General features: G+C 44.6%; 4 protein-coding genes across 6 annotated transcripts; 2 read left to right on the plus strand and 2 right to left on the minus strand.

Moving 5' to 3' along the window:
• The first annotated feature begins 1381 nt into the window (after positions 1 to 1381).
• On the plus strand, positions 1382 to 27922 carry LOC102457700 (arylamine N-acetyltransferase, pineal gland isozyme NAT-3-like). Its single transcript, XM_075939994.2, has 2 exons — positions 1382 to 1463; positions 26483 to 27922. The coding sequence occupies exon 2, from the start codon at positions 26488 to 26490 to the stop codon at positions 27370 to 27372; it is 885 nt and encodes a 294-aa protein (XP_075796109.2). The 5' UTR covers positions 1382 to 1463; positions 26483 to 26487; the 3' UTR covers positions 27373 to 27922.
• Positions 27923 to 44201: 16279 nt separating this feature from the next.
• Positions 44202 to 52170, plus strand: LOC102453745 (arylamine N-acetyltransferase, pineal gland isozyme NAT-10-like). Of its 2 annotated transcripts, none has more exons than XM_075939990.2 (2): positions 44202 to 44261; positions 50112 to 52170. In XM_075939990.2, exons 1-2 carry the CDS (start codon positions 44225 to 44227, stop codon positions 50987 to 50989), a joined length of 915 nt encoding a protein of 304 aa, XP_075796105.2. In that variant the 5' UTR covers positions 44202 to 44224; the 3' UTR covers positions 50990 to 52170. The 2 variants fall into 2 exon arrangements, with proteins under 2 accessions (XP_075796105.2, XP_006122724.3); XM_006122662.5 differs by lacking the exon at positions 44202 to 44261 and adding an exon at positions 45411 to 45547.
• Positions 52171 to 59306: 7136 nt separating this feature from the next.
• On the minus strand, positions 59307 to 76907 carry MPHOSPH6 (M-phase phosphoprotein 6). Of its 2 annotated transcripts, XM_075939993.2 has the most exons (6): positions 76720 to 76872; positions 66675 to 66760; positions 66114 to 66226; positions 64955 to 65045; positions 60602 to 60699; positions 59307 to 60192 (listed from the first exon to the last, which is right to left on the minus strand). In XM_075939993.2, exons 3-6 carry the CDS (start codon positions 66221 to 66223, stop codon positions 60057 to 60059), a joined length of 435 nt encoding a protein of 144 aa, XP_075796108.1. In that variant the 5' UTR covers positions 66224 to 66226; positions 66675 to 66760; positions 76720 to 76872; the 3' UTR covers positions 59307 to 60056. The 2 variants fall into 2 exon arrangements, with proteins under 2 accessions (XP_075796108.1, XP_075796107.1); XM_075939992.2 differs by lacking the exon at positions 66675 to 66760 and having other exon boundaries at positions 76720 to 76907.
• Positions 76908 to 114854: 37947 nt separating this feature from the next.
• On the minus strand, positions 114855 to 116437 carry LOC142831140 (uncharacterized). The gene is made up of 2 exons (XM_075940700.2): positions 115827 to 116437; positions 114855 to 115631 (listed from the first exon to the last, which is right to left on the minus strand). The coding sequence occupies exons 1-2, from the start codon at positions 116374 to 116376 to the stop codon at positions 115159 to 115161; spliced, it is 1023 nt and encodes a 340-aa protein (XP_075796815.2). The 5' UTR covers positions 116377 to 116437; the 3' UTR covers positions 114855 to 115158.
• Between the last annotated feature and the right edge of the window lie 27742 nt (positions 116438 to 144179).

Consider the following 144179-nt stretch of genomic DNA (forward strand, 5'->3'; position numbering starts at 1 on the left):
TGACAGAACAGATTGCTGAGTTGCAGAGAGCCATTGACCAAGCAAGGATTTGCAGGGATGAGGAACCTCAGGCTGTGGTGATGGAGAAGTCAGCACCTGGAGCTGCCATCCCACCCAGCCGAAGGAGGAGAGGATCGACCTGAGGCGTGGTGTGGAGCGGCGGCAGGCGAGGAGCGGCCACTTCGAGGTGTACCGGTAGTTCGGAATAGGAAGCCTAGTCTGAACTACCTAGTTCGAGCCCCGTGTAGCCGCGCTGCACGGGGTTCGAACCAGCGGGGTTTTAAAAATGGCGGCTCCCCGCTTATGCAAATGAAGCCTGGGAAATTCAAATCCCAGGCTTCATTTGCAAGTGCGGTATGCCTACATTACCCCGCTAGTTCGAACTAGCGGGGTAGTGTAGACATACCCTCTCTGTTTCATTAAATGTTTCTTTCCTACATTCAGACTCAGTGCTTGTGAGTGGGGAAACATTGCCTCTCAGAGGTGCCCAGGGGTGCGTGAATTTCCCAGATTACTGGGTGGGGACTCGAGCCGGTTCTGTGTGAGATGGACCCCGAGATATTGAACCCAGCCCTGGTTACTGCCAGGCCTACCCGGCAGAAGGGTTACACTTGTAAAGCTATCGGGTTTATGCTTTGTCCAACAATTACTTCAGCTGTCAGCAGAATTAAGTAAGCACCACTACCACCAAAAAACAAACAAACAAAACCCTCCTCATTGCTGGAAGAATACAGCTCAGGCTGCCTGCGAAAGATAAGACCTATTATAGACAAACCGTTTCAAACAGGAACAGCTAACAGGGAGTTTGGAGAGGGAGTTCTCCAGGTAAAAGAGGAGTTAAAAATGGGACCCATGTGGTAAGTGGCTGTCTGGAGTGTGTGTTTGTGTGTGTGGGGGGAGTTATTTGCTGTGTGCTGAGCTTGTGTTTGGTTGGTTGGTTGGTATTTAAAAAAAAAATTTTTATGGTGTCCGGGAGATGGGCGGGCATCAGCCCGCCCACATCTAAAGGACCTACCCCCAGCCTGCGGGGAGGGTCCACAGAACCCGGAAAAAACAACTAATTACTGGGGACAAATAATGAAAAAACAGGTACAGGTGTGAGGGTCAAAGGGTTAAAACGAGGGAACCAGATGGGGATACCGAGCAGAGAACCCTGGACAGCGCCCACTACCCTCCGAAGGTCTCGAGAGAGCCAGCGGACACTGCCCATTGGAACTCTGCCCGGATACATGAGCGGATACAGCAACGGAAATAGGCCCTTGGTTTGTTGGAAGGAGCTTCTAAAAGGTTTGAAATCTAGACGCCTCTGTTAATTGGCTGAGCCTCAGTCAGGGGGAGGGGCTACCAGAGCTATGTAAGCTTGTGACTCAGCGACCAGGGGGCTTGCGAAACAGGAACAGCTAACAGGGAGTTTGGAGAGAGAGTTCTCTAGGAAAAAGGGGAGTAAAAACGGGACCTTTGTGGTAAGTGGCTGTCTGGAGTGTGTGTTTGTGTGGGGGGGAGTTATTTGCTGTGTGCTGAACTTGTCTTTGTCTGGTTGGTTGGTTGGTTGGAAGGAGCTTCTAAAAGGTTTGAAATCTAGAAGCCTCTGTTAATTGGCTGAGTCTCAGTCAGGGGGAGGGCCTATCAGAGCTAAGTAAGCCTGTGATTCAGCGACCAGGGAGCTTGTGAAACAGGAACAGCTAACGGAGTTTGGAGAGGAAGTTTAGAGAGGGAGGTTAGGGAGCACGAGTGACTTCTGACCTTCTTTAAAACATAACTATTATAATAATCTATATTCCAGAGGTTTAAAAAGAATCCCAGTTTATACTTAACTTTTTCATTAGAAAAATGGAGACAGAAGCCCAGCAGCAGAGTGGGGGCTATCCTGTTTATTGCATTGAGTGTAACATGTATGATTATTTGCCCTGTGCGTGGGTGGCATATGTGCGCACCCGTTGCAAGGAGCTCCTGACCCTCAGAGACCGAGTTCGGGCTTTGGAGGCCACGGTGGCTGAACTGGGTGGGAAGAACACCTCAGCGGTCCAGCACCGTGGCATTTAATTTCAAAAAGGGGAATTACACAAAAATGAGGAGGTTAGTTAAACAGAAATTAAAAGGCACAGTGACTAGAGCCAAATCCCTGCAAGCTGCATGGAAACTTTTTAAAGACACCATAATAGAGGCCCAACTTAAATGTATACTCCAAATTAAAAAACATAGCAGCGACCTAAAAAAGAGTCACCGTGGCTTAACCACCATGTAAAAGAAGCAGTGAGGGACAAACAGGCATCTTTCAAGAAGTGGAAGTCCAATGCTAGTGAGATAAATAGAAAGGAACATAAACACTGTCAAATCAAGTGTAAAAATGTAATAACAAAAGCAAAAAAAGATTTTGAAGAACAGCTAGCCAAAAACTCGAGGGCTGTGTCTAGACTGGGAAGTTTTTCCTGAAAATCATCTGCTTTTCTGGAAAAACTTGCCAGCTGTCTACACTGGCCACTTGATTTTCCAGAAAAGCACTGACAATCTCATGTAAAATCATCAGTGCTTTTCCGGAAAAACTATGCTGCTCCCGTTTGGGCAAAAGTCTTTTTCCGAAAGACTTTTGCGCAAAAGGGCCAGTGTAGACAGCATAGTTCTGTTTTCCGCAGAAAAGCCCCGATCACGAAAAAGGCGATCGGGGCTTTTTTGCGGAAAACCACGTCTAGATTGGCCACGGACGCTTTTCCGCAAAAAGTGCTTTTGTGGAAAAGCATCCTGCCAATCTAGACGTGCTTTTCCGAAAATGCTTTTAACGGAAAACTTTTCCGTTAAAAGCATTTTCGGAAATTCATGCCAGTGTAGACGTAGCCAAAAAGAACTAACAATGTTTTTTAAGTACATTAGAAGCAGGAAGCCTGCTAAAAAACCTGTGGGTCCCCTAAATGATTGAGCTATAAAAGGAGCAATCAAGGACGATAAAGCCATTGCGGAGAAACTAAATGATTTCTTTGTTTCAGTCTTCACGGCTGAGGATGTTAGGGAGATTCCCAAATCTGTACCGTCTCTTGTGGGTGATGAATCTGAGGAACTGTCCTGGATTGAAGTGTCATTAGAGGAGGTTTTGAAACAAATAGGAAAACTTAATGTTAACAAATCTCCAGGACTGGATGGCATTCATCCAAGGGTTCTAAAAGAACTCAAATAGGGAAATTGCTGAGCTATTATCTGTGGTTTGTAACCATTTCACTTAAATCGGCTTCTGTACCTAATGACTGGAAGACAGTCAACGTGACACCAATATTTAAAAAGGGCTCTAGAGGCAATTACAGACCGGTAAGTCTAACTTCAGTACCGGGCAAATTAGTCGAAACAATAGTAAAGAATAAAATTGTGAAGCATGTAGAAGAACATCAATTGTTGGACAAAAGTCAACATGGTTTCTGTAAAGGGAAATCCTGTCTTACTAATCTATTAGAGTTCTCTGAAGGGGTTAACAAACATGCGGACAAGGGAGATCCAGTAGATATAGTATACTTAGATTTTCAGAAAGCCTTTGACAAGGTTCCTCACGAAAGGCTCTTGTGTAAATTACATGGCCATGGGATAAGAGGAAAGGTCCTTTCTTGGATTGAGAACTGGTTAAAAGACAGGAAACAAAGGGTAGGAATAAATGGTAAATTTTCAGAATGGGGAGGGGTAACTAGTGGTATCCCCCAAGGGTCAGTCCTGGGACCAATCCTTTTCAACTTATTCATAAATGATCTGGAGGAAGGAGTAAGCAGTGAGGTGGTCAAGTTTGCAGATGATACCAAACTGTTTAGGATAGTCAAGACAGAAGCAGACTGTGAGGGACTCCAAGAAGATTTCACCAAACTGAGTGATTGGACAACAAAATGGCAAATGAAATTTAATGTGGATAAGTGTAAAGTAATGCACATTGGGAAAAATAACCTCAACTATAGGTATAGTATGATGGGGGCTAATTTGGCTACGACAAATCAGGAAAGAGATCTTGGAGTTATCGTGGACAGTTCTCCGAAAACTTCCACACAGTGTGCAGCGGCGGTCAAAAAGTCAAATAGGATGCTAGGAATTATTAAGAAAGGGATAGAAAATAAGACCCAGAATATCTTATTTCCCCTGTATAAAACTATGGTACGCCCACATCTAGAATACTGTGTACAGATGTGGTCTCCTCACCTCAAAAAAGATATTTTGGCCTTGGAAAGGGTTCAGAAAAGGGCAACTAAAATGATTAGGGGTTTGGAACAGGTCCCATATTAGGAGAGGCTAAAGAGACTGGGACTTTTCAGTTTAGAAAAGAGGAGACTGAAGGGGGATATGATAGAGGTATATAAAATCATGAGTGGTGTGGACAGGGCCGATAAAGAAAAGTTATTTATTAGTTCCCTAAATAGAAGAACTAGAGGACACCAAATGAAATTAATGGGTAGCAGGTTTAAAACTAATAAAAGAAAGTTCTTCTTCACACAGCATGTAGTCAACCTGTGGAACTCCTTGCCATAGGAGGCTGTGAAGGCTAGGACTATAATAGAGTTTAAAGAGAAGCTAGATAATTTCATGGAGGTTAGGTCCATAAAAGGCTATTAGTCAGGGGATACAATGGTGTCCTTGGCCTCTGTTTGTTTGTCAGAGGCTGGAGAAGGATGGCAGGAGACAAATCGCTTGATCATTGTCTTTGGTCCACCCTCTCTGGGGCACCTGGTGTTGGCCACTGTCGGCAGACAGAATACTGGGATAGAAGGACCTTTGGTCTGACCCAGTACGGCTGTTCTTATGTTCTAAAGCTTAATCTAAGACAATTGCACAGAAGCAGTTGGGAGATGGTGCGTGGAGCTGAGCTTTGCCCATAGGAAATTGGCTTTTTGGGGTGGCATGGAAAAACTTGAGTAGGTTTTCCTCTGCTTCAGCATCACCTGAGAGGTAGCTTTGTTTAGTAAGCTGGCTTGTGCTAGCACAGTTCTGATTGACCCTGCCCATCTTCTTGTCCTCATCGTATCTCCATTATCCAAAGCCACGGGGAGGTGCAATTGTATGTGTAATGAACTCTATGGGAGGGGAAACAGATGCATGGATCGATTTGCTGTTATCATTCAATACTACTTGGTTTCCAGAGAGATGTTACTGTCTGCCTTTGTGCCCTTGCCTGGGGACCTCATGCCATGGAATGCAAGATGAACGTGCTCTTCTGAGGGCAGGGAGCTAGAGGAGTGATGCCATCAGGCAATGGAACATGCTCTGTGCAGCTGTGATTTTAATGGACTGAGGGGTGTATTGTAGGAAACCAGACCCTAAAGGGGAGAATTACAGTACTCAAGACAGGAGAGAATGACTAATGGGAGGAAAGTCTGAGCTGCAGGGATTTCACTGGGAGTTAGGTGCCTAAATACTAGGCCAGAATGAAAAGTTCAGCCTTTTGAGAGGATGAAGTGGCTAGATTTGGACACTTGCCAGTGCAAAACACGTAAGAATTATTATTAGATTGAGGCTACGTCTAGACTGCAAGCTTCTTTCGAAAGAGGCTTTTTCAGAAGATACTTTTGAAAAAAGCCTCCTTTGAAAAAGAGCATCTAGACTACAACCAGTACTTTCGAAAAAGCAAGCTGGTATTTTGAAAGAGCACCCAGGCGTTCTTCCTCATAAATTGAGGTTTGCCACAGTCAAAAAAACTGCTGCAATCTTTTGTTTATTTTCGAAAGAACATGGCAGCAGTCTAGACACAGGAGGTTTTTTTTGAAAAAAGGCCACTTTTTAAAAAAAGAAACCCTGTAGTCTAGACACACCCTGGCTACGTCTACACTGGCCCCTTTTCCAAAATGGGCATGCTAATTTTCAACTTCAGAATAGGGAAATCCGCGGGGGATTTAAATATCCCCCGTGGGATTTAAATAAAGATGTCTGCCGCTTTTTTCCGGCTTGGGGAAAAGCCGGAAAAAAGCGTCTAAACTGGCCCGATCCTCCCGAATAAAGCCCTATTCTGGAGGATCTCTTATTCCTACTTTGAATAAGAGATCCTCTGGAATAGGGCTTTATTCGGGAGGATCGGGCCAGTCTAGATGCTTTTTTCTGGCTTTTCCCCAAGCCGGAAAAAAGCGGTGGACATCTTTATTTAAATCCCGCGGGGGATATTTAAATCCCCCGCGGATTTCCCTATTCTGAAGTTGAAAATTAGCATGCCCATTTCGGAAAAGGGGCCAGTGTAGAAGTAGCCCCTGAGTGTATAAACATTTGAAATCAGCCCCTTGTTCCCAAGAGCACACGATAAGATACAGTTTGAACGTCTCTACTCCAGCTCTCTCAGGACTTCACTGGTGCCAAACCATCGGGGAGGTCAATATTGTCTAGCAGTATTACCAACACTTCCACCCCTTACTCATCTCTTAGAAGACATTTAGAGATAAATTAGAGCTAAATAACAGCACAGAACTCCAGGAACCAGCACTGATGGCCGTAAACAAACTTTATGGGACTGTTGGAAACTTGGCCACACCTATAAGTGGACATCTGGCTAACTAAAATCATGCCGGACTAGAGAGGTTAAGCCTGTACTTCCAAAGGAAAACAATGATCAAACCCAATAACCTGTATGAATATTACTAATCATGGGCAGGTGGCAAACAAGTGACAACTGTAAAGCTACAATTACTGGAATGTATTAACTAAGCAGCCTTTGCTCTTCTGTGTTTATATGCAAGAAGAATGGATCAGAGAATCATAGGGTACGTCTAGACTACAGATACTGTCGACAAAGCTTCTGTCGACAAAGAGCGTCTAGACTACATTCAGTTCTGTCGACAAAGCAAGCTGCTTTGTCGACATGGCAGTGTGGACGCAAAGGACAGTTTACATGCAATAACACCTTCTGTCGACAGAACTCTGTCGACAAAAGGCGTTATTCCTCGTAAAATGAGGTTTACCAGAGTCGACAAAACTGCTGAGTTCTGTCAACATTATGTCGACAGAACTCAGCGGTAGTGTAGACGCAGGTTTAGTTTTGTCGACAGAAGTCCACTTTTGTCGACAAAACCCTGTAGTCTAGACACACTCATAGAGTACTAGAATTGGAAGGGACAACCAGAGATCATTAAGATGGTTACAGACATGCTGAATCTATGTGGATCCTTTGGGAATGTAGAATGAATAGAAACCTACATTGATCAGAATGGTGGGTTAGATGGGGCCATGTTACATCACTGATTTACAAACAGCACTTCCATTTTAATGGTGAGGCTCTGATTGAAAAATAAGCAACGGTGTTTTATTGCTCATGACATTTCAAGTGCCATACTTTACACCTTTACAACAGAGCCATGGTAATACAGTAGGATACCATGGAACTAAAAGCTGAGTTGATTTTGAAGGCATTTTCTGTTATTGAATTTGTATAGGCAAGTAGGCTAGATGAAATACGCCCATAGATTTCCTAAGGCTCAGAGAACCAGCATAACTCATTACAAAAGAAAAAAGGTGATCCCTTTAAAGCCATGGTGTCCAACCAGTTCTGAAGGAACCGCAAACTAGCCACACTCAACTGGCCAAATAGCCACACTCCTTTGTGCAACACGTTGCTCCTTTGAGCAACACGTGGCTACTGGCTAGCGTGTTGGACACCACAGTTTTAAACAATAGAGCTGGATAGAAAATTTCTCAGCTAAAGAGAAACAAGCATCTGTTTGTCTCAGGAAAGGCACACGTGACTAATTTTTGCTCATATGATAATCTCCCTCTTGTGTGCGTGTGGCAAAAAGAAATGCAGGAAACATGGAGTCACATTCATGGCTGGGACAGGATCAGTGACCCATGGAGAATAAACACAGTGGGAGAGATTCACAAACAGGAGCAGCTTCACAGAAGTCAGTGGTGATAAACTGATTGATGAATCATTTGAATAGCCTAGTGGATCAGCTGACTTGGCCATTAGACACATACTCTTTTTTGGTTCTAGAATATGATGGTTTAGCAGTGGTCCAGATTGGTGGTGACTGGCTATGCTGCCAGTTCATTAGCCAAGGTGAAGTGTGTTGGGATGATGCCTGATCTCAGTCTTGCCTCCAATGGACACACGCTCATGTCATTTCCCCCCTCCCCGTCTCTCTCTCTCTCTCTCTCTCTCTGTTTCTCACACACACTCACACTCACACTCCAATTGACACACGTTTCCACCCTACCTGGCAGTCCTAGCAGAGATGCAGATTTAAAGGCTAACATTTGGTTGCCTGATTTTCAGTGGTGGAGCACACAGTTGGCTCCCATTTACTGCAATCTAGCACGCACATCTGCACACATATTGGGACAGGCCTGATTGAGAAACTCTTAATTTGTGGAAGGCACATGGTAGAATATGCACATGTAAAAGGAACTGGGCATCATGCCACAGTGTATTTATATATGGGTGTAGATGCTTATATAAGCATAATGCTTTCACATGGAGGCTGGGTTTGAAAATTAGGCTTTAATGCCTAATCTTTAGACTTTGGATTTTGACTGGAATGGCTGCAGATGAATCATTAAACTATCAGAGATAATAAAAATGATTCCTCTAACTCTGGTGTTTTACTGGGAATGTTGGCACCGATTACTTAGAACTCTTCATTTTCATATAGCTCGGGCTGTGGGATTATAAAAAGCCATGTAGATGTTCAGACTCCAGCCCAAGCCTGAATGCCTACATTGAAATTATAAGCCGTGCAGACTGAGCCCCACAAACTCAAGTTAGCTGATACATCCTTTGAGACTCAGTACCATGGGCAGGGCCATGGATGGAGTAGAGGGGAAGGAGGCAGCTGTCCTGGGGCTTGGTGGCAAGAACTCTAGGCCCTTTAAATTATCGCTGAAGCCACTGACAGTGCTGAAGGCCTGGTGTGGGAGGCTAGTCCCAGACCTGCCCTTTCTACCTGAGTCCCCGTCTGTTCCAGAGCAGGCTCCCCTCAGAGCCTGGTGAAGACTCTCATCTTCCCTGACCCTGAATTTGTTTTATTGTCGCATAGATGGACCTCTAGAGCAGAGCAGAGAATTAAACACGTCTTCTAAATCCCAGGCTAACAGCTTAACCACTGGATTGTCCTTTCTTCAGGAAAGTTTCTCTGGGTATGTCTACACTGCCACCCTAGTTCGAACTAGGGTGGCTAATATAGGCATTCGAAGTTGCAAATGAAGCCCGGGATTTAAATATCCCGGGCTTCATTTGCATCTTGCCGGGCACCGCCATTTTTAAATCCCGTTAGTGCAGACTCAGTGCCCACGGCTACACGCGGTACGGAGTAGGTAGTTCGAATTCGGCTCTCTAATTCGAACTACCGGTACACCGCATGTAGCCGCAGGCATGGAGTCCGCACTAACGGGGATTTAAAAATGGCGGCACCCGGCAAGATGCAAATGAAGCCCGGGATATTTAAATCCCGGGCTTCATTTGCAACTTCGAATGTCTACATTAGCCACCCAAGTTCGAACTAGGGTGGCAATGTAGACATACCCTCTTTCCCACGTCAGCCGTATACCCAAATCCTTCCTAGGTTTTGTCTATGAAATATTTAATGACAGAAATGCCTCTCTCACTGCGAGGAAGATTACCCTTCAGCACTACTTCTGAAGGAAGTGGGAAGAGCTTTCCAGATCCAGAATAACACAATTCTTTGCTCAGGATTTTCAGGTGAGGTTGCTCCTCTACTAGCCTGTGGCAGACTGTTTTTTATGAGTACATTTTTCCATTCAGTTGCAACACACCATTTAGGATCAGTTTCTAATGTTGACACTTACCCTGGAGCAATGCAAATTTTGGGGTAGGATCCTCCTTCAGATTACAGGTGATAAATGTACTGCCTAAACAAATCAGGTTTAATGTGTTCTTTCCCATCATCCCGTAGATGCCATGACAAACTTACACTATCTTTGGTGCTTGGTCCTGCCACAGGTACAGGGGACTAGACTTGATGACCTCTCAGGGTTTCTTCCAGTTCCATGATTCTATCTGTTTTAGCATATTTTTAGGCCTGAGCAACATGAAAAAAAATAGACTGATCCAGCTGCATCACTCAGGGATGTGAAAAATCCACACGCTTGAGTGACGTAGTTTTAAGCCAACCTGAACCACAGTGTAGACAGCTCAAGGATTCCTCCATTGACCTAGCTACTGCCTTTTAAGGAGGTGGATCACCTACTTTAATGGGAGAACTCTTTCCATCAGCATAGATAATGTCTACACTGAAGTGCTACTGTGGCACCATGGCTGCAGCATTTTAAGTGTAGACAAATCCAAGGTTCCTTCTAGAATCTCAGAACTCTCAGTGATAACTGAAAATACAATACAAATAGAATTCTTACTATGTTAATACCGTTTTCCCTTCATTCTTCTTGTTATATCAACAAAGAGCTATAACAGTGTTGTCTTTACAGCCTATTGGTATGTTACGTGCACAATACTCTTAAAAGATCCTTTAATAGTAAAACTAACTTTAATTTCAGGTGAGTTTATTTATTCCGGACTTCAGTATGGGAAATTTTAACCCAATTTTGTTCTTCATGTACTCAACTTCACGGTTCACTATCAAATTAACACTCCAATGCCAAACAATGAAAAGCTTCTTAACATTTCTAATTAAACACTTGTATGTTAACCACAATTAGTACAATAAATACCTTGATTATAATTGATACTATTTTCTAATACTAAAACATAATTCCATGTACAGTAATTAACAGACACTCCCATATGTAAAAAGCATGTTATGTAACTCAGCATCTCACTGATCCTAAACAACTTTGTTACAATTTTAAAACAATAGTAACTAACTACAATTAAAAGTAAAACTATTTTAACTTGGATACTTAGTGAAATTTAATCCACTGAGCTATATTTGTTAAGTATCAGCATACAAAGGGATATTTGGTGTCAATTTGATTTTTTTTCTCATAAACATTGCACTCTTTTTTTTTTTTTTTAAGGCTATTGGTTTTTATTTTACAAAGATAAGAAAAGGTACACTTAAGCCAAGGGTCCCAACTTGAAAATCTTGAGGACTTTGCCAAAAACTTACATTGATTTTTCATCTTACCAGGAGTCTTTTTAATGAGAGTTTATACTAGTGGGTTACACTAGAGCAGGGGTTCCCAACCTGGGGTACACGTACTCCCAGGGGGTACGAGAAACTTGTCAAGGGGGTACAGGGAATGTTTGGTAAATAACTAGATTATCCTAATTGAAATATTCCAAAAGTAGTAGTGTTAGTGAAAAATGTTGTGGATTCTAGAGTCTAGAATTTATTTCCTTTCATATTGAATAGGGGGTATGGGAAGGTTTACTAAAAACCAAGGGGGAACAGGGACCGAAAAAGGTTGGGAACCCCTGCACTAGAGAATCGGCTTGTTTAGAGACAAGCAAAAGTTGTCCGCAAATTGATGTGAGGGACTGTTTAATGTCCACACTGCTATCTAACTCATCCTTGACCAAGATTTAACTATGTCTCCCTTAAAGACAACTTTCTCAAACTTACTTCTCTTCCTGGTAGAGATGCCTAGGTTATGGTATTCTTTTAATATCTACATAGAGTACATGAGAGGCTTACAGTGGGTATTTACTTTGTGGTACATGTTTCATATGGTATCAATTACCAATGCAATATTATGATCTCATGTAGGAATCAATCCCTTTCAACTTAAAGGTGGGGGAAAAACCCCCTCTGGGGGTGAAACAGAGGATAAGTGTCAAGCTTCACATCTGGGATAGTTTTAAGGATGAAAGGAAGCTGTCTACCTGTCCTTCTTTCACACAATTTATTTCTCTTTCCAAAGAACAGATAGTTCCAGGCAGCATAAACCTGTAACCTAATCAGCAGAAAGGGAACAAAGCACTAACTTGTACCTTTCAAAGATCATCCAGAAGTTTTCTTGGCCTTATAAAATATAGGTTTATCAACTATTCCTTAACAATGCTCCTATGTTGCCATTTCTAAATAAAAACAAATGACATCACATGAGCTTCAAACAAAATTAACCCCTTATAGGCCACCCAAGCATTTGTTGTCTGAATCAGTGTGTAGTGAGATTAGTTACCATACCTCTAATTATTCTCTCATCCAAGGCTTTTCCCTTTGTCCCTTATAGGGGGAAATTTCACATAGGATACCAGTATTTGTTCATTAAATACTTCTTGGTGGGTTTTGCCAATGAATATTATAATTTGGTTCAGTAACTGAAGACCACTAAACAATGACTGAACATTTTTCTTTAGGTTTATACAAGACCTTTTCTACCTCTTGGGTAAAGCACTAACTAACTTTTCAGGCTCTCCTCGGCCACTAGTTAGGCATAGCTCTTTCTAATCAGGGCTACTCCAGGGCAACTGCAGTTGAATCAAGATATGCAACTTCATTGGATTAATTACGTAGCTGGAGTTGATGTACCTTGTTTCATTTCCCTGCCATTCCCACAGGGGGAGGCTGGCAGGAGCAAATGCTCCCATCAACTTCCCTTACTCCTCTCAGAAGCAGGAATCCTGGCCACTGACTAGCGCACCCTCTGAGTTTGATTTAGCAGGTCTTAACTAGACCCACTAATTCAAACTCTGGAAGATTGATTGTGACAGCATCAATCTTCTGTTTAGTGAAGACATGGGCTGAGTTGCCATTTACCAGCACTCTGTCACACACCTTCCCCATTTTACCTGATAGGATGGTGTTTTCTTTCCCCACATTGGAAAGGGGCTCCCTTTGATACACTGCAGGGCTCCTTCTGTCATTAAGGTATCATTTGTGGGATCTACTTATTCTTCATACAAATAAATCATAACCAGCACAGTTCTGTTTAGTCCCCACAAATCTTCACACCTTGGGAGCAGAGGGGCAGGGGCTGAGGGAGGTTGCTCCCTCTATTATCACCCTTTGTATTGGCTAGGGGCTCAAGGGCTGACTTCCACCCCCACAACTCTGTTACAGCCCTACAAACCTTGCATCTGACCACTAATCCTAATGATGACATGGAAATTCCATTTTTACTAACCTCTTGGACTACCTGAGAGGCAGTGTAGTCTAGTGTTTAGAGACAGCCCACTGAACTAACCTCTATATGAAAAGGAATTAGGGTTTGATTTATACGTTATGTATTCAGCATGTTCTGTAGATCAGTGCTTTACAATATATGGATAGTTGTAGCTGTGTTGGTTTCATGATATGAAAGAATAATATTTTCTTAAGCACTGTGCCTCTCGGTTTAGAGACATGTCATTCGTGCACAAAACAGCGCCATGAACTAATCTGTAAATCCATTTTCTTAAAAATTCAATAGATTTGCATTCAATAAAGAAAGCTGAGCTGGTGTTTCCAAATCCAGGAATTCTTTCACAGGAATACTTTCTTGAAACTACACTTTCTGATTTAAAAGCAAGTCAAGTTTAAACAAAAATTAAACACAAAGCATGTACACAGCAGTTTAACCTCTGGACCTTTGTGCTCAAACAGAGGTCTTTTCAAATCTAGATCGGATTTATTCTGTAGAAAGAAGAAACTAAGTCCAGGAACAAATGCTGAAGTGTATAGGAACCATCAAACTCAGACTACTAAGTACTCCTATAAGTGCATTGGGAAAAAAAAGTTATTTGTATCTAGTCACATTCTGGGTATGAAAAAGTTGACATTGAAAATCTGGGCTATTTTTCTTTTAAACTTTGATAGTTGCTTGCACATCAACTCAGCCTAAAATATATTGATAATGGCTCAACCGAAGGCAAGTTTTTAGGTTAGAGTGCGTTTCCCAGCAGGGGCAACGGGTGAGGAAGGACACAAGGGGGAAATGGCCAAGTGTCTATTCCCCATGCCACCTCTAGCCTAGAAGAGAACTGGAACAACGCCCCTTCCACCACATGCTCCACTCCTGTCTCATTGCTTCCTGTCACACTCCTCCTCCTCTTCCCCCACTTTTCCCCCCTGCTCTGCTCCCACTCCACCTCTTTCCTCAAGTCCTCTCTGGCTACGTCTACACTGGCACCCTTTTCCAGAAATGCTTAAAACGGAACAGTTTTTCCGTTAAAAGTATTTCCGGAAAAGCGTGTCTACATTGGCAGGATGCTTTTCCGGAAAAGCACTTTTTCCGGAAAAGTGTCCGTGCCAATGTAGACGCACTTTTCTGCAAAAAAGCCCTGCTCGTCATTTTCGCGATTGGGGCTTTTTTGCGGAAAAGACTACTGTGCTGTCTACACTGGCCTTTTTCCGGAACAGTTTTTCCGGAAAAGGACTTTTGCCCGAACGGGAGCAGCATAGTTTTTCCGGAAAAACAATGATGATTTTACATTAGATCATCATTGCTTTTCCAGAAAAGCAAGTGGCCAGTGTAGACAGCTCGCAGCTTATTCCGGAAAAGCGGCTGCTTTTCCAGAATAAGTGGCCCAGTGTAGACACAGCCCTCTATGTGTGATTAGCGGAGAGGGAAGGAGGGAGGGGTTGTCATTGGCAGCAGGCGGTCACCCCTCTGCCGCAGCCACCGATAACAGCGGGGGGAAGCGGAGCGATATGGTCTTAGCCGTGTTGCTCTTCTTCTAGTGGGGTGTGTGTGTGTGTGTGTGGTGATCCCACCCCTCCCCCGAGTGATGCCGGCTGGGAGCTGAGGGAGCGAAGCTGCATTGCAAGATCTATATCAAGCATTGTTAAAACTTAAATACCCACCTGGGAGAGTGAAGAAACTGACTGACTGTGCTAGCTGAGTACCCCGAAACCACCTGCTTCAGGACAGGCCCACAAGGTAAATAACAGAACACCACTGGTCATCACCTCCAGCCCCCAGCTAAAACCCCTCCAGCGCATCATTGACAATCTGTAAGAATCCTGGAAAATGATCCCTCACACTCACAGACTTTGGGAAACATGCTAATCCCCTCCATCAGCTCCCCCAACCTGAATCAAATACTCACCAGCAGCCACCACCACAGACACACTTCCCCAGGAGCCCATCCCTGCAACAAACCCCGTTGACAACTCTGCCAACACATCTATACAAGCGACACCTTCACAGGGGCTCATTTACCTGCACATCCACTAACGTGATATAGTCTATCAAGTGCCAGGGAAGCCCTTTTGCCATGTACATTGGCCAAACCGGAAAACCTCTGTGACAAAAGGATAAATGGGCACAAATCAGACATCAGGAATGGTAACACACATAAATCTTTAGGTGAACATTTAAGCTGCCTGGACATTCAGTAATGGGTTTGAAAGAAGCCATCCTTCTACAAAATATTTTCAAAACCTGATTACAAAAGAAGACAGCGGAACTGGAATTCATTTGCAAATTCAACACTAAGTAAGGCTCTCAACCGGTTAACACATTACGAAGACAATTTCCCCTCTCTGGATATTCACATCTCCACACCAAATGCTGTGAATGACCCACTTCCACCCTGACTTGATTAGCGTCATTAATACAAGCAAATGCTTCCTTTTATGCACCCCTGCTTTTGTAACTTCCACTCCAATTCATCTGATGAAGTGGGTTTTACCCATGAAAGCTTATGCCCCTAATACATTTGTTGGTCTCTAAGGTGCTGTAGGACCCCTCATTGTTGTTGCAGATACCAATTAATGCGGCTACCCCCTTGCAACATATTATAAGCCTATCAGAAAGCAATAGATTTTCATCAGTTTGTTAAGTCTGAAGACCAAGTATAATTACAGTGACATCTAGTGACAGTTAAGATTTGACAGTGGTACCAGCAGCAACCATAGGACATATTTGCTGGTGGAGAGCATTTTAACCACACAGAAGTGAAGGAATTAAAATGCTGATGAATGTAATAATGTGACCAATCCTATAATTTATTGAAAACAAGCTTGCAAATTCTTAAAAATGCAAAGAACGATTACGATCAGACCTGATTAATGTAAATGCACTGCAAACAACATGTTTATTCAGCCTGAATTACAGGAGAATTTGGTTAATAGAGAGCTCTCCGTGGCCAGAGACACATCCAGATCACCTGCCTACACCCAACAAGAGAAAGTAGAGATTTAATGTAGCCAAGATCTGCAATTGCCCATTTGTTGAATGTATTTGTATAAATCGTTAGAGAGCCAGGTAATTTCATGTAAAGACAATTTTAAATATCAATGTACAGAACACTTTTATGGCCTCTATAATGTCAGGCTATTAAAAATAGAGATTGAGCATTAAATTCCCCAAACTGCACATCTGTTTGAGTCCCAGGCAGGAGATCCTGAGCTCAGAAGACCTGCACCAACCATGCCACATGTGGCAGTGGCAAAGTCTGAACTCCAACTGCTTTGGACTCATATGGCTCTAGCTGTATCATTCTGTGTTTGAGTCAGGGAGCCTTGCTCTCATTTTAATCCTTCAAGGAGTTACAAGAGCCCCTTGTTTAGGATCCACAGAGGTGCTTATACTCCAAAGCAATCTGAATCTAATCCCCCATGAAGGCTGCAAGGACAGACCCAGTCTTTCATTCCTCTTCCAGCCACTCTGCTCTCAGGGTGAGAGAAGTTTCAGGTATTTGAGGAAAGCAGGACTGGAGCCTGCCATTATCCTTAGTAAGGTACCAGAGGGCGCTCTCTGTATGACAGAGGGGTGAGTCTATTGTACTTACACCCTGTAATTTCATGCTACCAGCTGGGCTCTCTGCATGAGCCTCTACTGTTTGAGCTAGAAGTTGTTGCTCTGTAAGCCAATGCTGCAGCAGGCTTTGGACTCTCAGGCCTAGCCCAGTGGCCCTGGAACTCATTTGGGAGTGGGATGCTGAGCTGCACCCCTCCTTAAACTTGTTGTGATCTGGTTGCCAACTCACCCGGACAGGACTCCACTGCTGCAAGTGGCATCCAATCTGTCCAGTCCAGGAGAGTTGGCAACTGTTCCTTCTAAGCTGCACATGCGCGTACACAACTTCACAGGTGATTAATCAGCCCGGCCCAGTCAGCCAGCCCCGTATCGCCCCTCCAGTCAGTCAGCTCCCTGCATGGAGCCCTGAGCCTCTGGCTGGGTGGGGCTGATTAATCACCTGTGAAGCAGGCTGCTCCGCAGCTCGGAGGGAACACTGGTTAGCAACCCATCTGGGGGCAGCTGCAGAGCCCTGGGCTGGGGGTGGGATCCCAGGACCAGCAGGCAGCAGGACCCCAAGGTCCAGTAGAGCATGGAGGCCAGTGGGAATGGGACCCAGAAGGTCAGCAAAGGCTGTGGCAGCAAGACCCAAGGGGGGGCAGCAAAGCTGTGAGGACTGCCTAGAACCCTGGACCTGGGACTGGAGTATCCGGTAGCAGGACTGGCCCCCAGGCATGGGGAAGCCAGGTGCAAAACCTGGGGGGGCTACAGAACTCCTCCCGTCTCCCCCCCCCCGCACTCCTACTTCCCGCACCTATAGAGTAGCTACCACTAGATTGGGGCAGAGTGCACTGCTGTGTGGGAGGGGTTTCCTGGTAAAACAAGAGCTCCCATTGTCAGCAGAGCGATGCAGCCCAGCAGCTCCGCTGCCATCAGAGGGGTCAGATTCTGAGCCTGCTGATTAGCAGGGCTGGGAACACAGTGGAGCTAGGGGGTTCTGCCCCTGAGGATGGACTGAGCACCCTAATGACACCTCAAAGCTTGTTGGGATTGAAAGTTTTATTCTTTTTATATTTGTATTTTAGGTTTAATAGTGTAGCAATGTAAGGTAACATATTATCATTTTAGTAAACTAAACCCTTTAGTAAGACATATATTTCTTTGTTTTAAAGCTTAGTGAGTTTAGGAAGTAAAGAGACAGAGTCTTTGGTATTGTGTCCATGTTAAGGAGATTAGAAATATTGAAGGCCCGGGCCTGCAATGTGAATTGTTTTGCTTTTGCTTTTGCTTAATATAAAGCACTGCTGTTTACCTTTGAAGGATTTTGTGAAAGACTGTTTGTGTGAATGAGATAACGTGTGAAGGTCACCATTAGAGCCAGATGGTCAAGAGAGAAGGGGGCAATGCGGGTGAAGACAAACTGTAAAAGACAGACTGCGAAGAGACATATTGGTGTCAGAGGAACCATTAGTGCGTACCCATGGTCAAGAACTGATCAAATGGCAGATTGACGGCTCTAAAAGTGAAGGTATCTCTAAAAACAACTGATTAACAATCCAGGACAGGATGACCCTCTTGGAGATGATATGATAATAATTAACATCTACAAGATAACACACAGGTCACAGACTGACACAGCAAAATCCATAGACTTCAACAGGGAAAGAAGATTATAAAAGCAGGGTGCGTTGCCATGGAACTTTAGGTTCGTCTTGTCACCAACTCCACGAGAGCATCGGATCGTGACCGACAAAAAACCCAGCTCTCCCTCTGTGATCGATCTGGCTGGCCACTAGATTGATCCAGAATCTGGACTAGTAACTATAACATCGTCTGGTGGGACTGTGTGTATGGTGTCTCTGTGTGTGTATGACTGAAAAGCATATGCTACTGTTGTATTCTCAATAAATGCTGCGTACTGCCCTTTCCCCTATAAAAGATCTTGTGTGCTTCATTTAAGCATAACAAGCTGACTGACAGGAAGCTGCTGCTGAGAGCCGTTGCCAGCCTTTCCCCCGGTGGTGGAAGGTCTCTGGGAAGCAGGCTCTTTCAGGGCACGATCCAATGCCCATTGAAATCAGTGCACACACCCACTAACTTCACTAGGCGTTGGATAAGGCTCAGGGAGAGGAGAAGCTAGAAGGCGCATTGTGTGAGGAGAAAGCAGAGGTGACCCCTGAAAGCAAGAATGTTCTGCACAGAGGAAGCAGTTTAAGGCCATGTTGTGGGAAATAGGTTCTGTCCGGGAGGGGCTACCAGAGTTATATAAGCCTGTGGCTCAGCGACAGGAACAGCTAACAGGGAACTTGTGAATAGGAACAGCTAACAGGGAGTATAGAGAGGGAGGTTAGAGGGGGAGGTTAGAGGGCACTAGTGACTTCTGACCTTCTTTAAAACATAACTCTTATAATAATCTGTATCCCAGAGGTTTAAAAAGAATCCCAGTTTATACTTAAACTTATTCATTAGAAAAATGGAGGCAGAAGCCCAGCAGCAGAGTGGGGGCTATCCTGTTTATTGCATTGAGTGTAACATGTATGATTACCTGCCCTGTGGGTGGGTGGCATATGTGTGTACCCGTTGCAAGGAGCTCCTGACCCTCAGAGACCAAGTTCGGGCTTTGGAGGCCAGGGTGGCTGAACTGGAGGAGCTAAGGGAGGTAGAGAGCTATGTTGATGAGACTTTCTGGGACACTGTAGTACTGTCCCACCTCCAGTCTGAGAGCCCCAGTGCTCTTAAGGAGGATGAAAGTCTCAAGGGAACAGAGCATTCAATGGGAGCAGAGGGGAACCATCCCGTAGTTGGGACCCTCCTCCCAGAGGATGTTGTGGTATCCTCTTGCACTGAGGAGGGAATGCCAGTTAGGAAGAGGCAGGTGTTAGTAGTGGGTGATTCGATTGTTAGAAACATAGATAGTTGGGTTTATGATGACTGGGAAAACCGTATGGTCACTTGCCTGCCTGGTGCGAAGGTTGCGGATCTCTCGAGGCATCTAGATAGACTTACGTGTAGTGCTGGGGAGGAGCCTGTGGTCGTGGTACATGTAGGTACCAATGACCTAGGGAAGGGTAGGAGAGATGTCCTGGAGGCCAAATTTAGGTTGCTAGGAAAGAGACTGAAATCCAGGATGTCTATGGTGGCTTTCTCAGAAATGCTTCCAGTTCCATGCGCAGGGCCAGGTAGGCAGGCAGAGCTTCAGAGTCTCATTGTGTGGATGAGACGATGGTGTAGGAAAGAGGGGTTTAGATTTATTAGGAACTGGGGACACTTTTGGGAGAGGGGGAGCCTATACAGGAAGGATGGGCTCCACCTAAACCAGTGTGGAACCAGACTGCTGGCACTAAACATTAAAAAGGCCGTAGAGAAGTTTTTAAACTAAGAGATGGGGGAAAGCTGACTGGTGCGGAGAAGCACATACATCAGATGGAGACTTCTCTTACAGGAGAATCCACTGATAGAGATTCTCTAAACTGTAGCCAAAAACTCAAAAAGAAATAGCAAAATGTTTTTTAAGTACATTAGAAGCAGGAAGCCTGCTAAAAAACCAGTGGGTCCCCTAGACGATTGATATATAAAAGGAGTAATCAAGGACAATAAAGCCATTGCGGAGAAACTAAATGATTTCTTTGCTTCAGTCTTCACGGCTGAGGATGTTAGGGAGATTCCCAAATCTGCACTATCCTTTGTGGGTGATGAATCTGAGGAGCTGTCCTGGATTGAATCATGAATGGTGTGGAGAGGGTGAATAAAGAAAAGTTAGGGTATGTCTACACTACCCTCCTACTTCGAACTATGAGGGTAATGTAGGCATACCGCACTTGCAAATGAAGCCCGGGGTTTGAATATCCCGGGCTTCATTTGCATAAACTGGGCACCGCCATTTTTAAATCCCTGCTCGTTCGAACCCCGTGCCGCGCGGCTACACGCGGCACGAACTAGGTAGTTCGGACGAGGCTTCCTAGTCCGAACTACCATTACTCCTCGTGGAATGAGGAGTAACGGTAGTTCGGACTAGAAAGCCTAGTCCGAACTACCTAGTTCGTGCCGCGTGTAGCCGCGCGGTACGGGGTTCGAACGAGCAGGGATTTAAAAATGGCGGCGCCCAGTTTATGCAAATGAAGCCCGGGAAATTCAAATCCCGGGCTTCATTTGCAAGTGCGGTATGCCTACATTACCTCACTAGTTCGAACTAGCGGGGTAGTGTAGACATACCCTTATTTATTAGTTCCCATAATAGAAGAACTAGAGGACACCAAATGAAATTAATGGGTAGCAGGTTTAAAACTAATAAAAAAAAGTTCTTCTTCATACAGCGTGTAGTCAACCTGTGGAACTCCTTGCCAGAGGAGGCTGTGAAGGCTAGGACTATAATTGAGTTTAAAGAGAAGCTAGATATTTTCATGGAGGTTAGGTCCATAAAAGGGTATTAGCCAGGGGATGGAAATGGTGTCTCTGGCCTCTGTTTGTCAGAGGCTGGAGGAGGACGGCAGGAGACAAATTGCTTGATCATTGTCTTCGGTCCATCCCCTCTGGGGCACCTGGTACTGGCCACTGTCGGCAGACAGGCTACTGGGCTAGATGGACCTTTGATCTGACCCGGTATGGCCATTCTTATGTTCTTATTTTTCGGTGATATTAAATTAGGAGGCCACTGAGGCCAGAGAATTACAGGAGGCCCCTGCTTTGTGATGGCCTGATTTATGACCCCCCTGCACTTACGACCTTTTCCGTAAGTGTGGAAGGGGCCAAAATCCCCCGACTTATGTCCTCGGCCCCACATTTACGACGGCGTATGACACCTGTCGTAAATGCGATGCGGACTCGAGTTACGACTCCCCTGACTTGCTACGCTATCTCCAGAACCAATCGCCTCCCAAGCTGGGGGCAGCTTGTAATCCAAACGAACCTAGAAAGAGTTGAGTCTTGAGAGGAAAACAGCAAAATGAGATTTAACTGAGAAAAATGCACACCCATCTTTAGGCAGAAAGCAATACGAGTTGTACTCAGTGCCAGGGGAATCCTACATAGCCATTGTCATTCTTTAATTCTTATGAAGCAGTAGCATCCAGAAGCACCCATTACAATTAAGGTCCTGTAATGCTCGACACAGTTCAAACATCCAAGAAGAATAGCCCTTGCCCCAAAGAATTTACATTCTACAAAATCTACTGTAATCCGCAAAGAAATGCAGCGGAGACAATAGATAACAAATGAGACACAAGGCTAGAATACAAGAATTGCACTAGGGTTTGTGTTTGTGTTCAGCAGTGCTAAATGCTTGTCATTCTTGTGACATATCAAATAGTGAAAATTTTTCAGGACCCCTGTGGATGAACTTTTGACCCTAAATGCCTGAACAACACATTAACTGCCTAATATACTGAAAAAAGTAACACCATCTTTTATTATAATGTTATTAAAACAAAGAAGAACCCTGCACCCTCTCTCCTCCAACTAGCCTATGGATTTAGCCACTGGAAAAGACCAAGCCTTGTGTATTCTAAGGAGTAGAATGAGAATCCTAATTATAGCAATGCAAATTAAATTTGCTAGCCTACTAGAGCTTTACTCTGCCCTCCTCTGGCTTTGGCGATCAGTGACAGAGGAAAGTGAAAGTGACGTGATGTAAGGAGTTTCAAGAGAAGTTGGAGACCTGTTGTCTGTTCCCAACTTCACTGCATATAGGACTGACAATCGGGCGAGATGGTTTAGTGCCCAAAGAAGCAAGAGAGTGAGCGTTTACTCATTTGTGGTTGAAACAAAAAAACAGGACTATATAGCACTTTAAAGACTAACAAGATGGTTTAATAGGTGATGAGCTTTCGTGGGCCAGACCCACTTCCTCAGATCAAATAGTGGAAGAAAATTGTCACAACCATATATAACAAAGGATACAATTATCGTCTGGCTCTTTCAATTTGCTTTTTTATTTCTCCAGGTGGGTAGCTGAAGTTTATAAATGCTTTGTAGCGATCCTGAAGTTTCTGGTCTCTGTCAATAAGATTAGATCAGATGCGGTTGTATTGAAGGGCTTGGCTATAGATGATGGAGTGTATGGTGTGTTCTGGATGGGAGCTGGAAGCATGTAGGTAACTGTATGAGTCAGTGGGTTTTCTGTAGAGAGTGGTGTCTAACGTACATTGGACAAACGTCTCAGACATTTTACCAAAGGATCAATGCCCACAAAACAGATATCAGACAGGATCACAAAGAAAAAACTGTTTCTTGCCATTTCAATCAGAAAGGACATTGTCTCAACGACTTGATTACCTGCATCCTACTTCAAAGGCCTTTTAAGACTTCACTTGAAAGAGAATCCTTTGAACTGTCATTCATGCTTAAAGTCGACACTTTACACTCAAGTTTGAATAAAGACGCTAATTATCTTACCCATTACAAAGATAGCTTCCCCAATTATCACCTCCAATATCATTAGTTCACAGACATTTACCTCCCCCCCATCCCCCTTCTGTTCGGAAATTTGATTTGTCCTTTTCATATGTGTTCATTTTTTTAAATTGTATCCTTTGGTATATATGGTGTGACAATTTTCTTCCACTATTTGATCTGAGGAAGTGGGTCTGGCCCACAAAAGCTCATCACCTATTAAACCATCTTGTTAGTCTTTAAAGTGCTACATAGTCCTGTTTTGTGGTTGAACTGATTTTACAGGTAAGACACTTTTAAAATCCAGAATGTTTGTGGCTGATTTGGTCATGAACATGCATTCAAATCTGCCCTATGAACAAGCATTTCAGGAAATGGCTACATTGCACGAGTGAAGAGGGAATTTTCAGCCAATTTCAGACTTGACTTCTGTTGTGTCAATGTAACAGACTTACTGGCTTATTCGCTCAATTATCAGCCTCAGCCAGACGACATATTCTAATCATCTGGCTCGGTTCAGATGCCGGTGTAAAAGGTGACCCAGAAATAACCATGACAGACAGACACATTCAGACAAGTCTAACATTATGACTGTTTCTGATAGTTGTAAACAGTAATAAATCTTATTTTGTTTTCAAAGCCAACATACTTTCAACACGTTTAAAATTAGAGCAGCAGCAACAACACAGTACGATTTTCCTTAAAGCGAAACAAATATTTAAAATAATTTTGTTACTTCTCATGATTTTTAAGCCATTCATTTGATTTTAGGGGGCCTGACTTTGTTACTAATAGTAGGATAGCTATACTTTATATTCCTCTGAATTCTGAATAACACCAGTTAGGGACATCTCTGACTTTGCCTGCATATTGTCCTAATTAGAAGCAATATTGTTTTACAGTTGAGGTATTTCCCCCATTTCTGTCTTATGAGAAGGTTTTTGTGTGGTTTTTTTTCCCAATACTTCATTCTGATCATTTAACTTTGTGCAGATTGAATATGCCTTATATCCTTAGTGGAGTAAGTTTTAAATACACAAATCATGTCTATCATAATGCCAACAGGCCCAGGTCATCTGCGGGTATAATTGAACATGAGACCTCCTAACAACTCTGGAGCACAGCGTATGAGCCTCTACCACATGAGCCCAGAGCCAGATGGCTATTAGTGAAGGTTGTAGAGCAGACCCATTATTCTCTCTGGGTGCATCTACATGGCACCGTTTTTCCAGAATAACGGTTGTTCTTCCGGAAAAGCAATACTAGCGTCCACACAGCAATTGCGTTATTTTGAAAGAAAATTGAAATAACAGAGGGCTTTTTCTGACTTTGGCAAACCTCATTCCATAAGGAACACTACCTCTTCTGAAGAAGCTCTTTCAGAAGAGGGTGTGTGTGGACACTCCACTGTTGCTCTGTCAAAATAGCTCCTCACCAGGGCCATTCTAAAGTTATTCCTCCCCACTGCCTCTTGGGGCTCTAAATCGAGATAGCACGTCTACATTAGGGGAGCCTGCCTTGGACTAATTTTGAGGCTTCCCTGCGGTGTAGATGTTTTAATTTGAAATAAGCTTTTCCGGAAGATATCTTCTGGAAAAGCTTATTCCAAAAGAAGCTTGCTGTGTAGATGTATCCTCTGTCAGTGGTCTCAGTGCCACTAGATGGGAAGTACAGCAGCTCCAGATGTGTGGGTTACAGCAGCATCCTTTGGTCTTAGGGCACTTTTATCTGAAGACAGAACATACCTGAGATGTTAGAGTATGTCTACACTGCCACCCTAGTTTGAACTAGGGTGGCAGTGTAGACATACCCTTAGAGGCCTCGCAAATCAATCATCTGCGCTCTGGCGAGTCATTCTGAATCTGATCCTCAGAGTAGGCTGGTTTTTGGGGGTTCTAACTCTTCGGTCCTCTGGGTGTAACTGTCAACCTATTTGTCCCTATCAAAATCCCAGATTCCTTCCCAAAAGGCCCTTTTCTCCACAAGGTCCTGACTTTCCTCTTGCATTGCTTACTGCGAGCTGTAATCTTAAAGAGAACTCTCTGGCCACTCCCCTGCCCAGTTATATTCAGGGAACAGCCAGCTAACCAGTGCACCTTGATGTCACCTTCAGCCGTCACTAGCTAGTCTGTCTGTCATTCCCTCCACACCACCCGTTAAACACTGAAGTTTGGGAGACCTCAGGGTATGTCTAGTCTACAAGCCTCTGGCGACAGAGGCATGTAGATTAGGCTACCCGGAATAGGCAAAGAAGCAGGGATTTAACTAATCCCTGCTTTATTAAAATAAACATGGTCACTACGCTGTGCCGACGATCAGCTGATCCGGCACAGAGCAGTAGTCTAGACATGGATCAGTCAGCTGGGGAAGCCTTTGCCGACCGATCCCTTATGCCTTGTGCTGATCGTCAGCAGAGCACAGCGGCCATGTTTATTTTAATGAAGCAGGGATTATTTAAATCCCCGCTTCTTTGCCTATGCGGGGTAGCCTAATCTACATGCCTCTGTCGCCAGAGGCATGTAGTCTAGACATACCCTCAGAGTGCACGGAGCTGATGAGTAGCACATTTCCCAATCCCAGGGCATCTGGTGATCCCTCTCTGGTCCCAGGGTTCCTAAAAGGCCATGTGGAAGGAGCAACAGGGACACATGGAGAAAGCCAGGTCCTGCTGCTGTCAGGTAAAGGGATCGTAGATCTATTTGCCCATCCCTGATGATTGACTTCCAAGTATAGGGCTTGCTTATTGCTCCTGAAGATTGTGGGAACAATGACAAGGGAGAATAAAGACAACCCCCCTCCCTGTTGTATCTCACATGATGATAAGGGAGGGGAAAAGCTGCTGTGGAGGGGGCATGGTCTGGAAAGGGAACATCTCATTCCTGCTCCCAGCCCCTCACTGAGACCAGGCAGGCACAAACCACCAGGCTAGGCTGCCAGGGATGGTGGTAAGTAAGGGCCCAAAGACGAGCCCCTCCCATTCACCCCTGCTAAGGAGAGGAGAATGGAGCTGCCAGATCATGGAAAGCCCACAGCACCAGGAATGCTAATCAGCAGAGAACAGTGGGATGGGTCCCTCTGTCAACCAGCATGACTAGCACAGGAAATAGTCAACCAAGCAGCGCCTAGAAGGTTGGACTTGCAGTTAAAGGTCTGGATTGGCACTCAGGAGTGCTGGGTTTGCTTGTGAATCCCACTATGACCTTGAGTGGGTTCTTTAAACCCAGATCCTCAAAGGTATTTAGGTAACTAATGCTCGCTGAGCTAGGCACCTAACTATCTTTGATAGGTAGCCACAGTATCCATTACCCTACCTGAAAAATGGGAACAATGCCACTTCCTTTGCCTACCCGATCTATTTAGACCGTTAGGTACTCTGGGCAGGAAACCTCTCTTAACATGTGTATGTAGCGTGCCCAGCACACCTGGAGCTGCTAGGTATAACAGTAAACTAAACAAACTTGTCTCCTTGTCTTCTGCATTTAAACATGGTGAAAACAGGTTCTGTGCCTATGACTTGTGGTGACACCCATCTAAACAATTCAGACACGCGCAACTGGTTTTTTTTTAACTCACTCTACAGGTAACATGGACATCGCGGACTATTTCACCAGAATTTCTTATAATGGTGCCTATAAAAACCTGGATTTGGAGACCTTGACGGCAATCTTACAGCACCACATCAGGGCTGTTCCTTTTGAAAATCTCAGCATCCACTGCGGGGAAACCATAGAGTTAGATTTAGAACCCATTTATGACAAAATAGTGAGGAAGAAACGCGGTGGCTGGTGCATGGAAAACAATCATCTTTTATCTTGGGTTCTGAAAACGCTGGGATATGACACCACTATGTTAGCAGCAAAAGTTTACATCCCAGAAGAAAATGCATATAGTCATTATGCTAATCACCTTCTGCTAAAAGTGGTCCTTGATGGCAAAGCCTACATAGTGGATGGTGGCTTTGGAATGGACTATCAAATGTGGCAGCCAATGGAGCTTATTTCTGGGAAAGACCAGCCCCAGGTTCCCGGCATCTTTCACTTCATGGAAGACAAGGGGATCTGGTACTTTGAGAAAATCAAAAGGAAGCAATACAATCCCAAGCAAAGCCGCTCTAATTCTGATCACCTGGAAAAAAAGGCACGGAGGAAAATTTATTTGTTTACTCTTGAGCCACAAGAGATAGAAAATTTCAGGTCCCTGAATGTGCATCTCCAGACATCTCCAGACTCCTTGTTCGTCATAAAGTCCATCTGCAGCCTCCAGACTCCAGATGGCCTTTGGGCTTTAGTTGGGTGGACACTCACCAAGGTAAAATACAATTACAAGGAGAACATGGATCTGTTGGAAACCACAACACTGACTGACGAGGAGGTGGAAAAAACACTGCAAGACAAATTCGGAATAATGCTAGATCGTAAACTTGTCCCAGTGAACAGCAGCAGGTTGTCTTTGGGTTATTTTATTGGCTAGAATAGAATTTGATACAGCAACATCAAATGGAATCTCTTTCTCAGCATCGAATGATTGCAAACAATGAAGGGCGGCTGTCCTTTTCTGGCTAATGTAGACTAAGGGGTGGCACAGAGCCATGCCATCCCAGCAAAGAAATTGTGATTCTTGGAGCCATAATTTTTTCCTTGCTTCTCCCTTGGCTCTGCTAGTAAATCAAGTCTTCCAAGGTTATGCCAGTAACAGATTACTTCTTACTCTGTGAGAGCTCTGCTGTACTGGCTGGTGCAGTGAGTGGAGGCCTGCCGGCAAGTTTCTACCCCTTCCCTGTTTCTTTAACCCATGCAAGTGGCCCTATCCATGCACAGAATGGTGAAGTGGAGAGACCATGCAAGGAGTCCCCTTATGCCTCCTTGCTCCCCTGCACTGCCATATGAAGCAAAACATACCCAGGCTCTAAAGAAATGTTTCATTATAGCTGAAATTTAATATCCAGATATACTAGGCAAAAGGGTTCAGCTGGTCACAGCAACCCCATGGGTTACCCTCTTTTGCAGTTGCATTAAGAATCATGGAACGCTAGAATTGGAAGGGACCTTGAGAGGTCATTGAATCCAGTCCCCTGCCCTCATGGCAGGACCCAGTACCATCTAGTCCATCCCGGATAGATGTGTCTAATCTGCTCTTAAATATCTCCAGAGATGGAGATGCCACAACTTCCCTAGGTAATATATTCCAGTGTTTAACCATCCTGATAGTTAGGAAGTTTTTCCTAATGTCCAGCGTAAACCTCTCTTGCTGCAGTTTAAACCCATTGCTTCTTGTCCTAGCCTATTCTTCATTACACAATCATATAACCACACACCTAGGCTGTGTCTAGACTGGCAAGTTTTTCCGCAAAAGCAGAAAAAACTTGCCAGCTGTCTACACTGGCCGCTTGAATTTCTGCAAGAACACTGACGATCTCATGTAAGAAACTAGTGCTTCTTGCAGAAATACTATGCTGCTCCTGTTTGGGCGAAAGTCCTTTTGCGCAAAAGCTTTTGTGCAAAAAGGCCAGTGTAGACAGCTCAGATTTGTTTTGCGCAAAAAAGCCACAATCGCGAAAATTGCAATCGGGGCTTTTTTGTGCAAAAGCGTGTCTAGATTGGCACGGACGCTTTTCCGCAAAAAGTGCTTTTGCGGAAAAGCATCCATGCCAATCTAGACGCTCTTTTCTGCAAATGCTTTTCATAGAATCATAGAATAATAGGACTGAAAGGGACCTCAAGAGGTCATCGAGTCCAGCCCCCCGCCCTCAATGCAGGACCAAGCTCCGTCTACACCATCCCTGACAGATGTCTATCTAACCTGTTCTTAAATATCTCCAGAGAGGGAGATTCCACCACCTCCCTTGGCAATTTATTCCAATATTTGACCACCCTGACAGTTAGGAATTTTTTCCTAATGTCCCATCTAAACCTCCCCTGCTGCACTTTAAGCCCATTACTCCTTGTCCTGTTCTCAGAAACCAAGAGGAACAAATTTTCTCCTTCCTCCTTGTGACACCCTTTTAGATATTTGAAAACCGCTATCATGTCCCCCCTTAATCTTCTTTTTTCCAAACTAAACAAGCCCAGTTCATGAAGCCTGGTTTCATAGGTCATGTTCTCTACACCTTTAATCATTCTTGTCGCTCTTCTCTGTACCCTTTCCAATTTCTCCACATCTTTCTTGAAATGTGGTGCCCAGAACTGGACACAGTACTCCAGCTGAGGCCTAACTAGTGCAGAGTAGAGCGGCAGAACGACTTCACGAGTTTTGCTTACAACACACCTGTTGATACAAGCTAGAATCATATTTGCTTTTTTTGCAACAGCATCACACTGTTGACTCATATTCAACTTGTGGTCCACTATGACCCCTAGATCCCTTTCCGCCATGCTCCTTCCTAGACAGTTGCTTCCCATCTTGTATGTATGGAACTGATTGTTCCTTCCTAAGTGGAGCACTTTGCATTTCTCTTTATTAAACTTCATTCTGTTTACCTCTGACCATTTCTCTAACTTGCTAAGGTCATTTTGAATTATGTCCCTATCCTCCAAAGAAGTCGCAACCCCACCCAGTTTGGTATCATCTGCAAACTTAATAAGCGTACTCTCTATCCCAATATCTACATCATTGATGAAGATATTGAACAGTATGGGTCCCAAAACAGACCCTTGAGGAACTCCACTTGTTATCCCTTTCCAGCAGGATTTAGAACCATTACCTTCCAAGTGTTTGCATATGCTTTCCTTAATTACCTGCTCCATTATCTTCTCTGGGACAGACGTTAAACTGACCGGTCTCTAGTTTCCTGGGTTGTTCTTATTCCCCTTTTTATAGATGGGCACAATATTTGCCCTTTTCCAGTCTTCTGGAATCTCCTTGTTAAGCCAAGCTGGTCTTTTGCCATATTTTCTATCTTTCCTACACAGCGGAATTGTTTGCTTTTGGGCCCTAAACAACGTCCCTTTGAAATAGTTCCAACTCTCCTCAGTTGTTTTTCCCTTCAGTACTTTTCCGTTAAAAGTACTTGCGCTAAATCATGCCAGTCTAGACAAAGCCCTATGGTCTACCAGGACTAATATTTATGGACTGATTATTTGCAGCTCTCAAAATGGCCAGGAATTAACACAACTTGCAGCATTGGCTGGGAGTTTCCATTTGAGGCTCCTTACAAAACTTGCGTGACCTCTATGATATACCCACAAAAGGTCAATTCTAGGGAAAAATGGTTGGTTCAGAGTCATGGACCACCTGTTTTTTCATTGATAAACCTGACCCAGAGATGGCCTCTCTGTAACCCATCATACACTTGCAATGCATATTATCTCTGCTCTTCATATTGCAGGATATTAATGACTTTTATTCTCCTTCAGGAAAAACAATGTCATTTATTTTTTGATCAATCTACCAGTTGGTCCCACACTCATGATGGAGACTTGGGAAGGGCTATTATTCCCTTCCGAAAATAACTAAAAATTCATAAACATTGTTCCATTTGTCATGATGATTTGAATATTCAGAAATATTTTATAACTGCCAGCCCTGCACAATAAATTATCTCTAAGGCCCATTGTATTATGTGCTGTGCATGGTTGTTACCATTATATGAACTGGTTAATAGCAGGGGCTGTCTTACAAAAAAGTAGTCATACACATAGTTGATGCATGAGTTAATATGGTTGCGCCCATATGTAAAGGGCAGAGAAAGTGACTCGCGTTCTGTTGTTTTTATTGATCAACAGCCCAGACTCCTTTTCAGATGAAAAAGTCATTTCATATTCTGGTTGTTGTTGATGAAGTATTAAAAATAATGTCTTAATTAAGCGTTTGCATTAAATCAAGCTTTGTAACTATTTGCTATCAGGTAGGGCCTCTATCAGAAGATTGTACCCTTTCCTTCAAAGGGAATTGATTCACTCAGTTAATAGGTAGATTTCCAGGCCTGCTAAAATTGGTGGTGTCATTTGAAAGATACAATTAAAAATGCTGAGCAGTCAAAAAAAAAAAAAAGGACTCACATCAGTGAAATGCAGTTAAAGAAACAGACATACAAAGTGTTCCATGTAGACAGAATAACTTCCCTCTGCACCATCTGCTGTGATATTCATATGCCCCCAGACTCTCACATGGAGAGTCTAGTCAGCCGGGCTGCACATGTGCAGTGGTTATTTATAACAGCTTATGTCTTCCATCTTCCTGCCACAAAAGGAAATGAAATTCCAGTGCAAGCACATACAATGAATTACCATAGAAATTGGGACTCGTTGCAGTGTGTCCAGATCTTGAAATGAAATTCTTGCAGGGTCTAGACAGCAACATGGGTGTCCCATTTGACTCATAATATAAGGCAGGGCTACTCAACTTTGGAAGCTCCAGGGGCCAAAATGATGCTCACAGCACATGCCTAGGGCTGCAACTTAAGTTGCGTATACATGCAAATATATATGCAAATAGTTTATTTCACACTGACGGGCATGAATACAAAGACAAAGGCAAGACTACACAACACACAGGCCCCATGTAAGTCAGTTCTGCTGATATTAATAAAATGCAATATTTATTGATTATATGATTTCCACCTATATAGCAGCACTTTTAGGGTATGTCTAGACCACATGCCTCTGTCGATAGAGGCATATAAAATAGGCTACCCAACATAGTCAATGAAGCGGGGATTTAAAGGGCACCTTCATGAGGCATAAGGGAGCGGTCGACAAAGGCTTACTCTGTCGACCGATCCACGTCTTGACTGCCACGCTGTGCCAACAATCAGCTGAGTCGACACAGCGTGGGGGCCATTTTTATTTTAATGAAGCTGGGGAGATTTAAATCCCCACTTCATTCTGTCGGCAGAGGCATGTAGTCTAGACATACCCTTAATGAGAAATGACAGTCCAGGAATTTAACTACTAAAATGTATATCAATGGAAGACCATTATACTGACAACTTTTTTGTTTTGGCTCCCACCTGTGGGCCGCATGTTGAGTAGCCCTGATATAAGTGTCAGCTCTAGTCATCTTAGGTGTGTATATCACCTTCATTACTGTGATCTTTTAATGTATTTATCCATACAAGCAACCCCAAAGCCAGGAAAGTGCTATGATCTCTATTTTCCGGATTAAGACCTGAGGGGGCAGAGAGAGTGAGACCCCAAGATCTCTCTCTGGAGTGGAATCAGCTATTTTAGTCCCCATCATTTTGAGGTACATTGTCCACGCTGCCCATAGCAGTGAGACGCTGAGCCCAGCTCACCAGATGTGGGCTCACGCTACAGCACTGAAAATACTTCTGCAGCCATCTGAGGCTCCGGATGGAAGTCCACCCTCTTTCCTGGTCACCCGAGCTCCAGCCCAATGTACGACATAAAATCATGGTCTCTACAGCTGTTGCTAATGCTGTAGTGCAAGCCTTCGTCTGTCAAGTTGGACTGGGCTGCTTGCTGTCATGTGCTGCTGTGTAAACATACCTCAGAGGCTGTCCAGGAACAGAACCACCTTCCCCTCTCCACTGAACAAGGGGGCTTCCTGAGATTGATATAAGGATACAAGAACTCCTCACCACTACACTACCAGTTCAAAAGTTGCCTGGTCTGTCTGTAGATGAATGACTTTTGGTAGCTCACCATCTCAGTCTGGGCAGGAGTCTTTGTAGCCAGACAGGAACCCCCCTGTAACATCCATTTTTGCTTGCCTGGAGCATGCAGGGAGCAAAGAGCAGTAAAAGCCTTGAACAGAAGGTCCGGATATGAGAGGCTGCTGTGACTCTGAATGGCTGTAAACAGAGATACGCCAATTGCTGACCAAGAGGCTGCCGAGGAGTTCCCTTGACTGAAACCCATATTGATACGAATACACAGCTGTCCACGGGGGGAGGAATCTCTCGCCCAGTAAAAAAATGTCCAGTACTTACACTTTAGTTAGCTCTCTTGCAAGTGTAAATTAACTTGAAACTTGCTTGTAAGAACTGGCGTCACAAAGACAGACCAGTACAATTTGGCATCTTAGATAAGAAAGAGGATACGGGTCCCTATGGGTATAAAGATGGGTCCAGCGGCACATTTACTCTGAGCGTCAATCTACCATCTATCTGCTGGTCGGGTTAGGTGTTCGATCTCCCGAGGGTCCATGGGGACACCCACCTCGTATTCGTCTTTCCTAGGAATTGAGGGACCGACCCTGGCCTGACACGCTGGGACCGAGAGGCACAGAAGGGGGTAAAAATTGTACCTGGATGTGGTCCTTTGTCTTAAGTGTACACATAGACTTAGAGCTCTTTAAAGATTAAGCTGTCACTTGGTACCATTATTTCTATTTTCTATCTTTATTTTCTTTAAAACCATTTTTAAGATCTATATTTGCTAGCGGTTAAGAAATAGAGCAATAGCCATTGTAACCATATGATTTATAAGCTTCTTGAATAAACCTTTAACTGTTTAAGTTTTAACCTGACTCCTTCAGTTGCTGTAACAGAACCAAGTACAATTTAAAAGAACTTCAGCCGGTCATAAGGGACAGGTATAGGGAGAGCTTAGGCGTTTGGATCGTGTCACTTCCAGAGGACAGATCCATTGGGGCATCTCTCAGTCTTCCCTAGACTGCCTGCTACGAAGGGATCCTGTATCCTAGCAGCTGAAATCTGAGCTGTAATAAGCTCTTCCCATAAACTCTGGGGCGTCTGTCAGCCTGTTAGCTGCCCTCCACAAGGGGACCCCGGTCCTAGTGGTAAAGACACAGACGTTAACCTTTTCTCGGTAACACACACACACACACACACACACACACACACACACACTGCCCTGACCATCGGCTGACAGTCTTCCATGCAAATGTCACCATTGCAGTAATGGGAAATTGCGGGGTCCTTGGCAGGAAGCCAAACACTGGGGCTACGTCTAGACTGGCATAATTTTCCGCAAATGCTTTTAACTTAAAAGTTTTCCGTTAAAAGCATTTGCGGAAAAGTTCATCGAGATTGGCACGGATGCTTTTCTGCAAAAGCACTTTTTGCAGAAAAGCGTCCATGGCCAATGTAGACGCGCTTTTGCGCAAAAAAGCCCCGATCGCCATTTTCACGATCGGGGCTTTTTTGCGCAAAACAAATCTGAGCTGTCTACACTGGCCCTTTTGCACAAAAGCTACAAAGCTTCCATCTCCAGAGTAAAGGTGGTTTAGTGTGGAAAGCTGAAGGTTTAAACTTATTTAGACGGTGAGCCTTTCGTTCTGGTTTTGTACAGCTCCTAGCACAATGGAAATGAGATGATGGTGTCTCCTGTTATGATCACTTGCCAAGATTTCCCATTGGTCAGGATCCATCCCCTGTGCCTTCATCTCTGATGTGCACATGTCCCTATAGCGAAGTTATACTGAAGCTGGGAATGAGTGCAGGGAATAGATCACTTGGTGATTACTTGTTCTGTGCATTTCCTATGGGGCACCTGGCTTTGGCCACTGTCGGAAGTCAAGATACTGAGACAGCATGTTGTTCTTGTTCCCTCTGATAGCTTCCCAGATAGCATGCCATTGCCATCAGGCTATCAAAGTCCATGACAGGAGTTGGCTCCTACATCTTAGAGAGAAAAGAGCCTATAGGAAGCAAGCCACTCATAAGCAAGATACATACATTTGCAATAACTGCAAAGATCATGCACATTTCAGAGGGGGCTAGTCAGTAAAAGGAGACATAGCAAATCTACATCAGAGGCTGCAATTCCCACTGTCTTTTGTGGACAAAAGGACATCAATCACATAGCGCAATGGGATCCTAGCAGCTATAGCAACATAAATCATCAAACAATTATTATTATTATTATTATTGATGATAATGTGTCACACCAAAGAGGATGCGACCTAAATAGCTCTGACAGTGTGAAACCCCTAGTGTTGCTATTCAATGACAAGGGGTTTTGCATCTTCAAAAGCAGGCAAATATTTTCAGGGAACTTTGGAAAGAGTCAGAAGAGAATGCCTGACCCTAGTTTTCAGTGGCTTTCCTAGGTGTCTTACTCTTAACTTAATCTGTAAGATACATTTCATTGACATTGACTTTATTTGGTGCATTCCAATGTGTGCACCTATTTCTGCTATTCATACAGAGGAAGTTTCAGTTTCCAAAATAAACAGCAAATTATATTGCCAGGCAGCAGCCGTATCAAGTTTATGTTTTTTAAGCTAAAGTGAGACTTAAACTAAGCAACCCTTGTTCCAATGGCAGCATACAAAAATCATCTTCATTCTCAGAGGCAGTGCAACTTTACATCCAATAAACAGTTTAGATGCATCCTTTGCAAGTTTTTCATGAATGTTAACAGTGAGGAAGGATTTTTTACTATTTGTTCCAATTCTGAGATAATACAGCTGTTTACAGAGAGATGGAATTAGGGTCTGAATGTTGCTCGCAGATCCTGTAAATGCTGAGTGAAACGCTGCTGCTGCTGCTGCTGTAGGAAAAAAAATAACTGAAAGTGATTAGATTCAGTGCCTATGTTTTTGGCAAATCTGGTTTGGAATACAGACTGGTAACATCCAGACTACTCAGTGTATCAGGGCTTGATCTTATTTCAGTATGATCACTAGTGTGGTGAGAGCAGTTGTATAGAACAATACAGCCTGTCACAAGAAGAAATACATGCACCAGAAAATTTAAAGACACCTGGCTTGCATGATTTCTGCCTGTCTACAGTCATGAATTGGAGGAAGGGAAGGAAGGAAGACATACAAAAACTCCAGGCCCCTAACTGAGATGATATCCATTACATTAGGTGCTGTACATATACCTAGTGGGGTCATGTCTACACTAGGAAATTATTTAGAAATAACTAAATTCAAAATAATAACTCCCAAAATAACTATTTCAAAATAAGCTTATTCCTCCAGGAAAGCAGGAGTATAGATTTCAAAATAACCAGCCCCTTATTCCAAAATAACAGGCTTGGAAGTGTGGATGCTCCAATTTTGAAATAAGGGGAGTTATTTCAAAATAAGTCTTTAGTGTAGACCAGGTCTGGGGGACTGTGCCAATCTTAGAGAGTTTACTATCTGGATAGACAGAGGCAAAAAAATGGTGGAAGAAGAAATGGAGGGACAAAGTGGTGATGACTTGCCCCGGGTTATACACATGATCAGTGGCAGAGCCAGCAATGAGACACAGCTCTCCTGACTCCTAATCCAGAGCTCTAGTCAAGTGATTACCGACCTTTTTTATACTGTGGACTGGCAAACCCATTCACAAACTTTTGGCGGACCGGTAACTTTTTATTTGCATGTTTGCATATTCATTATATGCAAATAATGAATACACACATATTCAAATAAAATGTTACTGGTCCGCCAAAAGTCCCAGGCCCCAGAGCTGTCACAAACAGCCAGCTTCAGCTCCAGCAGTCACCATGTGGTGGATGGCTGCTGCAGCTGAAGCTGGCTGTTCATTGCAACTCTGGGGGCTGGGGCTGGGGCACACCTCAACCCCATGAGCCCTGCAGTGCCAGCCCTAACCCTCTTATGCTCCCCCCACCCTTCCACTGTCCCCCTAGTGCCAGCCACTGACCCCAGAGTCCCCTGCACCTAATTCCCCATGCAAGCCTTCCACCCTCAGAGCCCCCCCATGCCAGCCCCCCATCCCAAACATCTGTGCCAACTCTCTGCCCCTTAGAGCCCCCAACCAGACCCCCCCAGTGCCATCCTCCTGTTTCCAGAGTCCCACTGCATCTAAACTCCCCAGAATCCGCCTCCAGTGCTAGCTCCCAGTCCCCAATATTAGCCCTGCCCCCAAAGCACCCCAGTGTTGGCCCCTCCCACCCCTTAGAGCTCCCAGGTACTAGCCCCATCCCCAGAGCCTCTCAGGACTAGCCCTGCCCCAGAATCTGCCCCACCCCCCTCACCTAGCCCTGTGCTGCCTCCCAGCTGCCAGCAGGATGCTGCTGCCTGGGTCGCGGCTGCTCTAAGGCTGCCATGCCGGGCTCCTCGCAGCCTCCCGCCATGCAGTGAGCCGCTCTTCCGTGTCCGGGAGGAGACTTCGCCCCTGACTGGTGCTGGCTGGCTGAGAGGTGGGGCAGGACATGCCTCGCCCAACAGCTGCGGCGGGAGAGGAGGTGCTGGGTGGTGTACCTCTGCCTCAGCACTGACGTGGCCCAGCAGCCAGCGGTTCATGGGCCAGCACCGGTCTGCGGCCTGGCAGTTGGGAACTGCTGCTCTAGTCAGTAGACTGCAAATAGCTCATTAACTGCAAGCACAGCGAGCCATTGTGTTTGGCAAGAGTGCCTGGGTGTGTGGGTTTACATCTAGCTCCTTCCTTTCTTCCTTGCAACTGGCCCAATAGCACGATGACTAGTGCCTCTTGGATGAGCGATAACAGATGTAAGGCCTAAAAATGCTGGCTAAGAGGTAAACTCAAATCTCTTCCCCAAGTGACCTGTGCTCCAACACAAAACTGATAACTTCCCAAACAAAGTAAAACTTAAAGTGGGGGCCACACACTGTAAACAAATATTTCAGGCCAACCAAATCTACCAGGTTCTACCTGGAACAGGTTGGTATATTCATAGCAAGTGGATAGGGTTGCCAGATGGTTTCAACAAAAATACCAGACACTCTTGACATTACATCACAATCTACATTACATCTTGTTTAGAAAATACCGGACATTTATATTTTCTCATTTGTATTTTCTCAATTTTTTTCCCGAACAGAAAGCTCAAATATTGGACTGTTTGGTTCAAAACCGGACAGGTGGCAACCCTACAAGTGGACATTCCCAGCAGGACAGGATATCGGACCAAAAATGTGAATAGAAATAAAAGACTCTCTGCAGACCCCTAGAGCACCAGGGGGACTGATTGTGAGGTGACAATGTTGTAGCTCTGTAGAGCTGAGGAGGCTGTAACAAAGTTCCCTTTTCCCAAACAATGGGATGGAGAGAAAGGGTGGCAATGCAGGAAATTGTGTCAAAGAGGCGCTGACACCTCTTTTGTGGTCACTTTGAGGTGACAATTTTTCCCCTCCCCTGTCCCCTTAGTGGGGAACTTTTTCTCTATTATATTACGTTTCCCTCTGTTGTTTCTTCATAGAGCCTGCTTCTGATCTCAGATCTGTGTAAATCAGGAGTTACTTTGCGGAAATTAAACGAGTTACACTGCTGGGAAATCAATAGTTGACATCTGAGACAGGCCAGGCCAGGCTACAGATGAAGAGGCCTGTGAGGGGATCTGGTCTCCTTTCCCGCCAAATTATTCCCATTTGTACACTTGGAGTGAGATTTTCAACGCTGCACAGCATTAGCTGAACGCTGTCCCCTTGGGAGTCCACAGAAAAGCTCCCATTGACTCCCCTAGGAGCATGCCAATGCTGAGGCTTCTGAAAGTCCCACTCATCTCTTTAGAATAACACAAGTTTAGTAGCTTTAGCCCATAGATGGAGTTTCAACTACTTCGCTTGGAAGACTGTTCCATAGCTGGAGACACCTCACCATCAGGACCTACGTGTAGGTTTTCCACATACTAATTTCCAGGGCCGGTGACAGACTTTGCCGGGCTCTGGGCAATGTGGGGGAGGTGTGGCTCCGGGCCCACAGGTGGAAGGAGTGGTGCTAGAGACTAGCTTCCCCCAGCCAGCCCTTCAGTGTGACTCTGATCGCGCCACAAGGGGCTCCGGTGGCGATTTAAAGGGCTAGGCTTCCGGATGCTCTCCTTGCCATGGTAACGGCATTGGCAGCCTGGAGCCTCAGGCCCTTTTAAATCACCAAGCCCTAGGGCAACTGCCCCCACCATTAGTGGCCCTGTTAATTTCTATTCATGCTAGTTACCCCTCCACCACACACACACCTTGGTTATGCTGAATCGTTCCGTTCCTTCCTCAGTTCTGCCAACTTTCCCGCATGCGTGGGCTGCTCCCTGTTCATTGCTGCTGATGCAAATGTTCCATACTTCAGTCTTTTACTTTTTCCTTGATAGTCAGTTCCCCCAGCCCTCTGATCATTTTTGTGGCTCTTCTCTCGGTTTTCTCCACTCAGTCAATGTCTTTTGAGTAACAAGCAGTGCATCACAGACCCTGTCTACAGCTCCCAAAGGCATTATATCATTTGCAAGCTATTCAGCTGTCACTGACAACAGTAAATTTGCTGGAACAACGTGTGAACACGCAAGATGTCATTAGATCACATTCTAACCCATTTGGGCTCCAATAATGTGATAGACTTATGCATTAACCTGACTGCACAACGTGCATGCAGTGTAGCTGGAGAAATGCAGTTTTGCAAGACAAGTTAATAATACATGTGGCAAGCCAACCAATCCATTTTATATTTCTTTAAGCAATACAGCATTTTACTGTTAACTGGCATTTTGTTCTATGCAATACAAATCTGTCCCAAGTGCACATTCATTTATGGGGATGTCTCATATATATACACAATATGGAGACTCACAGTGTAGGTGTGACAATATACTCAAAAAAAAAAAAATCCACCACGTGCTATAAAACCCCACACTGGATTTCAGAGCTGAACTGCAGGAGCAGAGCTCTGTGTTGCTGGTTCTGTGTATGAAATCTTTACCATATAGTTTAGAAATGTGTGTCTGTCCATCATCTGAGAGTCTGTTTGTTCAAGAATTCTTCCTAATTGGCAAGAGTGAGGAACATTACATTTGGTAGACAGCTTCCTCTTATCATAACTTAAAGCAAAGTCAGGGCTTGGTTGTACTGGGACAAACAGATGTGCCTGGAATTTGATTGTTTTTCATAAAATGGAAAGGGAGGAGTCTGGTAGAAAAGACCGTTTACTGTAGAATGACCACAGGAGGGCAGCAAGGGGCTACAGATGGAGACCAGGACAGCTGTACCCCACTGGGCCAGCAGGGCCATCTGTAAATTTCCTGTTTAGAAAGCTGCCTGTAGATCACTGATGGGTTAAAAGCCTGGAGCCTTGTGTGCTTCTGGTGGAAGTCATGACTCTTACAAAAGCTATGTATGGGACACATCCAGCTCACTTAATTAGCCTTATTAACACAGGTCCTACAATTGACAGGTATTTCTGCTGTTATATGCAGGGCTCGACAAATCACTGAATCTACTCACCAGTGGCAAGTAGATTTCAGCTGGTCACCCCGTTTACCACCGGCACGCGCATGCGCCATGCGGGTCTTGCGCAAGCACGGGCTGGCGAGTAGGTTTCGCTGCTGTTTGTCAAGCCCTGGTTATATGTATCTCTTGGGTTCGGTCATTTCCACTCCAATTCATCTAATGAAGTAGGTTTTACCCATGAAAGCTATACTGTATATTTTTGTTAGTCTCTTATAAAGTGCCCCAGGATCACTCTTTTTTAAAAAAATTGGAGAAGACAAGTACACCACAGTTCTGGATAAGTAACTCTTAGCAGTTAATGGCCATGGCTTGCCAGCTAATTTAGTGGATGTTAGTAGAGCCCTTCAAATCCACAGTTATCCACTTTATATCCGGGGATATCTGCACCACGCAGCTCCCTGTGGCTCGTTTTCATGGATACAGATGTAGATGCAGATACTAATTTTGTATCTGTGCAGGGCTCTAGACATCACAATCCAGGACAATTACACCCGTATCTCCCTTCAGCAGTCCAGCACGGGCACTTTCAAACTGCCAGTTCCCCTGCTGTTGCCTCTTTTGGATGGACACACACCAAGGTTCCCTCTAAGCTGTGTGGCAGCACAGTCCTGCTACTGCTTAATCAGCATCTGCCTAGTCAGGCAGCTTTGTGCACGGAGCCCGGAGCCCCTAGCTGGGTGGGGCTGATTAAACAGCTGCAGACACACACCCTTCTCCATTCTGACTGGAATACGCCCTCTGCCTTCCCTAAACAGAGCTACTTGTTTTCTTTTTAGAGACAAATAACAGTGATTGTGGAAAATATAAGTACCACACAGCGTTTTCTAAGGAAGCCACCTTTAGTCTGAAGGTGAGAACATTACAGAGAAAACATACAAAAACCAATACAAGAATAGGCGGGCATGCTAATAAGCTTATCAGAGTTCATCCTAACTGTACTATGGGTACTGGCAGGATAAGTCCCACACCTAAGTGGCAGCCTTCCACTTTCTCACTTTAGGAGCAGCCTGGTGGTTACAAGTTCATCACAGCTTTAGCTCAGAACATCACCCAGTCTTTGGAGTCCTCTATGGACCAGGAGTCATGTCCATTTGACCTATCAGGAAGAAAGCCCTGAGTCAGGTAAAATCGCTGACTTTTATATACAAATATTTTGTCTTCATTGGTATCTGGAATATCCAAAGTAAATGCAATTTCCCTAGGGGCCGGGGAAGGGGCTTCAAAAAGGGAAGTTCATTGTGTATATCTCAGAGAAGATATATACTATGCCGTAACACAGACACAATCACATGTTAATACAATGTACCCCACAGGTGTTAGCTCTAATTCAGTCAGATTTAACATTATTCAGCAAACTTATCTTCCTTCCATAAGGCTTTCAGCAGGATATTGGCAGCCCGGCACAGTAGATACAATCTAATTTTTCACCACTATGCTAGACAGAGCTTTTACAATCGCAAGGAAACCCTGCCATAAAATTAACATGAAAAACCTGCTAAACTAACTACAAACTAGGGAAATGGTCTGAGGTAAACATGATGAAGTTTAATAAGGACAAACACAAACTACTCCACTTAGGAAGAAACAATCAGTTTCACACATACAGAATGGGAAGTGATTGTCGAGGAAGGAGTACTGATGAACTGGATCTAGGGGTCATAGTGGACCACAAGTTAAACATGAGTCAATAGTGTGACACTATTGCAAAAAAAGCAAACATGATCCTGGGATGAATTAACACTAGTGTTGTGAGGAAGACACAAGAAGTCATTTTTTTGCTCTATTGTGCCCTGATTAAACCTCAGTTGGAGTAACATGTCCAGTTCTGGGCACCACATTTCAAGAAAGATGTGGAGAAACTGAAGAATGTCCAGAGAAGAGCAACAAAAATGATTAAAGGTCTAGAGAACATGACCTATGAGGGAAGATTGAAAACTGGGCTTGTTTAGTTTAGAAAAGAGAAGAAAGGACATAGCAGCAGTTTTCAGATATCTAAAAGGGTTACAAGGAGGAGGGAGAAAAATTGTTCCCCTTGGTCTCTGAGAATAGGACAAGAAGCAATGGGCTTAAATTGCAGCAAGGGAGGTTTAGGTTGGACATCAGGAAAAACTTCCTAACTGTCAGGGTGATTAAACACTGGAATAAATTGCCGAGGGGGTTGTGGAATCTCCATCACTGATGATATTTAAGAGAAGATTAGATAGACACCTGTCAGGGATGATCTAGAAAGAGCTTGGTTCTGACATGAGGGCAATGGACTGGACTTGATGACCTCTTGTGCTCCCTTCCAGTTCTATGACTCTATGAAACCTGAGCAAATAAATTCACAATGAACTTAATTATACCATTAACTAATTTTAATGTACCGGTATAATTTCTTTTCAGATTTGTCTTCCCCTTTTCAACCCAAATCCTACTATTTCTTTTAATCCCTAAATACGGAAATTGCCTCATATTTCTATTAATTTTTTGTCCCTCTTCTCTGGATCTTGTTTTTATTTCTTGAATTCCATTTTTTTAAAAAGGTGGGTGACCAAACTCCAGTGCAGAATTTAAGGTGAGGCTGTATCTCAAAAGTCCTCTAATATTTTCTGTAAAATCCTCCATCGTCTTCTTAGTACATTTTCACAAATTATGCACGTCCTTGAACAGACTGTAATTGATAGCTAAGCAGATGTCTTTCTTCAGCAGTCCACAATAACACTCAGAAGAGGTTATGACTTAGTCAGAACACATTGGTGTGTAGGAGGTGATTGAATGACGTTGAAAACCAGTTGTAAGTCCTGAATGCCATTCCCTGATCAGAAACAATGAGCAATTTCCATTGGGTGACATTTTCAAAAATGCCCTGTAACTTCATGTGACTGATATTAAAGGCTAAGAGCCTGATTTTCCAAGTCCATGAGCCTCTGAACTCTAAAGAAGACAACAGGAGCTGAGGGCCATCTTGAAAACCAGGCCCATGGTATCTAAAATCGAAGCAATCAAAATTCAATGCTACCTTTGAAAATAGTATCAGAGGGGTAGCCATGTTAATCTGAATCTGCAAAAGCGGCAAGGAGTCTTGTGGCACTTTATAGACTAACCGAAGTGTTGGAGCATAAGCTTTCGTGGGCAAAGACCCACTTCGTCAGATGCATGTGACGAAGTGGGTCTTTGCCCACGAAAACTTATGCTCCAACACTTCGGTTAGTCTATAAGGTGCCATAGGACTCCTTGCCACCTTTGAAAATGTGACCCTTTGCCTCTTTATGGAAGGTGACCAGATGCCCCATTTTTAAAGGGACGGTATCATATTTAAGCCCTCCTTGCAAGTGTCCTGATTTTTCTTAAAACCGGGCAAATTGTTCCATATTTTCTGTCTTCCCCCATCTACTCCTCTTGCTAGCCTGTCAGTGTAGCCCCGACTATGAGGCTCTCGGCCAGCTGGGCCCTGTGCCACAAGGGCCAGCCCATAACATTTTGGCACCTGAGGTGGGGAGCTCAAATGACGCCCCCATGTCCCCTCGCTTGGGCCAAAACTGAAAGGTCTGAATTCTGCCTTCTTCCTGTTCTACACCTCTCATGGTACTCCACCATCTCTGTGCATCTAGAGCAGAGAGAATACACATGCACCAGCAGCAGACACAATTTTCTATATTCTGGGTCCTCGTGGCACCCCCCACACAGTCTGGCACCTGAGGTGGCCGCCTCAGTTCGCCTCATGGTAAGGCCAGCCCTGGTGACTCATCCCATTTCCAGCTGGCACTCACGGTGAGCTGCAGGAGCTGGTGAGTGAAAGTAAGTACCAGGCAGTGGTTGGTTACGTGTTGCCTCTGCTGCCCACCCACCGGCCCTTTGTGCGCTCCCCATCTTGCGGTTCTCTCCCTGCTTTGCCCTTCCACCTCTACCGAGCCCTGCTGCTCCTCCATATTCCCACTGCAGGGCGTATCCCATTTCCAGTGCTCTGAACAGAACCAGCCCTGGTTGGAGCGCTTAATTCACCAGCAACCTGGCCATCAGGCTCCTTCCTTCCTCCACTGTCTCTGGCTTGGCTGGTGCCAAGTATTTTTATTGAAATAAATGATTTATTTTTTCTAACATACACATCATAACCAGGGGGGCTGGCGAGTAGCCTGGTGGCTAAGGGGTTAATTATGTCTCCTGTCCCTAGCCAGGTATCTGGTCAGCCAATAGTAATGCAGGTAGGGATTCCAAATTGGGACAAAGGAATTTTTTTCTTTTCTCTCCTTTGTCTGAGTCAGAGCAGTTTCTTTCAGGTAGGAGGGAGATGGTCTTTCTCTCTAAGAAAAGTCTTCTCGCAATATGTAAGTAGGGCAAAGTTTAGTTAGTCCATTAGGTTTTATTTTTTTCTGGTTTGGGAATCTGGAATTGAGCTCTGTGCTGTTAAAAATGTTTTTCTTTCTTTAAAAGTGTTTTTTTTCTCCTCTTTTGTAATGAAGCTTTCTGACCCAGGGAATTTTCTCTGAGTATATCAATTGGTGACTCTTACCATCTAGCCACCTCAACTATGCTTGCAACAGTAGCTTTGTTTTGATAATAAACGTTTTTCTTTTTCTTATTAACTGGTATTGGTTCATTTTTGTGTCCTGCGAGGTCTGTCTGTCTGACTAGGAGTCAGCTACCACAGACTGCAACTTAGCTTAGCTTAGTTTAAGCTTAGCTTAAGCTTAGCTTTTTCCTTTCCTTTCCTTTCCTTTCCTTTCCTTTCCTTTCCTTTCCTTTCCTTTTCAAGCTCTTTGGAGAAAAGAGCTTGAGGTACCCCTGAGGTTTTAGGGAGGAGGTTTCCCAAATGATCTCTTCCCTGGTTTTCTTGGAATACTTGGGTGGTGGCAGCAGATATTCCCCAAAATCCAGGTATTAGGATTTTTGGGGGAAATTTTTGTACCAAAGCCTGTAGAGACAAGGTTTTGGGGTGCTCTTGCAGGCCCCCACTCCTTCATTTGTCGTGCCAAAGTGGGGGACAGCCTTGACAACACATACAATTGTGTTTAAGATGTATTTGTCTTGGTATTCACTGTTTATTTCAAAAACATCAAGTCGGTGCAATGAAAGTTTTAAAAACATCCAAAAAAGGGAACTTCTATTTGTGAAGACTGGTTCTATGTGCTCAGCCCTTTGAAAATTGAACCTGCAACATCTGAAGAACATACTCAGTTCACTAAGAAGAAAGAGAAGAATGATTTCCTTAATGTCAATGGTTTTTGCTTGCTGTCCAAGAGAAAATATTTCATCCAGCAACAGAGAAATGCCTATGGACTTTTTGAGGGGAGGGGGAAATGAAAATCTAGTTCATTCTGGTTTTAACCAGTGGGAAAAAAAATAACAAATCTCTTAAAACGAAGACACAAAGTTTAATCAGTTCATGGATCAATGATGTCCAAATATGTGCGCACATTTCAGATGGACTCTGCCCTGTCTGGGATTTTCAGATCTAGTACTGAACAGCCCTGAGGCAGATATATATTAGTTAGAAAAAGAAGTTTGCAGAAGGGAAACTGTGTCTGTTCCTGATTTGCCAATCCAAAAACAAACAAAAAAGCTCCCAAAGGGTACAAAACCTGATACAGTTGTTGCTGGATCATTTTTATGGGTAAGTTCCTTTTAAAAACTAGATTCTTTGTGTACCATTAAGGTCCTGGAGAAACATGCAATTCAAACTGCCCATTGGAACAAAGGTTGTAGAAAATGGGGTATGAAAAATGCTGCTGAATTGGAAACAAAACACAAACATTTTGTGTTTAAAACCATCTCTCAAAAATGGTGAACCCAATAGAGAAATAGTCTTTTTCTCTCTGATTTTTAGCAGCTTCATTTCAATGGCACTTATTCATTTAAACTTGGATAAATGAATTCTATTCATTTAAACTTGGATATTCCTGACTCTACAGCCTGTTCCCAGAAATTATTAATTCTATTATTTTTAATGTTGTACATGGAGTAGATTCTTAATATAAAAAGCAAAGGCAAACTAGGCAATAACGGAGGGAAAATATCATTCTCTGCAATCTTTTAAAAATGACTTTAAAAAAATGATGTTATCAGAATTTGATCTCCATGCTGCAGAACGGTCCATTTTCTGGGAACAATAGGTTAATAATAGTTAGATTCATAATGGATCTTTTGCAAACGGATTTACTGTGATAATGTGTGCAGTCATGGAAACTGAGCATGAAAATATAGTGCATCAATGCCCACATATTTTTGCATCTGCATCTGCACCCACAGATTTCTGAAAGTCAGGCCTTAAAATGTCTTTTGTTGGTGATTTTCTTTGTATAATGATGGTTAATACATTTGTAAAAGCTTCTCTCAGATACGCTGGTTTTCATTCAAAACATTCTAATAGTTCTACAATTCAAAATAGCTTACACCTCCCTACGGCAGTTTATGCAGTTCAATTACATTATGGAGCTGCAGAGAAGTGTTATAGCTACATTATCCGGAGGGCCTACTTCATATTGGTGTGACCTGTCTTCACTCTTTAATGATCAGAAATTGACCGAAAGGACAATTGCCATAGGCTAATGGTATATCTCCACTGGGCAGTCAAAGCTGTCCCGACTGAAGAAACCAGAACATAACAATTCCAACCTGTAATTACACTCGAATAGGGTTGTAGAGTTTTCATAGCAGCTGCTCTCAAATCCTATTTTTTTTGACGATTTTCTAGGGTTACTTAAATCTACCCAAACATTTCATTCCTTTTAGCAGAAGTTGATTGCATCATATGGCAAATGCTGGGAATCTTGACTACCTTTGGACAGCATGGGCTGTCTATATCATGCATAGCATGAATCTGTCTCTGATAACCATTTTATGAGTCATCTTGAGAAATTTAATCTGGCAGTACACACTCAGCAGTTTGCTGATGAGTTTCTCTCAATGCAGTAGATTCCCTGAGTGGACAGCATGGTACTAACAGCCTAAACATCAGCCTACCATAGATCTCCCATTGTGTACACAGAAATATTTCAGGCAGGTTTACAAGTTGCCAAGAAAGTAAACATCTGAAGCAACGCAGAGTGCTCAAAATGGCATGTGTTGGTAGCAAGGGGCCAGTCTGTAAGAAAACCTTTCAAGCATTTCAAGCATTAGACCAGGATGGTCGGCTTAAGAGGTAATGACATCCAGCTATGCAAAATGCGTAGCTGGATTCGGCTTACCTTAAGCCAAGCTGCTGCAGCGTCTACACTGCGGGAGGCCGATGGGAGCACATTGGCTTCCCGTACTCCCCACAGAATGAGGAGTACAGGACACTGGTGGGGGTTGCCCTCAGCGTTCAATTTGGGGGTCTACATTAGGCCCGCTAAATTAAATGCTAGAAGATCGACCTCTGGAGGGTGTATCTTCTAGTGTAGACAAGCCCTCAGAACGCTGGATGGTACAGGCCACTGAGAAGGGTCGGCAGATTGCAATGTATGAATTCTCAGCTGCACAGCGAGGCAGGAAAACAGGCTGAATAATTACAACGCAGAAATGCTGACAGCGAGTGGCTGTTTGAACTTGGTGGCTTGGTATAGTCTGAATCTTGCTTCCTCTTCACGGGTGCAAGAGACTCCAGAAGAGATAATGGGACTCGTGCAGTTCCTACGTACTTCAAGGCTGGATAATAGGATTGAGAAAGCTTGGTTCAAAGGGTCAGATATGGACCAGATCTCCACAGCTGGGGATTTCTCTCATGTCGGGGAATCCTTGGATGGGGTAAAACCAGGCAGAGGATTTCTATGCCGGACTTTGCTGCTGTCATCAGGGAGGCTGTGTGGTTAGCATTACCGTGTGGGGAAGGCACATGCATGCGATGCAGTTCTTGGCTAGTGGAGAGCTAGGCATATTTCACAGCAGCCTGCTACCATGTTCCCCCTGCAGGTAGGTGTAGTGAGCAGAACGGAGAACAGAGGCTTTCTGGGAGTTTACCTGCCTCTTGCGAGAACTCCGATTCCAACACCGAAGTCTGATGGTTGTATCAGACTAGACAGAATTAGCGCTTGGTGATCAGTGACTCTCAAAAAAGCCAGAGGTTCAGCGAATCATCTGAATTGCTGGATGGGTTGAATCCATAACAAGACTTGACGCTTCTATTGTACCTCTAATGGCTTGTCGACACTAAGAGAGATGCCCGAATCGACTACAATTGAGCCCCGGGCACCCAATGTTGAGAAGTTGAGGGGATATGTCCTCACTACAGGCAAGATTCAAATGCTCTCCAAGGTAGCGGTCCATATCCATGAAGCCTGCCTTCAAGTCAGAGAGCAAGGAAGCACCCGGGGAGGAAGACAGGCTGGTCGAGGCTTCCAATGTCCGCTGGGTTAAAAAATCATCAGTGGATGCTTACGGGAACTCCACTGACCCATGTCCCACAAGGCATTCCTCTACTCCCTTCCCCCCATGCGGATGGAGTGAGCACGCACCTGGTCATACTCTGGTTGACTGTGCAGACACCATAGCACTACAACCATGGAGCCAGAGCTGCTGCAAACCATTGCCATGCTCATGGCTCTTGTGCGGCATCGCATTGCACAGCACTTCTGCAGTGTCTCATTGTTGCACCACCAGGACGAGGAGGATGAGGAAGAGCACGACGAACCTCGGCATGGCCCTGCTCAGCCAAGTCTTGGCATTTATGCTACTGTGCCTACCACTCAATCTCTGGGACAAAGTGCAACGTTGCTTCTGGTGGCAGGAGACAAGCTTGGACTGGTGGGACAGCACTGCCATTCAGGGATGGGACGACCAGCAGTGGCTGCACAACTTCTACATGCGCAAGGCCACCTCCCTCAGATACTTTGTGGGAAGCTGACACAATCTCTTCGCGTACAGCGACGGTGTCTGTTCATACAACGGTGCTGTGTTTTGTGCAAAGCTACATTTTGGACTTACAGGGGGCAGTTTGCAGCAGGTGCCTAAACGTCCTGGGGAGCAGTGGAACACACTTGCTCCATAGGCAGGCAATCATGGTAAGGTGCCTGGCAGGCCAGGAGCCTGTGGGCAAGAGGGGGCTGGCGGCAGAGGGTGGCTTCCTGCTGTGTCCAACACACGTGGCTTCTTGGGACAGTACAACTCTCCTGGCCAGGCTAGGAGTTTGTAGGCAGGGGTCGTGTGTGAGAGCAGCACATGCTGCTTGCCGGAGAGAGTGCTAATAGGTTCCCCTCGTCCTCCTCCTCCCAGCACATTTGCATGAAAGATATCAGTCTTCTCTGCATCACCCTGCTTGACCAGGAGCAAATGCTTATTGATTGTGGCATTGAACTTGGGCCATATGCTGCACTGCTGTGAGATTCCAAGACCGCAGACTATCTACTGGTGGCTTGGCATAGGAAGGTGTCCTACCATGGAGGATGGTGTAAAGCAGGCCTCCCCGGAAACTTTGTGAGAAGGATCAAGGGGCTCCTGTGTGAGAGCTTCATGACTGAGGCTTCATCAGGAGACACGTGAACAAACTGTTTTGGGCCCCAGCGCTGAGTAGTCCAAGAAAGAGCGCGCACTGCCCCTCTCAGCTGCTTCTGTCCCCTCCTACTTCCCTTGTTAGAAATTCTTTGTTTCCAGGTCTTCTCATATGTCCTCTTGTGATGGGGGCAGTCTGTGAAGCCAGCTGAAGTCCCTCATCATTTGGTTCCCATCCTTTAAATAGAATTTCTCCAGGTTGGCAACTCTTCATTCAATCCTCAAGATGGAGCTCAGAACCTGGTGGGACCACCCACAGCTTAGGATTACAGGAAAAACAAAACTATTCACATCGTCTGTACCAGTTCCTAATGGAACTTAGTTCCTAATGGCTTTCACTGGAAGACCAAGATTAATAAGCAGGCTTACACGTTATATTTCTAACTTCCCAGTTACGTACATGCACACAAATAGAATATACACATTCAGCAGATTAAAAGCTTTTCAATGAGAGGTTACATGCCACATTTTATGTAAAGCATATTCGAGTTATGCTTGTTCATATTAAAAACACATTTCCATAAAAATACTGAGGCATCGTATCATGTCCTATTGTTACTCCTCAAGTTCTCTAGTACAAGAACTGGTTTTCTTTTCAATACTACTCAGATGGGCTTATTATACCATAGTACCTGTACTAGCCATAATCTACAATAAATCCCTTCACTTCATCACAAATAATTAAATTTTTGTTAATGTTTCTTCCTTTACAGGCAAGATGAACATTGAAGAATATTTAGCAAGAATTGGATACAAAGGCTCCCATGAAAAACATGAGTTGGAAACCTTAACTGCAATCTTTCAGCACCACATCCGAGCCATTCCATTTGAAAATCTCAGCATCCACTGCGGAGAAACCATTACCTTGGATTTAGACCAGGTTTACAACAAAATAGTAAGGAAGAAGCGAGGTGGATGGTGCATGGAACAAAACCAGCTTTTATGCTGGGTGCTGAAAACCCTGGGATATGATACCACCATTTTAGGAGCACACATATACAACCCGCAACAAAACACCTATGCTTCTCACATGACCCACCTTCTGCTAAAGGTGGATATTGATAACAAAGCCTATATCCTAGATGGAGGATTTGGTGTATCCTATCAAATGTGGCAACCAATGGAACTCATTTCTGGGAAACACCAGCCTCAGACACCTGGAATCTTTCGCTTCACCGAGGACAATGGGACGTGGTACTTTGAGAAAATAAGAAGGAAACAATACATTCCTAACCAAAGCTACGCTAATTCTGACCTTCTGGAAAGAAGTGAGTACAGGAAAATTTACTTGTTCAGTCTTGAGCCACGAACAATAGAAGATTTTCAGTTCCAATGTACATACCTTCAAACATTTCCAGATTCCTTGTTTATAAAGAAGTCAATTTGCAGCTTGCAGACCACTGACGGGTTTCGAGCTTTGATTGGGTGGACACTCATTGAGACAACTTACAACTACAAGGACAACACAGACCTAATAGAATTTATGACTCTTAAAGATGAAGAGGTGGAGAAGACACTGGAAGATAAATTTAGCATAACATTAGAGAGAAAATTTGTCCCAATTAACCTCAAAGGATTCTATGTGATTTAGTGGAGTAGATAAAACACACAATAATTCTAAACTATTGCAGAATCTTCCACACTCTGTTTAATCCGATATTCAGTACATGAACTAAAACACTTAATGCCAGGTTAAAGTGAGAGCTTAAGTTCAGAACAACAGGCACTTCAGGGTCTCATGTTGACTGGTTACCACTGAGAAAATGAAGCTCACGTACACTTTTGTGGGCACAAATTTAAAGACTGGTTTGAAGCTAGCTGAAGATTTTGGGCGGATATGTGGTCCATGGAAGAAGCATTTTCTAGTGGCTTAAGAACACAATTGGGAGAGGAGTACCAGGATCTCTATGCTCTGTGACCATTAGGAAAATCGCATTGGCTCCAATTTCCAAACTCGGCAGCCAAAATAAGTAGTCTGATCTTCAGAAATGCCACGTGCTCAGCTCCATTTCTCCATGTGAAAAATGAGGATAATATATTTCCCCACCTCCTGAGGTTGTGAGGAAGACTAATTCATTCATGTTTGTAGGGCACTTTAGAGTCCCCAGACCAAAGGTGCTATAAGTGCAAATTAGTATCCAATTTATCTCTGTGATTACTCAATGAACCACACAAGTGAATTATTTTTAGTCCATATTTTTCTGATGGTGCTTTTGTAGTGGTACTAATTCACATCCTGTAGAAAGGATGAATTTTAATGCGGCACCCAAACTTGTTTCTCCATTGTGCCCACTTCCATTCTATAAGGCCACAAATTGGAGTTCCTTCATGACACATACACCCGGGAATGTTATCAAGGTGAAGAGCGTAAAGAAAGCATCCAGTTGTATCATGCCTATTTAAAGAAATTCTTTGTTTAACTAATGAGTCCCCCTCTTCTCATTTCTGTTGTTTACCATTGAAGTTTCCTATTCTAAAAATGTTTCTCTCAGTCATGTTGCCATGTGAAAGATCGACAAAAACAGGGATATGGACTATGTGGGGAAGCAGCATCAAAAACAAGAAGTTAACAGAGAAGATCGGTGAGAAAAATAATTTTCCCTCCATCTTTTTTCCTGATGATAATCTAACCTGCTGCTTTTAAACAATAGCAGATGAAAGAAGAGACTCAAGACATTTTCTTTAGCCTCTTTGTTCTAACTGATGATTTTTGGCAAAAATCTCATAAAATGAAAACATTTATATCTATTAAAATAAATGAAAACAACAGTATATTTAAAGTCTTTGTAAGTATCAACGGTAATTAAGCTTGTATTCTAAATACTTATCTGATGTTTGTAGTGTTTCAAATAAAACTCACTGCTTTCTCTTTAGCTAGGAGGAATGTTCATCTTTCTCCGCTCTGTAACAGACCCCTGCCTCCTTTATGCTGATAATGGCAGTTTCTCTCTCCTTATCTAGTTGGCTTCAATGCAGCCTTTGACATCCTGATTATTCCAGCCTCCACAGGCATCTCCACTTCCATTGCCACCAAATGGCTTTTTCTTCAACTCTTGCTTTCTACTAAAAGCCTGTTCTCTGTGGAGCTCCATGTGGATCAAGCCCCAACAGTCTCACCACCTGCACAGTCATTTATAACAACTCTCCCACAGAGAGTTCCCCTCAAACATGAAAATTATTACCGGGGCCAGGTTACATGAAGCTCTGCTGAGTTACCATGCTAAGGATGTTTTTCCACCTGGCAAAACCTCTCAGAGCTGATAAACACTGTAGCTATTTATCTGTGAATAACTGTACCCCAAAGCTCCCGCACAGATTAAGTAGACCTGAGATAAGAATGGTATTAAATACAGAGGGATTATAGGAGGCACTGAACTGCAGCTACCAGGGAAGCCAACCAGCTGCACAGACCCCCGGGCAAGGTGGGTACCCGGCTTTGTGCTACCGGAAGTGGTGGGACCTCAGGGAAAAGGGGCAGCCCCTCGTGCTGCCGGGAGCATGGCATTCGCTCTCCCCAGCTGCACAGAGCTGCATGGCACTCCAGCAGCAATTTAAAGGGCCCAGGGTTCTGGCTGCTGCCGCAGTAGCAACTGTGGCAATTAAGACCTCCAGGGCCCCTTTGAATCGACAAGCCCCGGGGTAACTGCCCCCTTTTGCATTTCCCCTGTCGATAGGCCTGGCATCCGCATACAATTAGGGAGGCACACAACTAGGTAAGAGGTGCCTTCCCACAGGAAAAGGAAAAACTAATCCTTAAAAGGACAAATAAACATGGGACATTACATCTACAGAGCAATTCAGCCAACATCTTTCCTTTGCAATCCATGGGAAAGTTCAAGTGGACCAGCTCTCTTCCAGGCACGTTTAAGGAGACTCCCAACAATTGTGCAGCATTTTTGCTGCAGCCTAGTGTCGAGCCATGTGGCCGACACTGCTAAAACCACATCCTGACACTTTTGTGATGTATCTGGAATTAGGAAAGCACAGTATCTTGATTCACAGGCAGACCAAACAACTTTGCTTTCAGACTGAGGTCTGAATCATTTAAAAATTAATGGGAGGTGGGTGTTCAAATCCCATAGATGGCTCTGAATAATCTCGGCCTACCTGCCCTTTACATATCCCCAAAGGAAAATGCCATCCATTAGCAATTGCATATGGCGTGTGTTTCAGAAAAGAACTAAGGGTAACACAAAAAAAAAAAAACAAAAAAACAACCTAGTTTGACCTCCATTTCGTCACTGGAAAAAGCAATTAAAAAACGAGGAAGAAAATTTAATCAGTTCATGGATCAATGGAAGCAAAATACAGCATAAACACTCCCTTTAGTTGGACTCCACCCCTATGGTTTTAAGGTTCAGCACCAATTAGATCACAAGGTAGGAAAAAGCAAAGGGAAGTTGGATAATCCTCACCTATTCCCAACATTGGCCCTACAGCAGTGGTAAAAATTTCCACTCATCTGGCACCAAGGAGAGGAGAGAGGGAACTAGCTCAATTTCTGCATTATTATTTCAGACAAATCATTCAAATTAATAATCTTTGAGAGTTTTTTCTCTTGCAAGTTTCATTTAGTCAAACTGAGTAGGCAACAGCTAGCAAACATAAAAGGAAACCACCAACTTGTAAAGCCTCTTCTGAGGGGAATAAAAGATAAAAAACTGGCTTATTTTCTATTATTCTATTGGATTCTGAGAAGTCAAAATTAATTATTCATGGCATGGGAGATAAGCCGTTAAGCCAGTCTCAAAAATGTTTGATGCTCAGACTGGCTAGTGCATCAAAATAGAGGATACATAATAAGAAACTAGCTTCCTGCCTCAGTTTCCTTGTTAACACCGTCAAGCAGATGAAACTGAAGACTTGCCACCTCAGCTTGTACTTTTCCTGAATTCCTTCTTTGGCTCTTTCCAGCCAGCATACCTCATATGATGCTTCAGGAAGAGTGATGATGACTAATTATATGTGCTTTCCTCACACTATGCAGCATGAGGCAGATGGTGAATCTGCGCCTGTAAGTTCACTCTCTAAAGGACAGGACAAATCATTGTGAAGGTCTGAAGACAAAGTATTTGCTTTTGCACAAAAGCATCCGTGCCAGTGTAGACGCTCTCTTGCGCAAGAAAGCTCTGATGGCCATTTTAGCCATTGGGCTTTCTTGAGCAAGAAATTGAAGTTACCTGTCTACACTGGCCTCTTGCGCAAGAACACTTGCACAAGAGAACTTATCCCTGAGCGGGAGTGTCAGAGTATTTGCGCAAGAAGCACTGATTTTGTACATTACAATGTCAGTGTTCTTGCACAAATACTCACGGCCAGTGTAGACAGGCAGCTTTTGTGCAAAATCTTGACAATGTAGACACAGTGTTTTATGCACCTTTCTCCTCTAAACTTTGCTTTACTCACAAGCTTGAGGAAAAGGCTATTTCCAAACCAAAAAGATTCCTTCTAAAATCCAAATTACTTTGCAGTCCAAAGGGGGTCCCTTTTAATTATGAAACAGGTCCCTTTGTGCTTTCAAAACTGCAGCTTAAACTATCCAAAAAGGGGTCTATTTTTGACTTTGTAAAACAAAGGCAAAATGCTTGATTAAATTTGCATCATGAATATTTCACGTCTACATTTCGCCTTTTTTAACCTACCTAGTGACCAGGATCAGATTTTTAAAAATATGTAGGCACTTAAAGAAGCAGATAGGCCCCAAAGAAGCACCTACAGAGACTTTCACCAACACCTAAACTAGGGGCAGGCAACGAGCAGCCTGCAGGTCCAACGTGGCTCACCAGACGCTTTATTTATCTGAGCATCTGCACACACGGCTGCTTGCAGCTCCCATTGACTGAGGTTTGCCATTTCTGACCAATGGAAACTGTGGAAAGCGACCCAGCTGTACCTGTGGATGCTCAGGTAAATAAAGCATTTGGTGGGCTGCCAGGGGCTAACCCTGGTAAACCGCATCTAGCCCATGGGCCACTTATTGCCCGCCCTTGACCTAGGCATGTTTGCAGCTCCTAGTAAGCACTTGTATTTTGCTGATTATACAATACAGGGAACCCTACACGATAGTCTTTCACAAGTGCTGAATGAATAAAGAGGTCACCCTAACATCAGCAACTGCTTTTAAAGTTGCACTTGAATAATTAATCTAGCCATCATCAAAAGTTGTTCAATCAAACATCTGCCACTAGGGCACCAACCATTAATAATTGTGGTGGGGTTACTCCTATTTTTTCAGAACCCTGCAGTCATACAATTTAATGTTTCTGTGAAGCTGTGGAAATGCAGGTCACTTCACCTTCAAAACCTTCCACACAAACACATGCACTGTAGAGCACACTCCAGGACCCAGAGCTATAGGAGCTGTTTTCATTTTTCTCACTATCACATGAAACTATTCTGCCTTAGAATGAAGGAAACAATCTCTACATACATTCTCCGTGCAGAGAAACCTCTGGGTAAAATTTAAGGCTCTTTTTATGATATATATGCCTCACATAGGAACTTTCAGACAAGATTATGTAAAAGCATCAGAATGTCATCTGTTTAAGAGTCGTGAAGCCCAAGCAAAATTTTAGTGACATCTAGTGGTCACTACTGTCTCACTAAAATATAGTTTCCCCCAAAATACCTAACACTATTATTCAGAAATCCTGCCATCACCAAAGAAATGTATTCATATAATGGGGGAGTCATTGCCTTGTAATAGGCAAGAAAGAATAATGGGATATATTCAGAGTTTTTCTTATGATGAGCAACAATAAATCACTTCTTAGCTCAGGTCACATTTGGGAAGAAAAATGTCTTGCCATCATTAACTTTTGTTCAATTGGCAATTATATATAGTCAGGTTTTAAGTAATGGAACCAGTAGCATTTAATTAGCTCTGAAAACCTATATGAGATCATGAATCACAGACTTTCTACCTTTATGAAGCTCTCCCTTACTAGGTTAAAAGTGTATTTCTCGTTCCATGTGTGATCCATCTAGACTATCTAATGAGGTGCTTTTGATATATGGACTATAATCAATATATCACACACAAACTACAGCAGATGTACAGCCTCTTACTTTATATAATTGAGTTGTGTCTTGCCTCACTGAGCTATTCCAAAAAGAAAAAAAAGGAATTGTGTATCTATGATAGAACTGCCACTACTTGTTTCAATTTAGCAAATGCCTCCTTTCTTGAGAAGAGCCAGCATCATGGAGAAACATGGATAACTAGCCAGGGGAAAAAAATAACAGAGAGCATATTTCTTGCTGAAGGTTGGGATACAGAAAGATGCTATAATTTTAGATCTGACATGCTGACAACAAATTTCAACATGCCCAGAGCACCAATTGACCAAAGACCAGTATTGTCTCTGTGCAACAATGCTTCAAACTGCTTCATTACTTTCTAAATAGAAAAGGCATTTCAACTCAACTAATATTTTGCAGCATGCGCTTAAGGCCTAGATTTTCAAAGTTAATTAAGTGTTATTGTGCTGAGCATGGCAATGCTAATCAATTTAGGATCCCAAGTTTCAGTCTCAAAAAGGGATCTAGGTATTTATCTCACTGGCTGTCAATCTCCAAAGCCCTTTTGAAAATTAGGTTTAGGCTCCTAAAACAGTTGGGTATTGTAATACTGAGTGCATTAATGTCTAAATACATTAAGAACCTGGGTCTAACTCTAAATACTATTAAACAATGCACTACACATCTCATAGTGTTTACATTATACTAGTAGATTTATCCAGCATTGCTCAGGTCTGCAACTCGATTTCTTTTTTTGGAAAACAAAAAGAAAATGTACATGCTTTATTGAAATTATTATTTTTAAATTAAATTAGGTAAGCTTTTTAAAAACGGGAATTCCATGAAGTGTATTTTTTTCTTTCATCCCTATAAACTTTTATCATTCACTATGTTTTAACAAAAATGGGCTACAGTCAATTTGGTTTCCAATAACACTGTCTTCTAATTTTCAGATCTTAAGCATAGATGTTGCTGTGTCAAAACAGAACACTACTCCAAATTTCTCTCTCTTTTGTAAGGTTTGGTGAGAAGCAATCCTATTCCAGGTTCATCCAATTTTTTCTGGCTCATCTTAGAATCATAGAATCATAGGACTGGAAGGGACCTCGAGAGGTCATCGAGTCCAGCCCCCTGCCCTCAAGGCAGGACCAAGTTCCGTCTACACCATCCCTGAAAGATGTCTATCTAACCTGTTCTTAAATATCTCCAGAGAGGGAGATTCCACCACCTCCCTTGGCAATTTATTCCAATATTTGACCACCCTGACAGTTAGGAATTTTTTCCTAATGTCCCATCTAAACCTCCCTTGCTGCACTTTAAGCCCATTACTCCTTGTCCTGTCCTCAGAAACAAAGAGGAACAAATTTTCTCCTTCCTCCTTGTGATACCCTTTTAAATATTTGAAAACCGCTATCATGTCCCCCCTTAATCTTCTTTTTTCCAAACTAAACAAGCCCAGTTCATGAAGCCTGGCTTCATAGGTCATATTCTCCAGACCTTTAACCATTCTTGTAGCTCTTCTCTGTACCCTTTCCAATTTCTCCACATCTTTCTTGAAATGTGGCGCCCAGAACTGGACACAGTACTCCAGCTGAGGCCTAACTAGTGCAGAATAGAGCGGCAGAATGACTTCACGAGTTTTGCTTACAACACACCTGTTGATACAACCTAGAATCATATTTGCTTTTTTTGCAGCAGCATCACACTGTTGACTCATATTCAACTTGTGGTCCACTATGACCCCTAGATCCCTTTCCGCCATGCTCCTTCCTAGACAGTCGCTTCCCATCTTGTATATATGGAACTGATTGTTCCTTCCTAAGTGGAGCACTTTGCATTTCTCTTTATTAAACCTCATCCTGTTTACCTCTGACCATTTCTCTAACTTGCTAAGGTCATTTTGAATTATGTCCCTATCCTCCAAAGAAGTCGCAACCCCACCCAGTTTGGTATCATCTGCAAACTTAATAAGCGTACTCTCTATCCCAATATCTACATCATTGATGAAGATATTGAACAGTACGGGTCCCAAAACAGACCCTTGCGGAACTCCACTTGTTATCCCTTTCCAGCAGGATTTAGAACCGTTAACAACAACTCTCTGACTACGGTTATCCAGCCAATTATGCACCCACCTTATCGTGGCCCTATCTAAGTTATATTTGCCTTGTTTATCAATATGACTATCATATGAGACCGTATCAAATGCCTTACTAAAGTCTAGGTATATGACATCCACTGCTTCTCCCTCATCCACAAGGCTTGTTATCCTATCAAAGAAAGCTATCAGATTAGTTTGGCATGACTTGTTCTTCACAAACCCATGCTGGCTATTCCCTATCACTTTATTACCTTCCAAGTGTTTGCATATGATTTCCTTAATTACCTGCTCCATTATCTTCCCAAGGACAGACGTTAAACTGACTGGTCTATAGTTTCCTGGGTTGTTCTTATTCCCCTTTTTATAGATGGGCACAATATTTGCCCTTTTCCAGTCTTCTGGTATCTCCCCTGTCTTCCATGATTTTTCAAAGATCATAGCTAAAGGCTCAGATACCTCCTCTATCAGCTCCTTGAGTATCAGGACCATCTTGGTTCAGTATCTTTCAAGATTTGCTCAGTTATGTCAATTTTGAGGACTGTCCTTGTGTTAGTGATTCCCTCTCTTTTCTGACTGGTTTTATGAGAAGCAATCCTATGCCAGCACATCCCATTTTCCTGGCACAAACAATCCCTGACTTTGCTATAAGTTTTGATAAGAAGAAGCTGTACATCGAATTTGGTGGTTCTAGCTCTTACTGTTTAGGAGGAGTTCTTGATCAAACAAACAGATAAACTCTCTAACATATATAGTAGATTACCAAAACTATAATAATCAGACACAAAAGTCATTTTAAAAGGTTTTATTCAGCTTTAAGATGTGCTTCTGAAGAAGTCACTATGCTGCTTCACAGATCTTGTTTATAAGATCACAAAATTTTTGCCGGAGAAGAAAACCTCAGCCAGAGGAACATCATTTTTTTTTGGAGGAAATAGGACGAGCAGATCATGATTCATAAGCGTCAAAGTATAAACATTACCCAATATAAATATTTAGCTTTTTCTAGGGTGAAAGAAAACTTCTATTACAAAAGCCTCTCTTTAAATAGATTAATAAAAATAAAATTCAACTAAATGGATTTAATCTCTGTTCCTTTTCCAGAATATTTTTAGAATTGCTAAAGAAACATGAAAGTTACTGCAAACTATTTCTTTCAATTTAAAAAGTGTAAGGCATTTCAAATTGTACAGTAAAAAAAATTAAAAAGGGCACTGAAAGCAGAACTGTTTTATAAGATTAGCCATAGCTCATCCTTAGTTCAAATACTAGCATTCAATTACCATCATAAAATGCAAAGATTGTTGCTCTCAAATACAGGGGATAGTATTTTACTTATGCACAACATTTAAACAGCTGATTGACTTAGAGCCACACACACAATACTTGTTCAGAGAGGAAAGGATGTATGACATCCATTATATACCCATTCACTTTTTACAGACATATCTTACTTTATTTGGTGGAAAATAAACTATCCAGTTCGTGTTATTCTACCCTGTAGATGACATTTCTTTTAGCTCCAATTCTGCAGTTCACATCAATCCTGGGGTTTTAAGAACATTTTCTTAGCTTTGCTAGGTTTCAAAGTATTGTTCTCATCTTCATCCTGTAGTACCCGCTGATCTCTCTTTTTCAAGAATTTCTTCCCTATAGTTCCCACCAAGGTTTCGTATCTGTTAAGATATTAACATTGAAGTACCAATCACTGTTCTTCATAAAATCAAAACAAACTCATGCAAAGTCATAGATCCGATCAGAAATACTAATCCATGGCCAACGCCATGCCTTTTGCAGCACAGTGTAAGAGACACAGCTACTGCTATATCAAGAGATCACCATAATATTAAAGGGCCAATTTTGCCTTCTGTCAGACAGAATGGTACAGAGAGCACCAAGGTGTAGCGGAGGGCAGAAAATATCCCCAGGAAGTAATGAAGCTATTCCACTGAACACATTCTTCAAAATTCTTATTTAACAAATCCTGTGCACAACACAGAAGTTTGCTCTTTTATAAACACTCTGATGAGAGTGCAGCCACACATCATCCTGGTAATTTTAACTATGTCATAAAACATAAATTACCTTCTGGCCATTTCTTCATCTGATACATCAGCCTCGGCTGTATCATCTGCTTCAATTTCTTCTTTCTTGTACCTAGAGTTCATTTGGATCATTAACTTCTGAAAATGAAATGGGAAATCAGTTTAACAGTTAACTCATTCACATAATTTAATTTATATAGATATTACTGATAAGAAACTCATTTGTAAAATAGACTGGAAAGACTCTTTTGTCCAGCATTTATCTGAAGCTGCTTTCCCTTGGTTGTTGGATAAACCTAGGGCTAACCATGTGCTGTAACTAGATGGGAGCACACAGTTGTGCTTTGCTGGGAGAAGATGAGGGAATGAACTGTGACTGACTACTTCCCCCTTGCTCCATGGGCTGGTAGAGGGGTGATTTGTAAAAGTGCAATACCTGGTGGTGCTTTAGTTCCTTCTCTGTTACCCATCTCCTTGATTCACATAGCGTGTGTAGGGGAGTGACTTAGATTTTCCTACATTTAAAATGGCAAATAATCACACAACCCATTTTTAGTTCCTCCCTTGTTTGCATACCAGCACAGGTGCCTGGCATCTGGGTCTAGGTTTTCCTAGGGCTTGTCTTCAATACACAAAAGATTGTTGCTGCCTCTATCGATCTTCTGGAGTTTGATTTAGTGAGTCTAGTTAAGACTCACTAAATTGAACTCAGAAGGCACCCCTGTCGTTGTCCGGTACTCCTCTTTTTGTGACGAGTAAAGGAAGCTGATAGGAGCATTCGTTCCCATCAGCCTCCTGCCATGGGGACACCATTAAGTTCACCTTACTGTAAGCCAACTCCAGCTACGTATTCTACATGGCTGGAATTGTGTATCTTAGGCTGAGCTCTTGGGTCTAGTGTAGACCTGGCTTTAGTGTTATGATTGACGGGACTTATGTGGCAATTCACTATCACAGGGGTCTGCAACCTTTCCAAAATGGTGTACCAAGATTTAACCCTTCTGCCCTGGGCTGCGCCGCTCTTCCGGGAGGGGAGGGGAAGGGATCTCTCCACTGTACACCCCATGGACCACCTGGATCAATGCAAACCTTTCCGATGACTACTAGTTGTTAATGGAAGCTCTCTGTTAATTACATAATTAAGCCTGAGCCGTTTTGCTACTGCTGCAGCTGGAGAGAATGGTTTAATTTAAATTATTAAACAGATTAAGCATTTTAATTTTCTATGTTTGTTTATCAAACTTCATTTAAATAAAGTTAAATATTATGTCCAACACAAAAGATTTCAATGTTTTCTTTATTTACGGCAGGGGCGGGGAACCTATTTTGGGTCAGGAGTCACTGACACACAGAAAAATCAGTTGGGGACCACACAAGTGAGAAGCAAAAAAACTTCTCCAAAAACCCCTAAACCTCACTGATGTGGCTCCCAACTGAGACACTTCACTCTTGGCACTCACCTCATGCCCCAAGTGCAACCCTTTCTCCCTCCCATCCTGCCACTGCAGCCTGATCTTCTGCATTGCCCCATCCCTCCTCAGTGCAATCCCTGCCCCCTCCCATACTGCCCCCACATCCTCCTTCATGGCTGGGCATAGAGGGGCCCTGGGAAAGAGGGACCCCCGACCCCACAAACAGCCCGCAGGGAACAACGCATGCACGGGTGCGCCACGTATGCTGGCAGCTCTCCTGCCACCACTCACAGCAGGAAGCCAGAGCTGTTGCTCCAGCCTGAAGCTGTGTGGCTGAGGCTGGAGCCACAGCATGAGCTCCTGACTGTGTGGGGGTAAGGGTGGAGCTGAGCTCCTGTACCGCGTGCCACGGCAAATTGGTTTGCGTGCTGGGAGTAGCCGACCCTTGTACTTTTGATTGTAGATTCTATAAAAATAACAGATACATCTTTTTTTAAAGTTATGTAGCAGATCTTTTTTTCATGGTCAAGTATAATCTAGGCATAAAATCTTCAGATCTTAAGTGTGGGTCAAATTTAGGAACTAAGCCACTTGAAAATGCTCATTTAGCAGGGACAATCTGTCTGAAAAGCTTTATAATAAAATACTTGAATAAAAAAGGCCAGCTAGCTACAGTGAGACAGTAATCATAATTCCCCCTAAATCACATTTCTGGATTCAGCATCAGTAACTTTTCATTTTTGGCAGTTATTTAGCTGCTAGAAACATTAATGGCTGCATTGTTGTTACTATTATAGCACTATGAACATGTGATGTTGAACTGAAGTTAAAGATATCTGAGCTCAAAATACTTTATTTTCAAGGCATGCTTCTGCAAGATCTTATTCATGCAAGTTGTTTCTAGTGAAAGGGGCTGACAGTTTGCAAGCTTGGGTCCTAATTTTAGCAGCAATTTGATGAATAAAGATCAAGACTGGAAGAAAAGTAAGAGAGCAATGAGACTGGACAGTTATTCTGGCGAGGAGAACATGGAAGTTCTGTTTTTTGAGAGGAAGAAAATATACAGGAATCATGGAGCTATTGACATATGGGATAGCCCCCCCCCCCTAGATATTTACCACAAATAGCACTTTTATCAAGTGGGAATACATTTTATTGAAATGCCTGTGGAAAGCACTGCATTGTCAGAGGACGAGCAAACAGCATGAACTCCTCCATATCACTTGTTTGTAATCTGGAGCCATCTCTAAGTGGAGTATGGTAATTCTGCCTCCATGCTGATTTTGCTGAGGTAAACAACATGGATGCCAATGGACATTAGTGTGTGACCTGACTCGTGTCAATCTGGGACAGGGAAATTTCATTTCATAATACTAGCTAGATTTCATCCCTCCTGGTGGATAAAAGTGCCTCAGAAGTGAAAGGCTCCATTTGCTCAAATGGATCAAACACACATACACACAACACAAGTGAATAGACCACTTTTCATCCATAGACTTTAAAAAAAAAAATGATCAGGACCTCATTTCACAGCTGGTAAGTCAGGCACAGAGAGGCAATGTTACTTGGACTAATGTCACAGAGCAAATGAGGCAGCATGATCAAGAGTAAATACTCCCCGATAATATCATATTTTCCATACAGAATTGCAAAATAATAATAATAATAATAAATAATAATAATAATATAAAAGCCTTCAGTCTGCTTTGCCTGCCTTTTAATTTGCTTTCAAATTCCTGCAGTCAAACAGCTCTACTTCCCAAATGCTGAAACAAATGCAGTCACAGAGACGGTGTATCAGCTCATGAATTATTGACTTAGCTTCAACAAACCAGTTAGAAGAGCAACTCATTTTGCTTGTCAGCAATGGGAATGTTAGATTGGAGGCAGAAGGGGAGCTGAGGTGGAAATTACCATTTTCACCCTAACTAATGGAGCTCAAATTAGAAGCATGAAGACTGGACATATTTAGGCAAAAAATCTACTTTGTGCTGCAAATAGGGATGTGAAGGCTTAACCGGTTAGGCTGGAGCAGCTTCTCACCTGCCGTGGGTAGGGGGCTGCTCCAGCCCTGCGGGGGCCCATCACAGTCAGTGGCTGCTCCAGCACAGCCCCTGCCTGTGGGGGGCCTGGGACTCCACAGACAGGTGGCCCGGATGCCAGAGCAGCTCAGCAGCCGCTCCAGGGCAGGCCCAGGCACTGCACAGGCAGGGGCTGCTCCCATCAGAGCAGCTCCCTGCCTACAGTGTTTCAGCACAGAGGTGGGCAGGGTGGGGCTGCTCCAGCTGGGTTAGAACAGCCCCTTCTGCTCACTCCCATTAAAGCAATTAGCTAATTAAACAAGATTTTACATCCCTAGCTACAACATATTAAAGCTCAATTAACTTTCAATGAAGTCAAAGGAAAGACACTTCTTGATTTCAATGGAAGTCACATCAAGGCCCAACTCCAATGTATAGTTTTCCTATGTTATTAAATGGGGTGGTATGTTGGCACCACTCCCTGAGGCCAAGTGTACTGCAGTGGGGTCTATTCCTGGGGCCCAGGAGCCTGAAAACCCTTCTTTCACTCCCTCTAGACCATCAGAGGGCTGGTAGGGGAACCCAGACCCACACACTCCACTGAGTTCTAGCTTAAAGCCATCAAGTGAGGCCACCAAAGACAGGGTTATTCAACTGTGACACTGCCCTGGACTTCTTCCTACCTTCCCCTGGGTCTCTGCAGTTCTCCAGTTTATTGGTCAGTCTGTCCCCTCTGGGAAGCTCCATAGTAACTTGCAGGCAGGAGCTTCTTTCTCCAGCCTGCTCTCCCCTCTGGTAGCCACTGCACCCATCTACTTCCCAACTCTTTTTACTCGCTTAGCCTCTACAAGGCTTCCAAACAGCAGCGGCTGGCAGTGCCTGTATTAAACTTTGGTCGCTGTGCACGTGTGGGGTACATACATCCTGTGACTCTAACAGAAGCAAAATATTTCACAGTACCTCAATTTCTGGATTGAAGCCTTTAAAAGACATTCTGCCATAAAGTAGGTCTTCACAGGGCATAAAGCTTCTCTCTTCAATTATAAAACTCCTGCATAACAAAAAAAACCCCACAAGTATTTCCCTGAAGAGTAATGTCTTAACACAGTACCAGTAACCAACTGCAATAAAAAGCAAAACCATAAAAGTTAAGTGTCTTAGGCCAGGTCTATGTCTGAAAAAAGTTGGCCAAAATAAGAATGTTTCTTCCTCACCACAGGACTCTCTTTTACACAGACACAACACAGTTTGTCTTTTTCTCTCCTAGGTGACATTTTTATACCGGCAGATTTCTTGTGTAGAGCTGGACTTCGCAGAAATAGGTAGCAAATAAAACTGTTCGTGGTTTGTTCTTCAAAACCTGTTTTCCTTTTGCTTTTAATGAACAGCCCAAGAAACAAAAAGAAGCTAATTCCCAGGAATTATAGGCACACATGTACTATAGAAGTGTTTCACCTTCTCACCTCTATCCCACACATCTAAAATATTAAATATCAGTACCTTATCCAGATGTTAACAAGAATCTCTTTTTAACATGTGTCCCTCTTTTAAGGGACCGTTATCTTTACTGTTTATGGTCCCTCTTCAGAAGGCAGGACATTTGTGCCATTATTAGAAGATGTTTTCCTTATTACTGCATTTCCATTAGTGATTCTGCAACTGGATATGCATGGATTGACCCCTGTGCCTTCATGAAACTTAAATGAAATCGGTAGCACTCCATGCAGAAGTCAAATTCTCCCTCATGGACTCTACTGCAAGATTTTGGCCTAATTTACAAGATTTTACCCCCCTTTTTTAAAAAAAAGCAAAACCAGCATGACATCACCTGGTCAGTACAAAGAAAATAATTACCTCAATACCTGGAAAACATACAAATGGAAACAAGAAGGTATGTCAAACTCTGGGTTTATCAATCTTGAGAGTGGTTCCTTAAAATAAAATGCAGCAATAAGTATGCTACAGCTACCAATCTGACTATTTTACTAGTGTTTATTGGTCACTAAGAGTTACTATTATTCTTAAGATATTTCTGGGCCAATAAAGGATTAATACACAGTACATCACTTTGCCTCCCAGATAAACCATATATATTAATGCAAAAATATGACAAACTTACTCCTTTTCCTTGAGTTCTGGTAAATCCAGATACCAGTGTTCTTCACTGATTATCTTTTTTTCCTCTTCTTCTAATTGCTTTTTGGTTTCTGAATCCAATCCCCTTTGCATGAACTGAAAGAAAGTCACACAAACATTTTTCTACATAAAGTTTCTTTTCCCCCAAATATAAGTTGCAAATATTTAACAGGTTGCCTGACATTTATCAGATGGACTAATTTATGGTAAAAGTTAAGAAGTTTTTCCTGACTCTTACAAGTTGGCTCAAAGAAGGTAGAGCAATTCCAATGTACAGACAGAAACAACTGCAATATTAAAATTCAGTTGCATCACCACTTACATACCTTGGTGACCAGCATTCTAACAATACCTGAGGTAGTTTTGACTTCCTTGGCATATTACCATCTGACAACTCCTAGGGGTTTGGCAAAGGATTGAGTAAAATTTAATGATTTCAAATTTGTTGCTGCATACTTAATGTCAAATAGTTAAACTCCACCACGTAAAGAGGTTGGGAACAAATGGGACCCGACTTATGCCAGGGTAGCATTTGGTTTTTTACCTCATTTCTTTGTGGGCACTCCTCTGTTTTCCAGATTTTGTTTTAATATAAAGTTCGCTTTTAGCTCACAAGGTCGCAGAGAAAGCCTAGACAAATTGGAGGATTGGGACAAGAGAAATCTGATAAGGTTCAACAAGGACAAGTGCACAGTCCTACATTTAGGATGGAAAAATCACACACACTGCTATGGGCTGGGAACTGATCAGCTAAAAGGACCTAGGGATTACAGTAGATGAGAAGCGGAGTCAAGTAGCGATGTTAACTATTGGGTATTTGTGTAACCACTAAAATTTCAAGCGATTACATGGTTACACAGTTACACGCTGAGGACAGGGCAGTGGGAGTTGGTGCTTGAAGGGAGCCGGCTGTGGGAAGCAGGGGGTAGAGGCAGGCGGTTGTGCCGAAGCCAGCACACACAGATGGCCAGCTTAAAAGCCAGCTCCCCATGAGTTGGCTCTCGCCTTCCCATCCCCTTGCCTGCCCCTCCCCTATGTGGGAGGCAACAAAAAGGGAGAGGTGGCTCGGCATCTGGCTTTTAAGCTGGCTCCTGTCTGCTCCGCCCCCTGCCACTGACTTTGTGGGAGGCAGCAAGGGGAGGTGGGAAGGCAGCTGCATGGGAGGCGGTACATGTGGGGAGCCAGTTCCCCATATGTATTGGCTTCTGCCTCACCCCAATGCTGCCTCTGATACAGAGGCAGCATCAGAGTGCGGGGACGGAGTGCATGTAATCTATAGGATTAACCGATAAACCCAGGCTTATCGGTTAACCATGTAGTCAACTACACATTGACATCCCTAGAGTCAACAGTGTGCCCTTGTTGCCAAGAAGGATAACAGCGTTAATAGGAGCATTACTAGCAGATCAAGGGAAGTTATTATTCCCCTCTGTTTGGTACTGGGCGGCTTTGCTCGTTTGCCCGGGAGCAAAGCCGCCCAGGCAGCGGGACCCCCGCCGCCTGGGCGGCTTTGCTCCTGTCCCCCTGGTCTGCTGGGGGGGGGAGGGTGACGGGGCGCAGCTAGTGCGCCCCCCCCCCAGCAGACCAGGCTTTTGTTGCGGGACGCCTCGGATAGAGCAGCTGGGGTGCTGCCGGGTTGGTCCTGTGGGAACCTACCGGGCAGCGCCCCAGCTGTTCTGTCCCAGGCTCCAGATTCAGCAGCTGTTGAAACTGATCAGGCTGATTCCAGGAAGCTGGGGGCACAGCAACTCTGCCTCCGGCTTCCTGTAGTCAGCCCCTGGTCAGTTTCAGTGGCAGCAGCTGAATCTGGAGCCAGTTCCGACTTACATACAAATTCAACTTAAGAACAAACCTATAGTCCCTATCTTGTACGTAACCCAGGGACTGCCTGTATATCAAAATATATATGCAAATAGCTTCTTTCACACTAACAGGCATGAATACAAAGATTGAGCCTTAAGCTGCAGCACTGGACACAAACATGGCCACTGTGAGCCAGTCAACACCTCTAAGGCTCTGCCCACAAGGCTAAGCAGCCAGCACTTCCCACAATGCCCTGGAGCTCCCAGCACCTCTTCCCTGGGGGCTAGAAACGCCAACACTCTGTACCCGTCTGTTACAGCCAGCCCATCCACTTGTGTCTTTCAATGCTCACCCCACCTGGGAGATGCCTTGCCGTTGTGGATCATGTTCCCAGTGGAGGCCATGTTCAAAGGATCCCACCCGCAGGCCACATGTTGAGACCTGTGTAAACTCAAACTGCACCACGGGCCTCAAACAAACGGGCTGCAGGCCGCATGGGGCCCAATGGGCACTTGTTCAGCAGCCCTGGACTAGATGTTGTTGTGAAGTCTCTTCCAACACTATTCTTCTATGAGCTGGGACTAGCGTTGGCTCCTAAATAACTCTTCTTTCAGAGCTGCAGAGGGACTAGCTGTTGGGATCTGGCGCAAGCCAAGACTGAGCCAGCCTGTCTGCCTGCTGGCTCCCAAGCCACTTTCAATGCAGAGCTGCTAATCGGGTAACCATAACACAAAATATTTGTCAGCTATACAGTTACCAGATTACAGCAATTTAACATCCCTATTACAGAAGAAATCAGATTTCACAGTGTGTGACCTGTTTTTCAGGGTTGTGAATTTGATAGAGTCCTAAGTTTAATGCATTTAGCATGGGGAGAAAGTGTTCCTCTAATTGCACTGGTAAAACAGTACAACTTTTATTTAGATCACCCTGTAAATAAATCACACTTACACCTTTGGGTAGATCTACACTTGAGGGGCAGTGTCGACCTAAGATTTACAACTCCATCTATGTGAATAGCGTAGATGGAGTCAACGTACTTTAGATCAAGTTGCCGCTGCGTCTCCACTGCAGGGAGATCGACAGGGGAAACTCTCTCGTCAACTCCCCTTATGGTTCTCATTGCTGTGGAGGACCATGGTATACGAGAGAGATCGATCAGCGGTCAATTTAGTGGCTAAATCGACCCCCAGGTGGTCAGTTGCCACAGTGCCAATCTCCCAGTAAGTATAGACCTGCACTTTATTTAGTATTGGTCATGAGTACAGTCAAACTTTGCTAGTATCTTCAGGTTTGACTTCTCCGTTAAAGCACAACAGGGCAGGCTTGATCCTATTTGGAACATCTGTACAATCTACTGTGACAAATCATTTTGGTGTCCCATGTAGAAAGAACTTGGCTTGAGCTTGGGAACATGCCACTACTTTCCTACCCCCATTCAAACATATCTATACATGGACAATGAGAAATTAAAAATCGACTTATCACTTTTCAGGCTATGCATACATTAATTGTATTAAATAATTTTAATTATATATAATTTTTGCATAGTCTGAAAAGTGATAAGACACCTTAATTCCTCTTTTTGCATCTTTACTGCTATTTGTTCTATACCTTTGAGAATTTCTTCACTAAGGAAAGTGGAGTATGTTTTCTGAATGAATTCAAAAGCACGTCAAAGATACCAATTTCATATTTTCTCACAAATAAATGGAGGGAGTCTATGTGGGAAAACATGCTAGTTAAGAAAACTAGTTAACCAGACTTAAGTCTCAACGGGAGAAGTTTTATTACAAGTTTCCAATTAACGTTCATTGTTAAGTTTCCTAAAAACAAATGACCCGGGAGAGCTCTTGGATAAAAATATCTAGCTACTTACGCATAAAACGAAAAAAACAAAAAACAAAAAACCCTTGCAATAGTTGCAAAGCATGTAAAACAGGCTGAGTATTTCTTTGGGTCAGAGTTTAGACTCCATAGCAGCACTAATTTAAGCCTTTGATGAGCAGTGACTTGTAACTGTGCTAATTATTCTGCTACTTCTATTCTGCTAAAACTGAAGATTGAACTGAGACTGCAAAACTCATTTCACTTAGTACTCTGAAGGACTATGGCCCAAAATACCAAACTAAAAAGAATGGCACAAGTAAAATGAAGCAAACAAGCCATGAAGGCTCTGCTATATTAAGTTATAAATATTTAATGAATATTTATATTTTTAAAAAATTAATGGCAATTCAGTTTCCGTATTGTTCTCCCAAAACAGAGAGATCATCAATCATGCCAGTGTGTACTCTACTGAATTATGTGTTGCATTACACAACATGAACCAGAGTGCATTAGCCACTGAGCTGAGACTAATTTCACTTTGGACTTGATGCTAGATTCACAATTCCAAGGGCGATAGCTAGGTCAGTACTTTATTAATATCCCTCTCTCATGCTACTACATTTATGAGCTGGGAAAAGAGTGTGCACGTGTGGGGGCAGGAGAGGGAGGAGGACACTGGTTGGAGTTAACACTGTTACGGGCTGTTCTTATAGCAGTCAAAGGAAAACTGGCCAGAAAAATCAGTGCATAACAGAATCCAAGGTTAGGAATATTTCGAGTCAAGGCAGCTCAACCAAAAGTGGCAAGCAAAGGGAGTAATTTAACTGAAAGGTATAAAGAAAAAGAGTTTGAACATTTATGCTTGTGATAGAAAGGCCAGCACAAATGGCTCATGGGAAAAAAGAAATTTTCAGATGCATCCATGAAAGAAATCCCAATTTTGCTGAGGTAAAGAAAATGGTTCACTGTATGCTCCTGAATCAAAGCAATAGATAAATAAATCAAGCATCCTGTGGCCTGCTGGGGACTAACCCAGGCGAACTGCATCTGGCTTGTGGGCTGCTTATTGCCCACCTCTGCTATAGTTCATAAAACCATTGAAAACCTCTTATGGGAGTCTAGGGATGTACAGCTACCAGTAAAGGCATCGTGTTGCTCAAGACTGTTACAAATGCTGTTTAATAAGGGGTTAGCACAGCCATTTTTAATATACAGGCAGTCCCCGGGTTACGTACAAGATAGGGACTGTAGGTTTGTTCTTAAGTTGAATCTGTATGTAAGTCGGAACTGGCGTCCAGATTCAGACACTGCTGAAACTGACCGCCAGTTCTGACTTACATACAGAATCAACTTAAGAACCCCAGGCGTCCCCAAGTCAGCTGCTGCTGAAACTGATCAGCAGCTGATTCCAGGAAGCCCGGGGCAGAGCAACTCTGCCTGGGGCTTCCTGTAGTCAGCGCTGGTCAGTTTCAGCAGAAGCTGACTTGGGGACGCCTGGGGCAGAGCAGCTGGCATACAGATTCTGACGGTCCCCAGATCTGACTTACATACAGATTCTGACGGTCCCCAGCAGACCACAGGCACCGGCACCCAAGTGGCAGCAGCAGCGGTTCCCGCGCTTCCGAGGCTTTGCTCTGGCAAAGCCTCAGAAGCGCGGGAACCCGCCCGGTGCCCCTGGTCTGCTGGAGACGGTCTCCAGCAGACCAGGGGCACCGGAGCAGCTTACGAACGGGGCTTTCTCGCCCCGACTTCCGGGGCGAGAAAGCTCCGTTCGTAAGTGCGGATCCGACATAAGTCGGATCCGCGTAAGTCGGGGACTGCCTGTAGTCTATAGCCGTGGTCACCTACCAGTAGATCGCAATCTACCGGTCACTTTCAGAGGCTCTAAGAGTAGCTCTTGAGCCAGCTCTGAACTGCACACATGCGCAGTACATTTACATTAGATTTCCTCATTTGAGGAGCAGCTACTCACCGAGAAACACCAGCGGTGAGTAGATGCCAGGAATGGTGGGAGGTTGGGAGGGCTGAAAATCCCCAGCCAGCTGGCTGTGGGTTCTGCCCGGAGGAGGCTGCCCCGCGCTCCAGCTGATTGGCGGCTTCCCTTGTGCACCAGCCCACGTGGAGCGTGGTGCACCCTGGCTGAGCGCCATGGCCAGCTGGCCGGGCAGCCCAGGGAGGCTGCACCTAGTTCCAGCTGTGCTGAAGCAAGCTTCCCGGGCTGAGCGCAGGATAGCCGGCGGGCGGGAACAGAAGCGGCTGCCTGGCCAGCTGGTCATGGCGCTCAGCCAGGGTGCACCACGCTCCAAGTGGGCTGGTGCACAAGGGAAGCCGCCAATCAGCTGGAGTGCGGGGCAGCCTCCTCCTCCAGCTGGCCGGGCAGCCTCCCTGGGCTGAGCGCGGGGTGGGGGGGGGGGGGGGCGGGGGGGGGTTGGCACCGGGACAAGAGCGCGCGGGGCTTCCCTGCGCCGGGGGGGGGGGGTCAGCCCCCTGGGCAGGCGTGCACGGGCTTCCCTGCACGGGGGGGGGGGCACGGTTGGCCCTGGGGCAGGCGCGCGCACGGGGTTTCCCTTCGCGGGTGGGGGGGTCGGCCCCCTGGGCAGGCACGTTCGGGGCTTCCCTGCGCCGTGTGGGGTCAGCCCCGGGGCAGGGGAGAATCCTGGGTGAAGGGAGATGCAGGGGACTCTCTGCCTCCACTGGCACCCCACTCCCCTGGCCCCAGCCAGAGAACTCAATCCCCACTCCCCGAACTCTGTCCCCACTCTCCCATCCCCACTGGCGCTCTGTCCCCTGCTGCAGAACTCTGTCCTCTGCCCTCCCAGCACCCTGTTCCCTCTCCCCTGCCCCTAGCCACAGAACTCTGTCCCCACAAAATGTATAATAATGAATGCTTCATTTTAGATTTACATAGCATGAATAAAAAACAGACCATTTATTTCATAACTATAAACACCTGATTTTAATTTTATGTATCACATAATTTAAAAATAAACTGTTTATCAGAGTGTGTAAGTAAGGGCTGGGGAAAGCAACTGATGGACAGGAGGAGAATAGAGAGGGCGTGGCTTCAAGGAAGGGGCGGGGCTTCAAGGAAGAGGCGGGGCGGTAGATCTTCGCCTGTTCTGAGATTTAAAAAGTGATCTTGGGTGTAAAAAGGTTGGAGACCACTGGTCTATAGTATAACTACAAAGTGGAACTTCATATCATCAGTTTAGCAGAGTTACCAGTTTACAGAGTTACACGGAACTATGGATTTTCTTTAGCCAAATCTTCCAATGTCAATATTGCCAATGCCATGTTATTGAGTGTATTTCTAGACAGTTAGTAAGGAACATTTGAGAAAGTTGAAGAACTGATAAAGAGAGCAAGCAAAGCTAGAATTACCTGATGCTAACTAACTTGCTAACTTTTCCTTAAAAGGCCAATGATTAATTTTGTGTGTGTGTGTGTGTGTGTGTGTGTGTGTGTGTGTATATATATATATATATATATTAATCTTAACAAGGACAAGAGGGACACTTACTACATAACTGACCTTGAAAACCAAAATAAATAAGAAAAAAATTAGAGTTAAGGGTGTGTGAGGTAAGATATTTTATTAGACTAACTTTTGTTGGTGAGAAAAATAAGCTTTAGAGCTACAGAAAGCTTCTCTTTGGGTGTAGCTAAAAAACTCTTCTCTCACCAAAATTACCTCACTCTGACCTTGTCTGTCTAATATCCTGGGACAAACATGGCCACATGCACACACAAAACATTAAAGTAGGTTAGCGAGGTGAAGAGGAACATGATTTGGAATGACAACAAGATGACAAAGCAAACTTAAAAGCGTGGCCTTGTTTATCTTGGGAAAAGGCAATATGGTACTAAACATGCTTTCTAACCCAATTAATACACAGATTTGCCTTTGGTGCAGAAAAGGACAGTTGTGTTTAAAATAATATTAGACTGTTGTGGTTAACCCTACGTTTCCACATGCACTTTCCTGGCCAAGTATTTTCTACCCATGAAGTGTGGTTCACCAATTAATTTGCTGAGTCAGGGTCTCATTTACTGTTCAAGACCCTATCCCAAATCAGGCAAATTTTCACTTACATCAGGACTCCAGATTGAAGCCTGAATCATATACAAGAGAGGGCCTAATGCCCCTTATGATGTTATTTGACTATGTATTTACTATCTTTACCATACATTTTTGGTTTATACCATATTTACACGTTTTTATTGCAACAGATGAGCAAAGCACCCCAAGGCTTATTTTGTACACCAGTTCAGTACAGTTATGCCCAGGGGCAGATGACTGTTTTGCGGGGCCCCGGGCAGCATAACTCCGCGGGGCCCCCCTTTGCCACGGCGAATGCTCGGGGCTTTTTTAAGCGCGGGGCCTGGGGCGGCCGCCCCGTTCACCCTGCCCTATATCCGCCCCTGGTTATGCCTATGCCTCCTAAGAGGACGTGTCTCTTTGCACTGGCAGCTCAGGACATGGGTCCTGATCCTAGAAACAGCACACAGCACCTTGATTGAAACCATGTCCCAGCAGGCTGGCCTGGTGTGGAAGAGCCCATAGCAGAGAAGGGGGTACACATTATAATGCCATTATCTCTTCCCAGTTTACACTGCAAAAACCAGCTTATTGTCTTCGCTCTAGCTGTGCTTAGGTCCCTTCCCTGCCATTCAAAACACCTTCCCCATGTCCTTTCATGCCCCCAGAGGTCTTCAGCTTCTCATCAGCCCATACTGAATAGCCTCATTTAGTCTTTTCATTTCTTCCGCCCATACTTCCAAGTACAACAGTAAGCAGCAAAAGGTACAAATGCCTAGGCAGACACACAGCTTCCCACCTCCTTACCCTCAGCCTCTATACCAGTCCCCCATGTCAATATCCGTCTCCCTGCCCTCTCCTCTCTGTAGAGCTCTATATACTTCAGCTTCCCCACTAGCTTGAAAAGGCATTCTTTCCCATCTTCCCCACCTCGGGAATGGTCTCCTTTCTGTGCCTCCACAATCCTCCCAGTGGGGAGCAGTGGCCTGGAAAATGTGTGTGTGGCCACACTGTTACAATGGGGGAGCAGTAGTTTTGATGATATGGAGATTAAGGTGTCCACTTGAGGGGTAATTAAAAAAAATTTTGTTTCTGGGCCTGCGATTGTCTGAGGCCTCCTCAAATGCTGGTGGGCAATCTTTCCCTTTGTTCCCCTACCCCTAAATGTCTGGTCCCACGTGCAGAAGCCTCCTGGAGCTTTTCTAGAGATGTTAGATAGCAATTAAATGAATAGTTGTGTAACTCCACAAAATATTGATTACTTAAGTATTCGATAGTCCCCAGGGATGGGGCCCACAGCCAGTGTGCTCTGATAGCAGCAACCTCTGTCCATGGGGGGCCTGAGCTTCCCCCACAGACAGAGGCTGCACCGACATGTCACAGAGCAGCCTCTGTCCGCTATCAGCCTGGGCCTACTGGGGACAGAGATTGCTCCGCAGCAACCTCCCCTGGTCCTCCCTCGCTGCCACCTCAGATAAGAGGCAACAGTATGGGGGTGAGGAGGCAGGTGGCTCCACAGAGCTGGTACCTGAGGAAAGCTGGCTTAAAAGCCAGTTCCCCACATGTATCAGCTCCTGCCTGTCTGCTCCAGATGCCATGTTCTGTTCTGCTCTGCTGCCTCTGATAGAGAGGCAGCAGCGTGTGTGTGGAGGGAAAGGGGTAGTGGCTTGCATGAGCCCATATACACTGGGATCTGGCTTGAAAGCCGGCCTCTTGCGTGTTCTGTCTCCCCCCTCCTCCCCCGCCCCACATGTCTCGCTTCTGCCTTTCTATCAGAGGCAGCAACGCTGGGGGTGGGAGAGGGGGAGCAGGCAGCTCCCGTGCTGGTTCGCCACGGCACCAGCTCCTACTCGCCCCTGTGATACAGAGGCAGCGTGTGTGTGTTGTTGCTAAGAGTAACACACAAACCCAAGCAGTGTGTGTGTGTGTGTAGTTGCTAAGAGTAACACATAAACCCAAGCAGTGTGTGTGTGTGTAGTTGCTAAGAGTAACACATAAACCCAGGCAGAGTGTGTGTGTAGTTGCTAAGAGTAACACACAAACCCAAGCAGTGTGTGTGTGTGTGTAGTTGCTAAGAGTAACACACAAACCCAAGCAGTGTGTGTGTGTGTGTAGTTGCTAAGAGTAACACATAAACCCAAGCAGTGTGTGTGTGTGTGTGTAGTTGCTAAGAGTAACACATAAACCCAGGCAGTGTGTGTGTGTGTGTAGTTGCTAAGAGTAACACATAAACCCAGGCAGTGTGTGTGTGTGTGTAGTTGCTAAGAGTAACACATAAACCCAAGCAGTGTGTGTGTGTGTGTGTAGTTGCTAAGAGTAACACATAAACCCAGGCAGTGTGTGTGTGTGTGTAGTTGCTAAGACTAACACACAAACCCAAGCAGTGTGTGTGTGTGTGTGTGTGTGTGTGTGTAGTTGCTAAGAGTAACACATAAACCCAAGCAGTGTGTGTGTGTGTGTGTAGTTGCTAAGAGTAACACATAAACCCAGGCAGTGTGTGTGTGTAGTTGCTAAGACTAACACACAAACCCAAGCAGTGTGTGTGTGTGTGTGTGTGTGTGTGTGTAGTTGCTAAGAGTAACACACAAACCCAAGCAGTGTGTGTGTGTGTGTGTGTAGTTGCTAAGAGTAACACACAAACCCAGGCTTATCGGTTAGCCGTGTAGTCACGCTGACATCGGTAACCTCTCCCCACGGGCTCCACTCCCCCGGCCCGCCCTCCTCACCCCCTTGGCACGGGCCAGGTCTTTGCCTTACAACCCCACAATCCTCTCGGGGGCCCCACCCCCCCGCTCTGCTGCCAGGGCCGGCTCCCCCAATCTCCCTGGGGGCCGGCTTAGCCCCCACTCCCCGCCCTGCCCCGCCCCTCAATCCCTCCACCGGGCGCAGCCCGCCCCGCACGTGCCCCCCCTCTCGCCTTCATGCGCAGCAGGTTCTTGGACAGCCTGGTCTTCGCCTCGGCGGCCATCGCGGGGCCGGGCCTGGAGGCCGCGAGCGATCCCCGCCCCTCTGCTGCCGCACGAGCCGCCCGCAGCCGGGCCACGCGCACAGGCCGCGCCGCCGGAGCTGGAGCGGCGGGGCGGGGCCGGGTTTCCGCCCGGGGCCTCTGCCGCACACGGGGGCGGGGCCTTGTGCGGGGCGGGGCCGCGCTGCGGAGGCGGCTCTGCTGGGGGGGGGGTCGCAGCCCGGGCAGCCCCCGAGCCTGGCACATACATGGGGGGGGGGTCACACGTCATGGATGGGCAGCCCCCGAGCCTGGCACATACATGGGGGGGGGGGGGTCACACGTCATGGATGGGCAGCCCCCTACCCGAGCCTGGCACATACATGGGGGGGTCACACGTCATGGATGGGCAGCCCCCTACCCGAGCCTGGCACATACATGGGGGGGGGGTCACACGTCATGGATGGGCAGCCCCCTACCCGAGCCTGGCACATACATGGGGGGGGGGGGTCACACGTCATGGATGGGCAGCCCTTCCCCCGAGCTTGGCACATATATGGGGACAGGGATGGGGGGGGTTACTCCCCATGGATGGACAGCCCCCTACCCGAGCCTGGCACATACATGGGGGGGGACACACGTCATGGATGGGCAGCCCCCTACCCGAGCCTGGCACATATATGGGGGCAGGAAAGGGGGGGTCACACCCCATTGATGGGCAGCCCTTCCCCCGAGCCTGGCACAAACATGGGGGCAGGAATGGGGGGGTCAGACCCCATAGATAGCCAGCACCCCAGCCTGGCTCACAAGGGTCGGGACTGGTGGGGGTCACATACAAAAGATGGGCACGTCCCTCATTCCAAGCCTTCAGCGGTGGGAGGGTGGGTCTTGCCCATGTAGGGGACCATAGATCATTCATGATACAAGGGCCCTGCCCCATTCTTCCCCAGTCCTCCTGTCAACCACTTTCTCCTTTCCTATTCTTCCACTTTTGCCCCTCTACATGCCTTAGTCTTCCTCCTTTACCCATTCCCCATCTCCCAGTTCCTTTCTATTCCTACCTACTCTCCCACCCCAAGCACCCTCCCTCCCAGCAAACATTTGCTTATGTAGTTTATTTTCTTTTCAAAGCACAGTTTTAGCACCTTCTCGGTATTTTCAGATTATATTTTCCAAAATAAGAATCCCCATTTGACAGAAGGAGATTGGAGCAATATTTCTGCTTTTTTTTAAACTTGAGATTTCAGCCCAGAACTGGATTCAAATCTCCCCGTACTTGGGGTTCTATTCAGATTTAATAATTGTTAGATTCCTTCAGAGCCACACAAATTCCAGAGGTCAATATTTCCCCTTAATAGTTATCCTTTTCTCTCTGCATATGCTTAGTGTACTCTATTAGGATTACAAATGGACTCACAAGCCTTAGCGTGCCTGGCTGAAGAAGCAAATCTTTTCAGACAACATTTTAATTTTTCTTCCCCGCAAACTATGCCTGTATTTCCCCTCTATGGTCCCTTAAGAGACCCATTCCAGGGTGCTAACTCTTCAACCATCGTTTCTGTTAAGTAGAGACCTGCATCTCTCTCCTTGCTGACCTGGCTTTTTTCTGGTCTTCACCATTCCCAGTAAGACAGACTGCTTAACCAAGCCATTGTGCTTTGCTTTTTCTTTAAAAGCTACACACAGTGTAATTGCCTTTATTCTTAAGGTGAAAGCATAACAGAGAAATCTTATGAAAACGGCAAGAGTTCCTAATATGGATGCAAAAGCTTGCTAGAGGTCACCTATGAGTCTTATGGGGTTTCAGTAGGTCAAAGTCCTTCCAACCCTTCCCAGGAATGACCGGAGCCTCCCATAGGCAGAAGGTCCTGTCCATTTGCTGGATCAGAAAAAAGGCCATTTATCAGTTTAAACTGAGGCTATTTATCTAAACTTCTTTCTTTGTCACTTAGTCTTTGGGAAATCTAGTTTGAACTGGTATACCTGTGCCTCTCCAGTAGTGTTACTCCTCTGGAGGTGTTATGACCTGAGTGAATTTGCTTAAGCACTCCCCATTCCTTCCCTGTTCTCAGTTCTTAATTCCAGGGGAGGAATAACATACAGTCCAACCCACCATGATACATACATTTGAGATCAATTAAGATAGTGGAGGAAATTGCCCTACTTGTCTTAGGTACCTTGCACTGCTGGGTGTTTGAGACCCTAGTTTGATCATTATTGGCCAGCAACAAAACTTTGTCAGAATGTGAGCTCTTTTTTTTCTTCTGGTGGCTCTTTTGATTGCATCCTTTCTATATTCAGTTGATGCACATGTCAGTGTGCTGATCAGCAGTGAAAGTAACTTAAAATTAATTACAGGTGTTGTCCTGTTGCAGCCTGTGTCCCTGCTCTTTAAATAGCTCCCTGCTGGCTTTTGCTGCAGTTCAGCCAGCTCTTGCTGAAGCTGTGAACCTAGGCACACCTACTTACTTTCACCTCTGGTGCTGATGCCTGTGACTTCATTGAACATCATGGAGCCAAATGTACTATAATTTACACCACAAGATTGTCCTCTAAACCCTTTTACTAGTTGTGTGTGGTCCCATGGCAATGGTGGGGAAGATGAGGCAATTTTCCCACCTTAAATACATGGGTAACCATTCCCATACATGGACAACTAGAACGTGAGGCTTTGCAGTCTCTGAAGCACAAGAATTGTTCCTTGCTTGCACCCCTTGTGGGATGGGGAAGTTTCTAGGCCAGCTCAGCTGGGAGCTCTACAGGAGTTGTGCCATTCCAGAGCTCCTGCTGTGTAAGTGCATCTCTATACCCACTGTCCACTGTTTTTGCCCAACTGAGCCTCAACTGGTGTAAGTAGTTGTATAATGATTTACACCAAAAAAAGATCTGTCCCAAATACATTCAGGTCCAAAGTGCTCTGTTCTGAAGTCAATACAGTATGGTTCTGTCTATTTAGAGAGGCAGCAATTTGTAAAAAAGGTACCTCAATCTATGTAGACAGATAAAAAGCATCAAAGAATATTTTTAAATTGCATCTCTGAGCATTTATACCCTTAATTGGTCGGTGAGGATAGACAGCAATTGGATGTATTTTGGGCACGATCATGCTGTGTATTACACCGATTAAGCACTCCATTAATTGTAGTGAATATCTTCACAATGTATACTTGTGTCAAAGAGAGCAGAATCTGGCCCTAGCTCTTCAACCTCTGATGATATGAGGTTAGTCTTAATGAAAGAGATCAAAAAAGTGGCTCTTGTGATGTGGGGTAGGAGGGTTATTCTGAATGACCCTTTTCCCAATTCTGGCAGCTAAAATTGCAACTCTGCTTTCAACCTACGAATGCAAAAGAGAATAGCTCACTGAAACAGCACAGGAGAAAAAAAAGTCCAAATCATCAAAGATTCTACATTAAACGGACAGATCAAAGATGTTATTTCCTAGGAGACAGAGGGTCTTTTTTTCAGTGAATATCAAAGTTAAATTAAAGTTTTAATTAACATTATTTAAAGAGTAGTTTCTCTTTAAACAATGTGAAATAGTTTTTAAGTGATCTTTGTGAACTAGGTTCGTGCCAAGTGGGTTTCAGCTTTAGATAATGCAAAGGTTACCTACCTGCTAATATTAATGCTCTCCTTTAAAAAGTGCATTTATGCTTCCAGAATGATTATAATTCTAGCACAATATACCTATTTCAAGCATTGTACCAGCCTTTGCATTGACTAAGATTCCTTTTGAACTATCTTTGAATTCGGTGTTGCCTTTTAAAGGCCTCAGAATAGTTTGAATGTATATGTTTTTCTATAAAAACAATCCCCTTAGAGTGTGGCAGCTAAGTCATTAATTTGTGCCCAAGTCCTCACCTATATTTTAATTAGGGATGGATAATACATATGTGCCACGCCACAACTCACTAGGAGCTAAGCACCTTGTGCAGGAACCCTCTAGATAGTCATATAATTGTTAATTGAAATTCAATAGAAAAGGATGACCTGGGCTTTTAAACTCATAACAAATAAATAGTTTGCCCCATGAAGTTGTAGTCAGTTTGTTAAGCCCAGGTCTAGGTTCAGAATAGGAAATCACTATTGTCCCATCTTCACCCAGCACTCCCCTTAAGATGATGCAGGGCAAGTTCTTTCATTTTACCTACTGTGTCCTCATTAACTACTGCTATCTCCTGGCCTTTTGAGCCATTGGAAATCTTGTTAGTTCTGCTGGTTCCAGAGCCTGAGTGGCCTGTCTAGGCAATATTCAGAGGTCTAAATTCACTGCCCCTCTTTACCAGTGATAGAAATGTAGCCATGTTAGTCTGGTGTAGCTGAAACAAAAAACAGGACTATGTAGCACTTTAAAGACTAACAAGATGGTTTATTAGGTGATGAGCTTTTGTGGGCCAGACCCACTTCCTCAGATCAAATAGTGGAAGAAAATTGTCACAACCATATATACCAAAGGATACAATTTAAAAAAAATGAACACATATGAAAAGGACAAATCAAATTTCAGAACAGAAGGGGGATGGGGAGGGGAGAAAATAAATGTCTGTGAGCTAATGATATTAGAGGTGATAAAAGGGGAAGCTATCTTTGTAATGGATTCATGCTTAAATTCGACACTTTACGCCTAAGTTTAAACAAAGACATTAATTATCTTACCCATTACAAAGATAGCTTCCCCAATTATCACCTCTAATATCATTAGCTTACAGACATTTACCTCCCCCCCATCCCCTTTTTGTTCTGATATTTGATTTGTCCTTTTCATATGTGTTCATTTTTTTAAATTGTATCCTTTGGTATATATGGTTGTGACAATTTTCTTCCACTATTTATTCTGAGGAAGTGGGTCTGGCCCATGAAAGCTCATCACCTAATAAACCATCTTGTTAGTCTTTAAAGTGCTACATAGTCCTGTTTTTTGTTTCCTCTTTACCAGGTGATGCTTTTCCTTTGGACTGGTGTGTCAGAGCAGTGGTGTCCCTAGCAAGGAGTAGGCCTAGTACACCATCTTACAATGTGTCTAAGAACAAGCAAATGAGACTGGTAGGTTGTGGTGGTGAGTTTGCGAATTGTAAAAAATGTAATGGCCTTTGGGTTGCATACTACTGGCTGTCACTGAATGAAAAACAACTACTTAGTCGTGTATCCCAAGCCCTATACAGAAATAGCTAAATAAAGTTTCTTTTAGCCTTAGGGATAGAATCCTGTGTTTTGAAGGGAGAAGAGCTGCTCTGTGTGTCAGACACTACCATGAAAAATTCTGAGCAAACAGTAAGCATAGCATTTGAACACCTCTGAAGATCCCAGGTGGCCAGAACTTTGTTAAAATATTATTAGCCTTTGATGCGTGCATTTGTAATTCCCTGATCAGTGTGTGTTACGCACTCAGCTTTGTACTTAATTTAGAGTATATATGGCTCTGCTACAGCTCCTTGTTTGGGTGCTTAATTTGTTAGGTTGAACTACGGAGAATCATGCAGTTTCCATACACGTACCTCTGATTAGCTTACACTCAGATTCTGCTTTTCTTTGTGCACTCCAAACTCCTGTGATGGCAGTGGGAGTTTGGGGTGCACACAGAATGCAGAACTGAGTTATATATAGGAGTTAATTGAAACATTTCCCAATAGACTCATATGTGCAGTTTTATATTCACATTGCTCACGTCATCTCTGTTATTCCTATATAATGGATTTACATAAGCTTGCACCTCAAAATACAGAGTGAAGGGTCATGAATTTAGAATGCACCTTGGAACAAAATGAGGAAAAGTGTCACAAAAAGAGGCATTTTTCTCTGTAGAAACATCTGTTCTCAGTCTGGGAAATGACAGTATCTCCAAAGTGTGTTTGGCAGCCCAAACTGCACGGAGGCTATTTCTGTATAAAAAATACAGTATTTCTACTTACAGATAGCAACAGCCTCATAATAGCAGCTCCCTAATTTCAGGCCTACACTGAAAATGCTCTAGATGTCTGTTATCAGGCCTGTCGATGTGGGGGAGGGAGGAATTGTGCAGTTGCCCTGGGGCTTACAGTTATAAAGGGCTGAGGGTTTCCAGTCACCACTGTTGCTACTGTGGCAGCGGCAGCACCTGGAGCTCTGGGCCCTTTAAATTGCCACCATCTCGGCCCTGCCCATTCTGTCCTTTCCAGAAGTGCCCCTGTCTGTTATTCCCCTGGGGTATGTCTACACTAGCTCGTTAATTCGAGCTAGGTAGGCAAATGAGGCGACCGGAGTTGCAAACGAAGCCCGGGATTTAAATATCCCAGGCTTTATTTGCATGTCCCTGTCTGGTTGCCATTTGAAATTTCACTAGCCCGAACTCACTGCCGCACAGCTACACATGGCAGTGAGTTTGGGCTAGTGAAATTTCAAAATGGTGACCGGACGGGAACATGCAAATAAAGCCCGGGATATTTAAATCCCGGGCTTCACTTGCAACTCCAGTTGCCTCATTTGCCTACCTAGCTCGAATTAATGAGCTAGTGTAAACATACCCGTGCTCTGTTGGCAAGCCTGCAAGTTTGGTCCCATGTTGCAATGAGTTGCCTGTCTCCTGATGGTGGAGCTTAGAGCCAAAAACTTTTATATAATGTCAGTCTCTTTGCTTTCCTTGAAAAATATCTTGAGGGCTTAAACTTTCTGGCTTTGCCATAATCACAATTAAAGAAGAAAAAGGAAAACATTACAATCCATTTGTTCAGCATAAAAAATCCAATTCAGCAGAAATGGTGATGGTTTGCAATTTCCCAGGTCAATAAATGGCTCCCATGACTTTAACAAACATTGATGCTGCAAGCTTGTTCCAGAACAACTGAACCTTTTTATAGTTTCAGCCACTCACATTGCATCATTGCATGAAAAATTGGAGCTTTTTTGTATTTTTTTCCTCAGGAGCATTGGTCCTGATTGATTAAATTGTCATTGTTTCATTGCTGAATTATAACTTGGCATTTTTAACAGTGTGATTTGTTTAAAGAGACAGATTTTTGATACAGCAATCTAGCTGGTATATTTTAAGTAGAAAAAGGAGCTTTTAATTTGCTATCTGTCCTCAGCCTTTTACCACTTCCTCAAAAAAAGAACTAGAAAATAATGTAGAGATTATGACACAAATGGAAAGTACACTAGATTCAAACCTACTTCTTTAACATATCATAGGTCTAGTGTCTATATCGTACGGATATAGTCTCAACATAATATCTGATCATTCACCATCTTTAATGGATTTATCCTCCCCATTTTATAGGAAGAGAACTGAGGCCCGTAGGCCCAATTTAATGGGAAGTAGGTGCCTAAATACCTTTTAAGGAACTGAGCCACAGAGTCTTGTGTCAAACTCCTTACCCAAGGTCACACCAGAAGTTTGTGCAAAGCTGAACTCCTGTGTCCTGAATCCAAAGCTAGTGTAAGCTAAGTCTGAATGAGAGGAAGGGAGAGCCTTCAGAAGCAAACTGTATGTACAGAACATACCCGTATATACTCGAGTATAAGCCGAGTTTTCAGCACATTTTTTGTGCTGAAAAATGCCCCCCTCGGCTTATACTCGAGTCAGCGTCTCGAGAACTGAGGCGGGCGGGCTCAGCGCGTCTCTGCCGCCGGCCGGGTCTAGCCGCGTGAGCCCGGAGCTCCGGCCCCGGTAACTGAGGCACTCGGGGCGGGGGGCGCTGCCGGGAGCGGGCTGGGCTCCGTGTGTCGGGGGCCGTCGCTGCGCGGGGCGCTCGGAGCCTCTGCCGGCCGCTTGGGTTGCGGGTGCGCCCGCAGGTGCTGCTCGGAGCCAGCGGCCTCGCCCCGGGGCCGCCGGCAGGGAGGCTCAGGGAGCAGCCGAGAGGGGCTCTGGCCTGGGAAAGGTCCGGGCGGGGGCGGCGGAGGCTGAGCTGGTTGGGCCGAGTGTCCGAGCGTCTGTTCCCGTGTGTGACTGGTGCTGGCGCTGGGCGCTTTCTTGCAGGTGGCCCTTCAGGGGCTCATTGGATTGGCGGGAGGACTTTGAGCGGGAGTTACGGTATTTTTGATACCATATTGTTTTTGTTGGCCCCCTTTTCCACTTACAGAGCTAGGTTATTGTTTTTCTTTGAAATAAATATTCATGTAATTTTATTGGTATCTATCTTCATTTTTTACATTTACCAGTAGCTGCCTCATTTCCTACCCTAGGCTTATACTCGAGTCAATATTTTTTCCCAGTTCTTTGTGGTAAAATTAGGTGCCTCGGCTTATATTCGGGTTGGCTTATACTCGAGTATATACGGTAGCTACTCTGCTTAGATATCCAGCAGATAGAGCCGTGTTATTCAAAGTAATCAACTTTGGCTGGTATTGGGTTACAAAGCACTTTAGAATGGAATGCTGGGTTAGTTATCAATGTGTTGTCATTACTGTATGAATGAAGGGAAGCAGAACTGTGCTTAGTTAGTCCCAAATGAGGAGGGTTACCCTCAGGTGAAAGAGCTCGAATGTCAGAGCCCCGTGAAAGTAAGAAGGGGGGATGGTGGAGGAAACAGGTGTCCCAGCCAGGAAGTGTGGACTCGCGGTCCCTGGACTGGTTGATCTGTTCCTCTCCACTGTTTAAAGAAAGAGCTACATAGGTTGGTGGGGTGTCCAACTGGTGAGGAGCAGTGGGTGCTCGGGTGGGCAAGCAAGCAAGGTGCCTTCTTTCCCTGGAGGGTTACGAACTCACATTCACCTCTGAACCCTGGTATCTCTCAGACTGAGAATAACCATCTTGAGTGGGGTATGGTGAGGGAGCAGAGAGGGGCACAAAAAATGAACTTTTGATTGTAGAACTCAAGAACATGAAGTGCCCAATGTACTCTGGGGTGGCTGTCCTGCTCACGTTTTATGATTATGAATCTTCCTTGTGGCATTTTCCCCAATTAATGTCAGGTGACTTCCCTCCTTTCATTACATTTTTTTCTGCGCTTGTGAGTGGGGAAGTCTTGCCTCTCAGTGGTGCCCAGGGATGTTGTATAATTTTCTTAGGTTACTGGGTGGGGGGCTCCAGCTGGTTCTGTGTTTTTATTGGTGGAAAGAAACCACTATATTTTGAACCCAGCCCGAATAACTGCTGGCTTCACCTGGCAGTAGGGTTACACTAGTACCCTAACCTTTCAACAAGCTTCAGCTAAAAATCTATAACAATTTTTAAAGGTGGGCAAATTTCATATTTTATATGGACAGACAAAGAATGTAAAGCACTTACCCAAGCTTATGCTATAAATCAGTGGCAGAGGTCTATTTCGCCACATGGGCATGGATTTCTTTGCACCAAACTAATGAACCATGTGACCCAAAGAGCTTTTGAACACCCACAAATTCCTCTGATTTCAGACAGAGTAGAGGTTACTGAATGCTTCCCAGAGTGTACTCAGTCCTGAATCAGCTATCCAAGTCCAGATAAAAAGTTCATCTATTCTGATGAAAAGAAACTCATATCCGTGTAATACAGATGTTTTTTACTCTCATTAGTGAGAGAGCACATGTTCTCCATAAAGCTGATTGCTTCCAAGTCCCTGCAAGATGCTGCTGATTTAAATGAGCATTCCATAATCAGATAAAAAGTTTCAGCGGGGTAGCCATGTTACTGTAACTTTAAAAACAATGTGGCATCATTGACAGTCTAGAGCCTATCCTGAAAAATGATCCTTCACTCTCACATGCCTTGAGAGACCAGCCAATCCTCGCCTACAGAAATCTCCCTCAACTTGAAGCAAATACTTTCTAGCAGCCACACACCACGCCTTCAGATACACTCAGCCAAGAGCCTACCCTGCAACAAACCCCATTGCCAACTCTAGCCACATATCCAGGGCTCGACAAATTAGTCAATCTACTCGCCCAGGGTGAGTAGATTTTAAGCCGGCATGGCGCCGCAGTGTGATCAGCGCATGCACAGCGTGCCAAACCGCGCGGCTGGCGAGTGGGGCTTGCCACCACTTGTCAAGCCTTGCACATATCTATACAAGCAACACCATCACAGGATCTTATCACATAAGCCACTTCAAAGGGGCAGCACACCATTAACGCCTGCTATTAAAAAAATTAATGTGTTAATCCTGCCTTGCGTTAATTGCAGGTGTTAATGCACATCAATTGACAACCCTACTTTTAAAGTTATCCAAATTGTTTGCCCAACAACGCCCATTGGGAGGCTGTTCCAGAACTTCACTCCTCTGATGACTAGAAGCCAAATTTTCAGTCTGACTTTGGTCATAGTCCATAATACTGATTTATTATTGTACCAATATTGTTAAATATCTTAAATATCTCATCTCCCTCCCTGCTTTTTACTCTCCCGGTGGATTTGTAGAGAGCAATCATATCTCCTCCCAGCCTTCTTTTTGCTAGGCTAAACAAGCCAAGCTCTCTTAGTATGATCTTAGAAGACGAGCCCTCCATCCCCTTGATCAGGAGTTCTTCCCCGCATTTGTTCCAGTTTGAATTAATCTTTCTTGACATGGGTGATGAGAATGGTACACATTGTTCCAGATGAGATCTTAGCAGTGCATGGTACAATGGCATTAATACTTCTGTACCTCTACTGGTAACGCCCTGTCTGATACATCCTAGGATCACATTTGCTTTTTTGACAGCTGATGCTCAAGAGGAATCCATCAGTTGAGAAAAATTTTCTTTCTGTGAATGCCTTCCAGCTGTCGATTAGCCCCAGATCTTACTCATAGTGCCAATTCTAGAGCCGTCTGATGATCTTCATTATCTAGGTGTGCCTTTATTCTCCCTTTCTAGGGATGGGAAGTATTCTGCTGAAGATCACCTGAGTTTCACTTCTTACACAGCCTCGCATAGTCCTTCTCTGCCTGTGACATTTCATGCATCTGTACCTTCTAACAGATACCTCTTCAGGGATTACATGTATCCCACAACTTCTGCATTCGAACAACTCTTTGTTGCCTCTCAGCGTACGGCTAGACTGTGAAGAGTTTTGGGATACTAGAGGTATCCTGAAAAACCTCTGCCATGTTCAGGGAACGCGTCTGCTCTTCTGCTTTTTTTTTATGGAAGAGCAAACGAGCTCTTTCGAAATTCCTGTATTCCTCATTCCATGAGGAATAATGGGGCTTTCAAAAGAGTTTTTTTTCTGAAATTTGACCCAGTCTAGATGGGCCAAATATTGGAAAAGCCTCTTCCGAGAAAAGTATTGGAAAAAGATACACAAAATGGGGAGCACATTTTGCGTATCTTTTTCCAATAGATCCTCGCAGTCTACACGTACCCTCACCTTCAGCTCACTTTTAGCACTGCCTCAGTAGTCATCATTGTCTTCTCTTCCTAGTTCATACTAAAGAGAAAAAAAAATAATAAGGAAAAAAACTCTCCCACAAACTCCACCTCCAACTGAAACGCTGCTGTTAGCTCCCAGCTGTTTCAAATATGGGTAAGTGGATCCATTCATGGGCCACAAAGAAAATTTCCACCCACCAATTTAGAACCCTGCACAGTATCCGGGTGCATTATGGATGTTTAAATTTTCTGCTGAAGTATCAATAGTGGTAACTAATGGAGGCAGGATACTGGACTAAATGATGGATCACTACTCTGATCCAATGTGGCAAACCCTGTGTTTCTAACATCTGTGTTGCTTATCAGTGAAGGCTATCACAATGGGATACTGGAATATGAATAAACTTGTAATGACAGCAGTGAATAATATAGTATTCTACTGCACTTATTAGTAAATATAACAAAAAAAATGTAATCAAGGGTAGCCATTTTCATGTGCCTTCAAAATAATCTTGTAAGTAGTTGGAAATAAGCTGTAATGAAAAAGAAGGGTAAAACATTCATTAAAACTGGACATGATTTATATCATAACATTATGAGGTAACATATTTTACCTCTTAAAACAGCAACCCCTCAATGACTGTTTCCCTAATTTGCATAAATAATTGACCTCACATTAGCAGCTCATTAGAAAAATTGAGCCGCCGTGACAAATGCAAACCCACTGCGACAGAGCCTCTGCTTATGAATATATTATTGAAACCTCTGCTGGATTTTTAAAAGGAAAGTCGGGAAAAGACTGATTTGTCTGAAAACATCAGTTTCATTTAACTCTGTAAATGAAACAATTGGGCCAGGATTTGCACGTTCAAACTCTTGAAGTTAGCCCCTGAAATCCCTTTTAAAGTTACCTAACTTTAATTAAGACACTTATACTCAGTATCTTGTTTTTCAAATACCGTGAGCAGTAAAATCTCTTTTTTCACCCTAAGAAAAAACCAGACACTTATTTAGATGCCTAAGTACAGAATTAGGTATCTAACCTTAGGCGGAGAGGTTTGAAAATCCATGTCCCCAAATCTACAACAAAATCTTAAGAATACTGTTTTTCAGAGGTACTGATCACCTACCAGGGGAGCTGACAGCCAGGCTGGGCCCATGGGCAAAATGTGGGGAGCTGGTTCTGTGCTCCCAAAAGGGGTGGAGACTTGAGCAGAAGAGGCGAGTCCGGGGGCAGCCAGGCCTCAGCGCCTCCTGGAGTGTGCCATGCTGGCCCCCACCTCCCAGCCTTCAGAGCTACGTGGAGTGTGCCACATGGCATTCCAGTGGTTACTTAAACAGCCTGGAGCTCAGGATCTTTTAGAATTATTGGGCCTTAGGGCAGTTGCCTCCTCCCGTCCATCTTTCGCCCTCCTACTCCCGTTGGCAGGCCTGTCACCTACTCATAATGTCCACTGAGGTCAGTCTGAATTTAGGTATCTAAAAAAAGTGAAACAATGTTGAACATTTGTTCTATGAGTTGTGATTAGCATCGTATAGTTTTCAAATGATGGTGTCTCGAGGTGTAGCTCATCTCTTTTACATAAGCTAAGAAGCAATACCAGCTCAAATAACAATTTTTGCACATATCAGAGCATTAACCTAAGTAACCTTTTCTGTCTGGTTTTCTAGGGACTGATTAATCATTGTTAACTTAACTTTTCCCCAAAGCAGTCTTGGAGAGAGTGAGGCTTACATTTATCATACACTTTTATAATTCCTACTGGTTACTGGACAAATTCTCAAAGCTCCGTTCTGTTAGGTAAGCCTTGAAAAAAGTTCAGACATTAAGGTGAAACACATCTGAAGGTAGCTGAACTTTTGAAGCCCAAGTTATTTTTTTCATTACAAAACTGTAAGAAGGCAAAAGGAAAGGTCCCTTTTTTACTGCACACTTGCACTACCTAGGAGAAGAGATGAACCTCAGTGACCTTCAGCACTACTAGCTAACAGAACTCAGCATCTGAAGAGGGAATGAAAGCAATAGAGTAATGTGAGAAAGGACATGAAAAAGGACTGGCTCAGATGATCCCAATCTTCACTGGGAAAGAAGGAGGACCAAATATTCTTCAGTGCAGAGAGAGTTAATCTGTTGGACAAGTGACAAAAATACAGACCCAACCAGAAACTGTACCCAGGTCCCACTAAAAGTAGAACTTGGGTTGTCTGGATTAGGAAACCATGGCTCTAACCCCTGAGTTATACAGACAGATCCTAGGTTTACTCCCCAGAGGGTGGAGGTTGGTTCTGGCCAACAAGCGATGAGCCTTATGGAAATTGACAAATGAACCTTATGGAATTTTTTTCCAAATTCTTCTATTTCAGCCTTGATCTTCTATCACTGATCACAACATGTGCCAATGGGTGGGATATTGTCTGATTATCTTGGCATTTCTGCATGAACGTTTTGTTCCAAACACTTACAAGCTGTTAAGATAGAAAACACAATGAGGATAAAGAAGAGTTTTTCCTGTTATGAAGGAAAACCAGGATTTGCTATTTTCTGTAGGCAAACAGGATAACTCTATCTTCTATGACATTTAAAGGGAACAGGTCAAAATACCAGAGAAAGACATATACAGCAGCCGATTAGGATGAGTTGGGACTATATCAAGGGCTGAAAGTCCCATTCTACAGCTTTAATCCTGTGCAACTGAGGTTGGTTCATGGTCAATTTCATGGTAATTCAGAGCACAGTAACTCTAGACACTTGCCATTTGGTTTGAACCCAGATTTAGAATGAAATGTCCTCTCCAGATAAAGGAAAAGTTTTTCTAGTGTTTGCTGATATAGTGTGGTTGGATGATACTCAATCAAAAGTGATCAGCTTTCTGTTCTTTGGAACTTGAATTTTCTATCACCACAGGCAAACATAGCATACTCTATCAATGTTACTTTATAAATGGAGGTTTCCTTAATGGTCTAGCTATGAAAAGATCAAATTTAGCCTGTATGTAATCCTTTGATTTCACTGGAGCTTTGCAACCTTACTGTAGGGCTGAATTTCGCTTGAAACTTGGATTGATGAGGTTCTAGTTGAACAAGTTAGCAGGTGAATGTTAGTCTCTCCATAAACACAGACACATCCCTATCCGTACACCTTTTCTGTTGTCACTCTGAATTGCAAAGCTGGATGACAACTCCAGCTCAACGTCTGAAAAAATAATGTCGAGAATCTGCCTGATACATTGTTACTGAAACACCAGCATAACTCAGCATCCCCTTTCTGAGTTTCATGTCTGTCACAGCAACCATTTTTAAAAGCTCCTGAGCAATAAGAAAATCAATATAAAACACCATGGAGGTTTATCAGTGCAATCATTCACCATGTTAGTACGCTCTTCCATCATTATGTGTAGTGTTGTACGGTAATGCTGTTCATTAGAGCCCACCTACTCCTACACATCAATGAACCTCCCATACCATGGAGAAGCATGACTTTTGTGCTGAGTTTCTTTTGGATTTAGGAATAAACCTGGATTTCTGCTGTGCATGGAAAATGTGCAAATTCTCCTATATGCACACACATACGGTATGTATTTTCATTACAAATGCAATCTAAGCTGGTAATACTAACGTTGAAAGTTGAAGGAGGAGTAAAATACAGATATAATGGTTTCCTTGATGAGGTTTCTTATTAAATAATTTATTCAACCATTTAATGAAAATAAAAAGCTGATATTTTCCACCGTGTAATGTAACCCAAAAACATTAAAGACAGGATTGATTTTATACAGTAGAGCAAATGCTCTAACTGTAAAGTCATAAATGCACTATCTAGATGTGAAATTAAAAAAAAATAATTAAAAATATATGTATCTCCAACCATAAATAGAAAATGGGGGAAGGAAGATACCCACACATGACAACTACTACTTATGTCACTTAATGCATTTCTGGGAAGCTCTTAGATACTATAGTGACAGGCACAGCATAAAAATTAGAATAGAATAGAATAGAATAGAATAGAATAGAATAGAATAGATGCAAAACATAGTCTAGATGGTGCTTGGTTCTGGATGAGTGCAGGGAACTGGACTTGATGACTTCTTGAGATGTCTTTCTATGATTCCATGATTATTCAGGTTAACAGTCAATCATTTATTGATATAAGATGCCACATAAATAGTAAGCATGAAAGGTAAATTACAAACAGAGAAACTAATTAAATACAATGCATGGGCTGAAACTGTTCCCTTTATGAACCTCCAAAAAGGTTGAACAGATGATTTCCTTGATGAAGGTTCCTGATACCAGGGTGATGGTTGACCTTCTAGAAACCTAGATATTTAGATAATATGGACAGCTGAAACTATTTATTTTGCAATCCAAGTTATTAATCAACTTACTCTGGTGAGGAACCAGCTACAAATATATATGCTGTTTCAAAGCCCCTGGAAGACAAAGGAAAGTTTCAGATGAATGTTAATGGGTTTTGGATCAGGCTTATGGGAAGGTCAGTGATTTAAGAATCATAGCTCCAGCTATGATTTCCGAGGCTGGGAAATAGAATTGGTGTTATATGTTCCTGGAAGAGTTCAAGATATACAGAAATAACTGGCAAGTACATCAAAATCTCTTATGATTAAGAACAACAAAAGAAAATGAGTATCTTTTCTTAGCGTGATTTTAGTTGTTCTTTGTACAATGGTATAATATCAGCTCCTAAATCCCACCATGCAGTGAGAAAAATGACTCTGTCAATGCGAGACAAAAGTAGGATATTGAAAAGTAGAACATTTTGTCTAATAGGGAAGAGCTGACACCTGCAGAATGAATAATGCTTAATTGGACTAAACTGATTTGATTTAACTTCAAAAGACAATTAAAATATGTCACTGCAATTTACACAGTTCCTTTTTCTATTGTCTCTTGCATTGTTGCTCGGCTTTATCTGTTATATCAATACTGCAGTTGAGCAGCAGTATTATTGTCATTATTGATATCAATTAAAACCCAAAGGCTACATATTGTAGGGCATCATATGATATTAGCATAAATGGGAGCTTTTAGGAGTTTGAAATACAGTTACTGATGACTATTAGAAACACCAGGGCAGATCCTGTTCTCTCTTCAATCAATGCAAAAATAAATAGAGCCACAAAACCTTGGGACATTTTGTCATGACAGTTGCACCATTTTGTTGCTGTAACAATATGTGAAGTTGTATTGTGACTAGGGAGTGTCTCAAAGCAGATAAACTGCAACACAATGTTAGGTTGTCATAGTTCTGTGGCTCTTCATTCATTACTGTTTCTTCCCTCTTCACTTTCTCACTGCTGGGAAGCAATGGAAGAATCTCTGCTTTCTTTACCCTTCACTGAAAGGGCTAAAATGTGAGACATTTCATATAGGACATACCAGCCTCCATTTCCATAGTTATTTGGAGTAGTCTTACAAGCTTGTGAACCACATCACCACTGGGTCCTTATGGCATATACAATGATATCTATTTAAAGCAAGATTTGTACATTAAGCTTCTATAGGGAAATTTCAGTAGCCACTTAAAATCAATGTCTTAGTTCTTTTTCTCTCTAGTCTACTTTAGAAACAAATATAATGTGACATTTTATTTTACAAAGTGATTTTTTACCAAGTTCCAGAACCACAGACAAAAACACATCAGCAATCATAGTCCTTTATTATTTTTAGATTCCTGAAACTTAAAATTGATTTCAAATCATTGCAGCAGACAATATTTCCTACCAGTCTGAGGCATGGTATACTCACTTTCAGCCAGTTTTTTATTTCAGCAGGTTGTAATTATAAACCCCACGAGAAGCAGGTTTCGTATACAGACACTGCCACAAATCTTAACTGTAGTTATTCTATGGAACACTGGTGCAAGAAGGCTGAAAACCCATTCTCCCAAGAAGAATCTTATTAAAAGAATGAGTGGTTTTAATGACATTTCTCGTGACATTAACATTCTTTTCATTTGGAATCTCAGAGCTTCTCTGCTTCCAAGTTTTTGGGGGTCCAAGGAGAACTGGCTAAAGCCAAAGAAGTCTGAGCTATGACTGAGAGAACTAATCCAGAGAAACACAACTGGGTTTGTATTCCTATCCTCTCATGCCTTGAGTTGTAAATTAATCTATTTAATTCAAACAGAATTTTTATTGCATTCTAAATAATTACTATGAGGGGCACTATTTGAAAACAGTCAGCAGAATTTGCATCTGATCTGGTTTTGATTTCTGTATTAAATAATAGAAATTGTTGAACCACCGTTTAAATGTCAGTGATGACTGAACTTCAGAAGGCTTGGAGGTTACATTTACTTCAGATACATTTCACTGATTGTATCTTTATTCAAATTTGCAAAGTTATGGAAATCTCACCTTTGTTTTCTTGGGAGATTTCAGACCATTTCTGCTTCTGGTTGGGCTAGAAATATTAGTATTTATCTCTCATGGAATGTATGCATAATTTGTGTATACATTATGAAGGAATGAAGGAAAGATATCCATCACATGGATATTACAATTTAAAGTTTAAATCCTGCTCACTTGACTCAGACGCAACAACACTTACCAATTACATAGCACTTTGCATATATAGATCAAAGAAGGTAGCTTCCACTGAAGCAGAGAGGTTAAGCAGTTTGCCCAAGATCATAGTAAGTCAATATAAGAGGTACAAATCAAAGCCACATCCCCATCCTGATGCTAGCTCTGGCACTCACTAACGTGAATGATAAAGCTTCAGGGTCCTTGGAGTTAGTCCACTGTACTTCTGTCTCCCAGTGTGACCTCACTAGTCCTATTCAGAGGGAAAGGGCAGTCATAAATTTGGTCCTAAATTAGACATTTAGTACCAGGCACATTGGGAATAGAGTATGATGGAGGAGTGGAAGTTACGGAAGGAAGAGAGATAACTGTTGGTAAGAAGAGACTGCTCTAGGGATGGCATTATTTTTGTTATGCTTCTCTTATGTTTTAAATATATTTCTTTTGGTTTTGTTTGTTTCATTAGTTAGGCAGTGGAGCCAGTCTCAGAATTCCACAAAAAACAGCTTTTCTTGCAGCCTCCTGAATTGGGAAATGCAGAGTGGTACATAACAGAAGTCACAGAAGGGTGGAGGAGGTAGAGGGGGAAGGTTTCCAAACTTTTCAGAACTTTCAAGAAAGTTTTGCTTGTGTTCTGAGGGTCTTCATTTATCTAAACCAGTTCACTCATTCACATTGTAAATAGTTAAGAGAATCCAAACTGAATCCTGCTCCCACTGAAGTCAGTGGCAAAACTCTCCCTGACATGAATGGCTGCAGGATTTATTCTTTTATGAGAATATTACATTAGTATTCTGTGCTCTGCAACTCAAACGGGGGATTAATAGAATTATAGAGGTGATCTCAGACTGCAATTAACTTTTCTGCTTTAAAAATTAAGGGAAGAAGTGGGGGGAAAAATCATTGATGACCCTTTTCCCATGTGATTATCATTTTACATTTAGGCAAAAACATCTCCCAAATGCGAAAACGAGCTGCCACCTCTGAAAGGCTGGAAGATCTCAGACTAATTGTATAGGAATAGGAAACAACTTTTTATCCCTTTGCCTTCTTACAGAATTGACGTCCAGCTCCCATGATTGGAGAGAGGGTTGGTTCCTTGGCTTGTATTGGCCATAGTCTCTACAGTGTCTAAAGATCAGCTCTGATTGACCACAGACTCGGACACCTCTAAAGTCACTTAATAAATGCATGTAGCTTGAAGGTAATTACAAGTAGACATAGATTTGCTGAACTCAATGTTGTTTTTAACCATTACATACGCAAACTCAGAACCTGCTATATTCCTCCCGGCTATGTCTAGACTGGCATGATTTTGCTCAAATGCTTTTAATGGAAAAGTTTTCCGTTAAAAGCATTTGCGGAAAAGAGCATTTAGATTTGGCATGGACGCTTTTCCGCAAAAGCATTTTTTGCGGAAAAGTGTCTGTGCCAACCTAGACGTGCTTTTGCGCATAAAAGCCCCAATCGCCATTTTCCGATCGTGGCTTTTTTGCACAAAACAAATCTGAGCTGTCTACACTGGCCCTTTTGTGCAAAAGCTTTTGCGCAAAAGGACTTTTGCCAGAACGGGAGCAGCATAGTATTTCCGCAAGAAGCACTGACGATCTTACATGAGATCATCAGTGTTCTTGTGGAAATTCAAGCGGCCAGTGTAGACAGCTGGCAAGTTTTTCCACAAAAGCAGCTGCTTTTGCGTAAAAATTTGCAAGTCTAGACACAGCCCCCCTGTGCAAACCTATGGAGAAGACCCAGGGAAAAGTCCCTGTGGGGTTGAATGTACAGTCCTTGGCTATATGTTTTCCTCCCATGAATCACACTGCACGTTTAGCAGAATCATGGGACAGGGCAGGACAGAAAAAGCCACAGGAGTCAGTTATTATGGGGGACCTGGCAAATCCCAGAATGAGAGAGACTTATATCTCCATACATTCCAGTAATGCTACAGCATTAACTAATTCTGGTATTTGAGTCTATATTAGTCTGTTTAGAAACAGATGGAAGAAGACAAGCTTAGGATGCCTGTTTACTGGCTTTCCCTACTTCCTTACTGTCAGTTCTTCCTTTTCTTCTGTTTCTTGTAGCCACTAGGCCAGATTCTTCTCTTGCTTTCACTGATGTAAATCAGGAGTAACCCCTTTCAAGTTATGGGGCTGCAGCTGAGTAACCAAGTTCAGAATTAGGACCACACAGTTTTTGAAGAGGGAGTAGCGGGAGCCCCTAATGCAGTGCATTCCATGTGGGTGCGAGGGGGATCAGCCTTGGAGTGAAATCATGGTTCTGTTTGAAGTCAGTGGCTGAACTTCTTTTGGTATCAGTGGGGTCATTTTCAGAATTCAGTCTCTATGTTTGACAGGCCTTTGACAGCACTGCACAAAAGTGAAATCTGAACTTACTACTTGGTGTCATTAGATGCATCTTCCATTTGGAAGGAGAATAATGCATTCTCTGGAGCTACGTACACATGGACAAATATTGCTCTAGTTGATATCAGTGTATATTTTCAATACCATTAGTGGCGATCTTTGAGACTTACATGGATGTCATTAAGAACAGGAATTGGCTGACACAGTTGACATTCAGTAAATAGGGATACCCCAACAGAGATACGCAGTTGCATAGCTCCAAAATAACTAGCAGTTTCACTACCATGTTGAAGTTAAGCTACTGTCTAAAGTACCTAAGTTGTACTTCTTCAAACAATCCTCTTGCAGGTGACTGCTGAGATTTCAAAGTCGAGAAATTGGAAAGGAAGGAGGAAACTAGTTCTAGAAGATTCTCACCATGAGCCAATGTAGTCTAGAGCCTCAGAAGTTAATACAGACCAGTCTCAGTTGTGCAGTGTCTCCTTCCACTTGGTGAGAATTTCTTGTGGTAGGAATGGCTCATGGGATTAAGCATTGTCCATGAGTGGGAGCATGAAATGAGGGGTAATAATATGGAGATAAGAGGTCTCGTAGGGCTATTCATTTCCAATGGTAGATCTGAGGAGGAATACAGGTTTAGAGGTGGAATTATGGCTCTCTTCTGCCAAGGAAACAAACCCTTTCCAGAGGGGGGAAATTACAAATTAAGGTTCAGAACTTTCACTCTGCTACATAAGAATAAATCATATAGGGGAAACTGAGGCACACACTGCTACTGGAAACTGCGAGGGTTTTGCTAGCATTACCACACTTTATTCTAGCTTATGCTGAGTTATGCAGATAATTTTACTCCTTTCTACAAACTTGTTTTTTGTAGGGAGAATAAAAGCTCAGGCTTTAAAATATAATAAAGAGCAGACAACTTTGATTTAAATATTACATTTCTATAATAAATACATTTGTAACAACATAATGAAATTTTTGAGCAAAAGTTCTTTTTCCAGAAGAATAATCTTTAACTGGTATGAAATGCCTCACTGGGATTTTGTCAGGTTTTAATTTCAGTTTGAATAAATAATGTAAGACACCAGTCTGAGAAAGATAAAGGTGAATTTCATGTACTTCCAGCTCACCATAATGGAAATAATAACTACTTTAGTCAAAAACAAGTTTCCAATTAGTTTCTCTGAAATAATATTGTCCCTTTTTCATAGATACCATAGCTCATTTTGAAACCTAATTTTGATAATATATAAACATTTCTAAAACCGCTATTCCCACTGGAAGAGTGACAATTACAGATTTTGGCAGTACATGTTGGGATTGTAGCTGTACTGAACAAGCAATCTTTGCCTTTCTTTTGCTGAATCTTAAACAATGAAATAGGAGAAATCAATTTAAAATCATCCTTATGATGGAGATATTCTTCCTGGAACATTTTATGTTAAATTATCAGATATTGTTCATAAGATAATGCCTGCCAGGTTTGCAGCTTTCTAAAGTCATTATTATTTTTTTTAGAAAAAAATAGTTTGGACACTCTTTCTTTTTAGTTAATAATTTGCTTTATTTTGTAATCCTTCCTGGCACACACACACCAAAAAAGGAAATGTCTCAAATGCTACCCAAGGTTGTTAATTAATTTATTTTAGATTTTGAAATCTCTCTAACCATCTAACATGCATTGGAAGAAAAAAAATTAGGATTACATTAAATAGTTTGAAAGAATTCTTTGATGGGATATGACAGGACTATACTCTAGTTAGTTGCATCCCGTGATTTGTGTTTTCACTTATGTCTATCATCTATTATATGACTGTAAAATTTGATGAATTAATACATAGAATTTTGCTGTGCAGTAGGATGTATTCTATACAAGAAGAAAAATCCAGGATCTATTTTTTTCTATATTATACAGTTTATTATAAAATCATCAACTAGATTTTTCCAGAATGGGAACATTCATTTAGGACTTGATCTGAAGGCAACTAGTGTCCACGCAGATTTCCATTGATTTCAGTGGGATTACAATGAAGCCTTCATAGAACTCCCATCACAAAAGTAGCCGACCCAAATTTGAGTTGCCCATCTACATCCAAGAGGTAAGATTTGGTCATTAGTCTGTGGGGGTTCAATTTGAATCTTGTGTCTGACTTTAAGTTATATAAAAAAGCAGAACATCACATGCATTTGAGAGGCTGATAGTGACCTCTGCTTCAAAACTACAATGGTGCTGGGGTTATAATGAGCTCTGAAAGGCACACAGACAGCTTTCAAAGGTTTTTGAAAAGGAGAGAGATTTGACTGGAAGTGTGAGGTCTTAGTCCCACCCACCGGGGCTTTCATAGTTCTGCTTCAAATGATTGTGTCTGGGGCATGTTTCATGAGCATCAGATATTTCATGTGCTGAATGGAACAGACTCTGTATCGAAGCCTCCACAAACGCATATTCCATACAGAGCTTTCTGCATTCATAGGATATAAGAATAGCAGCAATAGCCAAAATATTATTAGGACATGGGTTGAACTCTGATCATATCTGGAGGATGCCTGTATATGGCACTGACACAGATCTGTCAAAACAAAGATCAAAGTATGGTTTAAGCAATGCTCTATCCATCTCCAAAAGAGCAGAAAGGCTCCTCGCGGGTGGGCTGACCGGAGTAGTCAGGTGGGTGTTGAGTATCAAAAGGGGAGGGTAACAAGAGGGAAGATATGAGAACTCAACACAAAAATGAGATGTTGAGAACAAAAATTAATCAAGGAACTAAAGGACACAAAGGAAGAAATTAGTGAATAGCCTATATATCAATGCTATGAGTGATTCATACTATTGGAATGTTAAAATAATGCTTATAACCTATTTAGAAAGGATCAAGTAGGCAAAAGAGTTGGGGGAGTGGCACTCTCTGTAAAAAAAATGGCATTATCTGTTTTTGAGTAACTGATATCTCATAACAAAATAATCCCGAATGCTTATAGATCAGTGTCCTAACCAATAAATCATAAGATGGGGGTATTAGTTGGTGTCTGCTACAAACCAGTGAGTCACACAAAAGAACAGGATAACTACCTCTTTATATGCCTAACTACAATGTGCAATGGGGAAAAAAAGCTATGAACACAAGGGACTTCAATTTGAGTGACATATGCTGGAGGTCCCATGCTGCCAGCAGTAAAACATCCTTTGAATTTCTAAACATTGCAGACCATAATTTCCTAATTCAAAAAGAATTGCAGCCAACATGGGGGAATTCTTTATTAGTCCTTGCCTTAACAGATAAAGAGGAGCTGATCACAGAAATAAAACTTAATGGTATCTTAGGTATAAGTGATCATGACTTGAGCTCATTTATAATGTGCAAATATATTAAAATCCAGACCAGTAATATCTACACTTAGTGTTTTATAGGGCCAATTTCACAAAGCTGAAAATAATTATGAATCAAATCAACTGGGAGGAAAAAATTAATCGGAAAAATGTGACTAACATTTGGGAATCATTTAAAACACCTACCTAGAGGCCCCCAAAGCCACATTCAAGAAAGAAGGCCATACTAATTAAAAACTCAACCTGTTTTAAAGGGGAAGTGAAGATAGCTACAAAAATGGAAGAAGGGGAAGCTGATAATGACAAATATAAATCAGAAGTTAAGGAACTGTAGAAAATGGATAAGGGAAGCAAAGGGAAACAAGTTCAGGAAAATAAGAATGATCTTTTAAAAAAAATATTAGGGACAAAAAGAATCCTGACACTGGTATTGCCTATTATTAGGTGGAAATGACAGATTTTCAGTAAGTCTTTGAGCAGTAGGGAATTGGAAGAAAGTAAATGTACCAATTTTTAAAAAAGGATAAATGAGATGACTCAAGAAATTATAGTCCTATAAGTCTGTCATTGATCTCAGGCAAGATAAAGGAGTGGCTAAGGCTATGTCTAGATTGCAAAGAAAAGTCAGAAAAAGATACACCATTTTTTTTCCAGAAGAGGGTTTTCCAAAATCTACATGGGCCAAATTTTGGAAACGCCTCCTCTTTTGGAACATCCTTTCTTCCACATACAATGAGGGATACAGGAATTCTGAAACTGTTCCAAAAAAGCAGATGCATTCCTTGGACGCGGCATAGCTTTTCCAGGATACCTCTGGAAAAGCTTTGCAGTGTAGACATAGCCTAATATGAGACTCAGTTATAAAGGATTAAAGGATAGTAATGTCATTAAAGCAAATCAACCTAGGTTTATGAAATATAGATCCTGCCAAAATAGATCCTGTCAAAATAATCCAGAGGCTATAAGAATAACATGCACATAAGTTCTGACCCACTCATGGAGAGAATTATGTACTCTGGATTCTGTAATTTCCATTCCAACTCATCAGATGAAGTGGATTTTACATTCAAAAGCTCATGGTATAATATATTTGTTATTCTCTAAGGCTGGGAGGGAAACCTTTTTTGGGTTGGGGTCTGCTGATCCACAGAAAAATCAGTTGGGGGCCACACAAAAGTGAGAAAAAAACTCTACACACAACAAAAAACTCCTCACTGATGTGGCCCCCAACTGAGGAGAAAGACCCTCCCCACATTCCTCTTGCACACCAGAGCCTAGGGCGGCCCAGGCTAGTGGATTTTGTGTGCTGCAACCCACTGAAAGATGGCGGAGGGGTTGGAGCACCAGAGCGGGCTCCCCAATGCTGGGGGCGGGAGGAAAAACCCAAGCCTTGGGGGCCACATCTGGTCCCCAGGTCTTAGGTTTCCCACCCCTGCTCTAAGGCTGTCTACACTATGCACTTATTTCAAAATAATAACCCCATAAATAACTATTCCAAAATAGTGCATCCACACTACAAATCCCCATCAAAATAGCACAGATTTATATCGAAATAGTGCATCCATACCAATTGGAGCCTGAATGGGGCAACTCCTCACCTGGGCCTAGGTGCGCATCATGCGCCACAGTCCCTTCCATCCTCCCCGGCACACTCTCTGGTTGCCGGGAGACCAGTTCTCACTGGTAGAACTGCATTGTCCGGCAGCAGTGGCTCCAGAACTTCCACATGAGGAAAGCCACCTTCCTGGAGCCATGGGAGACATCCTGGGAGGGGAGTACTGGCTCCAGGGAGATGACAAGCTCCTGGCTGGCAGGCACGGTGTTAAGGCTGCCCCACTCCTCCTCCTCCTCTTTGTCATCCTTCTCCACAGCCCCACCCTTGTAGAGGCTGAGGATGGGTGTATCATGGCCCCCGCCTTCTCAGGATGGCATCCAGCTGTGCGTAGAAACAGCAGGTCTGGGGTGCTGCCTCAGAGCAGGAACTTTCCTCCCTGGCCTTATGTAGGTCTGCTTCGGTTTTTTTATCTTCATCCGCACCTGGTCCAGGGTGCAGCTGTGCCCCTTCTGGGCCAGACAGTCAGACATCAGCATTTCCGCATCTGGTGCGGAGATCTTGGAGGTTAGACTCCTTTTCCCAGACCTGCATGAGATCCAGGATCTCCTGCACCAGTACGGGCCAGGGGCTTCCAAGCTGGCTGCAGCTGTGCTGGCAGTCATGGGGGGACTCAGAGGGATCTGTGGGGTTGCTCGTGAAAGCAGTGAAGGATGCTGCTGTGTGGCACGGGGCTAGCGGGACCTATGTAGTGCCACAAGCCTTTTCCCTTCTGCCTGCAGCTTTAAACCCTGTAGAAGAAGGGAAGCTATAGAGTTTTCAGGGGTGTGGACAGAGTGGCCATCAGGGCAGCTGTATGAGGCCCTGGAGGCCAATTATTTTGAAATAACAACAGCTGAGCATCCACACTAACCCTATTTCAAAATAGCTTTTTTTCGAAATAGGTGTTATTCCTGATAGAATCAGGAGTTATTATTTTGCTGTAACAGGCCCGTTATTTCAAAATAACGGGCTTGCTGTGTGGATGCCCACCTTGTTATTTTGAAATAATGGGCTTGTTATAGCAAAATAACTCCCGTTATTTCGAAATAACTCCCTAGTGTAGACATGCCCTGTGGTGCCACAGGACTGTTCGTTGTTTTTAAAGTCACAGACTAACATAGCTACCCCCTCTGAGGTATTTGATCAGAAAGTTATTCAACCATTTTTAATAATGAATTCACAAAAATTCGGATGTGTTTGCAGATACATTCCAAACGGGAAAAAGTTTAAAGCAGCCGTGGCCAACCCGAGGGTCACGAGCCGCATGCGTGCTCCCTTCCCTGGGTGCGGCTAGCGAAGCCCTCCCCTGTGGCTCGAAAGCTGCCCCTGCACCTCCCAAAATGGCCCCCTTGTCCCGGCTCCCTGTGTTGACCTGGGCAGGGGAGCCATCCGACGCGGCCATGAAAGCTGCAGAAATAAAGATGGTGGCAGGCAACGAGAGCCTACTGTGGCCAAAAAGCCTCAAAACGTGTTTAAATGCATTTTCCTAAAGGGGAATAGCCTTTTTTTTTTTTGCTCGACCAAACGCGACCAGAGGCTCCTTTTAAAGGGGCAGAAGGGGCAGTCCTTTTTTTTTCTTTTGCTTGACAACTTTGCCCCGGTTCTTTGCGCTGGATCCACTGTTATCTTGGCTCTTTGCCCAGAATGGGTTGGCTAACCCTGGTTTAAAGTAATCAAAGAAGAATGCACGGACCAAATAGTGTGTCTAGGTCCATACATGATCTTTTATGGAGAGAGTGTACCAAAACGCACATTGCATTGCTAAAAACTATAATCCTCAGAGTTTACACCAGCCAAAACCATCAAAAACTAGAGATAGTAATTTTCTTTCTGTGTGCTTTAGGACTTATGTGCATGTTACCTGGGACTTGTCTCAAAGAATCAAAGCTAACTTAAAACCAAATGCACATGTGACTAGCTTTAAATGGGGAAAAGATAATATATGTTTAATCCACATAAATGTGTTTTCATAGGAATATGTTGCTTTCTGTGTTGGATTTGATAAACATTAGCACAGTAATTTCTAAAGTGCTTTGCATTTCACAACAAACTTGACTGACACCCTAAAGTGCTGTGTCTTCGAGAAGAAAAAGATGGAGCAGGCTGTATTGTCTGTGCATCCTCTGGGAACATCTTGGAGATGATACAATAGCATCTTTGGTTTTTAGTTTACTAGAGATACTCTGATTGACACCAGTGGAGAATGAGTCCCATTGCATCAAGTTTCTCACCATCTGCAATGTCATTCTATGCGGAAAGCATAGCCTTAAAAATGTTTTTCATGACAAATCAGACAAGAAAGGACGTCTGTCATCGGCAAAATAATTTATACTTACTCTTGTTCGTGTGAGAGGACAAAATCAAGCACTTTTCCCACTGGAGCAAGGCATACTTCATATTCAGGTTTTTAAAGGGTTTTTTTTAGGAGCTGCTGCATTCAGGGTTGCAATGACTAACTGATTTAGGAGCCTAAATCTTTTTTTTTTCATAAAGGTATTGGGAGGAAAATTGTCATTGACAGACAATCCGAGATGGAGAAATTTTTGATGCACTGGCAACTATGTTTTAAAATATTGTCCATGGTTTAAAGATCTAGAACTCGAGACACGGGGCATTAGGGCCAGTATTTGCACCCCAATGCAAATACCTTATTGTGTGAGTACTCCCACTGATATCAGTGGAGAATGGTGCTACTGATGGTGAATGAGAGTGGAAAAATCTGGTGCTAAATGACTTGCAGCTGGTCATTCAGGAAGCCTGTAGCAGAGCCAGTAAGACAGCAAAGGTCTCCTGACTCTCCTTTTCTCTTTTGAACCACAAACCCATGCTTCTCCTCTAGAAACACAATGCATCCTAGCCCAGCAAGGAGGAAAGCATTCTTGAAGTCAGCCCCTGGGCCTGGAGTCTTAAAATCCCACCTGCCCTGCAGTAAAGGACTGTACGTGTTATAGGAACTCTGTGTCTTGCAAGGCAGGAATCCTCTCTGAGAGGTGGAGTTTTAAAGCTTGTGTTCTCTGAAAAATGCCCCATGAAACTGTACATTGGAAGGATTCCATGTTTGAAATGTACCGGAGGTGGTTCTAGGTGCAGGCTCTGGGCGGGTGTTTGGATGCAGGGGTGCTTGGGACTAGGGCAGGGACTTGCGGTGCAAGAGGGGGTTCATGACTGGGGAGGGTTTCAGGATGTGGGTTCTGACTGGGCACTGCTTACCTTAGGTGGCTCCTGGGTGGTGGTACAGTGGGGCTAAGGCAGGTTCACCCCTGCCCTGGCCCTGGCCCACTCCCAAAAGCAGCCAGCAAACTCCATCCCAAGTCCTTTTGTGCCCCCTGCCCTGCTCTGTGGACATGGGATACAGGGTGGGAGAGGGGCACCTTGACATCAGGGCCCTTCTGACATGGGATACAGGGTGGGAGAGGGGCACCTTGACATCAGGGCCCTTCTTCTTCCTCCCCTGCCCTGCACAGCAAGCAGGAGGCTCCCGGGGGAGGGAGGAGACAGCTCCAAGGCAAATGGCAGGATGTCCGCAGCAGTAGGAGGGAGGGGCAGCTGAAATGCTGGCACTTCATAGCTTCTTGGCCAAACCAGTCAGGATCACCTTTCAGAGGCTCCAAGATCTATCAGTAGATCCCGACCTACTGGTTGGTGACCTCTGGTTTACAGGAACCAGGGCTGGATTACCCAATAGGCAGACTAAGCACTTGCTTGGGGCACCAAAAAAAAAAAAAAAAAAAAAGATATTTGACAGTATAGTATTATTTTTATTTTGAATTACATATGGGGGGGGGGGGGCACCATAATTTTTTCAGTGCTTAGTGCCTCTAAAGGTCTTAATCCGGCCCTGACAGGAACCAAATCGGTGACTTTTTTTTGGTACTGTCATTGTCTCGAGCAAGAAGAAATTCTTGTCTGCTGGAAAAACAATAAAACTGGGGCTTGATGGAATGGAAATGAAAGCCAGGATAAAACAGGATTCACACAAAAATAACTAAATGGAGTTTTAAAAGGCTTTCTAGTGTTCCATGCAGGAAGCTGGGTTCAGTACCAGGAAGAGAGTTTATATACTGCAGCAATGCAGTCCTGTGGGTGGAAACACAGAGAATGATTTTAGAAATTGAATTAATGGGTGGTGCAATGCCAAAGGAGAGGCATATTAAATGGAGAGCTACTGAATGTTTCAAAACGTATTTTAGGACTCAGAATTCCGGGCAGTTTAGTTTTTTTGTGTCCCTTTCATGCAGCAAAACAGGGGTTAAAAAACAATTGTTAATGTCTGTGGGATCATTCACCAGGGATCTTTTGGAAGAGTAATCTTCACATTTGGAAGTATTTTCTCATTACAGGTAATGGGATGATGAGCTGAAAAATGGTCTTAGCCACTTATGATTCTAAAAGCCCTCAGTCTGAATAATCTATGACGACTTAGAGATAATAGCAGCAAAGAAATAACTCATTTAGCACAATGTCCATTTACTTTGGAGACTTTTACTGTCATACATCTATTTCCATGCACTCTTGTAACAAGTTAGACAAAAGAAGCACAATTAAAGAGTGACAAGTATGCTGTGAGGATCACTTTGCGCAAGGCTGTAACTCATCCACACAAAATCTGATTTTAATGTAGTATCATACTTGTCCTCTGGAGAAAAATTGATAATCACTGTTATGCACTCTTTAAATTAAAAGAAGCGTAAGGAAAGAAGGATGGCCTTATGTATAGAACACTGAACTGTGACTCAGGAAACCAGGGTTCAATTAATCACAAGCCTCTTAATTCTCTCAAGCTATGTCTACACTGCACGATTATTTCAGAATAAGCTATTCCAGAAGAAATACTCTGAAATAGCTTATTTCAAAATAGTGCATCCACACTATAGGGAAGCCTGGAAATTAGTCTAAGGCAGGCTCCCCTAGTGTGGACGCGCTACCTCGATTTAGAGTCCCAGGAAGCACTGGGGAGTAATTACTTTGAATGGCCTGGGGGAGACGCTATTTCAAAATAGCAGCAGTGGAACATCCACACTACTGCTGTTCCAAAATAGCTATTTCGGAAGAGGCGTTATTCCTCGTGGAATGAGGTTTACAAATGCCAAAATAAGCCACCCGTTATTTTGAAATTATTTTGAAATTATGGGTTAGCTGTGTAGACACTCGCATTGTTATTTTGGATGTTATTCTGAAATAACGCTGCTGTGGAGATGTACCCTCGGTGCCATAAGATCGTCTTCTGTAAAATGGGAATACTACTTGCTTTATCCTGCCCTTTGTCTGCCTGATCTATTTAGACTGTGTGGGGTAGGGACTGTCTCTTACCATATATGGGCCCACTTTTCATGTACCACAATTGTCCCCCTCTACTCAGTACTGGTAAGTAGGAATATTGTGTCTAGTCCTGGGCGCTGCACTTCAGGAAAGATGTGGATAATCTGAAGGAAGTCCAGTGGATAACAATGAAAGCGAGAAAAGAAAAGAAAAAAAACAACAACAACCCTGACCTATGAAGAAAGGTTAAAAAAAAAACTAGGCATGTTTAGTCTTGAGAAAAGAAGACTGCGGGGAGAGGATGTGATAACACTTTTCAAACATGTTAAGGGATATTGTAAAGAAGACTGTGATCAATTGTTTCCCATGTTCATTGAAAATACGACAAGAAGTAATGAACTTTATTTATATCAAAAGAAATTTAGGAAAGTTTCTAGCTACAAGGGTAGTTAAGCTCTGGAATATATTTCCAAAGGAGGTAATGAAATCACCATCACTGGATGTTTGAGATCTTCAACTAAAAGGCTTTGTAGATATGCAAAATAATATGATCATATTCATTACCCGGGCTCGACAAATCCGTTTATCTACTTGCTCGTGGCGAGTAGATTTCAGCAGTTGCCCCATTCACCGGCGGTGCGTGCACATGCAGTGCAGATCTGGTGCATGTGCGGTGTGGGCAAGTGGATTTCGCTGCGGTTTGTTGAGCCCTGTTCATCTTCATAATTGGAAGGATGCCAATGAAATCATACTTGGTTCCTTCCCAGACACCAATATAATATACCAATATACTTTTCTTCCAAATATTTGCTCAATTCCATTACACATTTTTTTGTTTTAAATGATTTTCCCTATTTCTGAAAAAGACAGTGTGTTCAAATCCTTCTTCATACACATAGCCTTTCTCAGTGCAAGTTTGCATTTGACTGCAGTTCACACAGGGTGAAATTCTAATCCCATTATATGGCAATTTTGCCAGTGACTTTAATGGGACCAGCATTTCATTCCACCATCTTTAGCCACCAAATCCAATTACCTGCCCCTCTCCTCCTTTCACACAATAAGCCTTGATATAACTAGAGCAGCCAGAAAATCTGCATTAAAAATGGGTTCTAATTGAAATGCTAAATTTGAAAAAATTCAACTAGCTTTACACCTGAAATCTACAGGTTGAACATCCAAGGGCACCATTTCAGATTTTGGTGGTGGTGGTGGTGGGGATGAAGGAGACCTGTGAATGCTATGATGGGGGAGGGGGAAAGAGAGTGAGCACCTGCGGGGGCAGACTGAGGACAGAGGCTTCAGCAGTGTTACTGAGCATGCTCAATACAAGCCAAGCACCAAATGGAGGGGTGGAGGGAGAGAACCAATCCCATCCGCCCTTCTCTACATACATCATCTCTATCCAGGGGCTACTAAGGCTGGAGCACTGTATCTAACTCCTATATAAAAGAAATACAATTAAATAAATATTAGACCCACTCAGCTCTAACCCTAACATATTCTGACATCTTGTGGCAAATCACTTACAGGACACTGGTTAACCATACAATTTTAATGCAAATTCTTACTTCGTTACTAACTCTGCAGAGAGAGACAGACCCCATCAGGAATCCTGGGCTCTATCTCAGCTTTGGAAGAAGAGTGGGGACCAGTGTTCCCTCTAAGTTGTGGGGCAGCACAGCCTCACAGGTGATTAATCAGCCTCACCCACTCAGTCAGCTCTGTGCATGAAGCCCTGAGCCTCTGACTGGGCGGGGCTGATTAATCACCTGTGAAGCGGTGCTGCGGAACACTGGTGGGGTCTAGTAGGCTACAGCAGGGGACAGATATATTTAGGCTCTATATAAGAACATCAGAACGGCCATACTGGTTCAGACCAAAATCCTTCTAGCCCAGTATCCTGTCTTCCAACATTAGCCAATGCCCAGAGCTAGCCCAAGCTACGGGCTGACTGGGCTACTGCCTGGAGCACCTCATTGTAAGGGGGGCCACGCGGGACTGCTGGACCAGGCAGGGGCAGGTTCGCGCATGCACCGGTGTCCCGGGGGCAGGGCTGCACAAATGCCCCACTCCTGGATCTAATGATCCTTCAGTTCCTTGAATGCCTTTTGTTATTTTTAATCACCCTGCCTCCCTCTTTTTTATAACAAACTTCCTGCCCCAAAGGCAAAGCTGAAAGCAGCTCAAACTCGGTTGCATTTAAGAACAGCCTCTGGAGGCAGGCATGGGCTTTAAGCAGACCTTAAGTATGAAATCCCAGGGTGCCATTTTTTGGGGTGGCTACTGCCTCCCTAGCCTCCCCTAAATGTTGCTCCTGTGAACCAACATGGTCCGGCACTCTCAGGACTTGAGTAGTCGTGGACCAGGGAATTTATAGAACCAAGGGAGTTCCTGGCTGGCTGCTACCACCTTGGGCTCTGTTCTCTCCATGGGAAAGGGGGACTCCATTACCCCTCCCCCTGTGGCTCTGCTGTCACCCACCGCTCTGCTTTTTCCCCACAGCTCTGCTGCTGCCTGGGAGGGCTTTGCGCTCTTCCTGGTGGCCATGCTGCTTCCAGGGTTCTCCCCAGTAACCCCACTGCAGCCTGAGACTCCCACGCTCTGTCTGCCCCAGTCTGGCTGTGCTCCTGGTTCCAGGGGGTCAATGCTAGACCGGGGTTTTGCTGGATTAGGTAACTCCATGTTAGGGAGTGTCAACCTGTAGATGTTTCTAAATCAAATTGTGAAGTTTTGATGAAAAACCTAAAAGTTGAAATTTGGAAATTTTTTACCAGCTTTTGATGTCATCTTTTCTGTCTCATGAAGATAAACCCATCTTCAGGACTTTATTTTGAGACACTGGTAGCTTATTGTTTATATGTAGCTGCCAATTTCATCCTAGCTTGATATCATTATTCCCAGGGCCTACCTATTCCTCTTTCTCCTGACAACTGTAGTGACTGACTAGACTGGAAAAAGTAAAACCCAAGTGGATAAGAGGAGAACATGTGAAAATGGTGAATGACAAATTCTACCAAATGAATATATGACAGAACAACATAAGGTATGAATAGCTAACATTAGACAGCCAACCAAGAAAACTGGACAGAAGATGAAATTGAGCAAGAAATTGCAGTAGTATTTATGGATGCTGGGGAGAAAGGAGTTCTTCCAAAGAGTAAAGGATGATTTTTGTGCTTTGGCTGTGAAGCCAGTAGAGGAAGAAGACAGGGGAGGTAGCACGTGGCAGAGCGAGTGGTGAAATGGGTGTTTTCAGAAAACAAGCTGGAAGTGGAAGTCTGCAGTTCACGAGAAGTTCCCAAAGAATGAATTATTTAAAGAGTTTGAGGAAGCAGGTCACAGCAATGAAACAATCAACAATGCATACAAACCAGCTAACTAGGCAGTTGAAAAGGTAAAGTCAGTGACTGGGACGTGGGCAGTGACTGGAGCAGGAGTCAGTAGCCAGGAAACAAAGCCCAGGGTCTGAGAGTCAGAGGCCAGATGCCAGAGCCAAGAGGTAGAGCCAAAGGGGAAGACTCTTCAGGAATTGGAGCTGAAGAGTCAGAGCTGAGTTACCTGGAGTGAGGTTGGCTCCAAGGCTGAAACAAGAAGCTATTGCAATCATGAGCAAATGCTTTGAGCTGCTGAACTGCTGCTGGAGGTCCATAGAGCCAATCTGCAGACACTTCCAACTGATCTGGCAGCACAGATACACAGGCCTGCCAATGGGGGCAAAAGGAGCAGTTGTCTCAGGGCCTAGTGACTGAAAGAGGCCTGCACTTTACTGTACATACAGCGCCCCGGGCTCTTTAAATCATCGCTGGAGGGCTGCACCACACACTCCGTGCAGCTCTGAGAGCTGGGAAGAGGCACGCACTGTGCTCTGGACAGTTAACCTCTAGCCCCGCCCCTTCTACCTGAGGCCCCACCCCTTCCAGGAGCGTGGAGCCACCCCATTCCACACCTTGCCCAGGGGCTCCCTTGTAGACACACAACTGTATCTTGAGGTGTCGATTAAAGGTCTGTGCTGCTGTAGGTAAGGGTTCACCCCCGGCATTCTTCAACCACAAAGTAAATGAATAGCAAGTCTGCTTCATGAAAAAGGGATCTGAACTAGGCTTGCCTGAAAATTCTGGGGAGAACTTTAGGGGAGATAAGCTTCTTTAGATGGGAGGAGAACGTGCTAGTTAAAATTAGTCTCTCGAAAGCATATTAGGAGTTTGTTTTTTATGTCACCTTTGGTTTCCTGTATTCTCATTCACAATCACTTCCATTTCTGTTCTTTGATAATGAACTCATTCTTATTGTCACTCAAAGGAGAGCGACATGCTGTGGGTATTCAGCAGAGCTGTGCTCTAACCTATAATTACTAAGCAGTGAGGGACTGGTCCTTTGGGAACAGCCAGCTTGGTAATTCTGTTAGTGTTCAATGAATGGGGGATGGACACTACAGGGAACACCTGGAGGATTAGGGAGCCAGTTTATGCCTGTCACTAACCTGTACAGAGAGTGAGGCCTGCAGAGGCCTGAAAGGCAGGGCTTGGGTTGCCAAGGTTTCAGAGAGCTGATGCAAAGCAGGCAGAAGAACAAGACTTCCTCATGATAAGGCTAGATGTTGGTGAAGCGCCTCAGAAAACTGAAACAAACAACAGGACTATGTAGCACTTTAAAGACTAACAAGATGGTTTATTAGGTGATGAGCTTTCGTGGGCCAAACCCACTTCCTCAGATCAAGGGGAAGTGGGTCTGGCCCATTAAAGCTCATCACCTAATAAATCATCTTGTTAGTCTTTAAAGTGCTACATAATCCTGTTGTTTGTTTCAGCTAGACCAGACTAACATGGCTACATTTCTATTACTACTCAGAAAACTGGTACTCCTGAGAAGCGTCACAGCCTTAAAAAGTGTTTGGAGTTAAGTGTCTCTTCTGAACGCCAGTGAACGAATCATTGCTTGCAACTGAAAGCCAGTCACTGCAAGTTCTTCCCCCTTGGCAATACATTTTATCATCACTTTTGCTGGCTTTATATCAGATGCATCTTTCTCTCTCTGTTAGAAAAAGATCTTGGCGTCTCTCTAGCAGGCAGTAAAAGCTCTTCATGTGGCATCAGGATGACAGGAGTATAGTGTTCTCATTGTGTATGTCCATAGCACAGAAATGCTCTGCTAGATTTAAAAGAGCGTGGCAGGGATTTGCCTTAGATCTCTCACTGACTTGCTCAGGAAACATTATCGCCTAGTGCAGCATTTCTCAAACTGTGGGGAGTCGCGAGCAACTTAGAGGGGGTCACAGGACAGTCCTGTTTTTGGGTTTTTGGAACAGTCCGGTTAAAAAATTGAGAAAATACCGGACATGTGCAATGTCTGGTATTTTCTAGTTTTCCGCTGGGCGCCCAACGGAAGCCTAGTGGGGGCGGAGGGAGTGGCTGGGAGGTGGGGCACGATCAGCGCTGAGAGCCTCTGGTTGTGTGTGACACCTTGGGGAGGAGGAGAAGCCCTGTACGTGCTCCTGAGTGCTGGTCAAGCATGTGGTGGAGCCGCAGCCAAACTCACTCGCGCTTCGCCAGGACTGTGCAGGATGGGCAGCGCCCTGGGATCTGCATGTGCCCAAGTCAGTCCTGCTCTCTGCTGGCTGATTTGTGCACCCCTGGACCTGCTCCCGGCCGGCTGGTTCTCCCCCACTTCTCCTCCTGATCTTCCCCGGCCAGCCCTGCTGCCCTGCCAGCCCTGCTTCCGGCGGCCAGTTCTCCCCTCCTCCTCCCTCCCCCAGCCGGCCCCACTGCCCCCAACCCCCCCATCAGCCCTGCTTCCTGCTGGACAGTTTCCCCGCCCGTTCTCCCCCAGCCAGCCCCGCTGCCCCCAACGACTCCCCAACTCCCCTGGCCATTTATAGTTGCTATTTATAGGCCAGAAGTAACTCCTATTCCACCAAAAATTATGTGGATGCAAATACAGCAGCCTCTCAGGGTATGTCTACACTACAGCGCTAGTTCGAACTAACTTAGTTCGAATTAGTTAATTCGAACTAAGCTAGTTCGAACTAGCGCATCTAGAACTAAAAACTAGTTCGAACTAGCGTTTTGCTAGTTCGAACTAGCGTGTCCACACTGATTGGACGCAGGGGGGCATTTAAGGGCAGCTGAAACCGGTTCTGGCAGGGCATCAGGTCAGTAGTTGCTTTGTGTGGCTGCTGTCTGAGGCTATCTGAGGCTCGTGCTTAAAGGGACCCCCCCTGGACAGCCGGTTCTCAGCTTTTCCTGCTTGCTTGCCAACCTCGCCGAGGGACAGCAAAGCGTCGGTCTCTGTGCCCATCTGTGTCGGTGCTTCCCTTCGGGGGGGACCGCCGCAGGTGGCAACATGGAGCCACGGCTCGCCCTGCACCTTCTGGTGCACTTTCTGGACTTGCTGCTGCAAGCCTGCCAGCAATGGCTCGAGGCTGCCTGGCACCACCTGGGGAACGTCAGCCCCCTGCCTCTCCGCCTGGCCGCCCTGGGGGCCGTGGAGGAGCCGCGGCGGCGCCCCGGCACCGGCGTGCCCTGCCGCATCTGGCGTCTGGACACCAGCAGCGACTGGTGGGACCGCATCGTCCTGGAGCGCTGGGACGACCGACAGTGGACCCAGAACTTTAGGATGAGGAGGGACACCTTCCTGGAGCTCTGCGAGTGGCTCACCCCTGCTCTGCAAAGAAGGGACACTCGCATGAGGCCCGCCATCCCCCTCCAGAAGCGGGTGGCCATCGCCCTCTGGAAGCTCTCCACGCCGGACAGCTACCGATCCGTCGGGAACCAGTTCGGCGTGGGGAGATCCACTGTCGGAGCAGTGCTCATGCAGGTACGGCGCTCGTCGGCCACCGAGCCGGGGGGGAGGGGGGCTGCGAGGAGGGGATGGGCCGCCCCAGGGACAAGGGGGGGGCGGGAGGAGGCGAAGGCGCCCCGCACCGGAGGGGTCGGGCTGTCCCGGCCGTACTACACGCCGCCAGGGGGGTTGCTTCCGGGAGTGGGGCGCGGGGCACTGCCAGGGCACGCACGCTCCCAGCCACCCGGGCGCCCCACTGATTGACGCTTTGCTGTGTCTCTCTCCGCAGGTGGTCAAGGCCATCAACCGGGTGCTGCTCCGCAGGGTGGTCCGCCTCGCCGACCCGGATGCCGTCATCCGGGGATTCGGCGCCCTCGGCTTCCCCAACTGCGGGGGGGCCATCGACGGGACGCACATCCCCATCCGTGCCCCGGAACACCAGGCGTCCCGGTACGTGAACCGCAAGGGGTACTTCTCCGTCATCCTGCAGGCCGTGTGTGACCACCGGGGACAGTTCACAGACATAAATGTGGGCTGGTCCGGCAAAGCACACGACGCCCAGGTGTACCGGAACTCCTCCATGTGCCAGCGGCTGCAGGACGGGACCTTCTTCCCCGACCGCCACATCAGGGTCGGGGACGTGGACATGCCCGTCTGCCTGGTGGGGGATGCCGCCTACCCACTGCAGCCGTGGCTCATGAAGCCCTACACGGGGCACCTCAATCCCTCCCGCCAGGCCTTCAATAACAGGCTGAGCAGGGCCCGCATCGTGGTGGAGGGGGCCTTCGGGCGACTGAAAGCCCGCTTTCGATGCCTCCTCACCCGTCTGGACCTGGCCGAGCACAACATCCCTCCCGTGGTGGCGGCATGTTGTGTGCTCCACAATTTGTGTGAGCGGAAGGGGGAGGCTTTCTTGCCAGCCTGGATGGCTGAGGCTGACCGCATGGCTGGACACTACGGTCAGCCCCGCACCGCCGCCGTCCGGGAAGCCCAGCGGGGGGCCATCCGGATCCGGGAAGCCCTGCGGGAGAGCTTCCAGGTGGAGGAGGAGGAGGACTGACCTCTCCCTGCATGCCCCACCGGGGCCTTCTTCCACCCTACCCCCCCCTTCCCCTTTCCCCTCCCTATCTACTGTACAATAAAGACACCTGTTTTTCAAACAAAAACGTCTGTTTATTTCAGAGAACTGGGGTGGGGGAGGGAGGAATGAAGGTGGGAGAAGGGAGGGGGAAACCTGGGACGAGGGAGCTGGAAGGGGAGGGGAGGGAAGGGAGGAAGGGAAAGGAAAGCTCAGGGGTGGGAGTCCGGCTGCCTCTCCCGTCTCGCCACACTGCGGGTCCGGGGGCGTCGGTGGGGAATGGTTGTGGAGGGGGGGGCAGAGAGGACAGGGGGTGTGGAGGAAGCAGGAGCGGAAGCAGGAGCGGAAGCAGGAGGAGCAGGGGGAGCAGGGGGAGCAAGAGGGGGAGAAAGAGGGGGAGCAGGGGGAGCAAGAGGGGGAGCAGGGGGAGGAGGAAATGGAAAGCGGTCCAGCAGGCTCTGGAGGTGGCCTCGCAGGGCACGGCCCTGCTCCTCCAGGGCCTCCAGACTCCTCTGGCGCAGCCTGAGGTCCTCCTGGACCCAGTGGTCCTGGAGACGGAGCTGTCGGTCCAGGAACCGGAGATGCCGCCTCTGGTAGTCCTCCTGGTTCCTGGCTGTCCTGCTTGCCCGGGCGCGGGCGGCTGCTGCAGGCGGTGTGGTGCGCCCTGCAGGCCCCGGTGCTGCAGCTGTGGTGCAAGAAGACCAGCGGTCAATTACCCCAGGGGCCCAGGTGTGTGAAACCCAGCTCCCCTCTGCAAGGCCAGGGCCCCTGCAGGATCCCCAGCTGCTGCTCCGTGGTGGGCAAGGCCCAGGCGCACGGTCCCGGGGCTCCCTCTCGCCCCAGCCCCCAGTACACATAAGGGGAACACGAGGGTACTCACAGGTGGACGCCTCCCCGGCCTCTGATGATGCAGGCGAGCGGCTCTGTGGGGTGCCTCGGGGGTCCCGGGTCCTGGGCAGGCTGGCGGCAGGCTCCTGGCTCTCAGAGCCCTCCTCCTCCTCCTCGGTGTCCAGGAGCGGTCCCTCTGCCCCGGGGTCAATCACGTCCCGGGGGGCAGGGACGGCATGAGGCCCCAGGATGCGGTCCAGGGCATGGAAGTGGGGGCAGGCCTCCGGGTCAGCCCCTGGCAGGCAGGCCCGGGAGTAGGACTGCCGCAAGTCCTTAATTTTGCAGCGCACCTGCTCCCGGCTGCGCTGGTGGCCCCTGGCGGCCAGACTGGCAGCCATGCGTCCATAGACGGCCGCGTTCCGGTGGCTAGTGCGGAGATCGTGGACATTGGAGGCTTCCCCCCAAACCTCGATGAGGTCCACGATCTCCGCACTTGACCAGGCGGGCGCCCGCCTTTTGCGCCCCCGGGCAGGCTCCCGGGAGCCGCCAGGCTGGTCGTGGGGAGCAGTGGAGGGCTGGGAACCCTCGGATGGCTGGCTCATGGTGTGGCAGGTGCAGGCTGTGCAGGCACGGGTGCTTGCAGCCTTGCAACTGGCACAAAGTGAGTAGCCAGCCCATGGCCCTTTAAGGGCTCCGGGGCCGGGAGGGGGGCAATAGAGTTTCCCTGGCGTTGGCCAGAGTGGCCACCAGGGAAACCTGGGAAGCCTTAGCCTCCCACTAGTTCGAACTAAAGGGCTACACAGCCCTTAGTTCGAACTAGCTAGTTCGAACTAGGCGTTAGTCCTCGTAAAATGAGGTTTACCTAGTTCGAACTAAGCGCTCCGTTAGTTCGAATTAAGTTCGAACTAACGGAGCGCTAGTGTAGCGCCTAGGAAAGTTAGTTCGAACTAACGTCCGTTAGTTCGAACTAACTTTCTAGTGTAGACATACCCCCAGAGAACAGACCTGAGAGGAAACATTACATCTTGTCATATTTCATGGTGCACTACAGCGCATATCAAACAGACACCGGCTTTCCAATGAATAGCAATTGTGCTCTCCAGGTTTTTTGATAAAGATGGGATCAGCAAATATACAGATCATCAGTGGGATTTGAAATGGCAAACTCTGCTGCCAGGTGAGCACTTCAGCTTAGTTTTACTTCCCGAAGTGAAATTGTATTGACTCAGAGACATGCTGGCCCAGAATTTGGCTGCTGCCTTTGAGGGGGGTGATATTTGTTATTGCTAGTTACTCAAACATTTGACTAAACCTCTTTGGGTATGTCTACACTACAAAGTTAGTTCGAACTAACGGACGTTAGTTCGAACTAACTTTAATAGGTGCTACACTAGCGCTCCGCTAGTTCGAATTTGAATCGAACTAGCGGAGCGCTTAGTTCGAACTAGGTAAACCTCATTTTACGAGGACTAACGCCTAGTTCGAACTAGCTAGTTCGAACTAAGGGCTGTGTAGCCCTTTAGTTCGAACTAGTGGGAGGCTAGCCCTCCCCAGGTTTCCCTGGTGGCCACTCTGGCCAACACCAGGGAAACTCTATGCCCCCCTCCCGGCCCCGGACCCCTTAAAGGGGCACGGGCTGGCTACGGTGCCCGTGCCAGGTGCAAGCCTGCCAGCACCCAGCTAGCAGACCCTGCACCTGGCACGGCACAGAGCCACCCACCCGATGTCCCCCAGCCCTCCCCCTCTTCCCGGGACCAGGCTGGCGGCTCCCGGGAGCTTGCCCGGGACCGCAAGAGGCGGGCACCTTCCTGGGCTAGTGCGGACATCGTGGACCTCGTCCACGACCTCCGCACTAAGCACAGGAAAGTGGCCGTCTAGGGCAGGAGAGCTGCCAGCCTGGCCACCCAGGACCAGGTGTGCATGAAAATCAAGGGGGTCCACTGAGACCCCCGACACTGAGCCCTGAGCTTACAATGGCCGTCCTGGGTCAGACCAAAGGTCCATCTAGCCCAGTAGCCTGTCTGCCAACAGCGGCCAACCCTAGGGACCCTGGAGGGGATGGACCGAAGACAATGACCAAGCCATTTGTCTCGTGCCATCCCTCTCCAGCCTTCCACAAACTTTGGGCAGGGACTCCACTCCTACCCTCTGGCTAATAGGACTCCATGGACCCAACCTCCATGACTTGATCTCACTTCCCTTTAAACTCTGTTCTAGTTGTAGCCTTCACAGCCTCCTGCAGCAAGGAGTTCCACAGGTTAACTATTTGCTTTGTCAACAACAACAACAACTTTCTCTTACTAGTTTCAAGCCTGCTACCCATTCCTTTCCTTTGGTGTCCTCTAGTCCTTCTTGATGGGAACTCAGGAAGAACTTTTCTGAATGCACCCTCTCCACCCAACCCCTGCTTTTAGAGACCTCTATCCTGTCCCCCCTCCGTCTCCTCTTTTCTAAGCTGAACAGTCCCAGTCTCTGTAGCCTTTCTTCATCTGGGACCTGTTCCCAACCCCTGATCATGTTAGTTGCCCTCCCCTCTCCCAGCCTTTCTCTTCCCCTCTCCCACCTCCTTTTCCCAGTCTCCCCCAGTTTTGTTCAATAAAGACAGAGTCAATGTTGGAAGAAACGTTATCTTTATTTTGTACATCAATAAGAAGGGGGGCTAGGGAAGGGTAAGTGGAAGGAGGTGAGGGAGGAATGGGGTACATGCCCCCGATGGGGAGGACTGGGCTGGCTCTGCGGGCTTCTGGGGGTGGAAGCTCTCCTGCAGCCCCCCAATTGCCCCCTCTCCCCAGATGGCAGCCTGCGGCAAGTGCAGCCGGGCTGATGGCCGAGTGGTGTGATGTGCCCAGTGTGGGTACTCCGGGCACTCCAAGCCAGGACTTGTTTGCAAGCGGGGCACCCCTTAGAACTGTGTGTCCGGGGTGGGGGTCGGGACCCTTTAAGCGCAGCCCTCGGCTAGCCTGAGACAGCATCTCCACGCTCTAAGTCCTCCTCTGATGCCCTGCCAGCACTGCTTCCGGCCATCCTTAAGCCCTGTTCAGAGTCCACTCAATGTGGACTTACTAGTTCGAACTAGCAAAATGCTAGTTCGAACTAGTTTTTAGTTCTAGATGCGTTAGTTCGAACTAGCTTAGTTCGAATTAACTAATTCGAACTAAGTTAGTTCGAACTAGCGCTGTAGTGTAGACGTACCCTTTCAGACATAGGAGTTTCTTCTCATAGAATCATAGAATCATATAATAATAGGACTGGAAGGGACCTCAAGAGGTCATCGAGTCCAGCCCCCCGCCCTCAAGGCAGGATCAAGCTCCGTCTACACCATCCCTGACAGATGTCTATCTAACCTGTTCTTAAATATCTCCAGAGAGGGAGATTCCACCACCTCTCTTGGCAATTTATTCCACTATTTGACCACCCTGACAGTTAGGAATTTTTTCCTAATGTCCAATCTAAACCTCCCCTGCTGCACTTTAAGCCCATTACTCCTTGTCCTGTCCTCAGAAACCAAGAGGAACAAATTTTCTCCTTCCTCCTTGTGACACCCTTTTAGATATTTGAAAACCGCTATCATGTCCCCCCTTAATCTTCTTTTTTCCAAACTAAACAAGCCCAGTTCATGAAGCCTGGGTTCATAGGTCATGTTCTCCAGACCTTTAACCATTCTTGTAGCTCTTCTCTGTACCCTTTCCAATTTCTCCACATCTTTCTTGAAATGTGGCGCCCAGAACTGGACACAGTACTCCAGCTGAGGCCTAACTAGTGCAGAGTAGAGCGGCAGAATGACTTCACGAGTTTTGCTTACAACACACCTGTTGATACAACCTAGAATCATATTTGCTTTTTTTGCAACAGCATCACACTGTTGGCTCATATTCAACTTGTGGTCCACTATGACCGCTAGATCCCTTTCCGCCATGCTCCTTCCTAGACAGTCGCTTCCCATCTTGTATGTATGGAACTGATTGTTCCTTCCTAAGTGGAGCACTTTGCATTTCTCTTTATTAAACCTCATCTTTCCCTCCCTTTTATATGATGAGCAATGATATGTGTCCACATACATGTTCTAAGTTGGAGGGTGCAGTAGATATAAAATCATAGAACCATAGAATCATAGGACTGGAAGGGACATTGAGAGGTCATCTAGACCAGTACCCTGCATGCATGGCAGAACCAAGCACTGTCTAGACCATCTTTGTCAGGTCTAACCTCAGAGGTTAAGGAGAACAATTTTTCTCCCTCCTCCTTGTAACAGCATTTCATATCCTTTCTTTTTACCATATTAAACAAATCCAATTTTTTTAAACTTGCCTTATAGGTCAATTTTTTCTAGATGTTTAATTATTTTTGTTGCTCTTCTTTGGACCTTTTTCAATTTGTCCCCATCTTTCTTGAAATGTGGTGCCCAGAATGGGACACAATACTCCAGTTGAGGCCTAATCAGCAAGGAGTAGAGAGGAAGAATTACTTCTCATATCTATGTTTGTCTTTTTTTGCAACGGTGTTATATAGTTGACTGATATTTAATTTGGACCTATGGCCCCAAGTCCCTTTCTGCAGTACTCCTTCCTAGGCAATTATTTCCCATGTTGTATGTGTGCAACTGACTGTTCCTTCCTAACTGGAGTGCTTTGCATTTGTCCTTATTGAATTTCATCCTATTTATTTCAGTCTATTTCCCCAGTTTGTCCATGTAATTTTGAATCTTAATCCTGTCCTCCAAAGCACTTGCAACCCTTCTCAGCTTGGTATCAACTGCAAACTTTATAAGGGCACTCTCTATGCCATTATTTAAACCATTAATGAAGATATTGAACAGAACCAGACCCCAAACTGATCCCTCTGGGGTTCCACTTGTTATGACACAAATAATTGATAACTACTCCCTGGGAACATTTTTCCAAAAAGTGTTGGACCCCTCTTAAAGTAGCTTCATGTAGGTTGAATTTTCCTAGCTTGTCATGTGAGACAGTATCAAAAACTTTACTAATGTCAAGAGATGGCACATCTACTGCTTCCCCCATATCAAGGTGGCTTCTTACTCTGTCAAAACAAGCTGTCAGGTTGGTTTAACATGATTTGTTCTTGACAAATCCATGCTGACTGTTACTTACCACCTTATTATCTTCCAGATGTTTGCAAATGTATTGCTTAATTATTTGTACCATTACCTTTCCTGGCACAGAAGTTAAGATTCCAAGTCTGTAATTTCCCGAGTGATCCTTGATGGCCTCTATATTTGCCCTTTTCCAATCTTCTGGAATCTCTCCTGTATTCGATGACTAGTCAGAGATAGTTGCTAATGGATCAGATATTTCCTCAGTCAGCTCCTTGAGTATTCTAATGCATTTCATCAGGGGACTGAAAACATCTAACTTGTCTAAGTAATTTTCAACTTGCTGTTTTCTTGTTTTGGATCCTGTGACTCTCTCATTTTCACTGGCATCCATTATGTTAGCAGCCCAATCACCACCCAGCTTCTTGGTAAAAACCAAAATAAAGATGTCATTAAGCACCTCTGCCATTTCCACATTTTCTGTTATTATCCCCGCCATCAAGTAACAGTCATACTCTGTGATTGGTCTTCCTCTTGCTTCTAAAATATTTGGAGAATGTTTTCTTGTTGCCCTTTATGTCTGTGGGTATTTTCAGCTCGTTTTGTGCCTTGGCCTTTTTAATTTTTGCCCCCACATACTTGTGTTATTTGTTTATATTCATGCATTGTAATTTGACCTACTTTCCACTTTTTATAGGGCTCTTTTTTATATTTAAATCATTCAAGATCTTCTAGTTAAGCCAGGATGGTCTCTTGTCCTACTTCCTATGCAGTGGGATTACTGTCATACTATTATTTTATGTGTGCATCCCAAAAATCAGCACTAGAAGCTGCCTGGATTCTCACTTGCTTGAAAGTCTAGAATTCCTGTATGTGGGAATCAACTTGGTGCCATCAACTGAAGTTTGCACCAAAAGTTAGAAGACTGCATGTTGGAGGTGGTGACATGACCTCCAAGAAGAGAAGCGTTGCTGGCTATATATTGAGACAGCTACTTTTGACTGGGCCACACAACAATAGCTACTGGGAAGGGGGCTGCATCACAGCTTTCCTGGAATGAAGAAAGACATAGCTGATGCTAATTTACCCAAAGAGAAGAGAGGAAGTGGCTGCAAGCTGCCCACGTGAACTGGGTTTTCTTGGGAAACAGAAAATATGGACAGCCTGCCAGGGCAAGTTTTACAGCCTTCTGCTATAAACAACTCCACAGTGCAGGTAGGTGCTCGCTTAAAAGACACAAAACTGGAGCAGATACATTTTCTCCTGACCTCATCTGATTCCTGAAGCTCATGGAGGGAGGAGCAGGGTCGCAGCACGATATAGTGTCAGAAGACGCTTACAGATGGCTCACTCTACTTTTGGCTTTAGTGAGCCCACCATTTATTTACGTTCCCTATCTCCCTTTTTATTTAAGATCCCAATCCTTTAAGTGCCTATCTCAGTAAAAACCCTCAGTGTTCTCAGTGTTTGTGGGTAAGCTGCCGCGTCATGAGAGCAGGGTAGTAATTTTTGGCTTTTAACTGTCAGGTGAAAAAAAATTGCTGAACCTTCCCCCCACTGAAAAAAGTCATGAAAGGGAAAATGTCGGAATGACATTTAAGCAGCAGCAAGTTCCACAGGAAGGAAATGTGAAGAAACCAAGCTTTTCAGTCATTTGATTGAGGACACATACCCTGTCTTTTCCTGAGCTCCTCACTGTGACCGAGCCAAGAGATGATTGGCAATAATATACCCTCAGCCATGCATGCCTCATTCTATACTTTGTATAAACCCACAATACTTTCTTATAAGCATTAGAACTATCAATAGTAACTACTCTGAGGACAAAGGGACATCTGTTTGGGAATTTCTTAACAGTGGCTGTCTGGATGAGCTCCAGTTTAGCCATCTTCAGAGTGTGAGACAACCGATACCACTTAACACATGCTCAGGGGCAAAGTGGGGGGCACAAGGGAGTACATGTTCCCCAAATAGAGGGGTAAGGGGCCAGACAGCAGCCAGTGGGCAGCCTGGAGGGGGGCTAGCACCTGAAGCAGGGGTCTGGCATGCCTGAATTCACTGGCAGAGGTGAGGGAAGTGGAGCAGTGCAACCCCAGCTTGCTCTATTCTTCTGGTGCGCCACTTGGGGGAGGGGCAGGACTTCCTGTGCACTCATTGGTGGGCTGTGGAGCAAAGCCGCCAGGGGAACACAGCAAGCTGTGGCTGCATTGCTCTGCTATTCCTGTCACTGCCGGTGGGGGGGTGGGGATGGTGGAGGGGCAGACCCACGCTGCCTGGGCCCCTGGTCCTGCTAGTCCCCTAGACTGGAATGCTCTGGGCAGGGGTGGGTGGAGAAGAATAGAGGATGGTTGTCCCAGCCCTTGTCCAGGCTGGGGTGGGGTCATTGGGTTAGTGTCCTCCTGTATCCCCCTGACCAGTCACCCCTACACATGCTTTTTTCCCCAGTGTAAGAACCAAATAGTCACTCCATAGCCAATGAGTAAATAGCACCACTACACTGCTGTTGTAAGATAGCCATTAAGACTGATCCAACTCTGGAAGCAGTTTAATATGATGAAGTGAGGGCAATACCACTCTCACAGAAATAGGGAGGATGGCAACATGTTTGCTTATAAATAGATTGGGTATTGATTATGGGTTTGAGTCTTCCACTTTTTCTACCACTGTATCTCTGGAGAATGTTAAACAGAAGCTACTAGTCAGACATTTTAAAACCAGCATAAGCTGTACCCAAGAGTTTTAAAAGAACTGGCTGAGAAGCTTGCTGTACCGTGAAAGCTGATTATCACCATTTCTTGGAGCATTAGGAAAGTTCTAGAAGAATGGACCAAAGCTAATGTTTCTTACCAGTTTTAAAAATTGGTAAACAGGGTTACTCTGGTAATTGTAGGTCTCTCAGTTTGACATCCATCTGTGGAAAGTTACTACAGTAGCTCAGAGGTGGGGAACCTAAGGCCCAGGGGTTGGATGCAGCTCCTGGCTTGCCTAGATCTGGCCCCCAAGGCTCAGGGCTTCCCCTCCAAAAATTCCCCTCCAAAACTTCCCTGTCGGGCTGGAGCACAGAAAATCTACTAGTCTGAGCTCTGTAGGCCCTGGTACGTGAGGGGAATATGGGAAGTGTCTTTCTCCTTCTCAGCCAGGGGCCACGTCTCACGTGTGTGTGGCCCCCAATTGATTTTTCTGAGGGTTAGTGACCCCCGACCCCAAAAAAGTTTCCCCACCCCTGCAGTAGCTGATGCAGGGCTCCATTAATAAAGAAATAAAGGAGGGCAAGGTAATTAATGCAAATCACCATAGATATATGGAAAATACATCCTGTCAACCTATTTTCTGATGAGATTACAAATTTGGTTGACAATAATAGTATTAACTTTATACAGTTACAGACTTCTGTAAGGCATTTTACTACACATCATTCTGGGTGAAAACTACAATGACAGAATTAAAATGGCACACATAAAATGGATTAAAAGCTGTCTGATAGATCTCAAAATGTAATTGTAAGTGGGGAACCTTCACTGAGTGGGTTTGTTCCAGTGGGGTGCTGCAAGGATTGGTTCTTGGCTCTATGCCATTTAACATTTTTATCAATGGCCTGGAAAAAGGCAAAGTCATTACTGATGATGTTTTCAGATGGCACAAACATTGAGGGAAATGGTAAATAATGATGAAGACAGGTCACTGAGCCAACACTATCTGGATTGCTTGGTAAACTGGATACAAGTAAACAATATGCATATTAACTTGATTAAATGTATATATCTAGAAACAAAGAATGAAAGCCATACTTACATGGCTCCTTCTTACACAAAAAACCCCTCTTGCACAAGAGCCGTTTTCCCTCTTTTTTCCTGAAAAAACAGCTCCTGCGCAAGAGGGGGTTTTTGCGCAGGAAGGAGCCATGTAAACGGCTCCTTTTTGCAGAAAAGCTTCTTGTGCAAAAAGTGGCTGCTCATTCATTATGCAAATGAGGCTCGGCGAAATTCCATGCTTAGCCTCATTTGCATATTTCTTGCGCAAAACCAGCACATTGCAGACATAGCCCAAGTGTGCTCAGAACTATATATAATGAAGAAGGTGCAGTAACACAGTCTAGTTACTAGTCAAAACAAAAAACAGGACTATGTAGCACTTAAAAGACTAACAAGTGCTACATAGTCCTGTTTTTTGTTTCAGCTACACCAGACTAACACGGCTACATTTCTAGCACTAGTTACTAGTCAATTACTGATTTATTTAATCCAATTCATCTGATCACAAAAGTTCATGATTATATATATATATATATGTATTTGTTAGTCTCTAAGGTGTGACAGGACTACTTGTTATCTAATCAATGTTTTCCTTAGACATTAAGACCTTTTCCAGTGGTGTTTTTAATATTATGAACAAGCTCTTTGACAGTCTCACATTTCAGATGCAACCCAGAAACTTTAATTTCGCCCAGATTCTCTCTTGTCTGAGCTGAAAGTCTATGTGGGAAGCAGTTAGCATATTCTTTCCCAATTATGAATTTTGTATCTGACTCAGGTTCCTATTATTATGTGGTGCGTTTAACAAAAAGAAAAAAAATGTTCACATCCTAAGGGAGAATAAAATCCACTAATCCAATATGGGCTTGTGTGTTGGCTACCCACAGGGGTTGAGAATTGTCAGATTCCCATGCTTCAAACAGGATTAGAGATTAACAAACAGGATATTTATTTTGACTCAGATTTTTATTTAAGTCTTTTTTTCTAGTTACATAGCTAGATAATTGGACATCCAGCTAAAACTCTTTGACAAACACAAGCTCCAAAAATATTGTTAATCTTTAAAATCAATATTGCATTTAGGAAATTGCTCGCCTCCCTCTACGTTTGCGACTCTCAATTCATCCACATGCCATTTCACGAGCCATTTAACTACATAGCAAAAGACATTACTTTCTGTTAATCACTCATGAACAACTCATGCCACCCGTATATTAATTATTGTGCAAATTATGTTATCATTTCTATTTACTCATAGCAAGTTGAATGTTTGAAGGAAAATGTATCATAAAGAACACATATAATTAGGATCAAAGTGCTGGTTAAAAGGTGCTTGAGCACATCCAATTGATTATGTAATATATGGGTCTGCAAGAAATGGGCAATCATAATCTCGCCATTATGATCTAAGAACCAAATAGTTTCTGCATCCTCAATGATCTAAGAGGCAGACTGTTAAAATAACAAAATGAAGCTTCCCTCACTGAAGAATTTGATGGCTGGAAAAAGAGGTGATGGAAGTCAAACAATGGAGATGATGTTGTAATTTCGTAAAGCTGCTGTATTTGATTTTCCTTTATCTGTGTGAATTATCATGGCCAGGAACTTGTGTTTGAACTTTGCAGAGAGACTGAGCAACGCTGCTGGCCATGCCTGTCAATAGATAGCAGAGTTACTGTTGGCAACATGCATATCTGTATGCTACAGTTTTGTATTAATTACACGACAGATTGTGTGTTCACGTGATTAGTAAATGGTGAAATCTTTGGATCCGTCTGTGGCAAGAAGCCATCACAGGAAAAGAGTGGGTCTAGGAGATGTGGACACTGGGGATTCAGCTGTGGGCATGAGCTTACTTTTGTGGCAAAAACACAGCCTATTCCAGACAAGGAGGTTGCTCTAGTGTTCCTGAGAGGAGAGTTCGAGCCAGAGTTCTGATAATGTTAAGATTAGAGCAGAAACTCTCAGGCACAAGGGCATGGTATGCTTACCATTCATGAGCACCTCCTGCCAGCTGTAGCCCACATAAAACATGTGTTCTGTGGTGCAGCCCTCTAGTTAAGTCACACACAGACAAGTGCAAGAAGGAGCCCCTTCCAGGATAACAAAGCCCAACAATGAGCCATTAGATCTGGTCTCCCCTGTGAAATCCGGTGTTTTGCATACTTTTACTCTACCCTATACTGATTTCATGGAGCAGATGAACATTGCGGTATTGCCACTTTTACTTCTGCACTGCCTTCAGAGCTGGGTGGCTGGAAAGTGGCAACTGCTCTAACGGGCCCAGCTCTAAAGGCAGTGTAGTGCAGAAGTAAGGGTGGCCATACTGTACTACAACCTCCCCTCAGCCCTCTTTTAGGTCAGGATCATTTCAGGAGCAATACCATGAAATTTCAGCCTTTAATATTGGAAATAATGAAATTTATGATTTTTAAAACTGTCTGATTGTAAAACTGACCAAAAATGGATCATGAATTTGGTAGGACATAGCCCCCGATTGCTTCGTCCTTACCACCGGCTGAAGTTCTCAACTCCTTTCCTTCCTTGCCAAATGGGAATGTGGCCAAAACCCATCTTCCAGCAAGGGGCACCCTTCCTTACTTCTCTGGTTCCAACCAGGAATGCAGCTGCTCAGGCCCTGTAGCTCCTTTTAATGGAGCCTTCTGGGCTCTGATTGGCTGCTTCCCTGCGACCTTTCTAGGCAAGTCTGGAAGACCCAGCTTTACTGCTCCTTTTCTGGGGCTGGGTGTGGTAGGACCATGACGGGGCCAGTTCATCCCATCACAAGCAGATAGCATGGACTTAACATCTCCTGGTGTGATATACCTTTAATGCACTACTGTGTTTGAGTGTTACAAGACATGACCCGCACCCCCTAAGTCCAACCTCAAGAAACACGAGGCTATCCCCATGTGCTGACACATGGCAGACCAAACACAGAGGCCACTGGGTCCACCAACATGCATTATCTGAAGGGATAATACTCTGTCCTCAGCCCCATAGGTCTTAGAGGTGAGCAACAGAAGCAGCATGAACCTCCACTGCCTTGAACACTTTGAGGGGGCTTCTCTTCTCATCTTTCCCTTGAAATCCTTGCTTTCAAAGACTGATGCAGAAAGTATTAGAGCATGATATGGCTCATAAAAAATTTCCATTGATTTCAACAAGGGTTGCCTTGCCAGGCATGGAACACCTGGTTGAAAAGGGACCCTGGTGGCATCAGTTGGGGCTGCCAACCAGGGCATTGGAAGTCCAGCTGGCAGTGCAGCAATGGGCTAGGGCTAAGGCAGGCTCTCTACCTTCCCTGCTCTGTCCTGGCTCCCAGAAGCAGCCACTGGGCAGAGGTACAAGAGTGTTCTGTGTGTGCTGCCCAATGCACCAAAGGACAGCAGGACCTGGTAACCTCCTCTTGGGAGCTGCAGTAAATGTCACCAGGACCCTGCACTCCAAACCATCTCCTGCACCCCAATTGCCTGAATCCCCACCCACATCCAAACTCCCTCCCAGAGCCCACACCCCCTCCACACCCCAACCTCCTGGCCCAACCCTGAGCCCCCTCCTGCATTCCAAACCCCTCTTCTCTGGCCCCATGAGAGAGCCCATGCCCCCAACCCATACCCGACTCCTTGCACCCTATCCTGTGCCCCAGTCCCAATCCCCTTCCTGCACCCCAATTACTCCATCCCTGGACCCGCCCCAGAGCCTGCATCTCCAGCTGGGCTCTCACTCCCCTCCGCACCCAACCGTCCTTCAGCCCAGTGAATGTGAGTAAGGATGGAGGACAGCAAGCAATGGAGGGAGGAGGATGCAGCAAGTGAATGATGGGACCTCAGAGAAGGGGAGGGTCAGGGACAGTGCTTCAGGGTAGGGGGTAGGGCAGGGGATTCCATTTTGTGCAATTAGAAAGTTGACAACCCTTATTTCAACTACCATTTCTATTCAGTGGCCTTGTTTTGTCTAACGTCACCAACAGAAGGGGCCCTAAGTAGCAAGGTCCATGCGTTCGCCCTTTTCAGAGCTTATGAACCTTTTCCTCATTAAACTGTCCTTAACTTTAAGTCATTATCTCAGTGAAGCGGATTTTTTTGATGATAATAATTCTGTTCTCTACAGATTCTTATCCAGTGCTCATCACCACGCTCTCTGAGCAATCACATTGGCTGAAATTCACCCCTGTGCAGAGCCAGCACTGTGTGGGCCATGTGCATTAGACTTTAAACCCTTCATGTAGGACCTATGTGGTCTAATCGGCTTTTTTGCTGGCCCTCTGCACAGGGGTTAATTTCATCTACACAGCCCAGAAGCTTCCTGTAGAATTGTCTTTAAACACAGAGCTGTTTGATTAATTAATGATACAAGCAGATCACAAAGAAATACTCTCTTAGGTTGCTCTTTGTGCTGCTCTTGTATTTTTATGGTTTAACACTCCTGCAAAACAGGCTGTTGACAAAAATAAAGGAACAGGTGCACATTAATATACAACATATAGCCAGACTGAAATTCAGACAGAAAAGTGCCAGTGTATTACTGTACTCTTACAGAATGGAAAGTACATTTGATCTAATCCAAGGCATTTCAAAACAACTGTTTAGTATCCACTGAAATAAATTATCTTATTGATTTTGAAATGACTTTTGCAGATTAGATATATCAGCCAATGTGGCTGTCATGCTTTGGTCTGTTTAACTGCCTAGAAAATGGTGCCAATACCACTGAGAAGCAATGAAAATTTGTACATGGTGGATTCAAAGGCAAGCTAGAAGCCTGGACCAAAATCAATGCCATTTGATAATGATGGATGCATATTTACAGTAGAATGTTGTTTTGGAGCTGAATGGAAAATCTGGAGCTTAAAATGTAAGCAATAAACAAATGCGTGACTGACAGAAAATCTTTGCGATTTCTTAATGTCTTAGAACAATGTTTAGTCAATTTTAGCCGAGCAAGATGACCTAACATAAAAGATGTTAGATTACACTGATTCCCTGACAATGAAGTTGGTACTTCTGAAATCTGCTAGCAAATAAACTCTGACAAATAAGGTCTTCCGAGATGCCCTTCACAAACCCTCAGCGTTTCCTCCCTCGTGTGTGGGAGTTCGCACTAAAGAGCCAGTCCACCTCAGGCTGAGCTGCCTGAAAAAAGCAAAATGCTGCCAGTGTGGGTGTGGGGAGGGGGAGAACTGGAATGTGATGTTCAGAGTTGAATTGCTGTATCATGAGCTCAGGCAGGGTGGCCAACAGACTTGCTGGGCTCCTGAGCAATGTGTGTGTGGGGGGGGAGAGCCGATCCATGCTCACAGAAGGGGTGGAGGCGGAGGCGGAAGGGATGGGGTGACGGCACCCATCCCTCAGCACCACTCAGAGTGCTCTACTGTGGCCCTCCCACAGCCGGTCCCCAGAGCCACCTGGAGTGCGCCACGTGGTGCTCGGGTGGTGATTTAAGAAGCAGTGGTGGTGGCCAGGAGCCCTAGGCCCTTCCAAATTGCCAAAGCCTGGGCAATTGCCCCCTTTGCCTCCTCCCTGCCCCCCACATTGGTGGGGCTGAGCTTAGGCTGTGTGCCTCTGTTAAGTGAGTACCTCTGTGTGTGGGGGGGGGGAACAAGCATATGGCAAATCTCTTGTCATGATGAATTGATTTAGAAGGTGGATCAATTAATTCTGAGGAAACTGTTAACTCCACTGCTGTCTGAATGCCTAGAGGTTCTGTGAGCATCATGGACACAGGTCAGTATAGCTGGAGGTCACATAAAAGTACCAGAGGTCATACAATCTTGTGGCGAGCATGGGTGTCAGCTTCCTTGACTTGAATTTTTACCACCATAGTGCACCACAGGTAGTACGTATAGGGTTACCAGGCAGTCATAAAAAAATACCGGACATGCTTCATGGGGGGAGGGGGAAGGATAGAGAGACAGGCCGGGAGGGGAGCGGTGCTGGCTGGGAAACAGAGCTAACGGGGGGGCAACAGGGATGGCTAGGGGAGATGGGGGAGCCAATGGGAAGCAGGGCTGGTCAGTGGGGAAGAGGGGGGGTCAGGTGGAACAAGGCTGGCCGCTGGATATTGGGGGGAGGAGGGGGGCAGCCGGCAGGGGTGGAGCTGGCCAGGGGAGCTCAGAAGGAGAAGGAGGGGAGAACTGGCCGCCGAAAGCAGGGCTGGCAGGAGGTGCAGCGGGGCTGGCCAGGTAAGATCCGGAGCAGGAACCAGCCAGCGGGAGGCAGAGCTGATAGCGGGGGGAGGGAAGGACTGGCCGGGGAAGACCGGGAGGAGAAGTCGGGGAGAATCAACCAACTGGCTGGCTAGGAGGGGGTGGGGGAGCAAATCAGCTGGTGGAGAGCAGGACTGACCCGGACTATGCAGTTCCCAGGGTGCTCCCGTCCCGCGTGAGTCAGTCCAGCACATGTCTGGTATTTTCTGGATTTTTTACCGGACAGAGGGCCCAAAAACCAGACTGTCCATTAGAAAACCAGACACCTGGCAACCCTAAGTACGTAGTATATCAAAGCAGAGCTGCAGGAGTTCTGCTTCTTGGAAAATCCAAACTCTGGAATAAAGTGTGTGCAGATGGCATGGATACTTTGGGGTATCCATGTACCCCAAAGTGGTACAACACAGAACATCCCTGAAGGAACCACAAATAGTACAAATAGATGCATCATCTATGGGGATAAGGGAAAGGAAGGGAAAACACCAATTTCTTCATGCAACAACATTGAAAGGCTATTAAACATTCTATAAGAAATTGGTTGCAAGTTAAGGCTGCTCTGGGCAGCAGTAAGTTGTGCTTGGTTGCCGTGCACGTAGATAGTTTATTACAATGACATAGCAGAGGTTGGAGAAGCACAGAGGCTGTCCGTGAGTGCACGCACATTTGCTTGATTGCAGATTGTAAGTAGCTGAGAACAGTTTGCTTTGTACTGACATGCATTGTGGCTGAAGCTGGCATTATGTATGTTAGAGGACACAGTATGAAACTTGCTTATTGGAATATCTTCTACATGATTTTTATTGACTTTCTGGCAATGATTTGGGTAGCCACTCTCACTGCCGTCTCTTTCAATACAGCTTGGTCATAGACTCAAGGATGGCTTTGGAAGCATGTACACAATATAGTTTCTGTATGTGTTGGTGCACATTTATTTAGCCTTCTTCTGTGCTTTTTTCTATGGGCCACTGAAGCCAATAGAAGATTTGATTCTGTGACTGGGCCCTACGAGGCCCTATTAGAAGTGATAGTTCATATTGTTGTGGTTGGTTGCACAGTACTCAGGCATGGGCACCAAGAAAATAAGGAAAACATGGGAAACAAGCCAATATGTGATTTTTATGTGCGAGTGATTTAAGCATAATAGTCCTAATTTCACTCTCAGCAAAAGCAATCCACACTTTGACGCTAATAGCCGTGAGATTATGGCAGAAATTCTCTCTCTCTCTCACACACACACACACACAACAAACACACACATACTGTAGAGAGCCTGGGGCACAGCCCCCTAGTTTATTTTATATGAAAAATCTGCAATCAGGAGGAAAAACATTACTGGGTTTTTAAAGCTTATCTTTAGTTCTATGAATGGCCTTTTAAATCTCCAGAGTAGCCATATTCATTGAAGGTGAAAAGGCTGCTACTATACTTTCCCAGACCTCTTTTGGCCTAGTCAATGGCTGGTGACATCTTTTGGTTGAATAAGAGGATCTGGCTCAAGCTATTGCTTTGACTTTAATTAAGGGATCTGCCTTTATTTAGAAAGGTCATTCCAGTTTAAGTTCTAGCATGTTTGTCTTGCAGGAGTGAGTTTGCATTGTGGTTTCATGCACATGGTGCCATTTTTCTTGCTGTTTGGTGTTTCAAATCCAAAGCCTTGAGGCAGTATCCTGTCTGGTTTTGAATGTCACCATGTCCTCTGCAATCCAGTTGCTTGCACTTGTATATTTGAATACAACCCAGAGCGGATTTTGGTCGAAGGGTCTTTTCCCCAGCACATCAAAGAGTGACAGAGGGAAAGGAGGCATAATTCTCCTTTTCTTGTTAATACAGAGTCTAGGACAATGAGGACTCAAGAAAGGAGTGTCTAGAAAGAGCCTGCTAGTCTTTGAGATATATTTATTTATTCATTGGATTTTAAAAAACAGTATAGATGTTTATCCTGTGCTTTGCATCCCACCTGACAAAAGCACTTAAGCAAAATTAAGTGTATCCCTATTCAAGAAACTATGGAAAACCTTAACTCCTAAGGTACGATTAAGTCCAATTAGCTTTAATGGGACTTAAGCACTTGCTTAAATGCTGAGCATGCAGTTAAGTGCTTTGCTGAAGTGGCACCTGGGTGCTTAGCCCATCCATTAAAATCACCACATAATGCAAAGAGACTGCTTGCAGATATACCAGTGCTCCATCCACCCTCCTTCTCAACAGCCTGAGAGAAGAGACGCACGCCTAGGAGATTAGCAAATCCAGGCTGTGGCTGGATCAAGAGGGAGAACAAGTTCCTAAATGGAGGGTTCCTCACAGATATGCCCAGCCAGCAGCTTCCTCTCATTTGTCTGGCCTTTTCAAATCAATTAATCTGGCAGAACATGGGTCAGGCCAAGAGAACTGCCCTAATGATTCAGAGGGCTTCAGCTGGGACATCTCAAACGCAGAACTTCAAATGCAAGCTAGCCCGAGACTTCCTTTCATCTCGACTGGATATTCTCCAGCTCTATCTAGAGACATCTATAGCTCAGTGAAACAATCAGAACAGGCATGCCAGCAATTCTGACATAGCAAAGATGATACATTAATCTCACAGTTGGGCAGGTCTAGTGGTGGCCAAAACTCAGGGCTTCAAGAAATCAAAGATACACTGCACCATTTATAGGTCAGCCAGTTCAAGGCAATCTCAGGTATTGATCCCCCACCTCTCCCAGCTGTCTGTGGGTTTTAACAAAACATGTTCAGTGAGGTGCACAGATAAAAGCACATCTCTTTTCTTCGTATAAATTGTAGCTTTGGGTTTTTTTGGAAATTAAGCGCAGCAGGTAAGAAGGTCTGACACGTTTTTAAAACGTGTGCAGTAATCTTTTTAAATAACCCTGCCAGAACTGTGAAGCTATCAGCAGTGCTTCTCTTGTGAAGGCTTCCGGGGATCCATTAAGTGGGCATCACATCATCTTCATAGTTAAGCTGATCCCTAAGCATCAGAATGAGATAGGTCTCCTGCCAATCACTTCTGGACACCTGGATTTACCTGTGGGTTAATTATTAACCAGAGATCATTTTTTTAGAGACACAAAGTAGGGTAGTGTAATATCTTGCATTGGACTAACTTATAAAATATATTACCTCATTCACCTGCTCTATCTAATATCCTTGGACAATTATGACCACAACCACACACCTGCTGGGTGTAGTTCACTGTTTCATATAGAGGCACTTAGGCCTTGTCTTCACTCCGCAGAAGATTGATGCTGCTGTGATTTATCTTCTGGTATTTGATGTAGTGGGTCTGATTAAGACTCGCTAAATCAAACTCAGAGGGTACCCCTGTTGGTGACCAGTACTCCTGGTCTTGCTCGTTTGCTCCCATTGGTCTCCCGCTCTGGATACAGTGCCAAGCTCGGCTTAAGATGAAGCTGTAGTTGCCTACCTTAAGCTGAGCTTCTGGGTCTAGTGTAGACCTGGCCCGACACCACTTACAGAGAGAAAGAATGAGTTTGCTCTGCAGCCTTAGCTGAGAGCCAGCTGTCTTTTAGCTCAAGCAGTAGTAGATGCTCATGCACTAAGCTCCACAGATTCCCAGGTTCAGTTCCACCAATCAGAGTTACACATACACTTCTTTTTTGACATTCAGGACTGAGGTACTGATGGTAAACATATTCTATTCAAGAGTGAGTGCAATAGGAAAGAATTGAAAAGTTTCTTTCTCTCCACACTTACCTGGTAAGGTGACATTTGTGCACGTTCATACCGATCACAGCTGCACACTAAGGTTTGAACAATTCTGTTATTGTTGTCAAACTGGCTTCTTCATAAAATCATAGGATTGGAATGAATCTCAAGAGGCCATCAAATCCAGTCCCCTGCACTCCTAACAAGACCAAGCACCATCTAGACTATCCCTGAGAGGTGTTTGTCTAACTTGCTCTTAAAAATATCCAATCATGGCAATTTATTCAATTGCTTAATCACCTGTGATGCGGTGGACTAGGCCCGATAGCTCTGCTGGAGGCTTTTCTGCACCTTGCCCAGGAACAGAGCAGAAGAGAGGTCCTCCAAGCAAAATAGGATGGCAGCTTCTGCTGCAGCCAATTAGGGTGCAGCAGGCCGATGTATAAGAAGCTGCTGGACCAGGGCCTGGCAGTTCCTTGCTGGAGCTTGACCCAGGCAAACCTAAGGGCTGACTGGGAAAATAGCAGCACTCCGGACAGCTCCGAGTGGGCTCTGGACTTCAGACCTGGTCAGAACCAGGTCCAGAGGCTGACGACTAGCCAGGAAGCCAGTGACAACACTTAGCAGGACCCTGGACAGGAAAGACTTGACCACAAGGCCCAAGAGAAAGGGCTGGACAGAGCAGCTTCCTGGGGAAGTGGCTCAGGGAATGTAACTGCAACTGACCTCTTTGAGACTCAACAGGGGTCTGGGACCCTAAGGAGTGGGTGGACCTGGACCTGCCTCCCCCTGAAACCCTCAGCAGCCAGAAGGGGGTAAGAAGAAGCCTGGTCCCAGGCCACAGACTGGACACTTCCTTGCCTGTAGACAGACCCACCACCCTACCTTCAGCATAACCTTTCCACCCCACCTCCTTACCTTCTGGTTGTCCTTTATCTGCTGGGTTGGTGGTCTAGTGGTGGGGCTGGAACCTGCCATCCTCAGCTCCCCAGACAAATATCCTAATCCCTGAGCTATGTGGGAACCCACCCCCACCACCCTACCTTCAGGACAACCCTTACACACTGGAACTCACCACACCTCCCTACCTTTGGGTCTCTACCCCTCAGCTACAGGCACCAACAGGCCACAGTTTTCCATTATGGATCAATGGGAGCTGCAGGAGTGGTGTCCACAGGCAACGACAGTGCACGTGAAGACCTGCTTGCTCTGACCTTGTCAGGGGCTGCAGGGACATGCCAGTCACTTCCAGGAGCACAATTAACCATAGGGATAATGACTCCAGGCATGACAGGTTAGGCATTTTAGAGCTCACTGTGGGTGCTCACAAGAAGGGCGGAGCCCTTTACACCACTCTAGTTAGGATGTTTTTTTTCTAATATCCAACCTAAACATCCCTTGCTGCAATTTTAGCCCATCGCTTCTTGTCCCATCATCAGAGGTTAAAGAGAATAATGTTTCTCCCTCCTCCTTGTAACAACATTTTAAGTACTTGAAAACTGTTATGTCCCCTGTCAGTCTTCTCTTTTCCAGACTAAATAAAGTCAATTCTTTCAGTCTTCCCTCATGTGTTCTAGACCTTTAATCATTTTTGTTGCTCTTCTATGGACTTTTTCTAATTTGTCCACATCTTTCCTGAAATGTGGCACCCAGAACTGGACACAATATTCCAGTTGAGGCCTAATCAGTTCTGAGTAGAGAAGAAGAATTTGTCTTGCTTACTACATGCCTGCTAATACATGCATCTTCCAAAGCAGTGGGGAGACCTATAAGAACGATCAGTTCTGCAGGGGAGGGACAGTGACTTCTGTGTTCTGCACCATGCCCAATACAATGTAGTTACAAAGGAAAGAATAATCATAATAAATTGCAAATGGTCAGTTCTTTGTGAATCAGGCTCAGACTGTGATGTAAAATCCAGAAATTCATTCTGCTCATATGTAATCTCCGGCCAACGTGGCTTATACAGATCATGAAGGAAATGATCAAAGAGGAAATGATCACATGATACCGCGAATTAAATTAATCAGATCTATAGGATCTTGAAGGCCCCAAGTAACAGTTGTGGGCATATGTGAGCTCAGTGAGGGCCATGTGATCCTATAGTCAATGGACTAAGCAGTGTTTTGATTTAATAATAAATAGCGATGAGTTTTGTCTTAACTCAAGCCCTCATCTTGACAACACTTATCCACATAGATAATTTTAAACACTATGGCTACATCGATATTGAGCATTCTTGTGCAAAAAGATATGCAAATGAGGTGCGGCGATGAATATCGCCGTGCCTCATTTGCATACCTAATGAACTGCCATTTTTGTACAGGGGCTTTTGTGCAAGAGCCATTCTGCCGCTTATTTTCAGGTAGAACGGCTCTTGCACAAAAGCCCCTTGCACAGAAATGGTGGCTCATTAGGTATGCAAATGAGGCACAACGATATTCATCGCCACACCTCATTTGCATATCTTCTTGCATAAGAATGCACAATGTAGATGTGGCCTATGTGTCATCCCATTGACTATAAGGGGACTGCTTGTGCTATGTAAAGTAAAGTTAAATCCATATAGGGACATCTAAATAAGGGATCTGATTTTTTATAATTGTTGAGCTCCACATAGATTTTATTGCAGGCCTGAACCGTGACAGTTATATTCCCTTATTTGAGATCATCCTTCCTACACAAATGCCCTGTGAGACTTGCGTATTAGGTGAGAGTGGCCTGTCAATCAAAATGAGGAGGGAGAAAAAGGGAGCCGTGACTCCAGAACCGTATGTAACAGCCGTGAAGAGAAGGACATGAGAAGAGGAAATGAAAAAAGAGGAAGCAGAAGGTAAGTGAGAAAATTGCTATGGCACTAGAAGTTTTGCATGCCAGTGATATATGCAGAATTTATGCACCTAGTTAATCTTCCTTTCAAAGAAGTAGTGTTACCTTGGCAACTACCATATCAAATGGGATAGCCTGTGAATGAGTTATACTGTACACTTATTCTTGGAGGGAGAAAAAAGAAATCCACCAGTTGTCATGTGCATTTTTGTACGATTTTCAAATATATTTTATGATAAGCCATCTATTTCCCAGTAATTATTAAAAATATTCCTCTGCTAACCTATTTTCTCTCATTCTTCTCTCATGAAGGAAAATGATTGCTTTGATGAGGATCATACTTCAGCTGTTGCTGGATACACTCGGTTGCCTCTGTTGTGTAATATTGCTACGTGCTGTAAGATGTTGCTTTCCACTCCAGACATGGCTCCATTGCTCTGCAAGGCGAAGATGACAAACCAACAGGTTGCAGAGCCAAGAACTGTAATCTTAAAACTCAAAAAATTGCCCCTGAAACCTTAATTCAGGTCCCTTTGTGAAGATGCAGTATGTATAATTACAGGACTATATCTTAATTTGCCCACAGGAACCCTGCCTCATTCGGTGCACAAGACAGCAACAACTCTTGCTTCCGATCTTTCACCCTACTCTGTCTCCTCGAGCCCCTGGCTTGTCTTTTGTCCCCCCTTGTCTCTCTCCTGTGCACCTCCTGCTGGTTCCAAGGCTGTTTCCTCTTCCATGCTGCAGGAGATGTGCAGGAGAGCGATTCTTTCAGTTTCTGTGCCTAGCACTCTCTGCTCCCTGGCTCCTAGCCCATCACTTTGACCATGTCACTCCTTTTTGCACCCCTTCACTAGTTTCCTCTTCTCTATTGTGCTGAACATAAACGACAAGTTTTTACTTTCAAGGTCCTTCCTGACCTATCCCCCAACTCTCATTCAGCACGGAAAGTTGGATGGTGACTTCTCATCAGCCTCTCATGTCGGCCTCCATTGCCGGTTTGTTAAAATTTCTAACAAGCATCATTGTGCCTTCTCCCATGCTGTCCCTAATGCTTAGGAGAAGATTTTGGTAAACATCTGAAAATATATTATCCTCCTTCAGATCCTTCCTTAGAACTACCTTTTGCCACCCCTACAAAAACCAGTAGCACCACTGCCTATCATGCTGACCATTACGGTCTCATTTTTCCTTGTGCTTCCCTGCCAGTCTGTCTAATCTGTTGTCTTTGGTCTTATACTCAGATTGTGAGCTCTTTGGCGTATGGACTGTCTTTCTGTTCTGTGTTTGTACAGCACTTAGCATGATTTGGACCAGGGCCATGACTCTTAGCCACTCTGCCACTGACTTCTTATGTTGCCACTTAATCTGTCTTTGCCTCTTATCCCCATCTGCCTTGTCTATTGAGGGTTTGCCACGAACCTCAGAAACGGGCAGTGCTAGGAGCAAACCAGGAAACAGACTGTGACTGACAGTCTGTTCACCCCTCCAACCCAGTGTAGGAGGGGGAAGTTCTCTGAGCCAGCTTTATACCTATTCTAGGTTGCTTCCTCCCCCATGCAGGCTCTGGTGTGCTGGCCTGCATGCTTGGGCAGAACAGAGCCAACATTTCATTCACTCTCTCACTCTGCCTTTCCCCAGCACAGAAGAGAGAAAAGGAACAGTCTGCACTGGCTGCTTCCCTCCCTCCTTGTACTGACCTGTGAGATGAGTAGCTAGCACAGAGGAAATAGTAGGGCATCTTAAACTTTTACCTTCCTGTTCTGGGAGAGTAAGTAACAATTTTGCCATAAGGCTGCAAACTTTTGGGGGCATATTTCTTAGTAAGTCCTTGACCAGAATGCAGACCAAGGGGGGCCTGGCCTTGACTGGTGCCTGTAGGCACTACTGTACCTACAAATAATAATCAATTACCAGAATAGGCCCCAAGATCCACTGGGACAGAAATCCATCAACTCCACCCACACAAGGGAACCTCTTCACATTTGGCACATTACATTGGAGACCCAGGTCAGCCAAAAAAAAAAAAATCAAATAAATACAAAGCAAGAGTTACACGTGAATCTTCTCCCATCAAAGGACATTTCCCTCTCACTAGACTTTATAGTAGAAAGAAGGGGGGTTATTTTATTTTCCTGCTCAGGCTGGCAGAGCCAGAAAGTTAAACACCTAATCAGTTACATTTCTAATAGAAACAGAACACGAAAATTGAAGTGACAGTAATATAATAGTACTGTATTTCAACCACCATCGACACCAAACATTGAAGCTGTCAGGAAGCCTAATAAAACCAAAATTGAAGTGACAAAAAAACAATTCCTTCTAAAAGCGTTAATTTCCATGTAACTCCTTGGCTTTGGTTGCTGAGATGTCTCAGCACTATAATGCAGAACAGATTATCAGTGGAAGTTCTGGAGCCGGTATGTGCCTGGGTGGAATCAGGTCTTTGTATTTAAACTAAAGGAACTGAACTTTGATATGCCAAAAGCTCAAATCAAAAAATAGACTTGACAGCAGCGGACACTCCCTGAGTAATTGAAGGCCCTTAATTTCACCTTGACTGTCACAATGTGTTTAAGATATGCATTAATTCCCATATGGTTCTGGCACCTGATGAGTGATTTCTTATATAACTGTCAAGAAAAAAAAAGGGAGATGGATGGAGATCTAATTAAAGTGTACATAAAGTCACACAATAAATCTCTTCACTAATGTCAGCCTGGCTTATATCAACCCGGGAGAGCAAACGAGAATCCATAAATAAAAGGTAAAGAAGTATAAACAGGCTGTGACACTCGCAAAGCACTAGCTTTGCTTGCAAGACACTAACATGAAGTTACTGGGGTTACTGAAGGCACAAAGCTGCTATTTTGGGGAAATATTCCCTAGACCTGATACATTACAGATGGCAGGAATCTGAATGCCCTTTGGCTACATGTGCAATACCGCTATGTGTCTGTGCTTCTTGTGCGTGAAAAAGTATCTGCCAGGTGTTTGCTACCTGAATTAATTACCCCCTATAATTTCTCAAGCTAATTTGCTCTATACAGTGTTAAGCACTGCTGCTACAGCATGAAGGAGAAAGAGGAAAAAACAGCCCCCAGACAGATGGGAGAGGAAAAGAAGAGCAACGAGCAGGCAAACATGGGACGCAAGACGGCTCTCGCAGAAGTCAATGGGAGGTTTGCTGTTGACTTAAATGATGGTAGCATTGAGCCCCATGCTTTTTACCTGCCTTGTCAATATTTTTCACAGTGGCTGGCTGGCTGTAGTCCATCCAGCCTGCTAATGCTAGGTTCTCTTCAGAGAAGCAAGGGGGGCGGGGAGCAAGTAAATTAATTTTTATTAGCTGGGTCTTTAGGATGAATTATTTTACACTGTCCCAGTTCACAGCAGTTGCACCATATTCTCTGTGCATGTCTCACCAAAGCACCCACTTTGAGGCTTCTGGCTCCTGCATGACACCTCTCGTGGGCAGAGACTTTCTTCTCTCTCCCTCCTGACCAGGACTTTTTCCAGGCTGCTCAGCTCCTTGTCTACCCTGTGATATTTCCTGCAAGCCAGACTGGGTGTTGCATTCTCTGCTAAAGTCACGAACAACATAATTGCCAGCAGTGATAAGTCACCACACAGCTCTGTCTAATCAAGCACATTACAGAGAAAACATTAAACAAATTGCAAATCCTAGAATATGCAAATAAGCTTACTATGATCACCCAGTAGGGGCTCTGGGAGAAGTCAGTCCTCAAACCTCCCCCAGGGATCTTTCTATGGTTACAGGTTCACAACTACCTCAGCCCAGAACAAGCATCCTGATAGTAGCTCTCTCCTCAGGTTGGGTTTTTGATGCTCTATTAGAAAGTATTTGCATTCACGTTCCTTAGGTATTTCCCAGAAATTCCATGCATTGTCCCAAAAGTCGATAAAGTCCTTTGATCACCCAGGCCCACAACACCACCTTTGAATTTAACTCAATGAACACCCTGCTCAGACTGGCAGTGTCTTTGGTGGTTTGTTTTGGGGTCTTTTTTTGCCAGCGTGAGGGGTTGCAGGCCACTTGCCAGAGTTAACAGTGTATCGCCCATTTAAACACTTCCCTGTCATGGCTGGGGCCTCAAGCACAGATGCACCTAAGCACCTCTGATTCTCTGCCCCAGGCACATAATAGTCCAGGCTTCTGATAGTGTCATTTACTTTGGTCTCACTTCTGCTGTAGAGTTCAGTATAAAAAGTTCCTAACTGTCAGGGTGGTCAAACACTGGAATAAATTGCCCAGGGAGGTTGTGGAATCCCCATCTCTGGAGATATTTAAGAGTAGGTTAGATAAATGTCTATCAGGGATGGTCTAGACAGTATTTGGTCCTGTCATGAGGGCAGGGGACTGGACTCAGTGACCTCTTGAGGTCCCTTCCAGTCCTAGTATTCTATGATTCTGTGTGGGTACTGGGTGGTGTTGGCAGCCTGGTATGTATGGGAAGTCGCATTGTATGGTCTGGTCCCTTCTGTCCTTATCCTCTAGGACTATGATTCCAAAGATATTTAAACTTAATTCAATAAGGGTTTCCAGATATAGTGCAGGAAACTGCCGCTGTCACACTGAGGTCTCTGGCTGCTGCACAAACATATAACAAGAAGAAACAAACGCTGCCCACCATCAGGCAGCTTCAGATCTGAACACAGTCAGACTTTGGATGATTTAAAAATCTGGAACCAGACCCCAGTGTGCGAGGGTAAAGATTTCAAGAGGATCCAAGTGATTTAGAAAGACAAATCCCATTTTCAGAAGTGACTTAGGCTATGACTAGACTGCTGCTTTTTTCGGCAAAAGGTATGCAAATTGCGCTCTGCAATTTGCATACCTTTATCCAATAGTTTTTTCTGAAGAGGCTTTCCCGAAATTTGGCCCGTCTACACTGGGCCAAATTTTGGAAAAATCTCCTCTTTCAGAAGAGCCCTTCTTTCTGCGGCACGAGGAAGACAGGGCCTCCAAAAGACGTGTTCCCTGGACGTGGCAGAGTTTTTCTGGGATACCAGAGATATCCCGGAAAACCTCCATAGTCTAGACATAGCCCGAAACACTTAGGAGCTTCAGATTCATTGAAAGTCATAGGAACTGAAGCTCTTGCTTTGAAATAGGAGACTTGGGCTCTCAAGTCCCTTTGGCACTTTTGAAAAATTTTCCCTCTCTCCATAATCCTAAATCACTGGGTAGTACCATAGCCAGCCTCCCATCTACTTCCCCCTTCAGGAGGGACCCTTTAAGAACTTAGAACATTTCCCAGTTGTCTTGTCAGCCCAAGGCCCTTTTAATTCAATCTTCCTTAAGTTGCTGCCAGAGTTTGTCCAAAACAGAACTCCAAAAATCTCAAAACAAACTCAAAGCTGCCGCTCCCCAGTCTCCCATCCCAGGATTACCTAGCTCACTGCTCACTCTTGCCTCTGGCAGTCTCAAGCCCCATTCTCAACCACCCTCCCTCCCTGCAGCTGCTTGCTGCCTTTCTAGTGGATTCCCAGATTTACTGAGGATGGTAGGAAGATGAGAAATCTAGCCCCAAACTGGTATCCCAACTGTCGGATTCATTTTTTATTCATGCCTTCTCTTTATCAAGTTTGCCCTAGGGTGAAAGTCTCTCTCTCCCTCTCTCACTCTTTCCCCTTTTTTTTAAAACCTCTCAGATTTTCTTACATGCTCCCTGTGCCCTGAGTGGATACTATGGCGGGATGCTGTGTGTTAAGAAAATCTGTTCATTTGTAGAGCTGCTCATTAATAAGAAACAAGATGGCTTTACCACAGGGGATGCCAACACTGCTTGGCTGGCAAGGTCCTATACAATCCTGGAGAGATTTTAAATGGCTTGAGCAGGTTGATGTTGTCAGTTTCAATTTGCTGAACCATTTGACAGTGTTCACGACAATTAGCATCTACAGACTATGAAAATATGTTACCTTTTAAACAAAATATTATGGATATCTGCCTGTTACCTTGTTAGCCATGGACTCATCATTTGGAAGGGCTCGCTTTCCCTTGATCTGGATGTAGGAGGGCCAACCTAAACTTGGGATAAATTTAGATCTAGTAGGGTGTTGACTGGTTCTTTCCCCGCCATCCAGAACACACAGGTTTATAGACTGAGCTGAAGAAGCAGGTCATTTATTTGCTGCTTCGGTGAGTGATCAGTCCACTGAAACAGGGCATAGCATAGGGTTAAATGCAAGTCTCCATTCACATTCAGGTGTTGAGCCTTAAATACACCATTACAAAGCTATTCATTGTATGTTGTGTAAACACGTTTCTGCAAAGCACTAAGATTAGTTTGCTGACCCAGCTGTTTACCTGATCAGATTGCTGGCTCTGCTTTTTACCTGGCTGTTCTCTTTCCTTGCCAGACAAGCTGGCATCTTTTCACATGTCCCAATGCCCAATATATATTCTACATCGTACTGAGGAGCCTGTAGAGGGGTGTGAAATAACTGAAATCACCTTATGAATCAGCTTGAGCAATGGTAGGATTTCTGAGAGCTGCAGAAGTGGGGACATTTTCTTTTAATGAGGAGTTGTGCTCAGACCCCACAATGATGGGCACAATGAAAAATAGATAGGTAGGCAGATGAGGAATAAGAACAGCAGAACAGCCATACTGGGTCAGACCAAGGGTTCATCTAGCTCAGTATTCTGTCTTCCAACAGTGGCTAATGCCAGGTGCCGGAGATGGAATGAATGGAACAGGCAATCACCAAGTGATCCATCTTCAGCTTCTGACAATCATGCTAGGGACACTATTTCTGCCCATCCAGGCAAATGCCCATTGATGGCCTTTTTCAAAACAATCTCTAGAAGCAAGGGCATGAAAACTTGCAAACAAATAGAAACCTCCTTAAACTCATGGCTTGGGCTGTGTT

Source organism: Pelodiscus sinensis, chromosome 12 (assembly GCF_052426305.1).
Source record: "Pelodiscus sinensis isolate ZL-2025 chromosome 12, ASM5242630v1, whole genome shotgun sequence".
Taxonomy (NCBI): domain Eukaryota; kingdom Metazoa; phylum Chordata; order Testudines; family Trionychidae; genus Pelodiscus; species Pelodiscus sinensis.

What these genes read in the sequence shown, in the direction of transcription:
- LOC102457700 (XM_075939994.2), top strand. Translation starts at nt 26,488, where the DNA reads ATGGACATCGCGGACTATTTCACCAGAATTTCTTATAATGGTGCCTAT.
- LOC102453745 (XM_075939990.2), top strand. Translation starts at nt 44,225, where the DNA reads ATGGTCTTTCTCTCTAAGAAAAGTCTTCTCGCAATAT. An exon ending in GAAAAGTCTTCTCGCAATAT is followed by an intron (nt 44,262 to 50,111) that starts GTAAGTAGGGCA and finishes CTTCCTTTACAG; the next exon opens with GCAAGATGAACATTGAAGAA.
- MPHOSPH6 (XM_075939992.2), bottom strand. Translation starts at nt 76,770, where the DNA reads ATGGCCGCCGAGGCGAAGACCAGGCTGTCCAAGAACCTGCTGCGCATG. An exon ending in AGAACCTGCTGCGCATGAAG is followed by an intron (nt 66,227 to 76,719) that starts GCGAGAGGGGGG and finishes ACTTTCTTTCAG; the next exon opens with TTCATGCAAAGGGGATTGGA. An exon ending in CCAGAACTCAAGGAAAAGGA is followed by an intron (nt 65,046 to 66,113) that starts GTAAGTTTGTCA and finishes TTTGTTATGCAG; the next exon opens with GAGTTTTATAATTGAAGAGA.
- LOC142831140 (XM_075940700.2), bottom strand. Translation starts at nt 116,376, where the DNA reads ATGAGCCAGCCATCCGAGGGTTCCCAGCCCTCCACTGCTCCCCACGAC. An exon ending in GGCCGGGGAGGCGTCCACCT is followed by an intron (nt 115,632 to 115,826) that starts GTGAGTACCCTC and finishes CTTGCACCACAG; the next exon opens with CTGCAGCACCGGGGCCTGCA.